At 37.4% G+C, this 144,179-nt stretch overlaps 2 protein-coding genes, 1 long non-coding RNA gene and 1 pseudogene across 3 annotated transcripts; 3 read left to right on the forward strand and 1 right to left on the reverse strand.

Annotated features, from left to right (window-relative positions):
* Positions 1-15,440: 15,440 nt before the first annotated feature.
* Positions 15,441-26,692, reverse strand: LOC132502510 (large ribosomal subunit protein uL22-like; annotated as a pseudogene).
* Positions 26,693-41,732: 15,040 nt separating this feature from the next.
* LOC132502511 (uncharacterized) lies at positions 41,733-75,848 on the forward strand. The gene is made up of 7 exons (XM_060118372.1): positions 41,733-41,813; positions 55,461-55,625; positions 58,396-58,849; positions 59,389-59,556; positions 60,850-60,917; positions 72,158-72,295; positions 75,690-75,848. The coding sequence occupies exons 1-7, from the start codon at positions 41,733-41,735 to the stop codon at positions 75,846-75,848; spliced, it is 1,233 nt and encodes a 410-aa protein (XP_059974355.1).
* Positions 75,849-99,058: 23,210 nt separating this feature from the next.
* Positions 99,059-108,249, forward strand: LOC132502512 (dynactin-associated protein-like). Its single transcript, XM_060118373.1, has 3 exons — positions 99,059-99,078; positions 99,850-99,982; positions 107,959-108,249. Exons 1-3 carry the CDS (start codon positions 99,059-99,061, stop codon positions 108,247-108,249), a joined length of 444 nt encoding a protein of 147 aa, XP_059974356.1.
* A 2,658-nt stretch (positions 108,250-110,907) lies between these two features.
* Positions 110,908-115,325, forward strand: LOC132503034 (uncharacterized). The gene is made up of 3 exons (XR_009534547.1): positions 110,908-111,261; positions 113,314-113,394; positions 114,222-115,325. It is a non-coding gene; the product is annotated as an uncharacterized LOC132503034 (long non-coding RNA).
* The last annotated feature ends 28,854 nt before the right edge of the window (positions 115,326-144,179 follow it).

Genomic DNA, 144,179 nt, shown 5'->3' on the forward strand with positions numbered 1-144,179 from the left:
AACAAACAGATGGTTATTAACATGTGCACCATGCATGTATCACATGGGAGTACCAGAGATGGATAACTCAAAGGTTTTGTTAGCATTTTAGCAGAGGAACAAAACATTTTTAGAGATATGACAAGACAAAGGAAAAGGACCTTGAGTCTCTAGGGATAGCAAATAGTGGAAAGGCAAATATATGAGAAACTAATGGAAGACAAGGACTAGCTAGTAAAATTTGTTATATAGATTCCTCTGGTGCCATCTCTAGGCTGATGAGGATCTAAAGATGTCTCGTGATTAACTTTTGTCCTTCCTGGTAGAGAGAGGGAGGAGGGACACCTTTGTACATTTATGCTCTGTTTTAGGCAACCAGGAGGGCAGAAAGCTTTTCTTGTATCTGCTTTTTCTCAATTGCCTTCCGCTCAAAAATAATCCTTATGCCAAAGTGACACACAGTTTGCCTATCCATGGGTTCCAGATCCAGGGTTTCAACTAACCCCGGAACCTGTAGATATGGAGGGCAGAGTGCACAATGCTGTTTTACATAAAGGACTTGAGCATCTGTGGATTTTGAGGGGCATCCTGGAACTAATTCCCTCCCAGTACTGAGGGATGACTGTGTTTTGGGATGATATGTTTTGCTACCCTACAATGCCATTGGCCTTTTCTTATGCTGCTTGTGTGTGTGTGTGTGTGTGTGTGTGTGTGTGTGTTGCTTTCTTTTTAAGCTATAAGATGAAACTGATAGAATTAAGGACATATATGATAGTAATCTCTTAATAGCATTCATTGGCATATTCAGGGTTCAAATTAGATACATTTACTTTGTAGAGATCAATTACATGATATAATGTGACAAACTCTAAGTGACTTTTTAAAATAGAAAAGGATACCAAGATCACCTTTTTTACTCACTGTATCAATTCATTCTCATAGTTTAGGACTAAATTTAACAATACTGTTAGGCAAATAAAATTTTTAGATTAAAAATTAGGGAACATTGCACTCTCCCAAGTCCAAAATTTTATAAACTACATGGAAGGACACATTACAACATGTTTGCCCAGTGTTTTACAACAGAATTTATTCTCTCATTCAGGAACATTTACTGAGAACCTCCTATTTCCCAGGTGCTAGTGCTGTGCTGCCAGTTTTACGACATAGGAAGCAAACAAGACATGGTTCCAGCCCCAGGGGAGCTTACCAAGAGCCAGACAAATAGATGGGTCATTTTTACATGGTGTGATGAGTGCTTTGATAAAGACAAGTCCAGTGTTGCCCTTCCATTCCCCTTAGAGGTAGGTTCTTTGTCAAAGTGATAACTAATGAGGCTGCTGAGTTCATCAGTGATCTTTGAGGTTAATCATGGAGTGGGCCAAGTGGAATCATGAAGGCGTGTAAGGAGGTAGGTTGGGAGACCACAGCCTTCTTAATGTGAGATCGTTTGAAAGGACACTTCTCTGACTTCTAGGAAATACTTACAGCTATTATAGAGATGAATTATCACGGTAGACTTTCTAAAAAAATCAAAAACAGATTTCTGGATCTCTTTCAGGGTCTGCTAGTGCTCCTTCCACACTCTGACTCACTTACACAGGACGTTTTCCTGCACACAGAAAGTCAGTTGTATTTTACCACTTAACAAGATTTATATAAAAACAAAATAATGACTACTGCTTGCATTATTAGTTGCAACTGGTTGCAACCCCAAATATGTTGTTAAGTCTTCCTGCAGTGGAGCCCATCTTCCCTTCATTGTTAATCAGTCTTTTTAAGCAGGTGGTTGGCTTTATCACACTGGAGTTTCTGATTAACTCAGAAGTCTGTAGAGTCCTGTTGTCAAATATGTCCTGTTTGATTCAAAAAAATTCAAACTTGTCAAATTTGGGTCATTTGATGAAATCAGGTGATTTTTCCTACTGTATAAAATCCCCTTATCAATGTTTTAGTAATGTCTCCAGATATGTATATTTAAACTAATTTAGGGAGAGAGAGAAAAATACTAGAAAATTGTATTGACAATGAAACTTGAAAGATTGAAATCTGAAGAAGAAAATAACTTCCTTTGCAACAAGCTATAGACACTGTATGGACACTCTATGAAGAAGAATGATTTCTTATTCTCTATCTTCTCCATGAGAAGAAGTATATTAGTTCTGTAGGAGGTGAAATGTAAGTAAAAATTCCTGGAGAATAACATCCTCTAGAATGTTTAAATACAGTGGAACTGGTCAATATGGAAATTTCCATAATGTCCTTTTTGACTTTTCAGAGAAGGCTATTCTAGGCACTGTGGAATACAGTGGTGAGTGAGGCAGTCAAGTCACTCTGGGTTCTTGTTTTTGGCAGGGGTACCTTTCTCTGGGGCCAGTGCAAGTGGCAGCAGATGCCCCCTCTGCACAGAAACAATGCCCTCCATTCCTTTATGTTCATAAAATAATATAAAGGTCTGCCTGGGAGGTTTCTGTGCTATATATACCCTTTTACTCCTCCCCTATCAAATGTTTGGGTGGTATTTTATGCAGACTCATGTTTAAACATTTTTTTTTCCTGACTTCAAGTTTTTAAGTTCGAATGTTTACAATCTCTTATCAAGGGAAACCAGGCTGCTTACTCTTGTCAGTGTCACACAGGGATGTGGGCAGCCTTTTGGGTACGAGTCATCCACAATAGCCAGAAAGATGGAGGCAAAAGACACAACCATATCTGAAGAAGACATCCAGGTTTGAAACTAGATTTGCCAAATTGGCTGTCAGTGAGGAGTGGGATGGTGGAGGGGGCAAATGTGGGGAATTTTCTAGAGTTGTGTAGCTAGAAGAAAAAGCATAAAGCAGAAATGAGATGACAGAGGTCAAGACATTAGTCATAAGTAGGGATGGGTGCTGACTGCATGATGTATGTGTGTGTCATTTGGGTCAGAAGGCACAGGGTTTAGTTTGGAATTAACATATACACACTACTGTATATAAAATAGGTAAACAAGGACCTACTGTAGAGCACAGGGAACTATATTCAATATATCATAATAACCTATAATGGAAAAGAATCTGAAAGAGAATATATATATATATATCTGAATCACTTTGCTGTACACCTGAAACTAACACAACATTGTAAATTAATTATACTTGAATAAAAAAAAGATTGAAAAATAATAAAATAAAAGAAGGCACAGGGTTTAAGGGCCTGAATTAAGGAATTTAAAGCATGTGTTAAATTTTATACTCACTGAGTAATTAAAGTTATTCATCCTTACCTAGAGATGAAGTCAGTGCCTTCTCTGTTTCTTATTTTTAAAAATTTGCCAGGCAGGATATGACTTCTCCTTTTTGAAAAGAAGGAATCCTCTCTTAAATATTCATTGCCACTTATCATAATAGAAGGAACAGACTGGAAATGAGAAAGAGAACAAGAAGAAAAGGGGGGATATAGTTTTTTTTATAGATATAGTTTTTTTTTTTTAAGTTCTTCACAAGTTTGGACTTCCGAAAAGAATTACAGCCTATCAGACTGTATGAAAAACCAACTAGCTAAGACAATTTTTGGAGTCACAGAATAATAAAAACTCATCACCCTCCCCCTGCCCCCCACTTTTTTTTCTCTATGATTGCTTATGCTTTCTTCCTCCATTCATATGTCCTTCTAGACATTATCACATGTCCAAATCCAACTCAGAATTTAAGGTCCAGATCAAGTACACTCTAGTCCAGAAAGCTTTTCTAAATTCTTGGCTAGAGTCTTCACTCCCTTCTTATAACACCCAAAACACTTAATCTGTACCTCTCATGTCTTACTCAAATTTGAGTAAGCCAGCTGAATATGACTTACACAATGGCAGAGCCTTGAGGATGGGCTTGGAGAACAGCTTTGTCATAACACAGCCCAGCCAAGGACTGCTGGGAAACAACTGCAGACGGACCCACCCCACCGGAACAGTCACAGCTAGGCCCCTCAGCACTCTAGTTGGGTAGGCTGCACCAGAGCTGTGAAAGGGTCTTTTGTTCTGAGGATTACTGGCCTCCCATTAGCCCTTTCAGCCAGTCACGCACAGTGAGCAGTCCTGTCAGCAGCCTCATTTCTTTAGAGGAAAGGAAGTGGTAAATCAGTGTGTGGTGAGGATCGTGGAACGTCGGTTGTAAGAAGCTGTGTTTCTGGAAGCTTCTCTACTGGCAAGTAGACACTGCTCAGTGGCTGAACTGCTGCTGATTTGGACAGGAAGCTGAGTCAACTTGTGGGTCAGCCTCTGAGGAAGAGGTTGTGAGGGAGATTCATGCACTAGGGTCCAGGGAGAGATGGAAGAGACCAGAAAATGAGGCCACTGCATAAAGTAGACTCAACCACAGGGGAGGTGAGATCAGCTGAGGAAGGGAAGTTTTCAGGCCAAAGGTGTGGTTCTGTTGCCTATGGTGAGGACAACCAAACAGAGGTAACCGAATGTACGTACCAAAAAAGGTCCAAGGTGCACCATGTTTGGAACAGAATAGGCCTGTCCCCAGGCAGAAGCCCTGCCCTTGTCTTGGTTAATCTTAATATCTGAAAACACAGTAGTGACTGAGAATAAATATTTCTCTTTATAAGGGATATATGCAAGAGTGTTAGTCAGCATTTCTCAAACTGACCCAATCATAAAAATCACCTGGTGAGGTTTCTAAAAAGATACAAATTTCCAGGCTCCATCTCAGATAGACCTGCAGAATCAGAATCATCAGGGAGAAGGCTGGTCTGGAATTGAGAATTTTTTTCTAGGCTTCTCAGGGGATTCTTACAATCAGGCCAGTTTAGGCTGCCCTGTTGTGCCTGGAAGGGCTTACAAATGGGAATCAGAAAGTCTGAGTTTGAATCCAGGCTTTACCGCTCACTCATTGAGAGGTCTCGTGTGAACAGCATAACTTCTGTGAACCTGTTTCCTCAAATGAAAAAAGGGCATCCCTTTCCTCCCTACGTCACTGGCTTGTGAGGCTCAACTGCCTTCATGTGTATGACATGTACAGTACATAGTAAATTCAACCTGTTTGCCCCAAACTGTCTATAAAATAAATTACTCATGTATTACAGATGTTTTCCATTGATTTGCAGCGTATTTTGGAAGAAGTATACATTTAGGTAAAATCAATTACAGGATGACAGTGGAGGCTTTAGTCTCCTCTGTCTGGCTTGCTCATCCCCCCACTCAGCATGCATTGGGTGAGCAAGTTATATTTCTTTGGGGACTGCTTGGGTTATCATTGCTGCTTTCATTGCCTTCTCGGGGGTTTGTGAAACATGACAGGTCAACTCCAGACTCCAAGGAGAATAGTTGTGTTTGTCTTCCTCTGAAGGTGGGATGGGAGCAGACTATGGGATGCAGAATGGAGTGAGACCACATGGTGGTCAGCTATGTTTCTTCCAGAAGCAAGAAGGGAAGATAATGATCAGGAAATCTGAGCATATAGATATGTATGTGAATATACTACTCACACACACACACACACATACACACACATATATGTAAACATATACATACATATAAATATACACATAAATACATACAGGTATTAAAAATATAAAAAAGTGGGCTTCCCTGGTGGCGCAGTGGTTGAGAGTCCGCCTGCCGATGCGGGGGACATGAGTTCGTGCCCTGGTCTGGGAGGATCCCACATGCCGCGGAGCAGCTGGGCCCGTGAGCCATGGCCGCTGAGCCTGTGCGTCCGGAGTCTGTGCTCCGCAACGGGAGAGGCCACAACAGTGAGAGGCCCGCGTACCGAAAAACAAAAACAAACAAACAAACAAACAACACCTCATTTGTTTTTCAGTTAATACAGCCTTGATAGCTTTCCAACTTAATAAATACAGACTCATAGCATGAGTTTTAATGGTTGACTACTAACACTTAAATTAATTGATGTGTCATAACTTACTTAACCAGTCCCTACTAGTGAATACCTGAAATGTTTTCCAAATATTTGCTAGCATAAATGTTGCCTCCTACATATGTCTTTGCCTAATTGTCCAAATATTTCCTTAGGAAAAATACCTAGAAATTGAATTGCTGGGTCATGATTATGCACATTTAAAAAAGACTTTTGATCTATTAGTTCAAGTGATTTTCCAGAAAACTTGTATCAATTTATATTCACACCAGTACCTTCTATGTGCTAGTCCCTACCCTCGAGGAAACCACAGTCTAACTCTTTATACTTTAGGATATTAACCCTTTTTCTACCTTATATATTTGGAAATATTTTCTGGTGTTTTATGCCCTATTTTTCTCAGATTGGACTGGGTAAATCCTTGATGTTTGCTTAAATTTCATAGTGTACTTCATGGTTTGAAAAGAGATTAAAAACTGTCCTCACTTTGATCAAAGATAAGTAGGAGGCTAAGGTTATTGTTGCCACTTACAAGTATGTTTACGTAATGTCAGATACTCAGATTCAATCTGGGTTTGTTGGCTGGACCATCGATTCATTTATTCATTTCATCAAACATTTATTGAGTGTGTTAAAAATTTCCAGGACCCTTAAGTCAAACGTGAACTCTAACTCTGAGGAAGCTGATGATCTAGTAGAGAAGACAGACAACTAAATCCATACTGATAGTGTGATATGCAGTGTGATACGTGCTATGATATCAGAATACACAGACTGCTCTGAGAACACAGAGTAAGGAAATCTCTAATGAGATGGGTAGGCACTTGGGCCATTTTGAAATTTTAGTAGGTAGTTGGTGAATATAGGCATGGAAGGGCATTCTGTGCAAAAGGAACAGTATGATTGAAGGTACAGAGACATGATACACATTGAAACATTTAGGAAATATGCAGTGTTTTTGTTTTTCTGCATTAAAGAGGGTTGGAGAGTGGCAGGAGGGAAGTTAGAGATGAAGTTGGGACCAGGATAAAATGGGCCTCTGAAGGCTAAGATAAGAATGATGAATTTTACTTAGAAAATTTTGGGAGAAAAGAGGAAGAGGAGTGGGATTGCAGAGGGAAGAGTGGGGCTTTACTTGTAGTGTTTCTTCTTTTTTTCTTTCCTTGAGAGAGAATTTTAGATTTAGAGTTGCAAAAATGAGTTCCCACATGCCCTTTAACCAGCTTTTGCTTATGTTCACCTTACCTAACCATAAAACATTTATCTAAACTAAGAAATTAACCTTGGTTAATTAATAATACTATTGATTATAGAACAGAATTTTATACAATTTCACCAGTTTTTCTACTAATGTTCCTTGTCTGCTCCAGAATCCAATCTGGGATCCCACATTGTCTTCAGTTGTTATATTGCCTTGGTCTGTGATAGTTCCTCAGTTTTCCTTGTCTCTCATTGTTACTGAACTAAGTTTGAGTCCGCTGGCTCTCATGCAGTAAAGCCGATCTACTGACGCTGGGTTGTGGTGAAGCAAAGTGCAGCGTTTATTGCAGGGCACCAAGCAAGGAGTCCAGGACAGCTAGTGCTTAAAACACCTGAACTCCGCATGGGTTTCATTCAGCAAATCATTTTTAAAGGCAAGGTGAGGGAGGGGCATCCCAGGGTGTGTGATCAGCTCATGCACAATTCTCTGATTGGTTGATGGTGAGGTAATAGGGTGGTGTCACAAGGGTGAATATTATCAGTTCTTTAGGTGCCAGTAGCTATGGGGGCTACGTGCTCACGATCATCAAGTAGTTAATTTATTCCATTTGGTGGTGGTTTTAGCATCTGTAAAACAACTCAGGAAATGTGCATCCGATACTGTAATCTAGGTACGTCAGAGAGGAACTAAAGCAGAGGACATGGGGGAGGGGTCTGTCCTGGGAAGGCCCCATAGGGTCCTGTTAGGTTACATCATGACCTTGACGATTTGAAAGAATACTAGTGAATTGTTTTGTAGCATGTTCCTCAGTTTGAATTTGTCTGTTTTCTCATGATTAGACTGAGGTTATACATTTTTGGGGAAGGATAACTCAGAAACGATGTGCCCTTCTCAGTTTGTCATATCATGGTGAACACTGATTTTTTTTTTTTTTTTTTTTTTTTGCGGTACGCGGGCCTCTCACTGTTGTGGCCTCTCCCATTGCGGAGCACAGGCTCCGGACGCACAGGCTTAGCGGCCATGGTGCACGGGCCCAGCCGCTCCGCGGCGTGTGGGATCTTCCTGGACCGGGGCACGAACCTGTGTCCCCTGCATCGGCAGGTGGACTCTCAACCACTGCGCCACCAGGGAAGCCCTGAACACTGATTTTTTTTATTGCTATCTGATAATGTTAACCTTGATCACTTGGCTAAGGCAGTGCCTACCAGGATTCTCCACCATAAGCTTAATAGTTTTTCCTTTTTAATTACTTAATATCTTCAGAATGTCAACTAAAAATCTGGAAAAACATCTTCTTGGTGATTTGGAGACATCTAAGAAATAATATCACTATTATAATACTAATAAAAATTACACATTATTAGTATTTTTGAGAGACCTGCTTTCTGAGCTGGTAGTCTCTGTCTCATTAAAGCTCTAAGCATTCTTGACAAACAAATCAGCAATAGTTCAGACATTACTGCTCAGTAAAGACTAACTTAGCCTCATCTCATGACAGATATTGTGACATCCCCCACGTGTACTTATTCTACCAGCCAAGTTACCTAGATCCTTAAGCCCTACCCCCCTCTTCCTCTTTCTCAAATGTCTCATTCCCTTCAGCACACACATTTTCTCAAGTCTCTTCCACGTTAAAAAAATACATATATATACATAAAACCCCTCAATAGCTTCCTCTGACCCTGTGACTGTCTCCCTAACCACCACCCTTTCCACATACTTCCTTCACAGTAAGCTTCCGGAGTATGTCATTTACACTCTACGTCCGTGTTCTGTAATTAGCCCAGCCCATGGCATTTTTCTTTTGCTCCATCAAACAATTAACATTGCTCTTATTAAAGTCAACACAACCTTTCATTTGGCGTTTTTCAGTGATTTTTCACTTCCTGCGGCATTTGACGTTGCTCACCATGGACTTGTTCCTGAAATGCTTCCATCTTTCTTGGCTACATGGGTCTACTCTTTCTGGGTTTTCTTTCTGTCTCTCTGGTTGTTCCTCCTTTATTTTTCTCTATCATAGTTTAAACTCGCCTGTGTCTGAATGATGTAAGAGTCACACTTCCAAAGACTAGAGGGAAAAACAGTAAATTTACAGGGAAGAACTTGCCAAACACTACTTAAGCCTTGAGGTTAATATCCCTAGTGATGTCATGTGGTATCAGGTACCCCTGGCATGCTGTGATGAGAAGGGTACTTTCCCTCTGTGGTATTCTTTCAAAAAACCCACAAACCAAGTCAAGAGGAGTTGACCAAGGTGGTGATGTAGGAGGCTCCTGAGCTCCCCACCTCCCACGTACACACCAAACGCACAGTCATATATGGAGCATTTCCCTTTGAAAAGGATCCAGAAACTGGCTGAATGACTCCTACTCATCAGACGAATGAGAAAACATCCACATCAAAACAGGCAGGAAAGGTTGAGACACACTCTCACCATAAACCCCACCCCTGACACAGCACTATGCAAGGGGGTGGGAAGCCCCAACTCCTAGCTTTTCCTTAAAGAGAAAAGGGTTTGAGCCTCACGTCTACCACCCCAACATTTGAGACTCCCAGGGAGGGACAGGCTCCCAAAACATCTAGCTCTGAAAGCCAGTGGGACTTGTTTTCACAAGACTCACAAGACTATAGCAAAATAAGAAGCAATTCTTTTTTTTTTGTCTTGTATCTGACATTTTTTTAACATCTTTATTGGAGTATAATTGCTTTACAGTGGTGTGTTAGTTTCTGCTGTATAACAAAGTGAATCAGCTATACGTATACATATGTTCCCATATCCCCTCCCTTTTGCGTCTCCCTCCTACCCTCCCTATCCCACCCCTCTAGTTGGACACAAAGCACCGAGCTCATCTCCCTGTGCTATGCGGCTGAGAAGCAATTCTTAAAGGATGAGTGAACACTCACCAAGGCTATCACCCCAGCGTTCAGTGCAGAGGGAGAGGGCAAAATAGCCCTTCTGCCAGTCTTGCCCTCAAAGAGATTTATCTGCATACTTTAAAAGCTGCTGCTTGAGGGCCAGCCTTCTAATTGAGCAGGCACTAGAGGCTGGCTGTAATCCTCCCCAGAGCCCAGAGAAGCTGGAGGACACCTCTCCCACCTGCTCCTTCCTACCTGCGCCAAGTCACCAGTTTCTCCATGGAAGGAACTTGTATGCATGTCTGTGCCCCAGCTTTTATGGCTGCTGCAGAAAGGACTGACTGCATCACCTACCTCTGATAGCCGAAGGGGCTTCCATTCCCAGGTTGGAAGGGAATGAAAGGAGGTAGATATAATTGCTAGGAAAGTAACTTGGATGATGTCTATGGTAAGACTAACTGGTAGGTGACAATAAGCTGTATGAGTGTGTTGGACAGGCTTCACAGGTGAGAGGTAAATGATGGGTTTTAGTTTATAAAACGTATTTTGCGTGTATGGTCAGTTCTTTAGTTACTCCCTGCAGTGACTCTATGAGATATTATTATACAATATTTTCATTTTCCACATGAGCAAGCTGAGGTAAAACAGCTTATGTAGGCTCACACCAAGGGCCAGAGTCTGCTCAGAATGTTGCTATTTCCAGCTGTGCTGATCACTGAAAAAAAAAACTGGGGGGAGGTTTGTTAGTTCATTTTGCTAAAAATGAAACTTCTTTGAGTAGGTTTGGCTAAAGCAAGATGTGTGACAAAAAATGCTGCTTGTTCCAGGTCTTATTTTGTGCTTTGGTGATGCAGTGCTGAGTAGGCTTGATTGAGCTGCTCAAATTCCCTAGGCATTCTAAGAGAGCGGCAGGGAAACGCAGAGATGTGGGTGTTCCTTTTCATTGAGCTTCATGCTGTTTGATGGTGTATTTATTTTACTCATCTTCCTTAGGATATTCTGATTTTTTTTGTTTTTTGGGGTTAAATCTCTCACAGCAACAACTCCTATTTAAGAAGAGCTCAACGCATTTAAGAGGCAAATATGACAAGATCTTGGACTTTTTGTAATGCCTCTTGAAAATTTCAAATAGTCCAAATGACCAAGTTTCTTTATATGATTTAGATTAGAGCTATCAGCTTGTACAGGTAATACATTTTTTTCATAAACAAGGTACTGTTTAGAGGATCAGAGCTTTTGGGCTTATTAAATACATTACACATCTTTATGATAAAAATTTTTATTTTTTATAATTTAGTTAATTCATATAGTAGAATTTAATAGTCTAAATTCTACAGAGTAAACCCATGCAAAATTTTCCCCTTTCCTGGATTTAGGAAACATTCTTTTGGATGACTTTTTCCACTGCAAGTATGTTTGGTCTCTTGTGTATAACAGCTAAATGTACAGTAAATATCCCTGTTCCCAGGCCAATATGAGAGGCAAAACACATAGAAAAAAAGCATACAAAACAGTATAGGGTACATGTCTGATGATAGGCACTGACAGCAAGAACTACTGAAATTTAGAGAAGAGAGAGCTTAGGATGCACTAAGAGCAGTTAGGAGAAATGTTGCAGGAAAAAAAAAAAGAGAGACTTAAAGATTGAAGGGTCTTGGAAACAGCCTAACTGAAGGTTATGTAAGTGAGTTGGAGGAAAGAATAACTAAACTCCATACTGAATGGAAAGTGTGAGTATCTCATGAATTTATGATCCAAATCCCAGGAAGAGGCATTCTTGAAAAAATTATTCTTGTGAGGGCTTCCCTGGCGGTGCAGTGGTTGGGAGTCCGCCTGCCAATGCAGGGGACACGGGTTCGTGCCCCAGTCCGGGAAGATCCCACATGCCGCGGAGCAGCTGGGCCCGTGAGCCATGTTCGCTGAGCCTGCGCGTCCGGAGCCTGTGCTCCGCAACGGGAGAGGCCACAACAGTGAGAGGCCCGCGTACCGCAAAAAAAAAAAAAAAAAAAAAAAAAATTATTCTTGTGAGAAGAGTGAGAGAAAAGGGAGCATAGATGGGGATGTGTATGCAGCCTGCCTATGGGCAGCCCTTTGAGATCTCTGTGGTTCCCTCCCTAGTCGTACAGTGGGTGAATGCTATACTTCGTGTGTGTCCTTTGTGGTCGCTTACCCACGATCTTCAGGAATTTGTTCCTCAGGCCCAGCTGAGGAAAGCCTTTGTAGATTGTGTGAGATCAAGACAGACAGCCAGACTACAGGAAAGATGTTCTTTTTATTCTGCAGAGAGGTCCTTGCACTTAAAACGATTTACACAGGGGTGGTATAAATTGTTCTCTGAACCAGTAAACTAAGAAAACATTGTAGCAGGATGAATTCCTTATTTGTTTTCTGTTCATTGTTGAAGGGGTTATATTACTTTAGAAAAATGGAGTGATTTTTCAGAGGACATAAAATTATCTAAACTCACAGGGACCAAGAGGTATCTAATTTGTGGCCAAGCTCTGAGTGAAAGTTTATCTTTTACATGGTACAATGTAAACGAAAACTGATTCTTTGGACAGTTATTGCTTGGAGTGTAACTTCTATTCCAATTATCCAGGGATTCTGACTCCCTTTTGAAAATAATAGCATCTTGATGTTTGATGTTATTTTATTTTGAAGAATTCAAAGGCTTTTATTTTTCACAGTTTTATTTTGATAAATATACATTATTAGAATATTCATATTTTATTTGATAATGCAATTAGAATTTTATAAAATATGCAGTTAAAATTTCTGAACAATTTAAGTAATGGTTTTGAGAGGTAAACCTGACTTTGTATCATTAAGTGAGGTCAGCAGATATGCTATTATACATTCACTTCAAATTAGTTGAGTCAGCCTGGATTTTATGATGTTAGACCAGTAAGATATCAGAAGTCCAAGGATATAAGCAACAAAATGACATATATATCATTAATAATTGAGAAATTTTTTGAAGTTATTTCTCAGGTAAACTGCTTAAACTGTCATGAAGGTAAATTAAGTTGGGTGCATCTAGTTCTAGGCTCCAGATCTCAGAATACTTCATACATTATTTTACCAAATATTCCACTTAATTAACTATTTTCTTAGCCAAAGAAAATCCATATAAATTGAAATACATTAATGAAAGAATGATTTAAAAACACACAGCATTCAAATAAGTGTAAAATTAAAATTGATTTTAATTTTACACTTATTTAAGTTGATGTAGTTTTCCAAGATTTAAAAATGATTTTAGTGAAATTTTAATAGGTATCCAAGTGGAGAGAAGAAAACACTTCTGGATTCTGGGTTTTGAACTATCTGAAATTCAGCTGTAATGAAAATTATTTCAGGTTTAATTCAATCAAAACTTGGCAAGGTTTTTGCCTGGATAAAATAGTTATTAATAAACATTAAATTGGAGAACAATTATTTAAACTACCCTTGCATGAGCTATAGCTATTTTATTTAATAGAAAACCTTTTGTCACCTTTCTTTATCTCTTGCTGAAAGAGTGCCAAAAACCTTTTGGGAGTGTTCACTTGAAGTAAAATGAGAAATAAGCAAAAAGGGATAAGGAAACAGGGCAATAAGGAAAAATGTCTGATCTTCAGTGTGCAAATCTATTGGGAAAACAGTATTTTTCCTTTTGCCAAGCATTTATTGAAGTTTAAATAGCAGAATAAAAGTCTTTTCTTGGGAAGAAATGGCACTCATATCTTACAAAAATTGAAATGTTGAGGTATCATAATATACTTTCCTTTGTAGTGCATTTTTAAATTAAATTTTTAAAATTTATTTTTAAAAATAAAAATTGTACATATTTAAGGTATACAAAATAATGTTTTGATATACATGCATCGTGAAATGATTACTGCAGTCAAGCTAATCAATTCATCTCCTCACATGGTTATCTTTTTTTTGTGTGGTGAAAGCACCTGAGTTCTTTCTATGCTCTTAGTGAGTTTCCAAGTAAACTACAGTATTATTATTAACTATAGTCACCAAGCTGTACATTAGATTTCTAGAATTTACTCATCCTACATAACTAATTTTGTACCCTTTGACAAACATCTCTCCATTTCTCCCACCTCCCTGCTCTGACTTTTTTAGATTCTGCATGTAAGTGAGATCATGCAGTATTTTTCTTTCTGTGTCTTGCTTACTTCACTTAGCAGGATATACTCAAGGTTCACCCATGTTTTTACAAATGGCAGGACTTCCATCTTTACTGTAGCTGAACAATATTCCATTGTATATATATACCACATTTTCTTTATCCGTTCATCCACTGATGGACACCTAGTTTGTTTCTATATCTTGACTATTGTGCATAACACTGCAGTGAACATGGGAGTGCATATATTTCCTGGAGTAACTGATTTCCTTTGTAGTGTTTATTACAAATGTTATTAAACATTTATTTGTGTGTGTTTTTTGCTAAGCTCTAGGCTCCCTGAGAGAAAAGACTGAATCTCTGGTCCTTTACTTACTTTCAAAGACTCAGCATAGTGGCCGACACCTACTAAGACACAGGAAATAGTCATTGCATGAATGAATGTTACAAATAAAATGAAAAACTGAACCCACAAGGAAAGTTAAAAGAGGAAGTTTGATTATTTTCGTCATTAAGAAAAGACTAATCAAAGATTTTGTGGAGATAAACGAAGACCACCCGTGTGAGAATAAACAGAGGCTCTTCATTCAGAACTCACTATATAGCAAGGGTGTCAGCCACCATCACTTGTGTTTGGTAGAGACTCAGAGGATGTAGGGGAGTGGGAAAGCTTTATAGTGGGAAAAAAAGGAAGGCTTCAGGTGAACCTGAAGGCTGTTGGCATGGGGAAGCTAGAGGTAGGAAAACTAGAATCAGGTCACCTTATATGGTTGGTTTGGGGAGCATATTTGGCCTTCTCTGAATGATCCTGAGTTGGGAGAGGGGCAAAAATTAGGAAAGCTGTCAGTCATTGGCCAAGTCCTGACCATTCTAGGCTGATTGTGGTTTGCCTTTCCTGACTAGTTGCTGCTGGAAGTTGTGGGTCAGAGTTCTACTGAGATGTAAAGTTTGATGTGTTCCATTTGTACATTCAATCTCTCAATTTAGTGTTTCTCAAATATGTGACAGGTTGAGAGCCTCATTTGATATTTTCCTTCTCTCTGGTAAAAGATGATGGGTGCTTAGTAAATATTTGTGGGATGGTGAGAAATGGGAAGAGAAGAAGGCTGATGTTCTTTCTCTGCTGCATCCCAAGACTGTACTATGCAGTGCAATAGACACACATAGCTGGTGAGCACCTGAAATGTAGCTAGTTTGAATTGAGATGTGTTTTAAGTGTTAAATATACAACAGGTGTCCAAATCTTCATATGAATGAAAGAATGCAAACTATCTCATTAACAATTTTTTTCCTGCTTTTATTTTTACTTGCTTTTTTTTTTTTTTTTTGGCGGCATTTGTTCCCGGGCCATAAGTTTTTGTTTCTTTAGTTTCTTCTGGGGTATCTTTTTCTTCTGTGCAACCTCCTTTTCTGATTTAAGATCAGTCTATTCTTTTTCAGTAAGGATCATCTCAGTGTGGCAGGGAGAGCTCATGAATGGGTTGATCCGACCATGAGCTCTGTTAAGTCCTGTGCCGCACCTCGGGGGCTTTGTTCACCTGGATGTGCTCAATATCCAGAGAATCTACATCTAAACCCTTAAGTTCAGCATTACTCTCTGCATTTCCGAGCATGTGCAATAAAAATTCAGCAGCCTTTTTGGGCCATCGACTCTTGAGGCCAGCCCCACTGTCTGGCCTGGGCACACCTACCAACTCCACCACTGTAACGACTGAATAGCACACATTGCTTCTGTAAAGTGACATCCTTCAGATACTTGGTGGCTTTTAGGATATGCATACCGTTAATGGCCTGGGAAGTTTCACGAGTGTTCTTAAAGTGAACACGAAGGTTTGAACCTCTTGATTTGCATATTTGTGAGGTTTTCTGGGTCAAGTGAATGGTGAACCATTTTTAGAGGTCACCTCAGGCCGCTTACTGGAAAAAGCTCATTAACAATTTAAAAAATATTTATGAAATATTCAAATGATAATATTTGGATATATTAGGTCAAATAAATATGTTATTTAAATTAATTTCACTGTTTCTAAAAAATGTTTTAAAAAACGTGGTTACTAAAAAATCTAAGATTATGTATGTGGCTTGGATTATATCTCTACTGAACAATGCTGACCCAGAGTAACACTTTTTGTGCATAAATTTTCTCTTCAATAAAATAAGGGAAATAATTTCTATGGCATGTCCCTTTTACATTGCCTCAATATAAAGGTATTTGAAAAGGCTGGAAACAAATTTGCATTCATTTATTCATTCATCAAAATATGTGATGTATTTACTATGTCCCAGACATAAAACTAGACATTCCTGAATAACTCCCAGTCCTTGCCTTTGCCAACTTGTGGAGAGAGAGAGACTTAAAGGGTGATTTGTTTGGTAGGCATACAAAACTACTTAAACCCGAGAAAACTTCATGGGAAATGCTCTTGCAGCCTAATTCTCACAATGATGTATCAATAATGTAATAATTTACGTCTCTAAAAAAAGTAAAACCAGGGCTTCCATAGTGGCGCAGTGGTTGAGAGTCCGCCTGCCGATGCAGAGGACATGGGTTCGTGCCCCGGTCCGGGAAGATCCCACATGCCGTGGAGCGGCTGGGCCCGTGAGCCATGGCCACTGAGCCTGCGCGTCTGGAGCCTGTGCGCCGCAACGGGAGAGGCCACAGCGGTGAGAGGCCCGCGTACTGCAAAAAAAACAAACCAAAAGAAAAAAAACCAGCACCAAAAATATCTGAAAATTCACCTTAGGAAGATCTTTGTTTAACATTGTTTTCATGAACCAAGACGCGTTTCAGTTCTGATTTTTTTTCCCCACTTACAAGCTGTGTGACATTGATAAGCCCCTGAACCCTATGGGAATCATAATCTCCTCCCCCATAAACTGGATTTACCTCATGAGATTGCTCTGAGGATCAAACAAGATAATATGTATGAAAACTAATATAAATATGAAGGATAATTATAGTTATTATTAGAAACAATTATGACCATTAGGTTAAAATGAAGGTACTGAGAAAAGAGCAGTTTGGGGACCCACAAAATAAATTTTGGCTTATATAGATTCTTTTTTTTTGGCTGCATTGGGTCTTTGTTGCTGAGTGGACTTTCTCTCGTTACGGAGCACAGGCTCTAGGCACACGGGCTTCAGTAGTTGCAGCACGTGGGCTCAGTACTTGCGACACATGAGCTCTAGGGCGTGGGGGCTTCAGTAGTTGTGGCACACAAGCTTAGTTGGTCCGCAGCATGTGGGATCTTCCCGGACCAGGGATCGAACCCATGTCCCCTGCATTGGCTGGTGGATTCTTAACCACTGCGCCACCAGGGAAGTCCATATAGAGACTACAAGAAGACAAATGAAAAAGCATAAAGATGCGAAGCATAATACATGATGTTAAGATCTAACCCTTCATATGCTTCTAAATCATTAGAAAAAAATTGCCTTCAAGAATGAAATGAATTCCTTTGCTGTGCAGAAGCTTTTAAGTTTCATTAGGTCCCATTTGTTTATTTTTATTTTTATTTCCATTCCTCTAGGAGGTGGGTCAAAAGGGATCTTGCTGTGATTTTTTTTTAATGTTATTTATTTATTTATTTATTCATGGCTCTGCTGGGTCTTCGTTTCTGTGCGAGGGCTTTCTCTAGTTGTGGCAAGTGGGGACCACTCCTCATCGTGGTGCACAAGCCTCTCACTGTCGCGGCCTCTCTTGTTGCGGAGCACAGGCTCCAGACGCGCAGGCTCAGTAACTGTGGCTCATGGGGCCAGCTGCTCTGTGGCATGTGGGATCTTCCCAGACCAGGGCTCGAACCCGTGTGTCCTGCATTGGCAGGTGGACGCTCAACCACTGCGCCACCAGGGAAGCCCCATCTTGCTGTGATTTTTGTCATAGAGTGTTCTGCTTACGTTTTCCTCTAAGAGTTTTATAGTGTCTGGCCTTACATTTAGGTCTTTAATCCATTTTGAGTTTATTTTTGTGAATGGTGTTAGGGAGTGTTCTAATTTCCTTCTTTTACATGTAGCTGTCCAGTTTTCCCAGCACCACTTATTGAAGAGGCTGTCTTTTCTCCATTGTATATTCTTGCCTCCTTTATCAAAAATAAGGTGACCATATGTGCATGGGTTTATCTCTGGGCTTTCTATCCTGTTCCATTGATTTATATTTCTGTTTTTGTGCCAGTACCATACTGTCTTGATTACTGTAGCTTTGTACAAGATGAAAAGACAACCCTCAGAATGGGATAAAATATTTGCAAATGAAGCAACTGACAAAGGATTAATCTCCAAAATTTACAAGCAGCTCATGCAGCTCAATATCAAAAACAAACAACCCAATCCAAAAATGGGCAGAAGACCCAAATCGACATTTCTCCAAAGAAGATATACAGATTGCCAACAAACACATGAAAGGATGCTCAATATCACTAATCATTAGAGAAATGCAAATCAAAACTACAGTGAGGTATCACCTCACACCGGTCAGAATGGCCATCATCAAAAAATCTACAAATAGTACATGCTGGAGAGGGTGTGGAGAAAAGGGAACCCTCTTGCACTGTTGGTGGGAATGTAAATTGATACAGCCACTATGGAGAACAGTATGCAGGTTCCTTAAAAAACTAAAAATAGGACTACCTTATGACCCAGCAATACCACTACTGTTCATATACCCTGAGGAAACCATAATTCAAAAAGTGTCATGTACCACAATGTTCATTGCAGCACTATTTACAATAGCTAAGACATGGAAGCAACCTATGTGTCCATCGACAGATGAATGGATAAAGAAGATGTGGCACGTATATACAATGGAATATTATTCAACCATAAAAAGAAATGAAACTGAGTTATTTGTAATGAGGTAGATGGACCCAGAGTCTGTCATACAGAGTGAAGTAAGTCAGAAAGAGAAAAACAAATACCGTATGCTAACACATATATATGGAATCTAAAAAAAAAGGTTCTGAAGAACCTGTGTGCAGGTGAGGAATAAAGACGCAGATGTAGAGAATGGACTTGAGAATATGTGGACGGGGAAGGGGAAGCTGGGATGAAGTGAGAGAGTGGCATGGACATATATATACTACCAAATGTAAAATAGATAGCTAGTGAGGAGCAGGTGCATGGCACAGGAAGATCATCTTCATGCTTTGTGTCCACCTAGAGTGATGGGATAATGAGGGTGGGAGGGAGACGCAAGAGGGAGGAGAAATGGGGGTGTACGTATATGAAGAGCTGATTCACTTTGTTATACAGCAGAAACTAACACACCATTCTAAAGCAATTATACTCAGATAAAGATGTTAAAAAAAAAAAAGAACTACCATATGATCCAGCAATTCCAGTCCTGGGCATATATCTGGAAAAAACTGTAATCCAAAAGGATACATGCACCCCAGTATTCATTGCAGCACTATTTACAATAGCCAAAACATGGAAGCAACCTAAATGTCCATCAACAGAGGAATGGATAAAGAAGATGTGGTACATATATACAATGGAATATTACTCAGCCATAACAAGGAATGAAATTGGGTCATTTGTTGAGACGTGGATGGATGTAGAGACTGTCATACAGAGTGAAGTAAGTCAGAAAGAGAAAAACACATATTGTATATTAATGCATATATTTGGAATGTAGAAAAATAGTACAGATGAACTGGTTTGCAGGGCAGAAATAGAGCCATAGATGTAGAGAACAAATGTATTGACACCAAGCGGGGAAAGCGGTGGGGTGGTGGTGGTGGTGTTGGGATGAATTGAGCGATTGGGATTGACATGTATACACCTATGTGTATAAAATTGATGACTAATAGGAACGTGCTGTATAAAAAATATATATATATATATTATTTTTTTTTAAATTTCCCATAAAAAGTTTTTATTCTTTTTAGTAAGAAGCAGTCCAGAGCTGCATCAGGAAAAAAAGTTGTTAGTAATACAGAAAACAAAGAAGAAAATGTGCTGATGGAACAGAAACTGCATTTCAGATATTTTTAGGAGGATATCAGAGGAATGGTGCTGACCGTTGGAACTTTGGGTGTCTTTTGGGTCAGCTGGTGTCCTATGGAGCAGAGTGGCTGAGGATATGTTCTCACAGTCTTCCAGGCTTCCTGAGCACATCAGCCTTTGCAAGCAGATCACAGCTGAAGGCCTGTCCTGAATCTATCATCCAGCAAATTGTTAAAAGAGGTAATGACAACAAAAAAATTTCATTCAAGTTGTTTATTGGAATAAAGAGAAGTTAGGAGACAGAGAGGAAGGCAAAACATTGGGGCAGAAGATAGTGCATGTTAGTGAATCCAGATGCAAAGGTCGCACTGAAATTCAGCTCTGCTTTCAGGACCCACTGGCCCATCGTGACACAGCCCATTCATTCATTCTAAATTATAGTCTCCCGTTATGCGTGCTGTGTTCAAATATCACTATGTTCTGGAAATGACTTTGGATGAAGTAGTCTTTTGTATAAATTGCATTTAGAACATGCTGGTAATAAATTACAGTCTATCAGACAACCAAATTACTTATTAAGAATGTCCTATAGATTTTAAGATTTTAAAAAGTCAATCAGCATTAATTTTTCCTTGTGAATATGGAAGCTCTATAATTTTAACTTTGCCCTAAACAGAATAAGAATATAGTTATTAATTGGAATTTTTTGATATAAAACTTAGAAAATCTAATTCAGAAAATAAAATATTCTTAAAAGTCTGGATAAGTTTTATCTTCTTTCATTTTGATTAACTTTGTTTAGCAAATGGAAATGATAGAGGAGAAATATTGGGTTGGGCAAAAAGTTCCTTTGGTTTTTAAGTAAAAATAAAAGACACATTTTTCATTTGCACCAAGAACTGGACAATGTATTCTCCCTTTTGTTCCACTACCTTCTGCCATTTTTCAGGCAACTTCATAATTCCATCTTCCCAAAACTTTTTATCTTTTTGAACAAAGAACTGTTCCAGGTGCCTTATATGGTCTTCCAGGGAATGGAAATTTTTTCCATTAAGAGAATTTTATGAAGACTGAAATAAGTGGAAATCCGAAGGTGCAATGTCTGATGAATAAAGCGGATGAATCAGAACTTCCCAGCCAAGCTGTAACAGTTTTTGCCTGGTTATCAAAGAAACACATGGTCTTGCATTATCCTGATGGAAGATTATGCGTTTTCTGTTGACTAATTCTGGACACTTTTCGTCAAGTGCCACTTTCAGTTGGTCTAATTGGGAACAGTACTTGTTGGAATTAATTGTTTGGTTTTCCGGAAGGAGCTCATAATAGAGGACTCCCTTCCAATCCCACCATATACACAACATCACCTTCTTTGGATGAAGACCAGTCTTTGGTGTGGTTATTGGTGGTTCATTTCACTTGCCCCATGATTTCTTCCATTCCACATTTGTACAGTATCCACTTTTCATTGCCCGTCACAATTTGTTTTAAAAACAGAACATTTTCATTACGTTTAAGTAGAGAATCGCATGTGGAAATATGGTCAAGAAGGTTTTTTTCACTTAACTTATGTGGAACCCAAACATCAAAGCAATGAACATAACCAAGCTGGTGCAAATGATTTTCAATGCTTGATTTGGATATTTTGAGTATGTCGGCTATCTCCCATGTGGTATAATGTTGATTGTTCTCAATTAATGTCTCGAAATGATCACTATCAACTTCAACTGGTCTACCTGACTGTGGAGCATCGTCCAGTGAGAAATCTCCAGCACGAAACTTCGCAAACTACTTTGGATACGTTTGATCAGTCACAGCACCTTCTTCATACACTGCACAAACCTTTTTTTTGAGTTTCAGTTGCGTTCTTACCTTTCTTGAAATTATAAACCATAATATGCCGAAAATGTTGCTTTTCTCCTTCCATCTTCAATATTAAAATGGCTACACAAAAATTCACCAATTTTGATAAGTTTTTTTTAAAATGCACACTGATATGACAGCTGTCAGGATACAGTCAACAAAGTTGTTTCGAATGAAGTTAAAGACAACTAAGCGCTACTAGAGCCATCTTATGAAAAAACCGAATGAACCTTTTGGCCAACCCAATACTTGCTACAGCTGAGTATCGAACACAGACTAACGTTCAAAACTGGGAAGAATCATTGGCAAATTCAGGACTAATTTTGATTGTACTGATTTTCCTTTCCCCAAAAAGAAATTGTTAAACAAGAGACTCACAATCTCATTATTAATTTGAGAAATGAAAATGTTACTGAACTTGGTTTTAGGGGTTTGAAATTTAAGATTCTGAAATTTGCTCATGATTTTAATGCAAAATAGGTGATGTTTAAATCAGTCATATATAGGACAAAACCATTTTTCTCAAACCAATATTTATCTTGATAAAGAAATATTGCAAACTATATAGCCATGATTCATGAGTTTGGTCGTTCTTCTCCTGTGGGTGATTTCTGACAGAAGCCTCAGTGGAAGAATGTTGATTACTCCTCCTCTTGGAATCTTCCATCCCACACCTCCTGTTCAAAAGACTCGAAGGTGATAAATTTCAACTTTTCTTCTGATTCTGAAGTTCAGATTGAAGACTGAGGCCACACTTTAGAGAAAAGCCTTATTTCTCAGTTCCCTGTGAATCTATGGAATTGTTGGCTTCAGGTCCATGCTTGTTGATATCTTGAAATGGTCTTGGAATTGCCATTGTGAATTTGGAATCATACATTTCCAACTGTGACATATCAGAAAAAAATTCCTGAATCAAAACATTGTCACCCTAATGCTTTCAGTATTGTTAGCAATTAAGAGTTTAGCAGTGTGTCTTTCAATAGATGATCCAGCAAAGTCTTTTAGAAAGACAACTCCCTGGTACAAACATAGCTTAACTGGGGTCCATTTGGCCTTTGTCTCCCACAAGAGCCTTCGTCTCATAGCTGGGTTCTGGTGAAGTTAAGAGCAAGCGAAGAGAGAACGATGAAGGCCTTCTTAAATTCAGCAGTTGTCGAACTTTCTGTTCATTGAAATCACCTGGGAGTTAAAAATATACTGATTCTCTGAGTACCACCTCCAGAGAGATGTATATGACTGGGGTGGGAGGGAGCCCCAGCAGTGGAAGTTTTGAAAGCTCTCCAGGTGATTCTGATATGCAGCCAAGGCTGAGACCCATGCTGGGTTACAGGACTGAAGTGATTAACATACATTCTACAATATCTCTTCAACTGACAAATTGAGTTCCAAAGACATAGAAAAGTGGGAGCTTAAGTGTCACTCTGATACCTTCTTAGGCTCACAGGTTTTCTAGGACCATTTTAAGACCTTTATATCCCAGAGGCATTCACGCTGTTGATGTTTCCAACCCATCTCGTATTACATTAAAATATAGCCACATCCCACATTCACTGTGATTGGTACAGAATTACATGAGGCAAGTTGTAGTTTGAATTGTTAGTTTAAAAGATGTTACGGTCATTTAGGGCCTTTGGGACCAGGTCTCAAACATTACTGTAGACTCTTACAGTTTCTTAGCTTTGAGGGATAACAGAGCCAGAGCCCTTAGCCAGTACACCACGCTAAGAGCACAGGTGGAGAACAAAGAAGTGAATCGTGCCTACCTGCACTGCTTCCATGCAGCACAGTGAGTTTGCATCCTGAGTCTGAACCTTTGAGCAGGTCTCCAGCCCAGTCTCAGGTGTTGCATACATTCAAAGCCCCAAGCTATCAGGCTTAGCTGCTGGCAATATGGATGAAGATGATAGCCTTGCATTTGCCAGCTCACTTGTAGACACCCAGAGTTCTTTGCTGCAAAGGTAGCCCAGCAGCTACTTACAGGACATGCCTGGGTGGGGCTAGTAACTGTCTCTCATCGACCTCCTGTCAGTGATGACAGTAGAGCTTCCACCATAACAGCTGTGAGGCACATCCCCCAGCTCCTGGCCCTGGTCAGTCAGCCAGGGCAGACCACTGGCTAAGAGAGCACCGTCTGAGGGTACAGCCTATATAGGCCTGTAGCTGATCATCATTTAAATGTACTTTTAAGCATGCCAATGTGCTGGAGAACAATTTACTAAAGAAGAAACCCCCAAAGTTAACAAGTATATGAAAAGACATTCAAAATCATGAGTAAACAGAGAAAAAGGCAAATTAAAACAATACGGTAATCCTTTATACCAGAGATTCCCAATACTGGCTGTGCTTTAGAATCACCTGGAAAGATTTTTAAAAAACGAAAACAAAAACCTGAACACCCAGGCCCTACCCTAAAAGATTCGGATCTAAATGTTCTGGGTAGGGCTTGGGCATTGGTTTTTTGTTCTGTTTTGTTTTGTTTTAATTTTATGTATTTTATTTTTGGCTGCATTGGGTCTTCGTTGCTGCACGTGGGCTTTTCTCTGGTTGTGGCGAGCGGGGGCTACTCTTTGTTGCGGTGCGCGGGCTTCTCATTGTGGTGGCTTCTCTTGTTGGGAGCACGGGCTCTAGGCGCACGGGCTTCAGTAGTTGTGGCTCGCGGGCTCTAGAGCGCAGGCTCAGTAGTTGTGGCACATGGGCTTAGTTGCTCCATGGCATGTGGGATCTTCCCAGACCAGGGCTCAAACCCATGTCTCCTGCATTGCCAGGCGGATTCTTAACCACTGTACCACTAGGGAAGCCCTTGGGCATTGGTTTTATTTCAGAGTTCCTGAGGTGTTTCTTCAGAATTAAAGGCCTAGTGCACTGGATAAGTACAAAGCTGGGGAAGTTCTGGCAGAGGTGGCAGAGATTCTACACAGAATCTGGTACTATGTGGTTTTTTTTTTTTTTTTTTTTTTGCGGTACGCGGGCCTCTCACTGTTGTGGCCTCTCCCGTTGCGGAGCACAGGCTCCGGATGCGCAGGCCCAGCGGCCATGGCTCACGGGCCCAGCCGCTCCGCGGCATATGGGATCCTCCCAGACCGGGGCACGAACCCGTATCCCCTGCATCGGCAGGCGGACTCTCAACCACTGCGCCACCAGGGAGGCCCTGGTACTATGTGTTTGAATTAAGGACATACAAATCTCTGCCTCAGCAATTCTGCTCCTAGGTACATATATACCAAAGAAACTTTTCTTCAGCTCCGTCAAGGGACTTGTACAAGGTATTTATTGTAACATCATTCGCAGTGACCGGAAGCTGGAGAGAACCTGAATATCCACCTGAGGGCGTAGATGGTTCAGTAGGGTGGCTGCACAAACAGCAGTTAAATTAATGCACCGAGTGCACTATCGATGGGTCTTAAAAGCATAACGAAAACAGGAAGAATCTAAAACAATCATACTCATTTTGCAAAACAACTTACTGTATAAGATGGAGGAGAATGGGATGGAGATGCAAAGATAAAGGTGAATAAAATGAGAGCCGTGCAAGGACCAATGATGATGTGCTATGAACTGATAAGTTTAACCCGACCCCCTGCACTTACGTTAGAAGAAAAGAAAGAAAATAAAATAAGTACGTGGGGACAGCAAGGAGGAGTAAGGAGAGCAAAGGGACAGAGAAGGGAGCACACAAGGAGATCTGACCTCTGGACAGTCCAGCTTGAGGCTCAATGCTGGATACATACTTGGAAGGAGACAAGAAGTGGAGTGAGCAGTTCAAGTCAGAGTTCATTTGTGCGTAATTGAAAACTCTGACCCCAGCTCAGAGGAGGAATCTGGCTGCAAGGAAACTCGAAGAAGCTGAGGCTTTCGGGGAAGTCCCCATGGGGTGGTCTCCGTGCCCTGAGGAGATGGGCTTGGCTTGGCTAAAAGGTGTGTGCAGGAGAGGAGGGTCATGAGAAATACAGTTGAACAGTTGAGAGATGGGACCACTGGGCTTTGAAAGCCAGACAGGAGGAGTCAGAACTCAGTTCATCAGGAAATGGAAAGCTGTTGCTGAAGGGAGGACCATGAAGAAGGTTAGGAAACGAGATACTAGCTGAGTGGGGGATAGAGAGGCTGTCAGCAGGGAGACTCTGCAGGAACCACTCTGGGTTTTTATAGGATCTAGAGAACTGGCTAGGTTTGAAAGACTGTTAACATTTTTGCCAGTGTTTCAGGAATTTGGGACATTGTTTTAATATGAAAATATTATGTTATTTTAAAATATGAGGCAGCATAGTGTGGTGATTAAAAGAAGGGACTCTGAAACCAGACTGCTTAGGTATATATGGTGGCTTCACTGCTTCCTAGCTGTGTGACCCCAACCAGCTGTTTAACCCCTCTGTGCCTCAAAAATGGTGCCTTGTCAGTAAAATCAGGAAAATATCTGCTAAGATTGTTCTGAGAATTAAATAAGCTAATGTTCATAAAGTGCTTAGAACATTTGCCGAGGACTCATTAAGTACTATTTAAGTGTTTGTTAAATAAATATAAATAAATGACTCTTTTCCTAGGTTTGGGAAACAGATGCCTTTTCTTCCTACTTAAGGAAGGGTGCTGGAGGCCCTCTTTGATGGAAAGATGACAGTCTCTAATCATGGGATAGGGATGGCTTTGTGGTCACCATTTTGGATCCTAGGCCTAGAAGCCAGTAACAGACTGAGTCTTACTCCAGGACCAAAAACCTGAACACCCAAACCTGTGGTAATTCTTATGGCCTGGATCTTCATCTCTCCACAGCTCCTCCCTTAATCCCTGGAGCAAGGTTTTTCTGTGTGCTGACCTGGATTTTACGGCAACTGCACTTACCTGGACAAAGTGTGAAGCTCCACCCACTGAGACACAAGGCATCTCTGGTCATTAGGGACTGGGAGGCCCCAGATGGCCTGGCCCTGTGGGTGGCATGGACTTTGGGTGGGGCTGCATCTGCACAGGGCCTGGACACCCAGAGAAGGGAAGGCATGACCTGGGGTCATTCAACACTGAGCCTGGTGAGGAACACTTTCTCTCTAATTTTAATTATATTAATTTTCACGTGTTACTTAAACCTAAATTGTTATTATCAAAAATGAGAGAGAAGAAAGAATCCTCCATTATACTTTCTGGCCTTGTGGATGTTAGGTGTTTATACTTTCTTTTCATCTTTGTTTAATTTTCTAGTTTTTTAGCTAAGAGCTAATGGTGAAAAAAAAGATTTCTCCATTGGGCTTTTCTCAAATCTTAGAAAGAAAGAGAGATGGGAAGACAGTTACAGATGCCTGATTTGAGAATCATTTAAAGGCAAGACGGAGGGGATGGAGTAAGCAGATGGCAGGGGAGGCTCTGCCTGAGGCCATGTGGAGAGGCTGCATCTAAGGGCTGGCAGTCAACTTGGGTTTTCAAAGAAGCATAGTTTTCAGAAAACTGAGGCTCAGTTACTCACTGGTTGTGTGACTTTGGGCAAGTTACTTACACTTCAGAAGCTCAGTTTTCTTCTGAGTGAAATGGGGCCACTAAGTGCTACCTGCTCATAAATGTAGTCATGAGGATTAAGTGGTAAAATGCTTATGAAGTGCTTAACACAGGCCTGGCACAGAATAAAGCTCAGGGAATACTAGCTGGATGCATGAATGAATGAATGGATCAGTGTTCATTGGTGCACAGTCCTGAAAGGTCATGGCAAAGCTGGCAATATAGCGTCACTGCCTAATTTTTGTCTACTTGATTGACTCTTACCCAGTACACTTAATTTAAAAATACAAATCATGATTTAATGATGTATGTAAGTCAAATCCTTATGCTGTACACCTTAAACTTATACAATGTTGTATGTCAATTATATCTTAATAAAACTGGAAGGAAAAAAAATGCAAATTTTATTATTTTTTTTTAGATTTTTTTTCTTTTTTGAAATTTTGTTTTATATTGGAGTATAGTTGATTTACAATGTGTTAGTTTCAGGTATACAGCAAAGTGATTAATTTATACATATATAGATATCTATTCTTTTTCAAATTCTTTTCCCATTTAGGTTATTACAGAATTTGAGTAGAGTTCCCTGTGCTATAGGTCCTTGTAGGACCTTGTTGATTATCTATTTCATATATAGTAGTGTGCATATGTTAATCCCAAACTCCTAATATATCCCTTCCCCCTACCTTTCCCCTTTGGTAACCATAAATTTGTTTTCTAAGTCTGTAAGTCTGTTTCTGTTTTGTAAATAAGTTCATTTGTATCATTTTTTTTAGATTCCACATATAAGCAGTATCATATTATATTTGTCTTTCTCTGTCTGACTTACTTCACTTAGTATGATCATCTCTAAGTCCATCCTTGTTGCTGAAATGGCATTATTTCATTCTTTTTTATGGCTGAGTAATATTCCATTGTATATATGTACCACATCTTCTTTATCGATTCCTCTGCTGATGGACATTTAGGTTGCTTCCACATCTTGGCTATTGTAAACAGTGCTGCAGTGAACATTGGGGTGCGTGTATCTTTTTTTTTTTATCTTCATTAGATTATAATTGCTTTACAATGTTGTGTTAGTTTCTGCTGTACAACAAAGTGAATCAACTATATGTATACCTGCATCCCCTCCCTCCCACCCTCCCCATCCCACCCCTCTAGGTCATCACAGAGCACCGAGCTGATCTCCCTGTGCTATACAGCAGCTTCTCACTAGCTATCTATTTTCCACATGGTAGTGTATATATGTCAATGCTACTCTCTCAGTTCATCCCACCCTCCCCTTCCCCCCATGTCTACAAGTCCATTCTCGTCTGCATCTCTATTCCTGCTTTGAATTATGGTTTTCTCTGGATATATGCCAGGAGTGGGATTGCAGAATCACATGGTAGCTCTACTTTTAGTTTTTTAAGGAACCTCCTTACTGTTCTCCATAGTGGTTGTACCAATTTACATTCTCACCAACAGTGTAGGAGGGTTCCCTTTTCTCTACACCCTCTCCAGCGTTTATTGTTCGTAGACTTTTTTTTTTTTTTTTTTGGTGGTATGCGAGTCTCTCACTGTTGTGGCCTCTCCCATTGTGGAGCACAGGCTCCAGACGCGCAGGCTCAGCGGCCATGGCTCACAGGCCCAGCCACTCTGCGGCATGTGGGACCCTCCCGGACCGGGGCACGAACCCGTGTCCCCTGCATCAGCAGGCGGACTCTCAACCACTGCGCCACCAGGGAAGCCCTGTTTGTAGACTTTTTGATAATGGCCATTCTGACTGGTGTGAGGTGATTTGATTTGCAAGGAAATGCAAATTAAATAAAAATGGACAAAGGACTTGAATAGACATTTCTCTGAAGAAGACATACAGATGGTCAACAAGTACATGAAAAGGTGCTCAGCATCACTGATTATCAAGGAAATACAAATGAAACACAATGAGATATCACCTCATACCTGTTAGAATGGCTATTGTCAGAAAGATAGGTGATAACAAAGTGCTGGGAAGGATGTGGAAAAAAGGGTAAATTGATAACAGCCATTATGCAAAACAGTATAGAGGTTCCTCAAAATAAAATTAAAAACAGAACTACCATATGATCCAGCAATTCCACTTCTAGGTATATGTCCAAAGGAAATGAAATCACTATCTTGAAGAGATATCTGCACTTCCATATGCATTGCATCCTTATTCACTATAGCCAAGACATTGAAACAACATAAGTGCCCACCAATAAAGAAAATGATATATGTATACAATGGAATATTATTCAGCCATAAAAAGGAGGTAAACCCTGCCATTTGTAACAACATGGGCAGACCATGAGGACATTATACTAAGTGAAATAAGTCAGACAGAGAAAGGCAAACACTGTCTGATTTCACTTATATGTAGAATCTAAAAATTTCAAACTCATAGAAGCAGAGAGTAGAATGGTGGTTGCCAGGGGCTGAGGGTGGGGAAATGGGGAGATGTTCAAAGGGTAAAAACTTTCAGTTATAAGGTGAATACATTTCTGGGATCTAATAACAGCATAGTGACTATAATTAACAATATTGTATTGTATGCTTGAAAAGTGCTATGAGAGTAGACCTTTAATGTTCTCACCATAACTGCAACAACAACAAAATGGTAATTATGTGAGGTGAAGAATGTGTTAACTAACTTTTTTGGGGTAAACATTTCACAATGTATATGTGTATCAAATCATCACATTGTACACCTTAAACTTATACAATATTATATGCCAGTTATATCTCAACAAAGCTGGGGGGAAAGGCACATACAAAAAAAATGAGATCTTTTTTCATTGAACATTTATTAAGTTCTTGTCCTGGGCACTGTGCCAAATGCTGGATTGAAAACTAAACTCACCCCCCATGAATTGTTCTGAAGACTAAAATGTGACATTTGTAAAAATAACAGTAAAATGCTGAAATATATATATTTATAAATCATCTGATATATAAAATATTTATAAATCATTTATAAATGATGAAGAATTCCTGTCCTTCATCCCTTCACGTAAAGGTGAAAATTAAAGAATGCTAAGATTCTTTATTGTCCTGCATTGTAATGTTCTTTTACTTTATGAGTAAACATTGGGATATTTTTTTGCCTTAACCACTTTTGGTGCAAATTTAGATGTTGTAGTCAGTGGGTCTCAGTGGGTCTCAGTGGGTCAGTGGGTCACTGGGGAGGCTAGTGATGAGGCTACTGCAGTCACCAGAGGAGGAGATTTATGAGAGCCTTTAATTCAGAGCCTGACAATCAGTAAGAAGTGTCACGTCTGTAGTTCTTGCCCACAATCAGGCTGTTCTCGGGCATCTTCCTGACAACACACATTATTTTTCCAAATTCTACTCCTCTCTCAAAGACTCTCTTCACTCATGATGCCCACTTTTACTTCTTTTTGCCAACCTCCAATATATTTTAAGATCTGGCTCAAGATTCATACCTCCGAGAAGCCTTCAGTGACTGGCTTTTTTCTGCATTTGTCACTGCTTTTGCTCTACGTGTATTTTGAACAACATCCCTCTCTGCATATTTACTGTACGTTTCACCACATTCCTCCTAATCGAGTCTACTCCAGCATCTCACAGCAGTTTCTGTCCTGCCCAAATTCCAGAGCCACCACGACTGAGACAGATCAGATAGGTAAAGCCCAATTTTGAACATTAGAGTGCTATGCCAGAGTCTTAGTTCATCTACTGTGCCCTGATATCTAATGTTTCAACCTTGAGATGAGGTATAACAACCCTTTGCTGACCACTTGGAGCCCTGTTTTAGTCAAGATAGCTTAGGTTTTGCTGCAGTAACAAGCAGCACAGGTATTGTAAAGGCTTATGACAACAAAGGTTTATTTCTCAGTCACACTACTTGCCCGTTACTGGTCACCAGAGCCCACTTATGGGCTCTGCGCCATTATCATTTTCTGAGGCTCAGGCTAATGGAATCTGGCCTCTTTGTGGAACATTGCCACTGACCATGGCTTATGACTTGTCTCGACATTATAATGCTCCAGTCTCAAAGTGATACACCTTCTACTGACAACTCTGGCCAGAGTAAACCTCACCTCAAGTAGGCTGAGAAGAAATAGAGGAAGATAGAAAGTGCAATTCTATCATGTATTGGAAGAATTTGAATGACTAGTACTACTTTCATTGTGGTCTGGGGATCAGTGCTCATCCCAATATTTAATGGTACCCTAGATCTGAGAACTAAATTATGATTATGGCATTTACAAGTCCAAATCCTTTCTCTGTGACTCATTCTGTAGGCCTGAGATCCTCCTGGATCTGAGGTTCTGTTCTAGCAATAAGCTTGTTTCCTAGGGTTCGCCAATAGGACTGGAAGCCTTGTCTCCATCCCTTAGGATTGGAGTCTCATCTATCCAGCTGCTAGAGCACTGATACCTGTGGGCAAATCATGGCGTAGATGGCAATGAATGCTCAAACTCCTGACCCATTCTCCAATTCAATGGTACCTGTTGAGAAGCCGTGATATTTTTCTTTGAATTCTCTCATGCTGATCATTTGCCTGAACCGCAGACAGAGATTCAGTCTGCAAAGCTTGTAAGTCTTGCCTTCTGCCCAGGAATTTCTAAGCCTATGATATAAGTTGGGTCTAAATTCCAGCATCTTCTCCCTAGTAGGCAAGTCTGCTCCAGGTATTAATGACACTCCTTTCCTGCTATTAGTAAACAACCCTGCTGCCTTGATATATTCTGAGGCATGTCACAAGAATCTCTAGTTGTGTTTTTTTTAATTTATTTCTATCCATAAGAGATTAAACTTCTAAATATTTTTCCCTCTCCTCCCTTTCCCAAATTTTCTCAGCATCTAAAGTGACACAGTGAATATAGAAAGTATTTGTTAACCACTTCTTGGGTGAATGAATGCAGAGCCACAGACTTATCTTAAAACTAACTATCGCTAAATGCTTTGGTATTTCATCAGGAAAATGGGATAATGATACTTAATTCAAGAAGGTATTAGGAGGATTAGACACAATCAGTGAGGTGTGTGCTAGAACAGGCACCCCTTCACAAGAAATGTCAGTAATATTAACAAGATGTGGCTGAGTCAGTAACTAGCCAGGTATAGAGCAGCACACATTTAGTGTGCTCTACTGACATTCTTCAACAAGAGATGAAACTTTAGTTTTCTTATCTCTCATCTATATCTGAACTGCCCTCCTGCAGCTTTCTCTTTATGTGAAAGGAAAAAAACCTCTTAATTTATTTAAGCTTTTGATTTTTTGTTGGGAAGGGCAAGAGAGGTAGATTCTCAAACAAATGTGAAGATAGTTTTAGTTTTTTCACTCTCTCACTTTGATCACTTTTTGCACATAGTCAGTGCATTGGTTTGATTTTGACTTAATACCTAAAAACTTCTTTTACAACTTCTATGCATTTTGAATGATTATCTTATCAAGTTTAATAGGAAATACAGCCTTTGAAATCTGCTGTCTGTTGGGTTATCATTTCAATCACAATACAACATAGTTTACTATGATAATGTCCTGGCCAAAAAAAATTGCTAAAGATGACAGAGCTGGATCTGTCATATTAGTTGTCATCACACTGAAAGGTCAAAGCACAAATACAAAGGTGTTTTGATTTTTATTTTTTTTCTTCTGATGCTGGCCTCTTTGTTTTTTGGGGTTTTTTTCCTTAATTTTTTTTTTATACAGCAAGTTCTTATTAGTCATCAATTTTATACACAGTGTATACATGTCAATCCCAATCTCCCAATTCATCACATCACGCCCCCCGCCCCCCCCCCCCACTTTCCCCCCTTGGTGTCCATACGTTTGTTTGCTATATCTGTGTCTCTATTTCTGCCCTGCAAACCAGTTCATCTGTACCTTTTTCTAGGTTCCACATACGTGCGTTAATATACCATATTTGTTTTTGCTTTCTGACTTATTTCACTTTGTCTGACAGTCTCTAGATCCATTCACATCTCAACAAATGACCCAATTTCGTTCCTTTTTATGGCTGAGTAATATTCCATTGTATATATGTACCACATCTTCTTTATCCATTTGTCTGTCGATGGGCATTTAGGTTGCTTCCATGACCTGGCTATTGTAAATAGTGCTGCAGTGAACATTGGGGTGCATGTGTCTTTTTGAATTATGGTTTTCTCTGGGTATATGCCCAGTAGTGGGATTGCTGGATCATATGGTAATTCTAGTTAGTTTTTTAAGAAACGTCCAAACTGTTCTCCATAGTGGCTGAATCAATTAAATTCCCACCAACAGTACAAGAGGGTTCCCTTTTCTCCACACCCTCTCCAGCATTTGTTGTGTGTAGATTTTCTGATGATGCCCATTCTAACCAGTGTGAGGTGATACCTCATTGTAGTTTTGATTTGCATTTATCTAATTATTAGTGATGTTGAGCAGCTTTTCATGTGCTTCTTGGCCCTCTGTATGTCTTCTTTGGAGAAATGTCTATTTAGGTCTTCTGCCCATTTTTAGATTGGGTTGTTTGTTTCTTTAATATTGACCTGCATGAGCTCTTTATATATATTGGAGATAAATCTTATGTCCGTTGATTTGTTTGCAAATATTTTCTCCCATTCTGAGTGTTGTCTTTTCGTGTTGTTTATGGTTTCCTTTGCACAAAAGCTTTTAAGTTTCATTAGGTCCCATTTGTTTATTTTTGTTTTTATTTCCATTACTCTAGGAGGTGGACCATAAAAGATCTTGCTGTGATTTATGTCAAAGAGTGTGCTTCCTATGTTTTCCTCTAAGAGTTTTATAGTTTCTAGTCTTACATTTAAGTCTCGAATCCATTTTGAGTCTATTTCTGTGTATGGTGTGAGGGAGTGTTCTAATTTCATTCTTTTACATGTAGCTGTCCAGTTTTCCCAGCACCACTTATTGAAGAGACTGTCTTTTCTCCATTATATATCCTTGCCACCTTTGTCATAGATTAGTTGACCATAGGTGCGTGGGTTTATCTCTGGGCTTTCTATCTTGTTCCATTGATCTATGTTTCTGTTTTTGTGCCAGTACTATATTGTCTTGACTACTGTAGCTTTGTAGTATAGTCTGAAGTCAGGGAGTCTGATTCCTCCAGCTCCTTTTTTTTCCCTCAAGACTGCTTTGGCTATTTGGGGCCTTTTGTGTCTCCATACAAATTTTAAGATTTTTTTGTTCTAGTTCCATAAAAAATGCCATTGGTAATTTGATACGGATTGCATTGAATCTGTAGATTGCTTTGGGTAGTAGAGCCATTTTCACAATGTTGATTCTTCCAATCCAAGAACATGGTATATCTCTCCATCTGTTGGTATCGTCTTTAATTTCTTTCATCAGTGTCTTATAGTTTTCTGCATACAGGTCTTTTGTCTCCCTAGATATTTTATTCTTTTTGTTGCAATGGTAAATGGGAGTTTTTCCTTAATTTCTCTTTCATATTTTTCATCATTAGTGTATAGGAATGCAAGAGATTTCTGTGCATTAATTTTGTATCCTGCAACTTTACCAAATTCATTGATTAACTCTAGTTTTCTTGTGGCATCTTTAGGATTCTCTATGTATAGTATCATGTCATCTGCAAACAGTGACAGTTTTACTTCTTCTTTTCCAATTTCTATTCCTTTTATTTCTTTTTCTTCTCTGATTGCCGTGGCTAGGACTTCCAAAGCTATGTTGAATAAGAGTGGTGAGAGTGGACATCCTTGTCTTGTTCCTGATCTTAGAGGAAATGCTTTCAGTTTTTCACCACTGAGAATGATGTTTGCTGTGGGTTTGTCATATATGGTCTTTACTGTGTTGAGGTAGGTTCCCTCTATGCCCACTTTCTGGAGAGTTTTTATCATAAATCGGTGTTGAATTTTGTCAAAAGCTTTTTCTGCATCTATTGAGATCATCATATGGTTATTTTTCTTCAATGTGTTAATATGGTGTTATCACATTGATTGATTTGTGTATATTGAAGAATCCTTGCATCCCTGGGATAAATCTCAGTTGATCATGGTGAATGATCCTTTTAATGTGTTGTTGGATTCTGTTTGCTAGTATTTTGTTGAGGATTTTTGCATCTATAATCATCAGTGATATTGGTCTGTAATTTTCTTTTTTTGTAGTATCTTTGTCTGGTTTTGGTATCAGGGTGATGGTGGCCTCATAGAATTAGTTTGGGAGTGTTCCTCCCTTTGCAATTTTTTGGAAGAGTTTGAGAAGGATGGGTGTTAGCTCTTCTCTAAATGTTTGATAGAATTCACCTGTGAAGCCATCTGGTCCTGGACTTTGGTTTGTTGGGAGATTTTTAATCACAGTTTCAATTTCATTACTTGTGATTGGTCTGTTCATATTTTCTATTTCTTCCTTTTTCAGTCCTGGAAGGTTATACCTTTCTAAGCGTTTGTCCATTTCTTCCACGTTGTCCATTTTATTGGCATAGAGTTGCTTGTAGTAGTCTCTTAGGATGCTTTGTATTTCTGCGGTGTCTGTTGTAACTTCTCCACTTTCATTTCTAATTTTATTTACTTGAGTCCTCTCCCTCTTTTTCTTGATGAGTCTGGCTAATGGTTCATCAATTTTGTTTATCTCATCAAAGAACCAGCTTTTAGTTTTATTGATCTTTGCTATTCTTTTCATTTTTTTCTGCTGTGATCTTTATAATTTCTTTCCTTCTGCTAACCTTGGGTTTTGTTTGTCCTTCTTTCTCTAGTTCTTTTAGGTGTAAGGTTAGATTGTTTATTTGAGATTTTTCTTGTTTCTTGAGGTACACTTGTGTAGCTATCAACTTCCCTCTTAGAACTGCTTTTGCTGTATCCCATAGGTTTTGGATCATCGTGCTTTCTTTGTCATTTGTCTCTAGGTATTTTTTTATTTCCTCTTTGATTTTTTCAGTGATCTCTTAGTTATTGAGTAACGTATTGTTTAGCCTCCATGTGTTTGTGTTTTTAATGTTTTTTTCCCCTGTAATTCATTTCTAATCTCTTAGTGTGTGGTCTGAAAGATGCTTGATATGATTTCAATTTTTTAAAATTTCCTGAGGCTTGATTTGTCACCCAAGATGTGATCTATCCTTGAGAATGTTCCATGCGCACTTGAGAGGAAAGTGTAATTTGCTGTTTTTGGATGGAATGTCCTATAAATATCAGTTAAGTCTATCTGGTCTATTGTGTCACTTAAACCTTGTGTTTCCTTATTTATTTTCATTTTGGATGATGTGTCCATTGGTGTAAGTGAGGTGTTAAATCACCCACTATTATTCTGTTACTGTTGATTTCCTCTTTTATGGCTGTTAGCAATTGCCTTATGTGTTGAGGTGCTCCTATGTTGGGTGCATATATATTTATAATTGTTATATCTTTTTCCTGGATTGATCCCTTGATCATTATGTAGTGTCTTTCTTTGTCTCTTGTAACATTCTTTATTTTAAAGTCTATTTTATCTGATATGAGTATTGCTACTCCAGGTTTCTTTTGATTTCCATTTGCATGGAATATCTTTTTTCAATCCCCTCACTTTCAGTCTATATGTGTCCCTAGGTCTGAATTGGGTCTCTTGTAGACAGCATATGGGTCTTGTTTTTGTATCCATTCAGCAAGCCTGTGTCTTTTGGTTGGAGCATGTAATCCATTCACGTTTAAGGTAATTATCGATATGTATGTTCCTATGACCATTTTCTTAATTCTTTTGGGTTTGTTTCTGTAGGTCCTCTTCTTCTCTTGTATTTCCCACTTAGAGAAGTTCCTTTCGCATTTGCTGTAGAGCTGGTTTGCTGGTGCTGAGTTGTCTTAGCTTTTGCTTGTCTGTAAAGCTTTTGATTTCTCCATCAAATCTGAATGAGATCTTTGCTTGGTAGAGTAATCTTGGTTTTAGGTTCTTCCCTTTCATCACTTGAAGTATATCATGCCACTCCCTTCTGACTTGTAGTGTTTTGCTGAGAAATCAGCTGTTAACCTTATCAGAGTTCCCTTGTATATTATTTGTCATTTTTCCCTTGCTGCTTTCAATAATTTTTGTTTGTCTTTAATTTTTGCCAATTTGATTACTGTGTCTCGGTGTGTTTCTCCTTGAATTTATGCTGTATGGGACTCTCTGCGCTTCCTGGATGTGGGTGGCCATTTCCTTTCCCATGTTAGGGAAGTTTTCGATTATAATCTCCTCAAATATTTTCTCTTGTCCTTCCTCTCCCTCTTCTCCTTCTGGGACCCCTATAATGCAAATGTTGTTGCACTTAATGTTATCCCAGAGGTCTCATAGGCTGTCTTCATTTCTTTTTTTTTTTTTTCTTTATTCTGTTCCGCAGTAGTGAATTCCACCATTCTGTCTTCCAGGTCATTTATCCGTTCTTCTGCCTCAGTTATTCTGCTATTGATTCCTTCTAGTGTAGTTTTCATTTCAGTTATTGTACTGTTCATCTTTGTTTGTTTGTTCTTTAATTCTTCTAGATCTTTGTTAAACATTTGTTGTATCTTTTCGATATTTGCCTCCATTATTTTTCCAAGGTCCTGGATCATCTTCACTATCATTATTCTGAATTCTTTTTCTGGAAGGTTGCCAATATCCACTCCATTTAGTTGTTTTTCTGGGGTTTTATCTTGTTCCTTCATTTTGTACATAGCCCTCTGCCTTTTCATCTTGTCTATCTTTCTGTGAATGTGGTTTTTGTTCCACAGGCTGCAGGATTGTAGTTCTTCTTGCTTCTGCTGTCTGCCCTCTGGTGGATGAGGCTATCTAAGTGGCTTGTGCAAGTTTCCTGATGGGAGGGACTGGTGGTGGGTAGAGCTGACTGTTGCTCTGGTGGGCAGAGCTCAGTAACACTTTAATCCACTTGACTGCTGATTGTTGGAGCTGGGTTCCCTCCCTGTTGGTTGTTTGGCCTGAATCAACCCAGCACTGGATACTACCTGGGCTCTTTGTTGGGGCTAGTGGTGGACTCTGGGAGGGCTCACGCCAAGGAGTGCTTCCCGGAACTGCTTCTGCCAGTGTCTGGGAAGACACAGCCATCTCCCGCCTCTGTAGGAGACCCTCCAACACTAGCATGTAGGTCTGGTTCAGTCTCCCCTGGGGTCACTGCTCCTTCCCCTGGGTCCCGATGTGCACGCTACTTTATGTGTGCCCTCCAAGAGTGGAGTCTCTGTTTCCCCCAGTCCTGTCGAAGTCCTGCAGTCAAATCCCCCTAGCCTTCAAAGTCTGATTCTCTAGGAATTCCTCTTCCTGTTGCCAGACCCCCAGGTTGGGAAGCCTGACGTGGGGCTCAGAGCCTTCACTGCAGTGGGTGGACTTCCGTGGTATGTGTCCTCCAGTCTGTGAGTCACCCACCCCGCAGTTATGGGATTTGATTCTACTGTGATTGTGCCCCTCCTACTATCTCATTGTGGCTTCTCCTTTGTCTTTTGCTTTTGGGTATCTTTTTCGGTGAGTTACAGTGTCTTCCTGTCGATGATTGTCCAGCAGCTAGTTGTGATTCTGGTGTTCTCGCAAGAGGGAGTGAGAGCATGTCCTTCTACTCCGCCATCTCGGTTCAGAGCCATCCAAAAAAATCGGTGTTTTGATTAATATCAGATCACGGTGAAATTTCAGTCATGGAAGTATTTGAAGTGGGTGACTTGATCAATAAATTAATTTTGTTGTAATCTTTAAGACTACAGTGTGGTTCATTTTATAACAGATGACAGTTTAACAGGCTCTGCATTCTTCGGCCAAAAAGAAACCTACCAGTTGTTAAAAGACCATCAACCACTCTCAATTAATATAGACTTCCACATTTTTTTGCCTTAAAATTATGCAGATATCAAAGAGCTTTTCTAGGAGATATTCAGCATACCAATGAGAGTTGCCTGCATTTCTTTGCCTGTTGTAGTAATCCAGGTGTGCCCCTCTCTAGCTGTTGGTTTGTGATGTGAAAAAAGCACAAAAAGTATTCTTTGGAAAAACAAAGTTCTAAATTTATGCTGAAGATTTAAGTGCATAGTGATTTACTTTGGCTCTTGAAACAGTTCATCAGCTAATGACAATGAGGGTGGGACTTTGATGTTATTTTGTCAGTGACTTCATGATATACACTCAGAATTTTACCTTCTCAGTGGTTCTGGAACTTCAGGGCAGAATATAAATATGCGTGTGTTAGTACACTGCCACACCATACTAGATTTTTTTAAAGCTCAAGTAAACTATGTATTCTAATTGAATATTTGTTCACTAGCGATATTGAATCAATTTTTAAATGCATTGACTTATCCAGTGGTCATGGTTAGTACTAGTGAATCTCCTAACTCACATGGGTTCTTGATTGCTAAGTGACCACATGTCCTGGTTTACATGGGATAGTGTTGTCTCTGCAAAATTAAATTATTAATACTGCTTCCTTTTGCTCTCAGAAGTATTTTGGTTTGGAGTGATAAACTACATGATCACTCTACTTATATTGTCACAGAAGCTATAGTTTCACTGCCTTAGTTTCATTATGGAGGGTTAAAGCGTTGTCTTTTACTCCTTCCTAGAATCAATCCCTTCCCTAGTTTTTTCACACCTTTTTTATTCTCTAGATCCAAAGGCCATTTTACGTTGCTTCCATGGATTCCCATGGAAACTTTTAGCTAAAGAATGCATCTATAAGAGAACTTTAGAAACGATCAAAAACTATTTTAGGATCAAAAACTATTTTAAGAGGTAATTCGTATACGTGTTACTCTGCTCCAAGAGAGCAGGAATCTTGACTCTTCTATTCACCATTGAGCACTCAGCCTCTTGCACAATGCTTGGGTATAACAGAGACTCAGTAGTGCTTATTGAAGGAATAAGCAATTAAAAACTTACCCATTTTTTCATTTGAGAAAATTTTAGTTTCTTTACACACACACAATTTTCTTCCCTAAAATATGAAGACACTCCATGTGCATGCTTGGGATCATTGGGTAGCAAACTATTTCTCAAACATGTTTGAATAAAGATTACTTGACATTTGACCAAAAAGTCAGGCTCCCAGACTTTGCCCCTGAAAGTTCAGTAAGTCTCAGATGGCTTCAGGCATCATATCTAGGATCTTTTCCAAATCCAAGTCTTTGATATCTTTGTTTCACTTTGTTTTCAAAAGACATTTGCTTGACTTCCTACTAGGCTGTCCATCTTTCTACAAAGTCACTATTAATAAGCTAATTATAGAGACGGTATTAGACTGAAAGGAAACTGGGTTCTACCACCCAGCTGATTTGATCACTTCCCCTCTTTGGACACAAAATTCCTCAATCTTAAAATGACAAGGCTGAACTCCAAGATCTTCCAGCCCTCTTGCAGCTCTATTATCAGGTAATTCTTATCTTTGAAACCTGGTAGATATCTGGCCAGTTAAAAAGTGCTACATGAGACATTTTCAACAAAAAAGTGTAAGTATTTTGTCTTTATTGCTTCATTTGTAAGAAATTACCTATGGACTAATTACAAATTGAAGAGATATTTTAAAACTTTTAGGTTATTTCAGCACCATTCTTCATAAATAATTTTCTATACCAGTTTTATTTGGGATTCCTTGGGTATGTGTGTTGGGAGCTGATTGATAACTTTTTATTTGAGGTTAAAAATGATTTCTTAACTCTTGTCATTGTCTTTTAGATCCCTCCAAAGATATATCTACAGATAAGAAAAAAGTCCTTTGCTTTTGAGTATAATTTTCAGAAGTTAGAAAAGCCCCACCTGTTCAAGTGTCTTGTTACTAAACTGTAAGCAAAATCAGAAGTAATCTTCTGGGTAACTATGCCAAATAGATCTCACAAAAAACAAAGAGAAGGGAATCTTGGTGAATATATTCACAGAGATTTGTTTATCAGATTAACTGTCTGTATCAGTCTGGGGCTTGGAGACATGTAAGCCAAGTTGTATTATTTTTTTCCAGAAGTATAAATCAAGTTAGATTAACATTTTCTAGAAGCAGAGAAAGAGAATAGATTGGAAAAGTTTTAAAGGTGGGGAGGAACCCAAGAAGGTCAAGACTTGATGAGCAGAGGGTCATGAGTGCCTAAAGGTTGTTGCCAGTAAGAGCGGAAAGATGTTCCTGTCTGTTTGGAAAAGAAGCAACAGCAACATTCATTTATTTCAGAATTCTATCTTGGGCTGTTCCTGAAGTCAGAAGGAAGAGTTCTGTGAAATGATGTGATAGGAGAGAGAAGGAAGAATTGTATAATTGCAGTTTAATTCTACCAGGAAGCTGCCTGGTAGAGGGTGTATAGTATTGCTGCATAGTATTGAGGGTGTCATCACAGAGGTGAGATTGGTTTTCTTGTATCCTCATGTAATTTCTTAACACCCACTTCTTCCTCTAAGGTGGATCCCACATAAAGAATAATTATTATTTATTCTAATCCACACTAGCAGAGATGTCTCATAGTGGATATTAACCAACTCAATTATCTCTCAAGGTTGCAGGTATAAAGAGCAGTGAACAGGCTGAAAAATTTCTGGAGTTAAGCTTGTGCTTCAAGAATGGACGGAAAATGTGGGAAATACGTAGTGAATATGGAACACTCTGGAAACCAGCCGATGAGTATTGGTGGCACCACCGTGGTATGTTCTGATAGTTCAGAGTCTTGTTTTCAATAATAATCCAACTCTGATTTTTTTTTATTACAACATGTTTCTTCACAAAAAGCAATTTTTAATCAGAATTCTACATAAAAGACAATTTTTAGCTATTCTATGACTACTTGTTAATTAGAAAACTTGTATTTTTTTCTGTATATCAATATATGCATTATTAAGAAATTTATTTTAATACTCAGTAATCTAAGATATTAGCAATTTGAGGGGTAACAATGTAATAAACCGTTCAAATAATTCACTACAGTTATCATAACTAGAGTATAAGATGACAAATCTGTGGTTGATTGCATTAACAATTTATGTTTTTAAAATGGGATATATAGATTTTTGTGTTAATTGCCTGGATTTTAGTGTAATGTGTAGATTTGTCAGAACTCAAAGATTTCATACATTTTTGCAAGTCAGAACATAATCTTGTAAGTGAATTCTAGGCCTAGGAAGCAAATTATCTAGCAAATCCTTTAGATTAGCCTCTACTTAACTACATACGAGTTTCTTTTTTAGTAGAGAATAGTATTCAAGGGAATATTAGATTTCAATTATATACAGTATTATTTGACTATTGCTTATGTTTTTAGAAGAAATAATTTAGTACTGTGTGTTTTGGGATTGCCTTTTATGTAACTTTGTCTCTGACTAGAGCCCTTGATACTGGAAACATGTGGAAATGTGTTGAATGAAATCAGTATAAGTTTGAATGGACAATTACATTCTGTGAGGAAAAATATTTTTGTCCCCCTGCACTAACAAGGAAGGTACAAGGCAGAGAAATTGTTCTCTTGATTCTAGATCAGCACTCCTTTCCCCTAAAGATGTTCTTTATGGTTCTTCTAGCCTTGCAACTATGTCATTAGGTCTTCACAGTGTCAAGATACTCAGATAAAAAGGTCCCTTTACTAAGGAATTATTCATCTTGAAGATTTCCCTAGATAATAATGAGGGTTTTCAAATAAAGGGCATGTATCTTCATCACTATCTCACTTTACATCTGGATATTTGGATATAATGGTAGAGAAATTTTTTTAAATTGATGGCCATTTTCACCAGTGGATTATAGTAGCAGTTAAAGTCTACGTAAAAAAGAGAAATTTAGGAGTTTGTTTTTCCCTCTTAGGAAACATGAAATGGTAATCTCTTAAGTTATGAGCATAGAATTTAAAATTTTCTTCTATGAACATAGCTAATGCATATTGGGTGTATGTAATGGAGATTATTGGCTTCTACCAAGAGCTAATTAACTATAATTCATAGCCCCCCAACTTCTCAAAATTTTAACTTTAGAGACTACTGTGCTCTCAGTGCAATCACTCACCATCTTTCTTCTCTTAAATATTTTTAATTCTGGTAAGTTGGTCTTGCCAGTGAATTTTTATTTAATTACAAAAGTTCAGAAAGATATTCAAGTTCATCAGCCATAAACAACCTGGATAGCTGAAGAATAACGATAGTAATAATACAAAGAAACACAAAGCTTTTATAAAATATAAATCTGTGTGATTTCCTCAAAGCTACCTATTTAAAAACAGATGGAAATTCTTAAAGTGCTTGTGTGTATTATATCTTCTTTTATTTGGTATCACTGCATAGCTATTCTCTTTACTTCTTTGGCATGATATTACACCTTTAGAAAAACAGAACTTGACTAATTTTTTTTTGCCTGAGTGTATTCCTTCTTGACTATTTTTAATCATAATTATACTCCCTTTTATTCTTAGTTATAGTTGCTCAATGGCCAACGTCTGCACACATATGTAGCTTGATTGTTTTAATAGAAATTCGAGATTGAGCCAGCAATGTCAATAGCATTTTTAATAACCATTTAGGATTGGTTATTTAATCAATGTAATTGAGAGAGTACATTTAAATAATGCTCTTGCTGTCCTATGAGTAAAAATTAGATAATTCTGTAATGTTTTTGAGCTATAACAAATTTATACATAACAATTTACACTCCCGTAAGAATATAACACAGATTGCTATCTTTTTCTTAAAACTGTATCTGGAGTTATTTCTCTCTCTCTCTCTTTTTTTTTTTTAGTTGAAGAAATAATCTTCTATTGTTAGAAAATAACATTTATTCAAATAAATAGAGCTAATATATTTTAACATAGTAAGTTTATAAAATGTTATAGATGGTGCTGTTGAGGAAATGTCTTAGACTGACTTCAAGAAAAACCTAACCACGAAAACCTTTCTTATTTGAACCCATCCTTTTAATTAATTTACTTTAAAAAATTCAACATGTGGGCCTCCCTGGTGGCGCAAGTGGTTGAGAGTCCGCCTGCCGATGCAGGGGATACGGGTTCGTGCCCCGGTCTGGGAGGATCCCATATGCCGCGGAGCGGCTGGGCCCGTGAGCCATGGCCGCTGAGCCTGCGCGTCCGGAGCCTGCGCGTCCGGAGCCTGCGCGTCCGGAGCCCGTGCTCCGCAACGGGGGAGGCCACAACAGTGAGAGGCCCGCATACCGCAAAAAAAAAAAAAAAAAAAAAATTCAACATGTATTTAAAAGACTTCAAGAATAATGTAATAGGCATGTATGTACCAAACACCAAGTTTAAGAAATAAACCATGACAGATATAGTTGAAGTCTTTGTTTTTTAGTTTTTTTATTGGCTATATTTGACACATAACATTGTAAATTTAAGGTGTACAATGTGCTGCTTTGATGTTATTATATATTGTAATATGATTATCTGTAGCAATATTTATCACATTATATAATTATAGTACAAGAATGTGTCTATATTCATTATTCTATGTATTAGATCACTACTTTTTGCAAGTTTGTGAAATCTTTTGTTTATATCTTCCCAACACCCTTCCCTTCCTCCTTTGTGCTACCCACCCCATAAAGACTATGGTGAATATGTTTGTAGCCAAACATTTCCAACTTCTAATCCTTATCATATTTATCTGCACATATTTTATCAAATTCAAACAAGCCTGTTGTGCTTCACTAATGGAGCATAAGATCTGTAAGAGTAGAAAAATCAAATAGAAACTAGAAAATGCGTGTTGAGAGATTACTAAATGACTTGTCTTCCATAGGTCTTTTCATGGACTGCCTAGTTCTGTTGAAAAATGAGGATGGCATTAATAATGTTAAGGCTACAAGACCTATTCTGATATGAGGAGTTTCAGTTAGTAGGTTGTGGACATATGGCTACTGGTCTTATTAGACTTAGAAATCCTGGGCACTAGAACCTGAAAAATGTAACTTTGTTATTGTTTTGAAGACCTTTATTTTTAAAAATAGTTGTAGTCTTATAGAAAACTGCAAACATAGTACAGAGAGTTCCCACATACATAGAACCTAATTTCCTCTATTTTTTCTTCCAGCTTTATTGAGATATAATTGACATATAGCACTGTATAAATTTAAGGTGTATGGCATAATGATTTTACTTACATACATTATTAAATGATTATCACAATAAGTTTAGTGAACATTCATAATCTCATATAGATACAAAATTAAATAGAATTTTTGTGATAAGATCTCTTAGGATTTACTTTCTTAACTTTCATATATAACATACAGCAATGTTAATTATATTTAACATGTTGTACATTACATCCCTAGTACTCCTTTATCTTATAACTGGAAGTTTCTTCCTTTTGACTGCCTTCATCCAATTACCCCTTGCCTCCATGGACCCCACCTCTGATAACCACAAATCTGATCTCTTTTTCTATGAGTTTGTTTGTTTGTTTTTGAAATTTAATTGACTTACAGCACTATATTATTTTCTGTTATACAACATAGTGATTTGATGTTGCTATACGTTTCAAAATGATCACCACAGTAACTGTAGTTATGATGTTACCATACAAAGATATTATATAGTTAATGACTATATTCCCCACTGCACATTTCATTCCTGTGACTCATTTATTTTGCAACTGGAATTTTATACCTTTTAATCTCCTTCACCTATTTACCTCAACAGTTTCCCATATTATTAACATCTTACATTAATGTGGTACATTTGTTACAATTAATGAACCAAGGTTGATATATTATTGTTTTAAAAAGTCCATACTTTATTCAGCCTTTTTAGTTTTTACTCTCTGCCCCTTTTCTGTTGCAGGATCCCATCACAGCTACCAAATTACGTTTAGCCATCGTGACTCCTTAGGCTTCTATTGGCTGTGACAGTTTCTCAGACTTTCCTTGATTTTGATGACCTTGATAGTTTTGACAAATACTAGTCAGATATTTGGTAGAATTTCCCTCAATAGGGATTTGTCTGATTTTTTTTTATCATTAGCCTGGTGCTATGTATTTTTGTTTTGTTTTGTTTGTTTGTTTTCCTTTTAGGGAAGACCATGGAAGCAAAGTGCCATTCTCATCACATCAGATCAGTAGTACCTATTATTAACATGATTTATTATTGTTGATGTTGACTTTGATCACCTGGATGAGGTAATATTTAACAAGGTTCTTAAAGTTGTTCTCCACTCACCCCTTTCCAAACTATATTCTTTGGAAGTTGCTGTGCTCAGCCCACTCAAAGAGTGGGGAGTTATGTTCCGTGAGGGTGTAGTATCGATGTCAATCATTTGGGATTCTTCTGCGTAGGAGATTTACCTCTTCTTCCTCATTCACTTATTTGTTCAATCATTTATATCAGTATGGACTCCCAGATGTTTATTTTATACTTTGGGTTATAATCCAATACTACTTTAAGTTTTTTGCTCCAATTGTTATAGCTTTGGCTATTGAGAGCTCTTTCAGTTGGTTCCTGTGTCACTTTGACATACTGACATACCTTTTTCATTGTTATTATTATTATTATTTTTTTTTTGGTGAAGCATGGAGGATTTCCTTAATCTCTGGTGCTACAAGATGCTCCAGGCTCATCTTGTATATTTCCACACCCAGCCCTATAATCAGCCATTTCTCCAAGGATCCTTGGTTCCTTTCGCTAGAGAATGGTATCAGAAACCAATATCTGGGTACTTGTTCCTGCTAGTGTGTTGTTGCTTCTAGGTCCTCTCAGCTGACAAAGCAAGGAAATATATGTGTGTATATTAACCAGTGTATACAAACATATCTATAAATATTTCTATATACAAGCAACTGCATTTATATTAAGCTAAACATGAATTCATACTGATAGCTCCAACTTTTAAAATTTTTTTATATTTATCTTGTACTCAATGATCTCATTAATTCACTTATTCTAACATTCTGTCTATAGATTGTTTCGGATTTTATTTTTTTGAATTTTTGAATATTATTTTATTTATTTTTCTATACAGCAGGTTCTTATTAGTTATCCACTTAATACATATTAGTGTATACATGTCAATTCCAACCTCCCAATTCATCACACTGCCCCCACCACGCCGCCACTTTCCCCCCTTGGTGTCCATACGTTTGTTCTCTACATCTGTCTCAATTTCTGCCCTGAAAACCAATTCATCTGTACCATTTTTCTAGGTTCCACATATATGATTTAATATACAGTATTTGTTTTTCTCTTTCTGACTTACTTCACTCTGTATGACAGTCTCTAGATCCATCCACGTCTCTACAAATGACCCAATTTCGTTCCTTTTAATGGCTGAGTAATATACCATTGTATATATGTACCACATCTTCTTTATCTATTTGTCTGTCGATGGGCATTTAGGTTGCTTCCATGACCTGGCTATTGTAAATAGTGCGGCAATGAACATTGGGATGCATGTGTCTTACTGAATTATGGTTTTCTCTGGGTATATGCCCAGTAATGGGATTGGTGGGTCATATGGTAATTCTATTTTTAGTTTTTTAAGGAACCTCCATACTGTTCTCCATAGTGGCTGTATCAATTTACCTTCCTACCAACAGTGCAAGAGGGTTCCCTTTTCTCCACACCCTCTCCAGCATTTGTTGTTTGTAGATTTTCTGATAATACCCATTCTAACTGGTGTGAGGTGATACCTCACTGTGGTTTTGATTTGCATTTCTCTAATTATTAGTGATGTTGAGCAGCTTTTCATGTGCTTCTTGGCCATCTGTATGTCTTCTTTGGAGAAGTGTCTATTTAGGTCTTCTGCCCATTATTGGATTGGGTTGTTTGTTTCTTTAATACTGACCTGCATGAGCTGTTTATATATTTTGGAGATTAATGCTTTCTCCATTGATTCGTTTGCAAATATTTTGTCCCATTTTGAGGGTTTTCTTTTTGTCTTGTTTATGGTTTCCTTTGATGTGCAAAAGCTTTTAAGTTTCATTAGGTCCCATTTGTTTATTTTTGTTTTTATTTCCATTACTCTAGGAAATGGGTCAAAAAAGATCTTGCTGTGATTTATGTCAAAGAGTGTTCTTCCTATGTTTTCCTCCAAGTGTTTTATAGTGTCCGGTCTTACAGTTAGGTCTCTAATCCATTTTGAGTTTATTTTTGTGAATGGTGTTAGGTAATGTTCTAATTTTTTTCTTTTACATGCAGCTGTCCAGTTTTCCCAACACCACTTATTGAAGAATAAATTTTTTTCCACTTTTCTCCATTATATGTCCTTGCCTCCTTTGTCATAGATTAATTGACCATAGGTGCATGCATTTATCTCTTGGCTTTCTATCTTCTTCCATTGATCTATGTTTCTGTTTTTGTGCCAGTACCATATTGTCTTGATTACTGTAGCTTTGTAGTATAGTCTGAAGTCAGGGAGTCTGATTCCTCCAGGTCCATTTTTTTCCCTCAAGACTGCTTTGGCTATTCGGGGTCTTTTATATCTCCATACAAATTTTAAGATTTTTTGTTCTAGTTCCGTATAAACTGCCATTGGTAATTTGATTGGGATTGCATTGAATTTGTAGATTGCTTTGGGTAGTATAGTCATTTTCACAATGTTGATTCTTCCAATCCAAGAACATGGTATATCTCTCCATCTGTTGGTATCATCTTTAATTTCTTTCAACAGTGTCCTATAGTTTTCTGCATACAGACCTTTTGTCTCCCTAGGTAGGTTTATTCCTAGGTATTTTATTCTTTTTGTTGCAGTGATTAATGGGAGTGTTTCCTTAATTTCTCTTTCAGATTTTTCATCATTAGTGTATAGGAATGCAAGAGATTGCTGTGCATTAATTTTGTATCCTGCAACTTTACCAGATTCGTTGATTAGCTCTAGTAGTTTTCTGGTGACATCTTTAGGATTCTCTACGTATAGTATCATATCATCTGCAAACAGTGACAGTTTTACTTCTTCTTTTCCAATTTGTATTCCTTTCATTTCTGTTTCTTCTCTGATTGCCATGGCTAGGACTTCCAAAACTATGTTGAATAAGAGTGGTGAGAGTGGACATCCTTGTCTTGTTCCTGATCTTAGAGGAAATGCTTTCAGTTTTTCACCACTGAGAATGATGTTTGCTGTGGGTTTGTCATATATGGCCTTTATTATGTTGAGGTAGGTTCCCTCTATGCCCACTTTCTGGGGACTTTTTATCATAAATGGGTGTTGAATTTTGTCAAAAGCTTTTTCTGCATCTATTGAGATCATCATATGGTTTTTCTTCTTCAATGTGTTAATATGGTGTTATCACATTGATTGATTTGTGTATATTGAAGAATCCTTGCATCTCTGGGTTAAATCTCACTTGATCATTGTGTATGATCCTTTTAATGTGTTGTTGGATGCTGTTTGCTAGTACTTTGTTGAGGACTTTTGCATCTATATTCATCAGTGATATTGGTCTGTAATTTTCTTTTTTTGTAGTATCTTTGTCTGGTTTTGGTATCAGGGTGATGGTGGTCTCATAGAATGAGTTTGAGAGTATTCCCCCCTCTGCAATTTTTTGGAAGAGTTTGAGAAGGATGGGTGTTAGCTCTTCTCTAAGTGTTTGATAGAATTCACCTGTGAAGCCATCTGTTCCTGGTCTTTTGTTTGTTGGAAAGTTTTAATCACAGTTTCAATTTCATTACTTGTGATTGGTCTGTTCATATTTTCTATTTCTTCCTGGTTCAGTCTTGGTAGGTTATACCTTTGTAAGAATTTTTCCATTTCTTCCAGGTTTTCCATTTTATTGGCATAGAGTTGCTTGTAGTAGTCTCTTAGGATGCTTTGTATTTCTGCGGTGTCTGTTGTAACTTCTCCTTTTTCATTTCTAATTTTATTGATTTGAGTCCTCTCCCTCTTTTTCTTGATGAGTCTGGCTAATGGTTTCTCAATTTTGTTTATGTTCTCAAAGAACCAGCTTTTAGTTTTATTGATCTTTGCTATTGTTTTCTTTGTTTCTATTTCATTTATTTCTGCTCTGATCTTTATGATTTCTTTCCTTCTGCTAACTTTGGGTTTTGCTTATTCTTCTTTTTCTTGTTCCTTCAGGTGTAAGGTTAGATTATTTATTTGAGATTTTTTTGTTTCTTGAGATAGGCTTGTATTGCTATAAACTTCCCTCTTAGAGCTGCTTTTCTGCATCCCATAGGTTTTGGATCGTTCTGTTTTCATTGTCATTTTTCTCTAGGTATTTTTTGATTTTCTCTTTGATTTCTTCAGTGATCTCTTGGTTTTTTAGTAATGTATTGTTTAGCCTCCATGTGTTCGTGTTTTTTATGTTTTTTTTTCCTGTAATTGATTTCTAATCTCATAGCGTTGTGGTCAGAAAAGATGCTGGGTATGATTTCAACTTTCTTAAGTTTCCTGAGGCTTGATTTGTGACACAAGATATGATCTATGCTGGAGTATATTCCATGTGCACTTGAGAAGAAAGTGCAATCTGCTGTTTTGGGATGGAATATCCTATGAATATCAATTAAATCTATCTGGTCTATTGTGTCATTTAAGACTTGTGTTTCCTTATTAATTTTCAGTTTGGATGCTCTGTCTATTGGTGTAAGTGAGGTGTTAAACTCCCCCACTATTATTGTGTTACTGTTGATTTCCTTTTTTATAGCTGTTAGCAGTTGCCTTATGTATTGAGGTGCTCCTATGTTGGATGCATATATATTTATAATTGTTATATCTTCTTCTTGGATTGATCCCTTGATCATTATGTAGTGTCCTTCCTTGTCTCTTGTCACATTCTTTATTTTAAAGTCTATTTTACCTGATATGAGTATTGCTACTCCAGCTTTCTTTTGATTTCCATTTGCAGGGAATATCTTTTTCCATCCCCTCACTTTTGGTCTGTATGTGTCCCTAGGTCTGAGTTGGGTCTCTTGTAGACAGCGTATATATGGGTCTTGTTATTGTATCCATTCAACAAGCCTGTGTCTTTCATTTGGAGCATTTAATCCATTCACGTTTAAGGTAATTATCGATATGTATGTTCCTATGACCATTTTCTTAATTGTTTTGGGTTTGTTTTTGTAAGTCCTTTTCTTCTCTTGTGTTTCCCACTTAGAGAAGTTCCTTTAGCATTTGTTGTAGAGCTGGTTTGGTGGTGCTGAATTCTCTTAGCTTTTGCTTATCTGCAAAGCTTTTGATTTGTCCACTGAATCTGAATGAGATCCTTGCTGGGTAGAGTAATCTTGGTTTTAGGTTCTTCCCTTTCATCATTTTAAGTACATCTTGCCACTCCCTTCTGGCTTGTAGAGTTTCTGCTGAGAAATCAGCTGTTAACCTTCTGGGAGTTCCCTTGTATGTTATTTGTCATTTTTCCCTTGCTGCTTTCAATAATTTTTGTTTGTCTTTAATTTTTGCCAATTTGATTAGTATGTGTCTTAGTATGTGTCTCGGTGTGTTTCTCCTTGGTTTTATCCTGTATGGGACTCTCTGCACTTCCTGGACTTGGGTGGCTGTTTCCTTTCCCATGTTAGGGAAGTTTTCGACTATAATCTCTTCAAATATTTTTTCAGGTCCTTTCTCTCTCTCTTCTCCTTCTCGGACCCCTATAATGCAAATGTTGTTGCATTTAATGTTGTCCCAGAGGTCTCTTAGGCTGTCTTCATTTCTTTTCATTCTTTTCTCTTTATTATGTTCCACAGCAGTGAATTCCACCATTCTGTCTTCCAGGTCACTTATCCGTTCTTCTGCCTCAGTTATTCTGCTATTGTCCTTCTAGTGTAGTTTTCATTTCAGTTATTGTACTGTTCAACTCTGTTTGTTTGTTGTTTAATTCTTCTAGATGTTTGTTAAACATTTCTTGTATCTTCTCGATCTTTGCCTCCATTCGTTTTTCGAGGTCCTGGATCATCTTCACTATCATTATTCTGAATTCTTTTTCTGGAAGATTGCCTATCTCCACATCATTTAGTTTTTTATCGGGGGCTTTATCTTGTTTCTTCATCTGGTACATAGCCCTCTGCCTTTTCATCTTGTCTATCTTTCTGTGAATGTGGTTTTTGTTTCACAGGCTGCCGGATTGTAGTTATTCTTGCTTCTGCTGTCTGCCTTCTGGGGGATGAGGTTATCTAAGAGGCTTGTGCAAGTTTCCTGATGGGAGGGACGGGTGGTGCATAGAGCTGACTGTTGCTCTGGTGGGCAGAGCTCAGTAAAACTTTAAACCACTTGACTGCTGATGGCTGGGGCTGGGTCCCCTCCCTGTTGGTGGTTTGGCCTGAGGCGGCCCAACATGGGAGCCTACCTGGGCTCTTTGGTGGAGCTAATGGCAGAGTCTGGGAGGGCTTATGGCAAGGAATACTTCCCAGAACTTCTGCTGCCAGTGTTCTTGTCCTCACGGTGAGACAGAGCCACCCACTGCCTCTGCAGGAGACCCTCCAACATTAACAAGTAGGTCTGGTTCAGTCTCCCCTGGGGTCACGGCTCCTTCCCCTGGGTCCGGATGCACACACTACTTTGTGTGTGCCCTCCAAGAGTGGAGTCTCTGTTTACCCTCGTCCTGTCGAAGTCCTGCAATGAAATCCCGCTAGCCTTCAATGTCTGATTCTCTAGGAATTCCTACTTCCGTTGCCGGACCCCCAGGTTTGGCAGCCTGACGTGGGGCTCAAAACCTTCAATCCAGTGGGTGGACTTCTGTGGTATAAGTGTTCCCCAGTTTGTGAGTCACCCACCCAGCAGTATGGGATTTGATTTTATTGTGATTGCACCCCTCCTACCATCTCACTGTTGCTTCTGCTTTGTCTTAGGATGTGGGGTATCTTTTTTGATGAGTTCCAGTGTCTTCCTGTCGATGATTATTCAGCAGTTAGTTGTGATTCTGGTGTTCTCGCAAGAGGGAGTGAGAGCCCGTCCTTCTTTTCCACCATCTTGGACCCTCTTTTGGATTTTCTATAAACCCAATCATGTCATTTTTTTTTTCATATTTTATAGCTTTATTTTTGTTTTCCTAACAATGCACTGGCTACGACCTCCAATGTAATGTTGAATGGAAGTGGTGAAAGTGAACATTTTGTGTTGTTCCCAAATTCAGGGGGGAAGCATGAAATATTTCACCATTAATTATGATGTTAGCTTAGGTTTTATGGAGCTATCCTTGATCAGATTATGGAAAGTCTCTTCTATTACTAGTTTTCTCAGCATTTTTATCACAGATGGTTGTTGAATTTTGCCAGAAGTCTTTCTGCAATTTTTGATATATTCACATGTATTTTTCTCCTTTATTTCTGCTAATGTGGTGATTATATTAGCTGTTTTGAATGTTAAACTAACTTTCATTCTAAGTTAGTTTAGGTAGTTGGGTAGACCTCACTTGGTTATGAGTTTTTACCACTTTGATATATTTTTGGATTTAATTTACTATTATTTTGTTTATAATGTTTGTATGTATATTCTTCAGGAATTGACCTTCAGAGATTTCAAGGTCACCTCTTTAACATCCTATGCCAGGCAGCCTCAAAGTATGGCAAATGTCCTTAGGGAGAAACCAGTCTTGTGTTTGTGTTAAGTCCCTTTCTGATAGCAGGATTTTATCTCCTAATCACTATGATACTGCTGAAGACTTTACTCTGCCTTTCCATCCTGACTGCCAGCCTCCTGAGCTATTCCAGAACATTACAAAGGCCTTGTGTTTGGGGATCCCCTATTTTCCAGTCTGTTATGCCAGACTCACATGAACAACAAAAGTTTTGCTGACTCTTTTGTTAGTCAGAACCTCAACTCATACTCAGAATCAACGAATGCCCCCAGAAAATAAAATGGCCTATGATTATTAGATCATTTTGGAAAAGCTCTTTCTTCTTTTAAATTTTAAGTAATCTAATTTTCACTTCTTTGAAAGCCCTTCAATTTTATTTATTTATTGATTGATTGATTGCAGTGGGAGAAGTGTCCTATTGCAATTTACTATACCTAGAATCTCACTTCACCTCTTTAGATTTGATTTTCTCATTATGAATAAGACCCCAAAGTGTTGTTCTTCATAAGCCTTGAAGTCTCTAGAATTTTCATTTGGGGACTTTTAAATTTTATTTTATTAAAAAAATTTTTTTTCTGGAAAGAAATTTATTATTCCATACTAGCTGAAGCACACAAATTTATGGCCATGTAGAATTACACAGAAGTATGTAATTTTTTTATTGAATAAAAGATTCTTTAAATTCTATAGTGCTTTACAATTTTCAGAAGTTTCATACACATGATTTTATATAGTCTCACAATAACCCTTTCCCCCCCATCCTCCTCCCCCTTTCCTCTCCCCACTGGTAACCAATAGTTTGTTCTCTGTATTTGTGAGGCTGCTTCTTTTCTGTTTTATTCACTAGTTTGTTGTATTTTTTATTTTACAGTATTTGTCTTTCACTGTCTGACTTATTTCACTTAGCATAATGCACTCCAACTCCATCCATGTTGCTGCATATGGCAAGAATTCATTCTTTTTTATGGCTGAGTAGGATTCCACTGTAGATATATATCATATCTTCTTTATCCATTCATCTGTTGATGAACACTTAGGTTGCTTCCATACTTTGGCAATTGTGAATAATGGTGTTATGAACATTGGGGTGCACGTATCTCTTTTTGAATTAGTGTTTTTTTTTTTTTTTCAGTTATATTCCCAGGAGTGGAATTGCTGGGTCATATGATAATTCTATTTTAGTTTTTTGAGAATCCTCCATACTATTTTCCACAGTGGCTGCACCAATTTACATTCCTACCAACAGAGTAGGAATGTTCCCTTTTCTCCACATCCTATTATGGGACTTTTAAAAATATCTCTCTATATCAGCTTGCCACATAATGATATTTAACAAATCCTTTAAATATGATGAAGGAAAAAGATAATGCCTGAATTTTTTTTTTTTTTTTTTTTTTTTTTTTTTTTTGCGGTATGCGGGCCTCTCACTGCTGTGGCCTCCCCCGCTGCGGAGCACAGGCTCCGGACGCGCAGGCTCCGGACGCGCAGGCTCAGCGGCCATGGCCCACGGGCCCAGCCGCCCCGCGGCATATGGGATCCTCCCAGACCGGGGCACGAACCCGTATCCCCTGCATCGGCAGGCGGACTCTCAACCACTTGCGCCACCAAGGAGGCCCCTAATGCCTGAATTTTAATGTGAATAATTATATAAAATAATTAAATGTAACTTATGATGACCTAATTAGATTTTCTTGTTTTGAGAAGAAATATAATAAATGTATTTATTTATTCCTCAGGTTTCAAATGATCTCATTTGATCAAATAAGCCATAATATGACACAATCTAATTTATATTTGTCTGAATTGTATTACTTTAGACACAAAATACAATAGCATCTTATTTTTCTCCCATTCTTTTCTGTACACAGCCATTCCCGAACCTTGGAAACGATGAAGCTCAGAGTTCAGCCTGTAAGTTTGCAACATCAGTTGATGTAACTGGTGATGCTGGTCCCAATTTAACTGACATCTGCACCAACAGAGGGACCCTTGGACTTTCAAAATTTCCAAACAGAGAATCCCAACATTGTCAGGTAATGTCTGGGCTGACACTGTTTCTCTGGGTTATGATGTAATCCACATGGAAGTGTTTTTGATCTAATATTAGAGAAAAAACATTCAATCAATTAACATTGTTCTTTTGAAAATCTACAGCATCCTTTGAACATGTCAAATCACTGAGAGGGAATGCAGAAGTAGATTTATGGGACTCTTAATTTAAGGAGCTAATGATCTTGATGGAAAGGAAAAACACCTATAAAGTTTAGAGAAAATATATAAGCATCAAAAAAAAAAGCAAAGTTTTGGGTTCCTTTTTTTGGAGGACCGAGTAGCTGATGACAGCAAATGCATTGACAGTGAATGACATTGTAACCCTTGCTCAGTGGAAGGTGAAGTCATGTGTTAAAGCCCTGTGGCCCTAGTCTGTGGGTGATCTGGCTCACTTTCCTTCCCTTCCTGCTTCTGAGCATAACTGTGGGCCTTCTGTTAGCCTACTGTTTCTGACCTCGTGTGTTTTCAACCTTGACTTAGAAAATATTTAGCCTTGCCTTGGTTTGGTGCCCAGAAGCAGATTTCTGGTGTTCTTTACCGTTTCTCATTATTCTGTTTTCTTCACCTTGAGATCTGATCTCTGAGTCTTTCCTCCATTCCACCCTCTACTCCAGGTGAAAACTTGATTTTGACTGATTGCTAATGATGCCTGGCAGTTTGGTTCAATTCTTCTGGCTCTGGACTACACCCCTCCTCTGATTAATCCTGCTATAGAGACAGTTTGGAAAGACTTTGATAAAAGAAGAGAGGATAAACTCTTAATGACAAGAAACATTGTGGAAGAAGGCTTTTGTTAGAATTATTTAGAGAATATATCTCTGATGACCTCAAACAAACCAGACCAATCAGAGAGCTGAAAGTTATTTTAGATGCCTTTACTTAGCCACAGATGGAAAACATCATGGTCTAGGAAGTTTAGATAGTTTGTAAGAATTCACACATCTAGATAGTAGCAGTAATAGCACTTGAGCACAGGTCTCAGGTTAGGTTAGGATGAGTTTTTATTAATCTTGCTCCTCTTTTGAAAAATTCAAACAAAAAATGAGGGTAATTTTCCTCTGAGGTGTGAGTATCATCCTTCCTCTCCTCCCCCTTTGATTTCCTTTCTAAGGCCTAGATGACATGGGGCAGGAGGTGCCATTAGTCATTGGGCTCTCTTAGTTGGTGCCACAAATTCCCTTAGCCTTGGTACCCAATGCCCTTGAACTGCTTCTGATTGCCTAGTGGGTGTCACTCTCAAAACCCAAATTGTGGTTTATTGTCTGAGACAGTGTCCACTATTTTGGAACACTGAAGAGTTTCCCTACATGCTCCAATGACATATGTGCTCTTTGTTTCCTTTAGTGATTGTTTTCAATCATAAGAAAATGGATAAGAATGAGCTAATTAGTGAAATCAAATGTTTTTTGAGTACTTAGAAAGTTCTAGGACAATGTTATTCATACTGTTTTCTTATTTACTGTTTAGCCTTATTAAATAGGTGATATTATCCATGCAAGGGAATTGAGACTTTGTAAGACACGGCAAATTTCCACATACCACCATCTATCTAGTAAAAGGTGGATTTAACATTTAAACCTAAATCTGTTAGATTCCAATGGCTATGCCCTTAATTACTATAAAGCCCTGCCTTCTGCAAAAATCTCATTTGAAGGATGTTTCTTATTCTAATTTTCTCAATAACATTTGGAGGTAGATATTATTATCCCCACTTTTGATACAAGGCAAGTTGAGAATTAAGCAAGTTAAGAAACTTGCTCAGAATATTAATGGTGTGGAATTCAAATTCAAGACTCTCTTGTCTCAAGGCTTACATGTTTTATACTATGCAATGTTTCCTCTACAATAACAGATTAGAGAGATATTACAAAGTACTATTGCTGACATTAATCCCTATTCTAATTTTATAGGTTTTTATGGATGAAAAAATAAGATCAAAGAGGTTAACATCTTACACAGTGAAAATAGCTGGTGGCAGCACAAGCTGGATTTCAACAAATGTATTCAACTCTGGTTTTCATGCTGCCATTACTAACCTGTATGAACACCTAGCTAGAATATTTGATAGGCCATTAATTAATGCATTTAAAATGGAAGGCTACAAGGCAGACACAAATCTGATAGTTGATAGGCCAACAAAGGGAGAAGATTTTATCAGGTGATATTTTGGGTCCCTCAGATCACTGTATGCAGCAGTCAGACACACATATGTAGATACTTCTTTTGATGGTGGGAGGAATAAACGGTTTCTAAGATGACATTTAATATTTCTTTTAGTTTTTTTTTTTTTTTTTTTTTTGTGGTATGCGGGCTTCTCACTGCCGTGGCCTCTCCCGTTGCGGAGCACAGGCTCCGGACGCGCAGGCTCAGCGGCCACGGCGCACGGACCCAGCCGCTCCGCGGCATGTGGGATCCTCCCAAACCGGGGCACGAACCCGCGTCCCCTGCATCGGCAGGCGGACTCCCAACCACTGCGCCACCAGGGAAGCCCATTTCTTTTAGTTTTAAATGCATATGAAAAGAAAGCAGACAGATCAGTGGATATTCCTTTATTCCTATTACAAAGACCAAGCCTTTCCCAAATGAAACATTAAACTTGAGCCAATATTTATTACTACAGGCTATTAAGGTATTTTTTATGTTTATACATTCTTCCACTGAAGTAATCTATATATAAAAAGATTATAAATGACATATTTTTCTTGCAACATTTGGTTTCAACTTCAGTAATTATATTTAAATTCTTTCCAGGTGACAGGAAATTTGTTTAGTGGCTGGTCTCTGTGGAAAATATTCCTGGCTTGTCTCTTAGCTTCTGTGATAACAACGGCAATTGGAGTACTCATAGTGTCTCTGGTGCATAATGGGAAAAATAATAATGCCTCCATTGTTATACAACTTACTCAAAACCAGGGGATAATCTCATTGCCTGAAACAAGCTCACCTGATTATTCCAAAACTACAGTTGCCACTAGCACAATAGATGGTAACACAACATCCACTTCCAGTACCATGACTACCATCACTGAGCACCCTTCAGCGGAACCTACAGGTACACCAACCACTGATTCCACAGAAACCACAATTGCAACAACCACCACTTCAACTGAAAAAACGACCCCAAATATAACTGACACTACCTCTGAGGGTACGAACAAAACAGCCACCACTGCTTCCACCACTTCTACTGAGACTATGACTACTGGCACTACCACTGAGTCTGAAAGCACAGCAGGCAACTGATTCTTCCACTTCTACTTAGACTACAACTACCACAGTGGCCACCACCACAACTCAACTAACTACCACAACAACAGCCGGCACTACCACTGAAGCTACAACCACAACAGACACAACTGATTCTCCCCCTTCTACTGAGACTATGACTACCACAGTGGCCGCCACCACACCTCAACCAACTACCACAACAACGGTCGGCACTACCACTGAGGCTGCAACCACAGCAGACAACTGATTCTCCCCCTTCTACTGAGACTACGACTACCACAGTGGCCACCACGACAACTCAACTAACTACCACAACAACAGCCGGCACTACCACTGAAGCTACAACCACAACAGACACAACTGATTCTCCCCCTTCTACTGAGACTACAACTACCACAGTGGCCACCACCACAACTCAACTAACTACCACAACAACGGCCAGCACTACCACTGAAGCTACAACCACAACAGACAAAACTGCTTCCACCACTTCTACTGAGACCACGACTACCCCAGTGGCCACCACCACACCTCAACCAACTACCACAACAACGGCCGGCACTACCACTGAGGGTACAACCACAACAGACACAACTGCTTCCACCACTTCTACTGAGAGTATGACTACCACCGTTGCCACCACTTCAGCTGAACCAGCTAGCACAACTACTATTAGTACCATAGGTGATTCCAATGTCAATAACTGCCAGCATAAAACTACAGTGACCAAAACAACCACTTCTAAAACAAGATTACTTAATGACCAATTCAGCTAACACTAAAATGATAATGAATTCATCCTCAAAACAACATTTAGATTCAACAATACCATATATTAGACCTGACCATTTAATGTGGGTAGTCTCTACTTTGTGAGGTTTTTGATAATACAATTTTCATACAAAGTAAATCCAATCCATTTATTTACGCTGGGAAGCTGTTATGATTAAATAGAAAGTTACCAAATGTGAATACAGTCTTTTATTATTATAAAGTTGTAGTCTCTAATACACTAATTCCATATGTAATAAGGAAAATACATTCTATATCGTAAGGGTGTTTTAAATAGATTTACATATTACCACATCTTCTTTTTAGATTGTGCCAACATTATTTTCATTTTCTCTTTAAATCATTTTGATATATAAGTAAAATTTTAAATGTGTTATCACTATTTTCAATTAATAATTTTGTTTTCTACTACTTTTTGCAGTAATCTTATAAAGGCATTCAATTAAATACTTTCAATAAATATTTACTTATGCCTGCTATCTGCTGAAATACCAGAGAAAATTCAGAAAAAGAAAGTAGCAATGCTGAGAGTAATAAACTTACAAATTTGGATTCTATTACTTAGAATTCTTGGTAGTTCACAGGTTTAAATCAATGTTGATGGTACACACACTCTACTGCAGTCCTACTGAATCAGAATCCTCAAGGGTGATCCAGAAATCTATATTTTTCAAAAAGTGTGCAAACAGGACTGATAAACGCTACTTGAAGCAGTGAATTCAGAAGGGCATTGTGACCTGTATCTTTGATGTTAGTGAGATTGATATAAATCAGTAAATATTCTTTAAAGCACTAACAAAAGTCAGTTCCATTTGTTGGTGTTAATTTTACCTATAAACAAAGGATGCTGAATAGTGTATAGACATGTGAGCACATGGTAGGGACTGGGTATGGAAATGCTTTCCTTACCCAAAAGGAAAAATGTGGTTTCCAGTAATTTAAAACAAATATTTTAGTGGCCACTATGCTAATTAGAAATAATTTTTAACTATCCTTTCAAATCAGTCTTACAGAGTTACTTTCCCCCTGTATTGCCAACCTACTTACTGTAACTATATGCAATTAATGTAATAAAACTTTATTAGAACACTTTAATTCTATTTCCTTCATTATTTTTTAAATTAGTGATACTATATATTATTTATTCAATGTATCACTGACTGAACTTTTCTTTTTTTGTTAAAGAAGACGTAACTTTTACCATTTTCCAGCTCTACATCGCTTCATTTCATCAGGATGAGACATGTTCTGCAGTAGGTCCATTGTGTAAATAAATACAAGTTTGCTCTGTAAAGGATGGAAGATTTTTCCCGGTTTAACACATTGTGGGTGCTCAGTGGATTTTTGTTTAATAAATGTTCATCACAGCAACAGTATATTAGGTAAGCTTCCTGAAGGCAGGAACCTGGCCCCTATGTTACCCAGTGTGTGTACCTGGCAACTAACAGGTAATAAATATTTTGCTCAATAAATTAAAATAGCAAAAATTACAAGAATTTATTATTAAATGAAGAAGATTTTAGAATTGGAATTATACTGTTAAATCATCTTTTTTTTTTGGCGGTATGCGGGCCTCTCACTGTTGTGGCCTCTCCCGTTGCAGAGCACAGGCTCCGGACCCGCAGGCTCAGCGGCCACGGCTCACGGGCCCAGCCGCTCCACGGCATGTCGGATCTTCCCAGACCGGGGCACGAACCTGTGTCCCCTGCATCGGCAGGCGGACTCTCAACCACTGCACCACCAGGGAAGCCCCTAAATCATCTTTTAATATACTTTTAATGTTAAGCTATTCTAATTAGTATCATTTTTCTAAAATGATTTTTAGTTGAAGTACACATATGTGCAGAAAATGCACATATCATAAGGTGCAGCTCAATGAGTTTTCACCGAGTGAACACACCCATACCCAAATCAAGAAACAGAACCTTACCAGCTCTTCAGAAGCTTGCCATGTGCCCACACCCAAACACCACCTCCTTTTTCCTTCCCCCAAAGTAAACACTGTTCTGATTTCTAACACCGAGGACCACTCTGATTGCGAACATAGCAGGAATGGAATTGGTATAGTATGTACTCTTTTGTGTCTGACTTCCTTGGCTCATCTTTTACTTGTGAGATTCATACATGTTTTATAATGATTTGTCTCTGAGGATGAGTGATAGAGTATATATGGGTGTTCCATGTAAAATTCTTTATATCTCTTTGTATATTTGAAATATTTCCTAATTTTCCAAAAGCAGTGTGGCTAGGACACAGCAAGTGTTGTCTGCATGAATGCACAATGAAGTCAGCTGGGGCTAACTTACTTTAGATCTTATACGTTTTGCTAAGTTTTAGCGATTTTCCTTTCCCCAGAGGAATGCCACTGAGGAGTTTTGAGCCGGAAAGTGACATATCTTATTTAATCTTAGGTGGAACAATGTAAGTACCTTGCAGAAAAGGGATTGGAGGACTGAAAAAGTAGAAATAGAAAAATTAGATTTTTGCAGTGAGTTCGGTAAAAGGAGATACAGAAATACACCCTTTCTGAACCTGTCTCTAGTCCTCACAGCTAAGTCCACCAAACCTTCCAACCTGTAGCTCCTGTTTTACCCGTTTCTGCCCAAGTTCCAGAACTGACCATATCAGAGAAAAAAATTATTTAAGTGCTGGGCAGGCATGCTTCATATGCTCATCTTCTGACACTTTCAACCCAGATTAGGTGAACAAGTATCAAATCTCTGGCTCTGAACACTGACAACAGTATCCTGCAGTAAACACTTGTTGCAGACCTGAGCAGGGGTTTGATGCTTGCTTATAAGCCCTTATCTGTGAGCTAGTTTGTAGCCTCTGATAAGTTGATGGTCCCTTTTGAGTTGCTGATTAGCATCTAGTTGATTCCCTTTTGTATCCCAGTAGTGCTTGCTGTTTTACAATGCCTAGTTCTTTTAAGGCCCCATTCCTGAAGACTGGGTCTTTCCCAGGAACTAGGGCCCTATTGACTCCTGGCAGATCTTGACAGACTGCAAAACTGTAGAGCTCTTAACAGATTTCTAATTTCTGTACTCGGGATACCTGTTGGAAAGTTAAGCTTCTCCAATGTGGACACCTAAGTGCTAATCATCTATCTGCCTAAATCCCAGTCAGGGACTGTAGAGTTTGTATGATTAGAAGGCTGGCAACCTTGACTGAATTTGCTAAGCCCTTTCTATTTTTTAGAAGTAGATTCTTGCATTTCCTATCCCCATGGATAGTCTATTTCCAGCCCTCAACACCATCCCTGTCTTGTTAACATCCAGGCCTCCCTGATGCATCTTGAGGTAAGTTACCAGCATGTTTATTATTCTTTTCAATAGTTTGCTTGATCTCTTTGACTGATTCACTTCTAAATATTTTTTACTCCACTCCCTCTACCTCCCTGCTATTAATCTTTTCTTCTAATAGCTTTATTGAGATATAATTCAGATTATAAGATTTACCCATTTAAATGTATAATTCCTCTCTCCCCATTATTCTTAACGAAAATGTACAATAATTATAGAATGACCTTAATTAAATGATTGTTGGATGAGTGTCTGGGGAAACCTCAGGTTCACACACTAAACTTAGCTTGGGACTCAATAAGTGTTTCTTTAAGATTTGATGGCTCAAGGACGTGGGGATAATAACACTTAATTCTTGAGAGGTTATGAAGATTAAGTTATGGTCGGAGGAGTGCACCCACTTATAAAGCCACATCTCTCCATAGTATATGTCAGTAACTGTCCTGGAAAGGACTTAACATCCGGGTGTTAAGGCCCGTGTAGGGGGCTGCAGTGACATTTTGCAACAACAGATGGTGCTGTGGTGCTATTTTCTTCCTCCCTCCCTCCCCCTCCTTCCCTCCTTCCCTCCCCCCTCCCTCCTTCCTTCCTTGCCTCCCCCCTCCTTCCTTCCTTCCTTCCTTTTCTTCTCTCTCTCTCTCTTCCTCCGTCCCTCCCTTGCTCCCGTCCCTCCTTCCCTCCCTCCCTTCCTTCCTTCCTTCCACCCTTTAAAAATACTAATAGAACTTAGGTAAAACTCAAGTGAGTCACTTTTGTCTTTTAAGGAGCAGATTTTTAAAAAAAATCTTGAATAATGAGGGACACAGTTGTAGTGCCAAAATAATTGACCTACTATTTAAGAGAAGAATTTTATTTATTTTGTATATCTTTCTAGAAAACAGAACCTGGGTAAACAGGTTGAAGTTGAATGATCTAGCAGGAGAGTCAACCCAGAAAGGAATACTGAACCCTAGAAAACAGACGAGCTCCTGGTCACGGCACGTAACACAGAGAGGCTGGCATAAGGGTTCACTTCATTCACTGGTGTTTGACCTGAATGTTTAGAATCCTTTTAACTCAAACATAATTACATCCATTTATAAAAGCAGAGCATTTCCCGCAATAAAACACAACTACTATTTAAACAAAGTTTAAAGTTTATAATCAAAGGTAAAATGTTACATGCATTGTGAACTGTAATAAGGCTGGAATATAAACTCCAACAGGAGAAGTGCTTGCCTATTTTATTTATTGCTGTATAAATCCCCATTGCCCAGAAAAATACCTGATATGTTATGTTTTCATCAATTCACTTGACGACTGAATAAAAAAGCCTCAATATTCTGTCAATGAAAACACATTTGACATTTTAAAGTAGACTTAGAATGAAATCTAGTGTAATGTGAAATTAGAAAAAAATCACTGATACGGATCAAACAGTTGCTTGCTCCCAATTTGAGTAGTACTAATTATTGTTGATCCAAGATGTTACCTAAATAATACTTCATTATTTTAAATTTGCTGAAATAACATTTTGTCATAGAATTCTGTCCTAGATTTTGGGAATTGAATTCATAAAAAAACACATTCTTTTATGATAATCACACAAGAAAATGTATGAAATTTTCCTTTTTTTAACTTCTATATTTACAGATTTTGTGCAAAGCACTAATTGAATACATACCAGTTCTGAAAGGGCTTTTGAAAATTTCTTTTCACATTTGTGTATGTTATAATGATTTTTTCATGCATTTAAATTAGTTGAATAATACTAATTAACACTAACCACTATATTTTTAAACCTCTTGTTTGGCTTGTTAGTTACTATGTCAAACAATAAAAATGATGAACTAAAATAATCGCTTTGGCTAAAAATTACTCCAAATCAGGGAACAGGAGCTGTCCTACTGGTCTCAGCCAATTAGTGGACCAAACTTGATTTAACTGTCATCAGACTATGGTGTAATTTAAACCCAGGAGTTTTTTTGTGTGTGGATAAAAATATAAAACAATTTGACAGAGCATTAATAGGTGAATTTGAAAGAGACCACCAAATTCTTTTGGCTAAAGAATGGCCAAATACAAAGCACCTTTACTATTTCACTAACTAACAAAGTTTTCCAATTCTTTTGGCTAAAAATTCACCAGAGATCGAAGAGTCCTTATAGGGAATCCTGACTTAACTATGAAATATACCCAGGTATAGAATGTCTGACTATGAAGATAGTTGGAAGCACTATAAGGGTCACCAATTTCATAACCTAGGATGCAAAAATCACCCCCAGGGTTGGGCAAAGTGGCAGTCCCGGATTTACCCATATCCATATTAATCCAGGTGTGTTCTACTCTGTCCTGTTGAGTAATGCAGTAATACCTGTATTAAACTGTTCTTTGACAAAGTAGAGATCATATGAATTTCACAGTAACATACTTTCTTCAGTACTTTGCAATTTGGTTTTACAACTCTTTAATTAATCAGGCATTTTGAAAGTGGAGCCTTCCAGTTACTGCACAAGTATCAAATTATTTATTCCTCTGTAGGCTACCAAAAAAAGGTATAGGTGCAAATGAATGCCTGTGAAATTTTATCTACTCTGTGGTTATGGTGCTCCAGGGTCAAATTAAGATAGTGTCTTCCTACCATCATAAGATAGTATATTACTAAAAATGCAATCCAGCTGTTATAGAATTTTAGGGGCTGCAGTAACTCTTCATTATTAAAAATTTAGAGGTTAGGCTTCTTCCAGTTGTCTGTTCCACTGTTCATAGGATATTGCTCTAATCTCTGTGTTACAGGATGGCTCACCCACTGATCTGCTTTTGAATGAAAAGGAAGGGAAAGGGGAAAGGAAGGGCATATTCCTTGCTCTTAAGGACACAACCAGAAGTTGCATGCATACCTTCTTTTCTCATGCCATGGGCCAGGATCTAGTCATATGGCCACGCTTTGCTACATGGGCAGTTGGGCAGGATAGCCTTTATTGTTGGCAGGCATATACCCAGCTAAATATTCTGGGGTTTGCTTACTATGAAAGTGAAAGGATAATTAGTAGGGAAAGCTAGCAGTGTATCAAACATGTAGCCAGCCTGGAAAAAAAGCCCAGTTTGTAGTCATTTCAAGTGCGATTGACGCTGATGTTATTATCAGTGTTCAATACTATTGAAACATTTCATTCACATGGATTCTTATAGCCTACAGGCCCAAGTCATTTCTTGGCGGGCATTGTGTTATACTGCTTTTCGAAACAAATGACTCTCTCACTCTCTCCCCTCTTCCATAAATTTTTCATTGCCTATTTATTTTAGAAGCCGAGGCAATGACATTCTGTTTTAGTTGATTACAATTAGAACTCTTAAGCTAACAATGGTGAATACATTTATAAGAAGACTTTTGAAAGGGTTAAACTGCACACACACAAAAAATATTTCTTCCTAAATATTTCAGGGAATTCCATCACTTTTCTTTACAACATTTTCTAAGTTAGTGCTTCTCAGACTTTGGTGTGCATTAGAGTCATCTAAGCAGAGTACAAAACCCCCTTTAGATTTAGTCAGTCTGGTGAGGCCCAGGAGTAAGGATTCCCAAGAAGTCTCCCCAATCCTTTCCAACTCTGGAACTTGAATATTTGCTTTTTTTTTTTTTTTTTTTAAAGGAAAGCTAATGGACTCTCTAATGGATTGTCTGCCTTTCTTCATCCTGAGCTGGGATATACGGGTGGCTACTAGTCTGAAAGACAGCAGGAGGTTCTGACCAGGATGATTAAACTGGTTTTGTCACTTCTCTTGGGGCCTCAATGTTTTCAATTGCAAATTGGCAGGGTTGGAATAGATGGTTTACATGTTATTGGTAGATTGAGATGTATTAAATTAGATGAATCTCTAGCTAGTCAATTAGTGCTAATGATATATTTATCATAAAAGAACATTATTTTTGAATTAGTTTTTGATTACTTACTGTATGAGTCATTTTTTTAAAAACTTACGTTATTCAAGTACCATTCTTCACCAAGAACTTTCTGTGCCACTTTTGTGAAGATCTCTCAGGATATATGTGTTGGATACTAATTGTTAACTTCTAAATTGATAGTTATTTCTAAACTCCAGCCTATTGCAATTTAGATTTTTCTGAGTCACAGTGACATTTCTACCTGTGTAAAGCAGAGGCTGCCTCAGCAGTTAAATATGAAGACGTTGGAAGAAACTTGTTGAATCAGTTCCCTTTAACTAAATTAACTAGTGCCCTTCTGAAAGATGGAAGACCTTGGTGAATACATTTTTATATCAGATTTACCAGCTCTCTGAGTTGGAGCTCTGAGGAAGTGAGCTCAGGATAGACACATTTTTCTGGAAGCTGAGGGAGGAGGACTGGAAAGTTTTAGAGCATGGGAGGAGAGCCTGAAAGTGTTAAAGCCTAGTGAGGAGAGAGCTATGCACCTAAAAGAGGAGGTGCCAACAAGGGGAGAGAAGATGGCCATGCTTAGTTGGAAAGAAAGCAATGGCAAATATCACCTGCTCCAGAATTTTATCATGGAGACGGCCCCAAAGTCGGAAGGGTAAACGAGAGAGACGTTGCGAAAAGTTAAGACAATGTAACATGACTTATAATTTGAGAATTTTTTTTTTTTCTCTTTGGAGAGCCAGGAGGGAATATCTCCCATAGGCAAGATTGGTTTTCTTGTTTGTTGTATTAATTACTACCTTACTTTTCCCTCTAAGGTGGATCCTATATTGGAGAATGATAGCTTATTACTTAATTTAGTTCATACCTGCACTGATGCATCATAGTTCATAACATGGTAGCATCAATCAACTCAATTATTCTCAAAATTCCAGGTATAAAGGCCACTGATCAAAATGAAAATTGTTCCTGGAGTTAAGCGTGTGATAGAAAATGGAGAAAAAGCATGGAAAATGTATTGTGAATGTTGAACCCCCTGGAAAACAGCGAGTGAGTATTTATTTTTCCATTTTGACAGCTTGCTTATGTGAGTCTTATACTCAGTCTTTACAGAAAATTCTAGTAGTTTTTGTAATCTTCAAGAAAAGGAATGAATACTTCTAGTTATTGAGGAAAAGTCAATTTATTAACTTTTCAACGACTCATTGTCAATCACAAATCTTATATTTTTATTAATACATTATGTCACTCCATGCATAGTTTAAAAACTATTTCAAATACTTATTAATCTCCAAAAGGTGCAATTTTCTGTCAATACGAATTAATCAAATTTTGAAATGTTCTACAGTCATAATTCAAAATAATTATGTAATTTTGGCTTTAACTTCTTCAATTTGTTTTGTTTTTAAGTTTGATGTCCAGATTTTATTATATAATGCATAGATTTTTCTTTTGGCACAAATTTTAGACCTGTCAGAACTCAAATATTTCCAAATCCTTGAAAATCAGGAGCTAATCCTGGATATGGTCCCTAGATCTAAGAGGGATCCTCTCTAAAAATTGTTTTATTTATGTGCAATTTGTTAAGATGATTGTTTATGTTTTAATACCAATGTTAACCATGTGCTAGATGATACTTACAATAGCTTTTTTTTTTTTTTTTGGTAAATAGGCAAATCTAATCAAATTGCCCTTGGCATTTAAAAAAATGTAAAACTGGATGGAATAATAAAAGTAGTTTGAAATAAACAGTCCAAAGGAAAAAAAGAAAGGCATGGAGTAACATATTTCTTCACTGAAGAGACAGGTCAAAGAAGATAGTCATGTTGCTCAATAAATATCTGCTGAATGAACGATTTTAAAAAATTTTTTTCATTGGAGTATAGTTGATTTACAATGTTGTGTTACTTTCTGCTGTACAGCAAAGTGAATCAGTTATACATACACATATATCCACTTTTTTTTAGATTCTTTTCCCATATAAGTCATTACAGAGTATTTAGTAGAGTTCCCTGTGCTATACAGTAGGTCCTTATTAGTTATCTGTTTTATATATAGTAGTGTGTATATGTCAATCCCTATCTCCCAATTTATCCCTCTCCTTTTTTCCCCCCTGGTAACCATAAGATTGTTTTCTACATCTGTGACTCTGTTTCTGTTTTGTGAATAAGTTCATTTGTCCCATTTTTTTAGATGCCACAAATAAGTGGTTTTGTTCGGTATTTGTCCTTCTCTTTCTGAATTACTTCACTCAGTGTAACAATCTCTGGTTCCATCCATGTTGCTGCAAATGGCATTATTTTGTTCATTTTATAGCTGAATAATATTCCATTTTATATATGTACTACATCTTTATCCATTCCTCTGTCAATGGACATTTAGGTTGCTTCCATGTCCTGGTTTTTGTAAATAGTGCTGCAATGAACATTGGGGTGCATGTATCTTTTTTGCTGAATGAGAGATTTTTAAGGAAGACAATTCTGCCTCAAAAGCAAGAGATTTTTTCTCTTGATCCAGGGTAATGAGACCCCTTACCGCACATGCACACAAATCATTTCCAGATTCGTTGTGATTTTTTTACTTCACTATGATGCCAAAACTCCAATTAAAATTAAAATTAAATTCTCTTTATGAAGCTAATCATTAGCTAATATTATGGTTTCTCCAAATAATGTCAAACTTACAAATGTTTTCAAAAGCTATTTAAAATAAGATTTAGAATATATATTTCTCTTTTCAACTAGATATTTGAACAGTTATGGAGAGAGAATTTTTCTATTGAGGGAGAGTTTGACAAATGGAATAAAATATCAACTGAAGATTATAGGCAAAAAAAAAGTATATATGTGTGTGTGTATATATATATATATATATATATATATATATATATATATATATATATAAAGACAGGTTCAGTGGTTTTATTTTTCCTCTCAGGGAATATATAATATGCTAATCTTTTTCAATGTATAAACAGAGAAGATAAAACTTTATTTAATAGACATAGCTAATGCATTTGAGTTTTATTTCGTGGCCATTATTGGTGAACACTGATGAGCTAGTTAATGTTCTATCCAATGCTGCAAGAGCTTAAATTAAAACATTCAGATCCAAAGCAACCTAACACACACAAATTACTTCTTGGGCTTCTGTGTTTGTGATCAAAGCCACAACCAATAGCTAGGTCTGACCCCACTGTCACAGATACTCTATCTTGGAGTGGAAACTATCCATCATTTTCTGGTGAGAGGACTGGGTTTCCAACAAGGCAAGAAGACTGGATAATTGGCCTGGTGGGTCAGTTTTATTTTGCTTATAAACTGTATTCAAATTGTCTAGTTAATCAGCCCTGGCAAATTGAGTAATAACTGAAGACTAAGCAATTAGGTCAACATAAGAGAAACCATATGAATCCTGATTTCGTCAATTTTCTAGTGAATAGAAATGGAATTTTGTAGAAAATGTTAGGATATATCAGGCCTTCCCTTATTCAGTGACAATGTATAACTGTTATCTTCATTTCTTTCAAGTAGTATTATACTATATGAACATTTGCATTGTCTAACTGTCCATAATTTTTATATCATGTTTTCTTTATTTAATTACAGTCATATTTGCTTTTAATCTTAGTGATGATCACCCAATGGGCCAGGGTTTACACATATAACTAGTTTTGATATAACTGATTGTTATCTGATCAGCAAAGCAGTAGATGTAAGGAAACTTTTTCTTTGAATTTCTAATGAACTTCCTGACTTTAACACTGGTTTCTCCTTTCTATTTCTTTGTTTGTTTTTTGGGTGTTTTTTGTTTGTTTTTGTTTGTTTTTTGTTTTTAACGTGTTTATTTCTTTAATGTTTTTTAAATTGTGGTAAAAGTCACATAATATAAAACAAACTATTTTAACCATATTTAGCTGTACAGTTCAGTGACACTAAGTACGTTCCCGTTGTTGTGCAATTCTCACCATCCTCCATCTTCCAAATTTTTCACCTTCCTAAACTGAAACTCTGTCCCCATTAAACACTAACTCCCCATTCCCCCTCTCCACCCCCAGACCACCCTGACCCCTGGCATCTACCAATGTACTTTCTGACTCTGTGAATTTGGCTATTCTAGGTACCTCGTATAAGTGGAGTCAAACAGTATTTGTCTGCATCTAATGTATATTGGAATGCATTTTTAAGGGTCACTTAATGTATGTCCTGCAAACATGCAAACAGGATCTTTAACCTGTTTTGAAGAAGCCTATCCCCCAAGACTTTCTTCATTGATCCCTCCCTTTTATTATTTTAACAAATATTTATGAAATAGTTCAGACATTCAAGTATAAAGAGTAAGAACATTATCATACCATGCATTAAACACCCAACTTAAGAAATAAAACATCATGAAAAATGTCATTTCCATCCTCTTCAGCACTTTCCTGTTCAAATTTTAGCCACTATCCTCAATTTGTCTAAACTCAGATTTCTTCTCCCTTACTCTCACTTCACTCATAACAATGCTTTATTATTTCTGTATTTACATAATCTTATTTATTGTATGCAGAGCTCCTTGAGGTGAGATAGAGACTGAGAAATGCATGTTGACCAAATACAAAATGCTTGGTCTTTCTTAGCTCTGCCTTGGACTCAGACTCATATTCTGTTCGATAGAGCACTGAGTTACTGTTAACACAGGGTATGTCTTTGTCTAAGGGGTTTTTAAAGTGGTGGTTTTAATTGCAGGGACCCCCAGGCTGAGAAGGAGAAAATTGGATTGTTAACACTTCTTAAATTGTGTTATTAAGGGCAAGTCTATTCACCACTATTATTCTCAGTATTCTTATTTCTAAAGTAACTGTTAGAGGGTGATTTTGGTAAGCAGTCAGTTCCCTTTTAGTTCTGATAATGTATAAACATTTATTTTTATATCTCATAAAAGCTCTGTGGTGGTGTATCTTCATAGGATGCACCTATATATATGCTTGAAACGTGGGGATATTTAATAAAGGAATAGCATATTATGATGATAATTGATGGTATATAATCTTGACCCCAAACATTAATAAAGTATTTACAATAATAAAAGATAATGACTCGACCACAGTTAATTGTTTTGAGAGAAAATATTATTTGAAAATTTTATTCATTAAATAAAATAAAACATTTGATGTATTCAGTAGTAAAGTCTTATTTTAAATACTCATCTCCTACTAACAATTTCATGACATGTCACAAGCTGGTTTAGAATTTTCAGAATAATTTCACTTCAAAATTCAACATGATGGCTTCCTTTTTTTAAAATTAGTCCTGTTGTTTTGTTCCTGTAGACATTCCAGAGTCTAGATGACCAGGAAGTTCAGAGTTCAGCATGTCAATTTCCACCGTCAGTGGATGTCAATGGTGAGGTTTGTACCAATGTCACTGCTGCCTGCATCAGTCCAGAGAGACAATTCCAATATGGAGAGGTAATGTTTGTGAAAACACTGCTTGGTTCTCCAGTGTTACCCCCACGGCAGTGCTCTTGGCTCAGTATGTACTGATATATATGTGTGTATATATACATATATATATATATATATATATAGAGAGAGAGAGAGAGAGAGAGAGAGAGAGAGAGAGAAAGGGAGAGAGAGATGGGGGTGGAATGAGATATATGTTTCATATATAATACACAGTTATATATAGTGAGATATATCTATATCTATATATCTCTCATAGATACACAGGGAATGGGCAAGTAAACTGCTCAAGTGGTACAGTGGAGGTGTGTGTTCAGCGCTCCAGGTCTCAAGGGCTCTGCTCTGTGGGGACGTGCCTCACGTCTGACCCTGATCCATCCTGAGTCTGAGTCTGCCTGGATGCCATTTCTTTAGCCCTCTGAGCTCTGACCTTCTTAGGGAAAATTTAAGCCAAAACAAAAATAGAAGAGTATAAAAATAACCAATATTTGAATCACCCAGCTTCAACACTTATCAACATTTTCCCAAACACATTTTGTCAACATGCATTGTCATTTTACCTGAAAATAGCTCATCATGCTTCTCTTTCAAATAAGGACATTTTTAGTAACATAGCTACCTTCCTGTTATCAAAACAAAATTAAAAGTAATTCCTTAGTATCATTTAATATCAAGTCCATGTTCAGATTGCCCCTACTATCTCAAAAATTGTAATTGGTTTTAATTAGGATCCAAGTAAAGTGTACAGGTTGCTTGGATTGTTATGTGTCTACATCTCTTTTAGCCCAAAACAGTTCCCCACACCCCCGTTCCTTTTTTTAGATGTCACTGATTTGTTGAAGAAACTAGGTCATTTGCTGTATAGAATGCCCCACATTCAGGATTGGATTGGTTGCTTCTTGATGATAGTTTTTGATTTGTTCCTTTATCCTCTGTATTTCCTGCAAACCAGAGGCAAGAACAATTTAGAGGTGATGCTGTGTGCATTTTACTGCATAAAATCATGTATCATATAAAGTCTGGTTTTCCTACTTTTTGTGATGCTGAGATTGCTTACAGATTCAGATCATATCAAGCTGATATCTCTATCATATTTCTCCTCAACTCTTCACCTCATGGCTTTAATATCTATTGATAATCTTTGCCTAATCCACTTTTCTTCATTATGGGTTGGTAAATGGTGATTTTTTATTTTTTTATTTCCCTCTACACTATAGCTGAAGCTCTTTGGCAAAGATAAGCCAATTGAATTGAATTGAATACAGATTGGATTGAATTGAATGAAATACAATTCTCAGAGAAATGACAGCATAAATATTTTATTTTTCACTTATTTATTAATTTTTAAAGAAATGAATTGGTTGGTGACCAATGAATATTTTTCCTGAATCAATTTTGATGCTTGAATTTTTCTTTTAGGCCAATTGGGAATGCTTTCAAGTTGGCTCTTGTGTCTTCTTGAGAAAGCCTGATTAGTCTCTGGCAGATTCATTGTATTTTGGCATAATAAGACGTCCTAGGAATATCATTTTGCTTTCCTGACCCAGACTTAGAATTAACTATTCCTCCAAGGATCCCTGGTTTCTTTCAGTCAAGAGTATTAGAGACCACAGTCTGTTTTTAGCTCTCCTGATTCTGATCTTAGTGTTTTGTTGTTGTTGTTGTTTTTGCGGTATGCGGGCCTCTCACTGCTGTGGCCTCTCCGGTTGCGGAGCACAGGCTCCGGACACGCAGGCTCAGCGGCCATGGCTCACGGGCCCAGCCACTCCGCGGCATGTGGGATCTTCCCGGACCGGGGCACGAACCCGTGTCCCCTGCATCGGCAGGAGGACTCTCAACCACTGCGTCACCAGGGAAGCCCTGATCTTAGTGTTTTTAACCTTTACTTAGAAACCTCTCTTGATGTCCCAGTGTTTTCCCCCTTAATTTGTTGCCCGGGCTCCAATCTTCCATATTTCTGAGCTCTTGTCATGCTTACTGTATTCACTTCCTCTCTTAGTATGATTTCTAAGCCCTCAACCCTGGCAGAAAGTTGACAGTGACACACTTAATATTTGGGCTGGGTTATTCTGGCTCTGAATCTGGCTCTGCTCTGTTTCTTGCTACTGTGGAGCATCTTGTGGAGGATCTGAGCCCTGGTCCTTGAAACAAAACTGTCAAGTGTCAACTCTGGCAGAGCTGAAGCCACGTATTAGTAGGGGTGATCTTAAAAGGGAAGAAGCAAGAGGATTGCAAAGGTAAAATAAAGCAGTTAAATTTCAGAGATGAGAGTGGTTTAAGATACCATTTAATCCCATCCAATCTCTTCACTTATTGACTGAAAAAAATTATTCAAGAAAGTTGAAACTTTTGCCAGAATTTATACAGCTATTAATTGACTGAGATGGGATGAGATCAGGCAAATGAAGAAACTTCTACTAGATCTCATAATTTTGAGACTTACACCCAAGAATGCTTGATACAAAAGCCTATTCTTTTCCCACTGTCATGTTGCCTGTCTACTAAATAATAACAAAACAGATTTGTTGCAGCATCATGATAATCATCAGTGTCAACATGATCACAAGCATTCTGTAGCATTTGCTAAGTGCCAGAAGTGATATAAGTACTTTACCCATGCTATCTCATTTAAGCTCCACAACAACCCCGTGAGACAAGTGCTATCATTATTCCTATTTTACAGATGAAGACGTTGAGGAACAGAGTTGAAGTAACTTCTCCAAAACCACACACTAAGTGGCAAAACCAGGTTGGAACCCAGGTTTTTTCTGGCTTCAGACTATGTGCCATCCAACCACCATGTATTCAGCCTCTCACTTGCATAGCACTTTATAATTTACAAAGCAGTTTAACCTCCATTAATCTTTATGCCAGTACTCTAAGTCATGTGCTCTTATTAGTAGCATTTTACAGATGAGAACCTGAGCTCAGAGAGGATAAGCAATTTTCCAAGTGAAAATAGCTGGTAGCTTGCAGAAGCTGGTCTGTCTGAAAAATATCATGCTGATAAATACTAACTGAGCTGAAGATTAGCAGAAGGGTATGAAATAATTAAAATGCACATCATGGGGGAATTGGGTATTAGGTTCAGAAAGGAGGAAGTCCTAACCAGGAGAATTTGAGGGGTCCTTACTTGTACTATACCTGTACAGCAACCTACCTGTATACTCATCTTTATCTGGGTATTTGGGGTAGGTATTGAGTTTTTAGCATTTTTTTTTACCTTTAAAAGATTCAGACATAAGAATGAAAAAGAGTGATAATTGTGTACATATTTCTTTCCTCAAATTACTATCCATATACCTCTGAATGATAGGGGAACCTATAATAATCGTCCCTGGAACAACCTCATTGCCTATTTTTCAACCTATAGTCACCAGTACAACTACTGTGATCACAGCAAAGGAACCTACAACCACCACAGCAGACAACTCCACCACTTATGGCAACTGAACCTGTTGCCATAAAGCCCACTACCACCACGTCCCTTGAACCTGCAACCAGCACAGTTTCAGCTGAACCTACAGACACCAACTGCCACAACCTCCACTTCAGCTGAAGCTGCTACCATAATGGAAACAACCACCAGCATTTCAACTGAACCACCTACTATGAGGGACACTACCACCCCTCTGACTGAACCTACCACTTTGATTGAGCATAATACCACAACAGCTATGACCACGTCAACAGAAGTCATACCCAGCGTTACTCCCAGAGACCTTACAACCATAACCACTCCAACAGAACATATATCTCCTGTACCTGCGACCATCACAACCTCTTCTGAACATGCCTCAGCAGCCATCCTGACTTCTAGTAAATCTATAAGTATCACCTCCTCAATCGATCCCAAAACCCATTCGACTACAGGTACTTCAACTGAACTTATGACCACAACAGAAATGATCACTTCCACTGAATCTGAAAATACAACAATTGCTACTGAACCTACTACTTTTACAAAAATAACAACCTCTTCATTTGAAATTACAACAAATGCAGTCGATACCATCTCATTCATTGAACCTGAAAGCACTACAATTTCTACTGAACCTACTACACTTAGAGATATAATAACCACTTCAGCTGAAACTACCAATATAGTAACTCAAACTTCCACTTCTACTAAACCCTCTGCCACAGCACCAACTATCCTTGAAATAAACCTAAAGCTCCTACCAATTCCATTGAACCTCCAGCCAAAAAAGTCACTCCCATTTAAATTTAATTTCCAAATACCACTAAATGTACAAAATGTACAGGTACAAAAGCAAGAACCAAAACTTCATTCATAAACACTCATGATTTTTTTCAGAAGCTACTATTAAAATAACAAAACACTTCAACAGAATTTATAACACTTCAAATGAGTCTATAACCCCACAGCTTTAACCACTTCAACCACAATGGGAACCAATACTTCAGCTGAATTTATAACCACCACTATCCTACTACTAGGACAGCCACCACCACTCCCACTTTATCTCAACTCTCTATAGCCTGTACTTGAAATAAACCTATAATTTGTACAACTTTGAATTTGCAGCCATATCAACCATTGCTACTTATTCAATGAAACTCATCTCTCTCACAATACAGCCACCTCAATATTATGCATTCACTCTGCCCCACATTTACCACCAATGCTAGTTAATTGAGATGACAACAACTAACATCCAGGTAACAAAGGCCACAACTACCAAAGCTACCATTGCTTCTAATGAACCAACAAGCACAGTAGGCCATCTTCACTATTTTAGCATAATCAAAAAGCACCATATGTTCTGTATAATTTTACTACCACAAAGACACTAATAATTTCAGTTGAAGCTATGACCACCATTACTTTCACTAAATTTATAACCATCAAGAAACCAGTACAACAATGGAAGTAACAGCTACCACAAGAAATGATGCTGTAGATTTGTCTGAAATTGTGGGACTAGTTTTGGTTGTGGGATCAAATGATGTGATATTTTTCAGTTGAGGCTGAAACCACCACAACTACAACCACCATGTTAGGTTAATTGACTACCATAACTGTTCCCAGCACTACTTAAAAAATAAAACAAAACAGAAAAACATTGCAACAACACAATGATTTCCCCATAGCAAAAGAATTCTTAGTTATTATCTCTAATTATCCCATCATCTATTTCCCCCTACCATCTCTCATGTTAAATTTATATCTCTAACTATTGTAGGTGATTCTCTAGCCAACAGCAATACTTCATTGGAAGTTTATCACCCTCTCAAGGACAAAAGACAACCATGTAGCCCATCACTAATCCATCACTGTATTACATAAAACCCACACTGTCTTCCACACTTACTAGATCACCATTTTACAAGAACTGAAATTTTAACTTAAAAAGTTTATCAGTTTTCCTAAAAGTTATAGATCATATAATTTGCATAAAAGTGAACCTAATTTGTTATTGAAAAAGCCTTATCTAAGAAGTGTATGATAAAATCTCATAGTAAAGTTACTATTAATATCTTTTGTTAACTACCAATGTGTTTAAAGGATGAACATTAAATATAGAAGTACGTTAAATAAACTTACATAGAACAATTTTAATTATTATATTTTGTTTCCTATGTATGCCGTACAAAAATCTGGTTATTTTTCTCCTCAAATTGTTTTGTCTTTAGCATATTGGCTGCCATTAACATTGCTATAAATTTGTTTTTGCTATTTCAAATGGAAGCACTAACTAAATACTGAAGAAGATTCCAAGGAAGAAAATAACTGTGCAAGATTATTAATAAATTTTTAATTTGGACTTTGTTTATAATTTCTGCTAATTGATGAAATTTAAATTGATGCTTACAATGACCAGGCTCCACTGGAAATTACTGAAGCAGAATCAGTGAGGGAGCCAAGTATATATATTTCACAAATCAGTAGACATTGAAAAATTATTTTAAAAAGTTAGTTCTTGAGACTGTCTTAGTCCAGTCAGGCTGCAATAACATAATACCACAGACTGAGTGGCTTATAAACAGTAGAAATTTATTTCTCGTAGTGGGAAGGCTGGGAAGTTCAAGAATAAGATGCTAGCAGATTTAGTATCTAGTGAGAGTTTCCTGGTTCATCAACAGCTGCCTTTCCTCTGTGGCTTCACATGCTGAAAGGGGAAAGCAGCTCTCTGGGGTCTTTTTATAAGGGCACTAACCCTGTGCATGAGAGCTTCACCTTTATAACCTAATTACCTTCCAAAGGCCCTGCCTCCACATTCCATCACATTGGGGGTAGGATTTAACATATAAATTTGGGGGACACAAATATTCAGTCTATTTCACACACTATAAAAAATGTTAGCTTCATTCAAACCTATAAAGAATGGACTGCTATTTATTATATGATTACATTCTGGCAAGGGTGAGGAGGGAATATTTTGCTTACCAAATGGGAAAAAAAGGATGTATGTTTAAGCAAAAAATTTTAAATAAACATTTCAATATGGACCATGCTAATTAGAAATAATTTTTAAATTACTGCAATAGTAATAGTATTTTTAGTATGTTAACCTATTTACCATAAATTCTACATACTTAAAAATGAAATAATTGTATTTGAATACTTTAATTTGGATTATACTTATACAAGTTGAAATTCCTTTCTCTTCAAGTCATTTGAAGTTAAACACACACACGCGCTTACTTTTTAAAATGATAGTTAAACACACACATTCAGTTAAACACACACACAACACACACACACACACATGCTTACTTTTTAAAATGATAGTAAGATTTTTTTTTCCAGCTCAAGGTATAGTAGGTGCTCAATAAATATCTGTTGCATAAATATATAAATAGATAAATGTTAATTGAGTTGCATGTTAGTTTCCTATTGCTGCCAAATTACCAAAAATTTATGGACTTAAAAATGCAATTTTACTATTTTTAAAATAAAATAGAGATAATAACAATTATTATCTCTGGGGGAGAGTCAGTTTTTTTGTCTTTCCTAGCTTCTAGAGGATGCCTGCATTCCTTGGCCCATGGCCCCTTCTTTACATCACTTCAACCTCTGCTTTTGTCATCACACCTCTCTCTCTCTTTTACTGATCCTCTTGCTTTTCTTGTATAACTAACCTTGTGGTTACATTTGGTTCATCTTGATAATTCAAGATGATTTCCCATCTTAAGGTTTTTAATTTAATGACATCTGCAAAGTCTCTTTTGCCATGTAAGATAAGATGGGGATTAAGATGTGTACATTTTGGGGGGCATTATTCAGGCTAACATTGTTCATTTGCTGGCCCCCCAAAGATTCTTATCCATCCAAATATAAAATACATTCACTCTATCTCAAACTCCTAGTCTCAGCCCATTACAGCATCAACTCAAGTCCAAAGTATCTAAGCTCCATGAACCTAAAAGTCCCCAATTTCATCATCTAAATCATCTTAAAATTAGGCATGAATGGAGTTCTGGATATAATCCATTCTGGGACAAAATAGCTTTTCATCTGTGGACCTGCGGAACTAGAAAACAAGTTATCTGCTTCCGAAGTATAATGGTGAGACAGGCGTAACATAACATTTATAGATAGTCCCATTCCAAAAAGGAGAAAGTGAAAGAAAGAATTAGCCACTGGTCCCAGGCAATTTAGAGATCCAGACAGAAAAACAACATTAGGTTTCAAGGCCTGGAAATAGCCCTCTAGCTTGAGGCTCCACCTTTTTGGGTCTTCTGTTTCATGCTTTTACTTGAAAAGCAGTCATTCTTCCTTTTCTTGAAAAGTAGCGTATGTTGCAGCTGAGTAGTGTTGTCAGCCTGTTTCCTGCCTGAAGAATTTTGAGAGTCCAAGTAACTTCTTTTATTTCATCCTGTCTCTCTCCCTTGCATTCCAAGCTGGCAGTGTTTCTGCTGGTATAAAATTCTCAAGGACCTTGTGGTCCCCTGTGTATGTCACTTCATTAAACAAGATATTCCTCCACAGATCTTTCCTGGAAAAATTCCATCTCTATTCCTGGCTTCTGCTGAGATGACTGAGGGAATCCATGAATCACAAGCTCTTCAAAGAGCTGTCTCTATTATTGAATACTCTGACTTTTTATCCTTCCAAGGCACTAGTAAAAGGTTGTCCAACCACACTCCTGGCTCTCTCCCTAGCATGCTTTCCTAACAGTGAATTTCCTATTTTTAGCATCTCCTGCAATCTGGATAGGCTGAGAATTTCCCAAATCATCAAGTCCTCATTTTTTTATGCTTAACAGTTCTTCCCTAAATTTATCTGTTTCCTCTTGCATTTTACTATAAATAACAAGAACAAACCAGTTCATACCTTCAACACTTTGCTTGGAAATCTCTTCAGCTAAATGTCCAAGTTCATTGCTTACAAGTCCACTTTCCACATAACTAAATCATGAAGGACACCATTCAGCTAAGTTTATGCCTTTATATAACAAGGATCCAATTTCCTCTACTTTCCAATAACATGTTTCTCATTTTCACCCGAGCCCTCACCAGCAGCACCTTTAACATCCATTTTTCTACCAACAGTCTGTTTATGATGATTTAGTTATTCTCTAAGACAATATAGGCCTCCTCTACCATGCTTCTCACTTTCTTCTGAAACTGCAATAGCAGAGTTATTAACATCCATATAGATGGATATTAACCATATATCATCTGAGATCTGTTGAAGGCAATCTTGGTTTTTTGTATCACGCACCTCAGAAATTTTCCAACCTCTTTTCATTGCCCAGTTCCAAAGCCACTTCCACTTATTTAGATATTGGTTATCACAGAACCTTCCAGGACCCAATATCTGTATTAGTTTCCTATTGCTGCACCACAAACTTTGTGGCTTAAAGCAACACAAATTTATTGACTTACAGCTTTAGAGGTTAGAATTCCTGAGTGGGTGAATCAATTTATAGTTTTCTCACTCTACAATAAGTGAATACGTATTTTTCTCAAGCTCACACAGAACATATGCAAAAATTGACCATATATATAAAATAATTCTCAATAAATTTCAGAATTGGTATTATTCCAATCGTTTTCTCTTATCATAAACAATTGAAATTAGAAGCAAAATTTAAAAGATAACTAGAAGAGCCCTAACACTGGAGAATATTTTAGAAACTTAAAAATAAATTATGAGTCAAAAAATGGAAATTAGAAAATTCTAAGAACTTTATAATGAAAATATTCTTTTCAGATGAATTTGGAAGAAAATTTATATTTTTGCTAAGTTTATATTGAAAAATGTAATGCTAAAAGTTAATGAGTTAAGCATTATCTTAAAATTGTAAAGAAAAACAGAATAAAGTCCAAGTGTAATTTTTTATTTTTATGTTTCTCTCCTTTTTATTAATTTTTCAATAAATTTTTATACATATATGTATATATCTAGATTAAGATATAAAACATGTCCATCACCCTAGAAATTCCTTATTCCTAATACCAGTGCCCCATTTCCCCAGAGGTAACCATCATTCTGAATTCTGTCACCATAGATTAATTTTGACTGTCCTTTATTCACATAAATGTAATTGCATAGTATATATGCTTTTGAACATGGCTTCTTTCAATCAACAAAATGTCTATGTCATGTATTGGGGGGTAAGCATATGTTTAGCTTTAGTTATCCAAATATAATTTTCACATTATTTTCCTGTTTAAAATGTTGCTGTTTGGCTTGCCATTTCTACATAAAATATCAAAAGTCTCATACAGTCATTTAATTCTATTTTCCTGTAATTATTTGGTATCATTTCTCTCTGCTGTTCACTCAGGCCTCTCTCTATCAATCTCTGTCCTTCCCTTTGATGCCTTCCCTTTCTACTTTCCTACAAAGCCCTCCTTTTTCTCCTCTACTAGCCTCGCTTATCATGATCTTTAAGAGCTGGACCAGAACTTGACTCCTACATGCAATGGCCAGATTCAAACTATTTCTTCGCTTTCTTTATATTTTTAATGACATCAGTTCAATCCCACTTATTGTCAGCCCCACCTCACTATCCTTGACTGAGCCAACCTCAGGTCTTCCCCACTCAATCCCATAAACCTCCCCCAACACAACGTGTAGCCTTAGTTCCTGCCTCAGTTCCAGACCTAACTACAATTGAGAAAGGAGTTATATTTATCATTCCACAGTGAAAAATCTGAAAATATATCGCCAGAGTCTTGTTTATATTCATTATTGTTGTTTGGCCTTTACAATAGATTTAATCTATTAAATGTCTTTCTCCCCATTCCCACCATAACTTTCCGTCTTAGCACTTAGTGATGTCTAGTTAATGGAGGTGGCATTCTAAATATACCTTGGAATGCAAAAAGTATTTCTTGAAACATTGATATCTCATAAGTAGAAGCAATAATACTTCATGCATGGAGGATTGTAATTAGAATAAGATTATGATCACATGGTATACTCATTGGTAAAGGCATACACACCTTTCCATACTAAATGTCACTAATATTAATGGCAAACTGCATCTGAGTCAAGCACTTAACCAGGGGTACTGTCCATTAAGTGTGATTCAGTGACATTTGATAATAGAGTGATTCTTTTCTCCACCATTTACATATTTTAAAAGAAGTTTGCATATCAGACTTAAGTAAAAGTCAAATGACCAATTATAGCCTTTAAGAAATAGTATTTTTATAGTGAAACTATAATATTTGTCCTTAAATGCTTAAAAGCTGTTATTTAGAGGAAAAGTTATTTTATTTCTAGAAAAAAGAAATAGGGAATATAAGTTAAAGTTACAAAGAAGAATATTTCAACATCGCATGAGAACATTTTTCTGACAATAAGTATCATTAGAAAATAAAATGCCAAAATTCTAGAAAATTCATGAACTCTAGTCACTGGCACTCATCGCAGGAGGTTGAATGATGCAGTTGGCCTTCAATGGAGGACTGAATTAGAAATCGAGGGTCTTAACAAATTTACACATATAAATATAAATTTACAGATAACAAAACAATGTTATCCTTGATATATCAAAATACTACAATTCAAAAAATCTTTGAAAGTTATAATCTAAATTCCAATATGTCATTTATTAATGAGATGAGCATACAGTCTCAGATGACATTGATTGTGCCAGAATAATACTAACAGTTCTTTCACTCTCAAAAGTGTCTTGGGTAAGATGGTAAAATATATGGTCACGCAATTTATAAACAAAGACTAGATTGTAAACTCTGTGATAGCAGGGATCTTATCTATGTTATTCACTGTGCCCAGAAGAGTGACTGGCACAACTTAGCTGCTCAATAAACCTTTGTTGAGTAAAATGAGTGTCTGTTGTGTAAATGGAAAGACACTATTCCCTCAATAAAAAACATCTATACACGTTTTAAGCCAACATGGATTAGGGCTCTTGAATAATTTGGAATTAGAAAAATCACTGAATTGCAACTGAACTAATATTAAAAAGTTGATTAAGCTTCTATTTTGATTTAGTGCCACTAATTATAGTACCACAGTGTTCCTTAAATAATTTTTAGCTGCTTTTACTTCAGTGAAAGAGCACTCTCCTCCAGACACTAGGACCAGAACTAGGAAAAATAAAATTAAAAAAAAATTTTAAGATAATCATATATATTAACATAACAGAGTTATATGATTTAAAAGAAATATATTTTATGGAATGAAATAAATGCACTAATAATAATTCTAATATTGTTCATAAAAGTTCCTTTTGTATCTTCTATGAGTTTTTCACAATAATATTCTTATGCATTAGAATTATTCAGATGATTTAGGAACTTCAAATAGCAATCGTAGTAAACTTTGAAATCTGATATCTGGCTGGTTAATTACTATATCAATTACATAAGAAAACACGATGAATATAATAATCTCTTTGCTTAACTGATTGCCAATGATCAGAGAGCTTGAGCTGTCTACTGGTTCTCAGCCGTCGGCAATAGAGAAAAGGAAGAATGCACAGATATTTTAATTATCAACATGATGCTAATGGTCAGATTTCATCCACAAAAGTATATGATATGGATAAAATTTTTAAAAAGTCAGTGTTGACCTAGAATTTAAGATAATAGTGGTGTTCACTTCCTGTTAATAGATGACATCATAATAGCCCACTGCTGACAAACTTGGCTAATAAAAACTCAAATATCAATGCTCTCAGTTACTCTGTTACACAAGAAAGTATTCAACTAATATTTTTGGCTAAATGGTCTGCTTAAGTTAAAGAGCTTTCATGGGAGAGTATGATAAATAATGAGATATATCCATATACTTTTTATACATCTTCTCATTCAATTAGTTTGATCTATGGAATAAGAAATGCACAAGATACGTGGGTTTAAAAAACCCCAAATACCTGCACATCACAATACATGGTTTTACATGATTTTTTTAAATGTTTAATTTTACATTTTCTTTGGAACTTAGTAATTGGGTCATGTAGGATTTGAGGGTGGGAATTAAAAGTTTCTGCAGAAGCGATAGAATGATGTAACACTTTCCAGGCTACTGGATGACACGGAGGTACAATCAAATGCTTATGGAATCTCATTTGCTCTATGGTTATGGTACCCTGGTGCCAAATTAAGATGTGTATCTCAGTATCATAGTCAGGCAGTATTTTAGGCTGCTCTTGAGTTTTGCTATATGGAGTTGGTCCAGGGTCTTCGCACCTTGTCTCCTGTTGCTCCACCATCCTTAGTGTGTTGTCCTTAAACACGGGATCTGAAATGATATACCTGCACGTCCACATTCCAGCTGTCCAGAAGTGAAAAAAAGAAAGGGGGCATATATGCCCCTCCCTTTTAAATGATTAACCTTGTTGCTGCTGACTTAACTTAGCTGATATCTCATTATACAGAACTTAGTCATATGGATGCACCTGGCATCAAAGGGGACCAGCAAAGGCAGGCTTTATTCTGGGTGTCCATGCGCCAACTCAAAATATGGAGGTTCTCTTACAATAAAAATGAAGGCAAGAATGATTATTTAGAATAATTTGTACTTCTGAGATGTGTACCCATATTTTAAAGACAATCCAGTTTAATTTCTATTCTACTTAAAGTCCATAAACTTGGTTTGCTAATGATAACCTACTGATTTTCAGTTGAATTAAATTCAATGTTCATGTTTATTATTATGGAAACTTTCACATCACTTGGGCCCCTTATAATTCCCTTGCCCAGAGGCCACACAGTGGCATCATGGGTTAGTTTTACTGCTGAGCAGACATCATGTTTTCATTGCTCTGTGGAACAAATCCTTTCCTTACCTTCTCCTTCTTTCCATGGATTTTTCATGCTCATTATGTTCTAGAGTAGTTTCTCAGCCTTGGCACTATTAATACTTTGGGTACAGCAATTCTTTGTTATCAGGGGATGTTTAGCAGCATTCCTGGCCTCTACCCAGTAGATGCCAGTAGCAACACCTCCTTATAGTTGTAACAATTAAAAGTGTCTCTCAACATTGCCAAATGACCCCTGGGGAACCCTCTTTTTGAGAAGAATTCACTCTTTTAGAGGTTTTAAGCTATGTTATTTTGCTTCCATTTGTTACAGTAGAATGAATATACTTGATAAGGGAAAGGCAATTTATTAAATTTTCAACGATTACCTGTAAATCAGAAATCTGATTTTTTTTGTTATCTGTAAGTATAGTTAAAATTTTTATTCTATGTATTATTAATCTAAAATATTAGTATTTTCCTAGGAATATATAACTATAATCATAATATTATAATATGCAGTTATAATCATGCATACAGTAAATATGGGGGCGGGAGAGAGGTCCAAAAGGGAGGGGATATATGTATACATGTAGCTGATTCACTTCATTGTACAGCAGAAATTAACACAACATTGTAAAGCAATTATACTCCAATAAAAAAATAAAAAACAAAACAAAAACCTATTGATTGTAGTTCATATGACTGTGAAAAACGGTCTCCAGATGTATCTGAATCCTCTGAACTGGATCTTCATTATGTTAAAACAAAAAGTAGTTACATTTACTAAAGCATTAGCTAATCAAGGTGATGGTTTTTCTAGAAAATAACAAAATTAGAAATGTTTCAAATCCTATAAAAAACAAGGTGTAAGATATATATATATATATGACTGGAAATATACTTTCATGTGGATATTCTGTCATAGTAATAGGGAAACCTTTTCCATGTAAGGACAATTTATTTTATTTTTTTATTTTTTGTAAGGACAATTTAGAACAATGGATAAAATGTTACTTGAAGGTTATACATTTTTTTTCTCGGCAAAATATTACATCTTAAATTATAATACCATACATTTTCAATAAATGTGCCAAATACATTTCAGTTGCAATGACTAGCATTGTTGAGAAATTCTGATTAGCTGATTAAAATTATCCTCAGCTCTCCATCTATTCGAAATTGAAAATTGAGAGTCAATGTAGAGCCAGAGCAAAACAACAATGAAAATTACTATTTGAATTGCAGTGTTGGTGACAAAATCCAAAATTCGCCTCTAGTGCAGTCTGACTCCAGGATTACTGGTTTCTCATCACTGATAAAGACATCACCTGCCATCTTCCTTCCTAGAAAGAGCTGGGTGTCTAACAGGAGAAGGAGTTTCAGGAAGCTGACCTGATGACTCAGTTTTGATTTGGTTTGATTGCGTTAATTGTTCAGGTTTATCAGCCTCAGGCTAATTCAACAATGACTGAAGACTAAATGATGGTATCAGCACATTTGAAAAAAGCACAGCTGTTTATAGAAGTGAACAGAGATTTCCTCAGTGCTTCTCAGTTATTAGCAGAATTTTGCTGAAAGTTTACATATTCTATTGCAATTGTTATCTTTGAAAGTGCACTTGCAATATTTTACCTAAGAAGTATACTTGTCTATATTTAATTACAATAATATCTTTATTTTTAGTGATGGTGTCACAATGGACCAGTCTCCTACCCACAAAAACAATTTAGCTATTTAACATTGTTGATCAGCAAATTTAATAACCATGTAGGAATTTCAAGATCTAGAGAGAGAGCATATAAATAGCACATTTACTATCCCCTTATGAGGAAAGTCCTAGATTATTCTACTGTGTTTCTAGAGGTAACAAGATGTCCCCCAGATTCTGATATAAATGATTCTACCCCTCTTTAAAACAATATATTGAATTTGTCTCTTCTTCTAAGCCTATTTTAAAAAAATCACTTTTTTCTAAAGAACTTTCTATTTTTTTCTTTACAAATTAAGTATAAAATGTTTCAGATATTTAAAAAGCTATAAAGAGGAATATAACATCCTGCATCCACCACTCAGCTTAAGAAAGAAAAAAACATTACAGAACTCTTAAAGTTGATGACGATTGGGGTGTGCGTGATAGGTGTCTTGAACCAGATTTCTTAGGAACGAATTTCAAAGGAGAGGCCTGCGGCACCTGAGGTACCAAAGAATTTGCCAAGATCCAGCAAGATCAGCCTTCCTCTGGGAAGAGACATGGGGGCAGCAGTGTGTGGGGCCTGATTCTGCCCGTCTCTGACGCTCCCCTGATGGGTGCACCCTCCATCAGGACCTGCACCCCCTGCCCCCAACACCCCAGTGCCATAAAGGGCACCTGGGGAGCTCCACCTGCATCCTTTTTGCCTTCCTGAGAATCCCTATACTCCACCCACCTGCACCAGGCCCCTGACCAGGCTCCGAACCAGACCCACTGGCTTCCCCCATGATGTTCAAAGAGAACATTTCCTGTTGGAGGGGTTTGGTGAAGGGGCCAGAAAAAAAAAATAGAATTAAAAAACAGGTGAAGAGACTTCCCTGGTGGTGCAGTGGTTAAGAATCCGCCTGCCAAACGTAGGCTAGATAGACAGTGGGAAGCAGCCGCAGAGCACAGGGAGATCAGCTCGGTGCTTTGTGACTGCCTGGAGGGGAGGGATAGGGAGGGTGGGAGGGAGGGAGATGCATGAGGGAGGGGATGTGGGAACAGATGTATATGTATGACTGATTCACTTTGTTATAAAGCAGAAACTAATAAAAAAAAATTAAAAAAAAAAAACAGCAAAAAAAAAAAAAGAATCCGCCTGCCAATGCAGGGGACACGGGTTCAATCCCTGGTCCTGGAAGATGCCACATGCCACAGAGCAACTAAACCTGTGCGCCACCACTACTGAGCCTGCGCTCTAGAGCCCACGAGCCACAACTACTGAAGCCCATGCGCCCTAGAGCCTGCGCACTGCAACTACTGAGCCCACGTGCTGCAACTACTGAGCCCGTGTGCTTCTACTACCAAAGCCCGCATGCCTAGAACCTGTGCTCCACAACAAGAGAAGCTACTGCAATGAGAAGCCCGTGCACCGAGCGAAGCGTAGCCCCCGTTCGCTGCAACTAGTGAAAGCCTGCACGCAGCAACAAAGACCCGACGCAGCCAAAAAAAAAAAAAAAAACAAAAAACAGGTGGGGACAATGACCTGACAGACTCTGATGATGGGTGGCACTTCACATGATGAGTTGGAAGATTTTTTGACTTGGGTCTATAGTAGCTTTGCATGGCATGTAAACTGGTTTGCTGAGGCTCAGATAGTAGGTCTCCCCTAATCAATCATATATTGTACAGTATAGTTCTCTCAATTGCAATTGCTGTTATCAATCTGGTTGACACCAAACCTTTTCTAGTCCTTAATTCCTCCTTCCCACTAAATATCTTGGTAATACTGCATATATATACGTTATATATATTGCATATATATACTTCTGCACATATATTTCTGCATATATATAATACTTCTGTCTATATTTTATTAATTTGAAATGAAAAAATCATTGACTTTTTATTTTTACAAAATCGCTGTCCTCCCCTCCTGCCTCTGAGACTGACTGAGGCCCTTCTTTTAAGCCCTCTTGTCTGAATTCCCCTTACCCCCTGGTTTTTCCTCTTTACCTAGTGACTTGATTCAGATCTGTGTTCCTGATGGCATATTCACCTCACCTTGCGGCCTTATCTCTGAGTCCTCACCTCCAGGGAGAACTCTGATTTTGACTGATAATTGATTATTTGGCTGTTTAGTTGGGTGTTCTGGGTTCCAGCATTCACCCCACACTGTACCCCACCCCTGCTTAGAGGCTCATTAAGGAGGGTCTGAACTTAACTCGATGCAAAAAAAGAGAGTCTTACTTTTAGGTCTGAGAGCAAAGACCTGGATCTGGTGGAGTTACTTAAAGTAACTTTTCTTGCTTGCAAATTTATCTACCATTGAACAGAAGGAGATTGTAGGTACCATCTGGTCTTAGCACATTATTTAACAGATGGGGAAAATATTGTTCTGGGAGGGCCACATTTTTGCACGAATTCACATGGCTAAGTTAGTGGTAGACTCAGCCTGTGTGCTCAGTTCTGTTGCAACATTCCAATCTGCCTGCACTTCATCCTTCTGGTTTTGATTCAAACCCAAGTGAAAATATGTCTATTCTGAATTGTGAGGGCAGCCATTTATTTTGCTCCTTCTTCAAGCTTCCTTTAGCCAAAGCCTAGACTACACTGTGGTACAAGGTGACATTGGGTGACCATTGGTGCCCTTTGTTTCCCTGGTTTTGTTGCTCAACGTCTTGTTCTTCTTGGTTTTCTGGGAGCTGCCATCTGAGACTCACAAACTGGGGTGTCCCTCCAAAGACTGGGGATCATATTTTCTACAGTGAGACGTACTCCATTCCTTTCAAAGATATAAGATGTGTGCTCACCCCTACTTTTCCCCTGACCTCAGCCATGAAAGCCTGAGTGACAATGAGCTTATCAGTAATCACAGATTTTAAAACTGAGCAAGTGTCAGGAATTGCACCAAATACCTTAAATACATTATTATTTTATTTAATCCTTACAATTATCCTTTGATATAGGTATACTCTTATGAAGAAATAGAGGCTAGGACAAAAATTGCCAGATATTAGCCTGTTTATAAGAGTCAGAGATCAAATTCAACCCTGAATCTTTAGACTCCAAAGCTCTTAATCACTATGCTACATTGCTTCTGATAAAGACTAATGTGAAAAATAAAATTGCATCCTCTTTTTAATTCTTTCCCTAAAGACTACTTTATTATTACTATATTATTCACCACTTTAGGGATTAAAAAAAACCTAAAGACTGAGAGGAGTTAAGAAACTTGCTTTAGATCTCAGACGTTTTGGATTTAAACTCAAATTTGACTCCAGGGATTGCATTCTTTATCTGTCCTGTTGCCTATTCAATGATACCAATCTACAATATTTGCTGCGTCAACACCACCATCATCATCCTTATTATCATCATCATTATTGATTATCTCCCGGACTCTTACATAACATTTACTATATGACAAGCTGTGCTCTAACTACTTTGTACATATTATGTTTGCTTCATAAAAATCCTGTTCTCCCATCATCCTGATTATACAGCTGGGGACTCACAGGGTCAGGGACTTTAATTAAGTTGCCCAAGCTCACACAGCAGTGTAGCTCCGGCATCTGGCATCTCACTTCAGTCCTGCATTTGCACAGTGCTTCATAAATTGCAAAGCTATTTTTTTGCACTAATCCTTATATTAGTTCTATACGTCAAGTGTCTTTATCTCCAGCATCTTACAGATAAGAAAATAGATACTCAGAAAGGATAAGCAATTCTCCAAGTGAAAATAGCCAACAGGAATAGAACTCCAACAAGGGCAGTCTCAGCCAGAATTTCATGCTGACAAATAGTAATCTAAATTGAATCATTAGCCAGAGAACGTGTGAGGATCAATACTTAGCCCCATTACAACACACACTGCTGGAAGGCTCTGAAGGAACATATTAATGGGACTTTCAGGTATAGTCAGAATCCAGATTTAAATCAGTCTTTCAGTGTTTATCAGATATAAACAGCCCCCTGCATGTGTCTTGATTTCACTTGGGTAGAGGTAAGTGTTTAACAAATTTCCATTAACTCCCTAAAAAAAAAAAATTTTTTTTTTAACTTGAGAGGTCCAGATGTAAGAGTATCTGAGAAGTTGGTGGACATTTTTTCTTCTACTGTTAGGTGAAGTTTAAGAGCAATCCTTTCCTGGAATGGAGACCTAGAAAATAAACCCAAATTTATTATTAAAAGACTCTCTTCTAGGGCTCTCCTGGTGGCACAGGGGCTAAGAATCCTCCTGTAAAGCAGGGGACACGGGTTCGATCCCTGGTCCGGGAAGATCCCACATGCCACGGAGCAACAAAGCCCGTGCACTACAACTACTGAGGCTGCACTCTAGAGCCTGCGAGCCACAACTAATGAGCCTGCATGCCACAACTACTGAAGCCTGCATGCCACAACTACTGAAGTCCGTGCACCTAGAACCCGTGCTCTGCAACAAGAGAAGCCACCGCAATGAGAAGCATGTGCACTACAATGAAGCATAGCCCCTGCTCACCTCAACTAGAGAAAAGCCCACATGTAGCAATGAAGACCCAAAGCAGCCAAAAGAATAAATAAATAAATAAATAAATAAAATTTATTTAAAAAGACTCTCTTCTAATATTGATATGATATTGATGATTATATATTTCTCTGATAAATTATACTTCCAATAAAATAAAACAAAGGATTAATGATCTTTGTTTTCTTTGAAATGTTTGGTTTCATCTTGGTATTTTCATTTATATTCCTGACAGATGAAACACAGTTTGTTTGTTTTTTTTAATTGAAACATGGTTGATTTACAATGTTGTGTTAGTTTCAGGTATACAGAAAAGTGATTCCATTATAGATACATATATATGTGTGTATATATATATATATATATATATATATATATATATATATATTCAGATTCTTTTCCATTATAAATTATTGCAAGATATTGAATATAGTTCCCTGTGGGATACAATAGGTCTTTATTGTTATATATGGTAGTGTGTATATGTTAATCCCTAACTCCTAATTTATCCCTTACCTCCCCCTTTCCCTTTTGGTAACCATAAATTTATTTTCCATGTCTATGAGTCTATTTCTGTTTTGTAAGATTCCACATATAAGTGATATCCTATGATATTTGTCTTTGTCTGACTTGTTTCACTTAGTATAATAATCTCTAGGTCCATCCATGTTGCTGCAAATGGCATTATTTCATTCTTTTTTATGGCTGAGTAGTATTCCATTGTGTGTGTGTATGTATGTGTGTGTGTGTGTATGCCACATCTTCTTTATCCATTCATCTATTGATAGATATTAAGGTTGCTTCCATGTTTTGGCTATTGTGAACAGTGCTGCTATGAACATTGGTGTGCATGTCTCTTTTCGAATTACAGTTTTCGTCTTTTCCAGATATAAGCCGAGGAGTGGGATTGCTGGATCATATGGTAACTCTATTTTTGTTTTTTTTAAGGAACCTCCGTACAGTTTTCCATAGTGGCTGTACCAATTTACATTCCCACCAACATTGTAGGAGGGTTCCCTTGTCTCTACACCATTCCCAGCATTTATTATTTGTAGACTTTTTGATGATGGCCATTCTGACTGGTGTGAGGTGATACCTCATGGTAGTTTTGATATGCATTTCTCTAATAATTAGTGATGTGAAGCATATTTTCATGTGCCTATTTGCCATTTCTATGTCTTCTTTGGAGAAATGTCTATTTAGGTCTTGTGAGCATTTTTTTTTTTTTTTTTTTTTCTTTTTGCGGTATGTGGGCCTCTCACTGTTGTGGCCTCTCCCGTTGCGGAGCACACGCTCCGGATGCGCAGGCCCAGCGGCCATGGCTCACGGGCCCAGCCGCTCCGCGGCATATGGGATCCTCCCAGACCGGGGCACGAACCCGTATCCCCTGCATCGGCAGGCGGACTCTTAACCACTGCGCCACCAGGGAGGCCCTTGTGACCATTTTTGATTGGTTCATTTGTTTGTTTGTTTTTGATATTGAGCTGTACAAGCTATTTGTATATTTTGGAAATTAGGTTCTTGTCAGCCACATCGTTATGTAAAAACATGTAAAAATAGTACGTTGCCACCAAAATTCAGAAAAGTTCAATCAAGCAATATGCTACTGATTTGGTGAGCGTGGGGGCGAGGGGTAAACGATAAAGCAACTAGCTTTTCACTTTAAAGTGTTATCCTATGTTCATTTCCCCAACATCCAGAAGACAGTGTCCAAAGAGCTTTCCATGGATGGTGCTCTTTCCCTCATGCACTGTGTGATGTAGGGCTTTTCCTCTGGGTCCTCCCAAGGGAAGCAGTCATGGGATGCGTGAGAAATTCACATATGAGAAATCCAATGCAACATATTTTTTTAATATATAGATTTATTTATTTATTTATGGCTGTGTTGGACCTTCGTTACTGTGCGCGGGCTTTCTCTGGTTGCAGCGAGCGGGGGCTGCTCTTCATTGCGGTGTGCGGGCTTTTCACTGCAGTGGCTTCTCTTGTTTCAGGGCACTGGCTCTAGGCACGTGGGCTTCAGTAGTTGTGGCTCGTGGGCTCTAGAGCGCAGGCCCAATAGTTGTGCCTCACAGGCTTAGTTGCTCTGCGACATGTGGGATCTTCCTGGACCAGGGCTCGAACCTGCCTCCCCTTCATTGGCAGGCAGATTCTTAATCACTGCACTACCAGGGAAGCCCCAGTGCAACATATTTATTCCTAACCTTGGAATTTTATTTTTTAAAATATTATATCAAAGAAGTTGTGTCATTATAGCTCCACTAAACATAATCCACCACCGTCCAGGTTTTATGCAATCAAAAGAGTAAATTTTGAGAGCTACTCCAAGCCCCTCAAGCTAGCATGTTGAATCCAGAATTTTGAGCAGGTGTCCCTGTACCATTAAATTTGGTCCAATCCAATGTTAAAATCCTTTCTCTCTAGACCAGCACCCTCAGATTATATTCTCACATGTATTTCTTATCCTTCTTTCAATATTATCTGGCTGTTTATCTGGCCCTTTTTGAGAATCAGTCATTGGAAAATAGCTTGAAATATCGATAATAACACCTTCTGGTATTACTCATAATTGAAGACACACAAAAACTTAACAGGTCAGCTCAACTAATTCACACCTGACATAATGTCACACCTGACCCTGACACTAAATGTGTTGCTGTTTTTGAAAAGATTTTAAATTATTGGGACAAATCCATATGCTAAAATGATCAATGAAAAAGAAGATACTATATGTGTATATGTGTATAATGTGGTTGTAATTCAACAAATGTATGACAAAAAGACAGAAGCTTTCTAATTCCTGTAGCATGAAAACAGACTTCGTTCTGAACTTTTACACATTTATTTCTTAAAGTTCATACAGAGCAAAACAGAGTAAACTAAAAAAAATTCCCACAGCAAACATCTGTTGTGTAATGCAGAAATGAAGATGCCTATTAACTCCAACTTACATGTAAGCAAGGATGAAGAAAAAAGGTGAAATCAGTAGAGTATGTTTAATACCATATATGCTAGAAAAATTTTAAATTTGACTACACTAACTGTTAGTACTTATGAAAAAGTGGGAATACTACTATGAGAGTGAATATTCATATGACCTTGGATACAATTTTGGGAATATATGGTATAATGAAAAAAACATACACTTGATGATCCAGGAATTTCACTCTTAATTTTACATCTAGAGACATTTTAATGAATGTTCACAAAAAGGCATATACTAGAATATTCATAGCATCATTGTTTATGATAGTAAAAAAATGGGACCAAACTCAATTTCTATAAATTATTAATAGATTAAAAATTGTGATGTATTCAATCAATGAAATGCTATAATATATTAAAAACAAATAAAATGGAGTTACAGTGTAGATGAAGCTTACAAATGTAATCTGGCCAATAAAAGTACCCCATATTGTGAAAACATAAAGTATAATAGGTTTCATATAAAATTTAAAGCAAGCAGGGCTTCCCTGGTGGTGCAGTGGTTGAGAGTCCACCTGCCGATGCAGGGGACACGGTTCGTGCCCCGGTCTGGGAAGATCCCACATGCAGCGGAGCGGCTAGGCCCGTGAGCCATGGCCGCTGGGCCTGCGCATCCGGAGCCTGTGCTCCGCAACGGGAGAGGCCACAACAGTGAGAGGCCTGCATACCGAAAAAAAAAAAAAAAAAGCCAGTTATATATACATTGCTATATTTAAAATAGATAATCAATAAGGACCTACTATATAGCACAAAGAACTCCGCTCAATATTCTATAACAACCTAAATGGGAAAAGAATTTGAAAAAGATTAGATACCTGTATATGTATAACTGAATCACTTTGCTGTACACCTGAAACTAACACAACATTGTTAATCAACTATACTTCAGTATAAAATAAAAAATTTTTTAAATAAAATTAAAATGCCAGTTATGAGTCAGCCTACTAACTGAAGTCTTTATGAAGTAGTTTCTCAGATCAGTAAGAATAAGGAAATACACATTAGTTGTCTTTAAAAAATTGAAAATTTCTACAGGCCTGTAGTCCCTCATATGAAGTGCTTGGGTGAGGTGTGCTTTATAAATGAGATTTTCTTTTAACTCTATAAAAGTAATATGATACATATGCTGTGTATGACACAAGACATGCAGCAGGATTGTGGTGGTAATCTGCAATAGACTTTCATATTTTTATAACTAAACATATAAATAATCATGTTAAATTTATTAAAGGCTAAAAGTAGCTTTATTAATTTGAATTAATTTTTGCCACCAAGTAAATTTGTGCTAAAAGTACAAATAATTTTTGGTCTTCTAAGCCTTTTGGATTTTGGAATTATACATCAGGGATCACAGACCCATATTCTGAAGAAAAACATGGTTTCATTTTGGGTGTCTCCAGATACAGCAGGACCAGAATGTAAATCAGCTGAAGGAACGAGAAAATTTGGGGGTTAATAGAAAAAAGAATTTTCAAACAGTTAAGGTCCCCCTAAAATGAACTACTAGTCCCTAGAAAAGTCATGAATTCCCACTCACTGTGATCAAACAGAGATGAATTATGTAATTGCCCTTTATTCTGTAGAACCTGATAGACTTACCATTACGGAACCAATTTCCCGACATACAAAAAACAGATATCTTTAAATAAATAAAAAAAGAACCTTCTCTTTGCTTAAACAAAATATTACATTTTAAACACATTTGAAAGTTAATATCAAAGCCAAACATTCAATAAACAAAGAATAGAGTGTAAGCAGGGGTCTTGTCTGACTCAGCCAATGCTGTGCGGCTATCATGGTTTGATACATGCCAGGGGAATTTAGGTGCTCAATAAACAGTGGGGAATAAATTAATGAAAGATCATGTTCTGTCAGTATAAACATATTTAAAATTTGTAACTACACTTTAAATTTGTAATTAGGAAATTCAATAATATGCATCAAAACATGTTTTTCCTCCTGAAGTTTCTATTTTAAGTATGGCTATTTATTGTAATCCCATTGTGTTACTGAAATACTTTTTAATTACTTTTTATTTAGTGAAGGAACATCTGCTGTTGAAATTGGTTCAGCTTTGTAAAAAATATAATAAAGAACACTCTGATAGTGTTATGATAACCATATATAACATACATTTACAGAATGCTGCAGTATTTATTTTTTTATTTTTATTTTTTAAAATTTTACTTTTAATAATTACTTTTAATAATTCATTGAATCTCTTTATTGGATGAATGAAAAATTATTTTCCCCCAAGACTGGCCAGCTACCAAAGAATTCTCTCAACTACCTGTTAGCCAACAAAATCTTCAGATTTCTTTTTGACTATAAATCCTGCTCAAGACAAAGATCTTATTTATTTATTTATAATTATTTTTAACATCTTTATTGGAGTATAATTGCTTTACAATGTTGTGTTAGTTTCTGCTGTACAGCAAAGTGAATTGGCTATACATATACATATATCCCCATATCTCTTCCCTCTTGTGTCTCCCTCCACCCTCCCATCCCACCCCTCTAGGTTGTCACAAAGCACTGAGCTGATCTCCATGTGCTATGCGGCTGCTTCCCACTAGCTAACTAGTTTACCTTTGGTAGTGTATACATGTCACTGCCACTCTCTCACTTCGTCCCAGCTTACCCTTTCCCTTATCCGTGTCCTCAAGTCCATTCTCTATGTCTGCGTCTTTATTCCTGTCCTGCCCCTAGGTTCTTCAGAACCTTTTTTTTTTTTAGATTCCATATATATGTGTTAGCATATGGTATTTGTTTTTCTCTTTCTGACTTACTTCATTCGTATGACAGACTCTAGGTCCATCCACCTCACTACAAATAGTTCAATTTCATTTCTTTTTATGGCTGAGTAATATTCCATTGTATACATGTGCCACATCTTCTTTATCCATTCATCTGTTGATGGACACTTAGGTTGCTTCCTTGTCCTGGCTATTGTAAATAGTGCTGCAATGAACATTGTGGTACATGACTCTTTTTGACTTATGGTTTTCTCAGGGTATATGCCCACTAGTGGAATTGCTGAGTCATATGGTAGTTCTATTTGTAGTTTTTTAAGGAACCTGCATACTGTTCTCCATAGTGGCTGTACCAATTCACATTCCCACCAACAGTGCAAGAGTGTTCCCTTTCTCCACACCCTCTCCAGCATTTATTGTTTGTAGATTTTTTGATGATGGCCATTCTGACCAGTGTGAGATGATATCACGTTGTAGTTTTGATTTGCATTTCTCTAATGATTAGTGATGTTGAGCACTCTTTCATGTGTTTCTTGGCCATCTGTATATCTTGTTTGGAGAAATGTCTATTTAGGTCTTCTGCCCATTTCTGGATTGGGTTGCTTGTTTTTCTGATATTGAGCTGCATGAGCTGCTTGTATATTTTGGAGATTAATCTTTAATAAAAAGATCTTTCATAAGAGATTGTGACAAGACAGTGAAAGATACCCATGCCCTCTGTTCATTAGAACAATCCAGGTATGTTCTGTTTTTTATTTTTTCTGTTGACCTTCAGATTGAAGGTCACAAGAATTGTCAATAATACATGCTGAAGTATTGTTCTTTGCCAAATAAAGAAAATTCTGATTTTCACATGGTAAATTTAGCCACAGAGAAATGTGATGTTTAATTTTGTTGCTATTTTTAAAAATTTAATATTTTCTTCCAAAATATAGAAGACTTATGACTGAGTCTTTTTTTTTTTTTTTTGCGGTACGCAGGCCTCTCACTGTTGTGGCCTCTCCCGTTGCGGAGCACAGGCTCCAGACGCGCAGGCTCCAGACACGCAGGCTCAGCGGCCATGGCTCACGGGCCTAGCTGCTCCGTGGCATGTGGGATCTTCCCAGACTGGGGCACGAACCCGTGTCCCCTGCATTGGCAGGCGGACTTGCAACCACTGCACCACCAGGGAAGCCCTGTGACTGAGTCTTTTGATTGCTAGATCAATTTGAGGTTGTGAGCAGGAGACTCAAGTGCTGGAATAAAGTTTCCCTCTTTGTACTATTGATAAAATGGGTGGGTGCTGTCAAAAATGATGAAGTTTTACTTATACCATGACTATGTTGCTCCAGTACCAAATTGAAATAAATGTCTCTGCAGGATAAAAATATAGTAATATTTTAAAGCAAATTAAGTCAAATTTATACCACATGTTTGATAATTATATCATTCTGATCTTCAAATAAATCACTTTATTAGAAGGGCATGCTTAATATTATTGATACCTTCAACCTATGCCTGTCCCTTGAAGCACATGGCCATAACAATGACATCACTGGTTTTGTTTCAACAGGAGTAAAAGTAAGTCATCATGTTTTTACTCCTTTTGAGGACAAATCCCTTCCCAGCTTTTCAGTTATTTGGCAGTTTTTCTATGTTATTTATGTTCTAAGGCTTGAGGCTATGCCATTTCAGTTGATCCAGTAAGACTCATTAAACTGATGGTGTTAAATACATTTAGAAGAGAAATTTCAGAGGATCAAACTTTTGGAAAAAAAAATTCAGTATCTAAAAGTGTCAGATACAAAGAGGTCTGTTTTATTTGCTACTGGACTTTTTGCACTAGAAAATACCTGGCACTTTTTAGAAACACAGTATTCTCAATTGTTGAGTTAATAAATCTATAAAAGAGTTAATCCTTTTTCAATCTGAGACAAACTAGATTTCTTGACCAAAAAATGTTTTCCTCAAGATTTTCAACATTTCATCACTCCTTTAGCATTATTGCCCAGAAAATTGATTCTAATGGTTTTTATATGCATGTGAATTACTGATGAACTGACTAAGTAGACTTCCAGACACCAACCTTGAGACTGAAAAGATGAAGCCACTCTAAGGCCATGGATGCTCACAGGGTTGAGAAGGCATTCAATGGTTAGAGAGAAAACAATGACAAACTTCTACCTCACTTTTTTCTTAGGTTGGTCCTAAAATAGAAGGCAGGTATCTGAAAGATGGTGCCAAAAGGAGGAAGAGGAAGAACTGTGTAAGATTTTCAGAATTCCATTGTGTCAGGGAGATTGTTGAGGGGGTAGTCATAGTAGCTTTCAGAAGCAGTATTTCTTGTGTCTTTCTCTCATTAATACCTCATTTCCTTCTCTAAGGTGAATCCTGTTTTAGTGGATAATTATTTATTATTCACACCGGCACTGATGTATCAGAGCTGATTTTCCACCATTTTAATTATTTCTCAGGGCTGCAGATATAAAGGGCAATGCACGAATTGAAAAATATTTTTGGAGTTCAGCTTGTAGCACTGAAAGCTCAAGAATGGACAGAAAGCATGGAAAATATGTGGTGAATATTGAACACTCTGAAAACCCAGCAGTGAGTATTGTTGCTCTAGTTTAATATTTGCCTATATCGCAGTCTGACTATCAGCATTTAACAGCAATCTAATCTTTTTACTGCAATATAGTTAATGTCATAATTTTGCATTCTTCTCCAAAAGGAAGAGTAGCCAGGTATTAATTTTTTCCTTCAGCATTTCATGATATATTCTGCTCTATTATACTTTAGAAGTTATTTACTTATATACAGCATGACCACGTGATATAAAATAAATTAACTTTCAATATTCACCATCATGTAAACATAAAGCTCCAAAGATGACTTTGGTTTAGTTTTGAAATTATATTTTTACAATTTCATTCTTAGATTTTATATATAATTTCTAAACCTGTCAAACCTCACATTTCTAAATATGTTGGAAATCCAGAAAATCCCTGAAAGATATCCTCTGAAAATCCCTACCTTGAATGAAAATATGATCATTCTGTCTATTTTAAAATCTTTTACACCAAGAATCAAGTCTTCATTATATAGTTATAAGAGGTCTCTTTAATACCAGAACAAAGGATAGAAACGTGCTAAAAATTGAAATGGTAAGTTAAAATTCATGCCAGAAGAATAAAGGCAATATTTTGCCTTTCCAGTTTGGAGCTGTGACAATCGGCCTGTATTAATCACCTACAAAATAAGCCAAAGAAGATCAACTCCTGTTGTTCAGTAAGTGTTAGTTGAATAAGAGAATCCCACAGAGGATTCCTGGTTTACTGAAAGAAAAGGGGTCTGTCCTTCTAAGTCATCATACAAAGGACCCTCCTGAGGCTGTTCTCTTTGTCATTTGTCTCTGAATTTGACACTCTATAATTGGATCTTCAGGATGATGGAATATTCAGATGGAAAAAAAAAATCCCTTTAGCCAAGTATTCATCATCTTGATAGTTTCTCTAGATAGCAACAAACTTGAAGATGTTTACAAATATTATCTTAAGCACATTTTACAGCATATGTCTGCATAGCTGACAATATTTCAATTACCATGGATATTAAGGCATAGTAATAAAAATATTTTTCTCTTAAGACCAAATTCAATAATAGAATTAAAAAATGAATTGAAAATCACAAAAAAGAAATAAATTTTGGTGTATTCTTTTTCTGTTGGGATATATGAGAACTTAAGTTAATCCTTATAAAGTTAGGGGAAAAGCTTATAGACCTTTCCTTGGTAACTATTGTTGCTGTACTTCAGTTGCCTATGGCCATTATTAGCTAAGGCTGACTCTCTGATTAAACATTATTCACAGCTCTCCAACTATTCCAGTTTTGTATAGAGACTTTCCTGTACTAAGAGTCAGAGGAACCCTGACCCAGCAAAGATTATTACTTGGGTTACAATATTACCCTGAAGCTGAGCCTAGTTCACAGGTTCTCCGCCCTTGGTGTAAATGCCACCCGTCATCTTCCTTCTTTGAAAGGGTTAGGATTCCACCAATGCCAGAAAATTCTGGAAAACTGGTCTGGTGAGTGAGTTTTGCTTTGTTTACCAAGCACATTAAAATATCCAAGTTCTTCAAAATATCCAGGTTCTTCAGCCACAGGCAAACTGAATAATAACTAAAGCAACAAAATCAGTACTTAGGAAAATAAGCAAGGTTGTTATTAAAGGTAAGTCCAACTTTGCTCAGGTTTACCTAGTGAATAACATGGACTTTGTTTAATCTTATTCAATAAAAGTAGAGATATTTTCTTTATTTCTTTGATATAACACTTATAGAAAAATCTAACTTAGTGAACTCTTTACTGCCAAGAGTATTCCATGTTGTCTATATTTAATAACAATCATTTATTTTTGATATTGTTAATGATAGTTCCCAGTAGACCAGTGACTTTATACAATTCTAGTCTGACAGTTTTATGGAACTCATTGGTTGATGGGTCAGCAATTTTTATAGCTATTTAGTAATGGGTTTTAAATCAACATGGTAGGAGACAACTAGTAGTTGTAGCAGTAGGAATAAAAACATTAATACTATATTAATGATAATGATAGCTAATACTTATTGAATGCATACTATATGCCAGACATCACTCTAACCCTTTTCCTTAATCATTAATCCTCACAGCAAATCTATAAGTGTGGGTAGTCCTGGTAACCCTTTTTTTGAGAATAAGAAGTGGCAGTGATGCCCTTGGCTCACAGAAAATTTATATTATTATCCTATGAGATGAAGACCCCCAGATAATCCTATATTATTTTTGAGATGTGACAAAACATTTTGCCCAGATGCATAAATTCCTGAACTTCCTGCTCTCCCATTTTCATTCTATCTTGTTCTTTCTCCTCTTTTAATGCACCCCTCCCCCCAGATCTTTCCCACTGAACTCACCCATTTTCAATCTTTATTACCCCCTTTTCTCAACAATGTTTAGCAATTACTGTATTTATTTAAATAATTATACACAAATATCTGTTTTCCTCTCTGTTACATTAACATACAAACTCCCTAAGTGTAGAGACTTTTGTTGTTGTTGGAAACTGTTTTTATACTGCTCTGTGTCCAAGAGGAACCCAGCAAAGACATATCACAAACTGGACAAAAGACTCATCTTCTGTGTTCTTGTGACAGGCTTGCAAGTTCCATTGAGTAGAGCATGATGTGAATTATACAAAGGAATCTCTTTGTGTGAGAATTTTTCACTAGTATAGTGTAGTATAGTATACACTATATTAATATATTATTGTAGTTTAACATAATAATATGCCATATATAGTTTAGTAGAGTGGAAATTACACTGGCCTTACTGCTGGAATGTCTGGGCACCAGTGCTTGCTATTGGGTCATCATGGGATAATAATAGTACTACTACCAATAGTAATAATAACTTCAACTCTTTTTGCTTCGATATTCACATTTCCAAAATGACCTGAACAGGTTGTACCTGATAAGCTGCAAGAACTTTTTCAGCTCTAACATTCTATTCCTTATACGAATTGATGTTTCCTAGTATATGCTCCACCGACAGCATCTTGCCACATAAGGGTATTTAATACATGCTTGTAATATGATAGAGAAGATGGATTATATACATTCCTGATCTGGAACATTGATAACTTACAAAAATTAGTTAAAAGGTACCATAGCATAACCTGTCTAGATTTTTTTGTCTTCAGAGGATAAGAAAACATTAATTTCTTTTAAAAGTTTTATTGTTATTTCTTTTAAAAGTCACAACCTTGCTTATTTTTGACTGAAGTGTTTAATTTTAGAAGTTCAACACCACTGCTTCCTATTCACTTAACGCTTCATCTTTATAGCCAGTCATGTGTTCAAATGACCAAGAGGCTCAGAGCTCTGCATTTTGGTGTCCACCTTCAAGTGACATAACTGGTGATGTCCCTTCCAACTTAACTGGGGTCTGCATGAACCCAAGAGTCCTTGCACACTCAGGATGACAACACACAGACTTATACCACGCACAGGTAATGTTTGGTATAGCAGGTTTTACCCAGGTTGGGATGTGCTCTATATGGGGATGTATTTGGTCTAGTCTTTCCCAGGAAGTGCATTTAATTGTTTAATTCACCTACATTCACGTTAAGCATTTGCTGTGTTCTCAGTATAATTATAAGTCACTATGAGGTAATCTACTAGAAGGAGAGTATTCGATCGTCTCTGTTTTCAAGAGCTAATGTTCTTTGAGCACTGGGGACTCAAATATTCTCATAGAGAGAGAACATGTATGAAAATAAAAGGAATAAATGTAAAGTACAAATGCAAGTTTGGGGAGGGGCAGGGGAGCAAATCTGTCAACAATGTAGAGATTAATTCACTAATTAGACTCTGATGAGACACTGGGTCATACTTGAAACTTCAACGGTCCTACTCTATTGTGATCACCTTATTTTCTTATACTGTTCCAGCCTCTGAATCTGTATGTGACACTTTCTACAGCTCTCTTGGTTCTGACCTCTGGTACATATAACCTTGACATAGAACCCTGCCTCCAGTCTCTGGATTTTCTCCCCTAGCTTTGAAGACTAGATTTAGCTCTCCTTGGCTCTTGATCTTGTCTGTGGGCTGAATGAACTTTACCTTGGGACTGTATCCCTATATCTTCAGCCCTAGTGTAGAAACTTGACATTGACTATAAATTACTTACTCTGCTTGGCAGTTTGGTTGGGTTACCCTGACTCTGGAATCCCTATCCTCTGTTGCTTAATCTTGCTGTGGAGGTTCAGTAGAAAGAGACTGAGCTTTGTTACTTGATTCTGGATAAAATATATAAACTACTGATACGGTTGCTAGGTCAATGTGAAAGAATAAGTGAGTTAAAATGGGTGGAGATAGAAAATGTTTCTACTTGTTTGCAGAGGTAAAAAGCAGAACTGAAAGAGGTCTTAGATAACATATAATCTGGTAGTTCTTAACCCTAGCTGCATATTATAGTCATCCAGGGATTGTTTAAGAAATACTGATGGCTTAGCCCCACCCTAGATCAGTTAAATTAGAAACTCTGGGGGTGAGGCCCATGTAGCAATATTTTTTAAAAGCTTCAGGTCAACTTAGTGTGCAACTAATGATCAGACTATCTGATCTAGTCCCATTCCATCATTTAACAATCAAGGAAAATGTGGCCCAGGAAATTTAAGAGATTTTGCAGAACCCACATAGCTTTTGCCAGAAGTGGCTGAAATAGGAGAAGAATTTAGGTGTCCTATTGTCTGGCTATGTGCACTTTATTTCACTAAGCTGCTCTTTTATACTATTTTCTTAAGGCAGTATTATAGCTCCTCCCAGATGTGCATAAGTCTTTTCCTTTCTTGAGACTCCTTTGTATTACCTTCAATATAGGTAAAGGAGATGATATTTTTTCCTAGGTCTAACTTGGTCTTAGTGACCCTTATTTCCCTGGCCTTGTGGACCCCGTCCTCATTCTGCTTCTGCTGCCTTGGAACTGCCACCATTTGCACAAAATCCTGACCTTTCAACAAATACCACAGCCCATATTTTGCAACATTTAAGACCTGCTTTAGTCTGTCTGGAAGGCACGAGTGTTGTAGTTGTATTCCATTCTTCGAGGGTCTTGCTGTCATCAAAATGATAATGAAATAATCATAATGGACGATTGAAAATGTATGTAGGTTTCACAGTGCCAGGAACTCTGCAAACATTGTCTTATTTTCCCTCTCATCATTGAGAAGCTTCTGGGAGTTCTTTTCATTGTGCACTTTCAGGTATTTTAAGCCTGGGAAGGATATAATGCACTCAGGTAAATTCTCTGTGTCCCCCTAGTCATCCTAGGTCCCAGGCAGCTACTTACATGCTGGATGAGAGGGAGTTAAAAGGATTGTTACCAGGAGTTGATTCATCACCTGGTGTCAGTATTTCTTAAAGGTTTAGGAATACACAAACCTCACACTGTATCATTCCTCTCCTGATAACACAGTCACTGACTGATACTCAGGTATGTATTGGGGCAAAAATAGGTGCATGAGGAGAACTTGCTGTGTTGAAGGTGAACCATGCAGCCTTCTGCCTGGTGAATGGAGGTTGGGAAAGGCATTCCCAATCAGCAGAACTGTTTGTGCCAAAGTCTTACCTAAGAAGTAAGCATGGTGCATTGAAGAAACTGAGTGGAGGCCAGTGTGGCCCCGAGCTATTGCACTAGTCCAGGGCAGAGATAAAGGAAGCTTGGACTAAAGTGGTATCAACAGAGATAAAGTCACTAACATTGGGAGATGTTTAGCAGATAAAGTTAAAAGACCTTTGTAAGAGATTGGGAGATTTCAAGGATGATCCCTTTGCTCCACTTTATGAAATTGAATCAAATGGATGGTAGTGCCATTTAGTGAGATGTGGAACCTGGCCAAGTTTCCCTAGCAAGATCATGACTTTGGGTTTGGACACAGTGAGACAACTTTGAGGCATCTGAGATGTGCTGTTGTGTAAGCATTTGAGGGCTAGGAGGGAGGGCTGGATTGGAGATAAACTTGAGAGTCATTTGGATGCAGATGGTGGTTAAATCTGGCCCACTGCTTATTTCTGTAAATAAAACTTTATTGGAACACAGCCATGCTCATTTGTTTACTCACTGTCTATCACTGCTTTAACACTATAATGGCAGATTGGTATAGTTATGACAGAATCTGTATGGCTCACAAAGCTGAAAATATTTACTGTCTGGCCCTTTACAGAAAAAAATTTGCTAACCCTAGACCTAGTGTGAAAAAAGACAAGGGCCAAAGAATGTCAAGCAAAGGGAACAGATGGTTCAAGAGAGAAGAGGAATGATCTTCAGTGGCAAATGCTACTGAGGGCTTAAGTAAGATGAGGGCTAAAATACATCAATTAGATTTTAGTGAATGCATGTCATTGGTGACTCTGTTAAGAGGTGTTTCAGAGGCATGGCAGAAGCGATGCCAGACTGGATTAGGTTGAGGAGTGTGCAAACAGAGACGTTGCATTTAGACAACTCAAGCAATTTCATTTTCCAAATATAAAGAGAAGTAGCTAGATGGGTATTTGTAACCCGTGGGAGATTTTCTTGTTTAAGATGGGAGAGATTTGAGTGTGTTTAAATGTTAAAAGGAAGAAGTCATTTAAGGGGAAAATGGTGAAGTATTCAGTCCTGGAGGAAGGATAAACAAAAAAGTTGCTGAGGAGGTCAGAGGGGATGGGATCCAAAGACAGATTGGCAGGTCAGCTTCAGGCAGAAGGAGGGATAGAATCTTTTGTGTCAATCAGGGAAAGAAGAGAGTGGACTTGCAGGTTTGGTACCAAGTGGGGGTTTGAAAGGGTTTCTGTTTGATGGTTTCAAGTTTCTGGATGAAGTAGAAAGGAAGTAGAGTCATTTGATAGGAATGAGGAGGGACAATTTGTGTGTGAGAGTTGGTGGATGGAGCTTACAGGTTTAAAGAGAGGGAAGGGCTTCCCTGGTGGCGCAGTGGTTGAGAGTCCGCCTGCCGATGCAGGGGACACGGGTTCGTGCCCCGGTCCGGGAAGATCCCACATGCCGCAAAGCAGCTGGCCCTGTGAGTCATGGCCGCTGAGCCTGCGCGTCCGGAGCCTGTGCTCAGTCCTCAACGGGAGAGGCCACAACAGTGAGAGGCCTGAGTACCGGAAAAAAAAAAAAAAAAAAAAAAAAAGAGAGATCCCACATGCAGCAACTAAGACCCAGTGCAGCCAAATAAATAAATATATATATTTTTTAAAAAAAGAGAAGGAAGAAGATTAAGGAAGTATTTTGAAAATGAGAGCATATCTTAATCAGAGAACTATAATAGGATGGTAGAGCAGTACAGAAAATCCATCTGAGGATGGTGTTCATACCTTTATATTGAGTCTGATCTGCCCAGGTGCATGAATTTCCCCAACAGTGCGACTGTTCAAGGGAGGCTTCAGGGTAAGAAGATAGTCACTTGTTTGCCAACTGGAAAAATGGAGAAGAGGGAAGTGCAAGAGATTTTAGGGAGTTAGTAAGTATATTGAAATAATGGGCCTTGGAACAAATGGTAGATATGGAGAGATGTGAGTGAAGCCAGGGCTGCTGGGCTGGATGTTTTAATAAAACTAAAGAAAGGCTGTTACAGGAATAATTGAACAAACAAGCTGGAAGGAGAGGACATGGTGGCTAGAGCACAGGATTCTTGAAGAAGTGATTCTGGAAGTGGAGCAGGTTGGGGTAATGACAATATCCAGGGGAAGTTTGGGTGTATGGCAGAGAATTTACTATTAAAGTTTTGTTCTGCTTATGTGAAAAGACAAAAGGCCCCATATTCACCATTGGAAAATAGAATAAAAGAAGATGAGATAGAGGCAGATTTTTATTTCTTCTAATGTTAGAGAAAGCATGCAGTTACTTCCATCTGGATAAAAATGTGGACTTTAAATTTCTTGAGAGATATATAGGGATTCAATGATGTTAATGCACCTGGTTATAAATAACACAAAAGAGATGATAAATGACAAGCATTTTTATCTTTCACTACTGATATTTTTTATTTACACTCTTCTTAGATGAAAGAAAATTGCTGCAATAACTGGTCTCTGTGGAAAGTCTTTTTGGCTTGTCTCTTAGCCTATGTGATAACGACAGCAATTGGCATACTTGTAATAAGCCTGATGAATAATAGGGGAAATTACAAATCCTCCATTGTTTTCCAGCTACCCCCTCAAAGTCAGGGAGCCTATGGTTATTATTCCTTGGTCCACTTCTACTACTTCTCAACCTACAGTGACCACCAGGTCATCAGAACTGACAGCTACAACCACTTAAACAGAATCTACTACCTCTGCCTTGTCCACTGAACCTACAACCACAACAACCACAACCATTGCTTCACCTGAACCTGCAACCTCAGCGGCCATGACCATTGCTTCACCTGAACCTGCAACTGCAGCGGCTACAACCATTGCTTCAACTGAACCTGCAACTGCAGCGGCCATGACCATCGCTTCAACTGAACCTGCAACCGCAGGGCCACAACCATCGCTTCAACTGAACCTGCAACCACAGCGGCCATGACTACAACTTCAAGTGAAACCACAGCTGCCTCTGCTACACCAGAACCTTAAACTACAACTACTGTAACTTCCACTTAGCTTACAAAACCTATGGTCATCACTCTCCTTCAACAATCTGTAATCTCCACATATTTCTCTGAACCTGCAACTGCAATGCCACCATTATCACTTTAATCTACTAGAACTACCACCAATCATCAAAATGTTCTCTTCTATGGCAAGTTAACGTTTAGTTATTTTCACTACAAATTAACCTACAACTATCTTCCCTCACTGGCTCTTTCCTCAAATTGTAGCTACCTCTTCAAGGGCTGAGTCTATATCCACTGCCATTGCTACATTATACCTATAGCAGCTACCATGATGCCATTTGAAGAAAAGTAATTTAGACAGTGAATAATGGAAAAAATTACCTTAATTTTCACCACGTCAACACTTAGGTCTTCCAAAACTATTTAAATGTTTGAGGGCTTCCCTGGTGGCGCAGTGGTTGAGAGTCCGCCTGCCGATGCAGGGGACACGGGTTCGTGCCCCAGTCCGCGAAGATCCCACATGCCGCGGAGCAGCTGGGCCTGTGAGCCATGGCCGCTGAGTCTGTGTGTCCGGAGCCTGTGCTCTGCAACGGGAGAGGCCACAACAGTGAGAGGCCCACGTACTGCAAAAAAAAAAAAAAAAATTGCACCTCTATTAGTAGATTTATTTCTAGTTGCTTGAAAATTTCTTTTCAATATCTCTTTAAGTTTTTAGTTTTCTGAATATTTGTTGATGATACACAAAAATTTGAAATAATCACTTATACAAATACAAAATACTTTCTTAAATTATTTTTGTATACTGATTTGTATCCACTAATCTTGCTAAACTCTTACTTATTCTAATAGGTTGCTTGTGGATTCTTTGGATTTCTATGTTTACAATCCTGCTATATGCGAATAAGAGCATCTTTCATCCTTATATAATGGACTTCTTATTTTATTGCCCTGGTTGGGACCTTCAGTACACTACTGAGGGGCAGGAATCATAGTGGACTCTTGTCTTGTCACCTTTTCTTCTCTCCGTTTTACATCTCAACCCTTTTGACTGAGATTCCTCTCCTTCTGCATTTCTACCCTTTGCATTTCTTTCAGTGAATGCCTGCTGGTGAAAAACTTAGTCAAATTGTGTTTAACTAAAAAATGATCTTATTTTTGCTCTTTACTTGATAGATATTCTTGCTGAGCATAGAATCCTAGCTTGCCAGTGATTGTTTTTCAGTATATTGAAGACCAATTTAATTGTCTTTTGACTTTCACTTTTGCTTTAAAGAGGTCATTATAATAAAATGTAATAGCCTACATTTTTTTAAAAAGGTAGGAAGCCAGGTTCCTGATGCTAACTTTTCCAGGTACTTTGTCTTATTCTTTGCTGCTCTAAGATTTATACTACCACTGAGAAGTTTGAATTATAAGTTGAAGATCCCAAGTTCTCCAACCATTACATAATAGTGGACTCAGAAAGAATCAGAGCAACATTGGTTTAATGAAACAGGATTTGTGTTGGCCATAAGGCAAAAAAAAAAAGAAGAAGAAGAAGAAGAAAGCAACTAACAGTGATTTAAAGCATAAGTCATCTATTGTTTTCTTAATGAGAAGTTCAGAGATTTGGAATTCAGTTACATAACATTTTTTTGTGAATACAATATTACACACAGGAAGACATGTCTGCTCTTGAACTAGGATGTATGTAAGTCTATTAATGGTTTGGAAAATTCATGTCACTAACTACTGCCTCCCTACCCAAAGTTGGCCTATACGAAATGCATGACTAAAAAATATCTTAAAGTCATTTTTTCTCTATTCTATACTGCTTGCCACTTTGCTAAAGGGTCAGACTGCATCAGCTCTCAGGTTGTTGTAAAACACCACCTCACTTTTGCAGGCTTATCCAGTACACTTTTCCTAGTGCAAAGTGGAAAAGTGCCAAAGATGGTCTTTCTTTTCTAGTTCCTGCACATCTAAAAGATCAGTATTCATCAGAAACAGTGACAAAATAATTCATAGTCTAAAGCAAGATACAATGTGCTAAGAAGAAGACAAGATTTACTGTGGATAATCCTTGATTTGTGTACTTAAGAGCTACTGAAGTGTACTTATTTCCTATTTTTATCTTTAATTCTAGCTAAAGCTATTTTAATGTTTTCTTTCCCGAGCCACTGACTTCCATACAGAAGACTTTCCTCACCATTTACGCACATTTATCATGATCCAGTAATCTTAATATTGTCTTATTTTTGGACAGTTTTGAAATTAGTCATCACCATAATCCCTGTTTAGCCACAGAATTTTACAATATCCATAATCAAGGAGTGGCTTTGTAGGCTTTTTTAGAAGCAAAAACTAAATTCCTAACCTGTGAGAAATCAAGTTTCAGTGACTTTAAGTCAGTTTTGTGAAATAAGGAAGGCAAGAGTTTACATCTGCTCAGAATCCTAGAGTCTTAAAGTTGAGATAATTTTCTGCAGGTCATTTTGGGAAGGGAGCAAATTTTTCTATTTACATTTTCCCAACTAACATAAATTGTGTACTTTGGGATATAATTTGGAAGTTTTCCCAGGAAACAGATGACTACTACTTTGCATAATCCAGGTTGAGTAAATACACAATTATTAATTTAGCATAAATTCAGTATTTCCTAACTTCTAATCCACAAAGTGAATACAGATATCCCTGGAGCTCCATTGGAGATACCAACCCCTTCAGAATGGACGACCAACAATGGCAGCATGCTGTGGATATTGAACAAAATGCAGCTGAGTTGGTGAGTTGTTTTTGTTTTTTGTTTTTTTTTTGGCGGTACGCGGGCCTCTCACTGTTGTGGCCTCTCCCGTTGCGGAGCACAGGCTCTGGACGCACAGGCTCAGCGGCCATGGCTCACGGGCCTAGCCGCTCTGTGGCATGTGGGATCTTCCCAGACCGGGGCACGAACCCGTGTCCCCTGCATCGGCAGGCGGATTCTCAACCACTGTGCCACCAGGGAAGCCCGAGTTGGTGAGTTTTGTACATACCTTTTAACTGCTTTCATGTCTAATGTTCTTGCTTTCTACATTCGACTTTTAACCTTTCCAAAAAATGAGGTTGCCTCATATTTCACGGAAGATGCAAAATGCCATTGCTTTAATATCATATATACTTCATTTTATTTCCTTCTCCTTTTCATAATATATTAAATATGAGTTATGGTGTTTCCCTACATGTCAAAAACATTTATACAATTTATTCCATTAAGTCAAATAATTAGTTAATGATGAGCAAAAACCCCCCAGCAAAACCAACTTTTGAGGCTGTGAAAAGGAATGGTTTGAATTTCCCATTTTTTAGTAATCTGACAGGCAACCTATAACCTCTTAGGTCCCCCAAAACAAAGGGTAGAAGGTTTTTTTTTTAATAATTCTTTTTTTTTTTTAAGATTTGGTTTTCACAAATTTGTGTTTTGTTTTTTTTGCTTTGTTTGTTTTGTTTTTAATTTCTTTTTGGCTGCATTGTGTCTTCGTTGTGGTGCGCAGGTTTCTCTTGTTGCAGAGCACCGGCTCTAGGTGTGCAGGCTTCAGTAGTTGTGGCTTGCAGTCTCTAGAGCACAGGCTCAGTAGTTGTGGCGCATGGGCTTAGTTGCTCCACAGCATGCACGACCTTCCTGGACAAGGGCTCGAATCCATGTCCCCTGCATTGGCAGGAGGATTCTTAACTACTGCGCCATCAGGGAATTCCCTTTTATAATTCTTTATGAGTTTATTTGCTTATTTTAAAACATGTGGAAAAAACAGAAAATTACAGATAAAAAATTTTTTAAATCACCCATGATCCCTCCCAGAGAAAATCACTGCTAATATTTTGCTTCTTGTCCCCCATCCAATTTAAGTTTATTCTTTTGATTGCTTTATTTTGTCACATGAAATTTTTGTCAATTTACCTAAATTTTTCCTCCAAAAATTCCATAAAGATCTTAATTAAAATTCAGAGAATTGAGAGCTTATACTACAGAAACCTTTTATAAGAGGACATTTGTTCACGTTGTCTTTTTGTTTCTCAGTAAAGTTTTATGGTTTTCTTTACATAAGTCCTATGGCATTTTACAGGCTTAGCTATTTTAAATGCTTCATTACTACTGTGAATAGCAGTTGCTACACACACACATACTCACACATAAAACAAGTGCTGTTACACATATGTTTTATACTTTTATAATCAGCCAATTTGATGAGATCTTATTACTTTCGATAGGTTATTCGGCTAAGTGTTTGGGATTCTGTTTGTAAGCAATCATATCATCTGCAAATAATGTTAATTTTATCTTCACATTTCCATTATTTTTACACACTGATGAGAACTTCTAGAAAAACATTACCGGATATTGGTGGTAGGAACCTTTCTTCACTTCTCCTGCCTTTAAAGGAATGTTGTCCCTGATGTTTCACTGCTAAATATGATGGTCATTGCTTTGAGGTAGACATCCCTTGTCACATTTGGGAGTTATTCTTTCCCTTTAGTTCTTTGAGATTGGTATTATTTGTCTGGTTTTATCAGTTTTGAATGATGAAATTTGTTAAATGAGCCTTGAGCATTGAGATGATTATCTTATTTTCCTTCTTTGATCATTTAATATGAAAAATGTATTCATATAATTCATATCACTAAACCATTATTAGAGTTTCAGATTTTCCTAGAACTTGGTTAGTTCTTCATTTAATACAAGTTGGACTCTCATAATTTTTTTACATGTTTTATGTATTTATTTTACTGGATAAAATAAAGTTTCTTCACCCTTAAAAATCAGGGTTGATTGATTGCTTATTTTAACATTCTTTCTCTGTAGTTACCCAGAAATCCATACTGTTCAAACGAAGGAATGCACTGTGGTTGTAGATTGCCCATCGTGACCTTACAGCCGCAGTGGGTGAGATTTGGGGCCCGTGGTGTGGTGGGGAGTCTTCAGTAGTTCTCTGGCGTAATGGTGAGCCGGGACGGCAGGCTCTGCTCTGTCAGCCCCGCTGCAGGGTTCTCCTCCCCTTCAATCCCTCCCCCGCCGCACCCCTCTTTGGCGGCTCTGTGCTTCTCCTGTGGCATCGCACCCCACAATCTCCTGCTAACACCGGGGAACCGCAGGCCCCAGCAAGTTATCAGTGCTGTAGTCTATTTCTGTAAGATCCTACTCCATGCCGGAGCTGACATCTTTTTAAGTTCAGTGAACTTCCTTTTATTTATGTTCAAAAGATAAAACTGTATTTAATGAATCATTTTCTAGTGATAAAATCTCAATATGTCCTGTGAACATGGGAGATGACAGTGAGCCAAAGAAATACCTGCAAATTTCCATCACTCAAAGATAACTAATCTACATGTTCTGATATGCCTTTTCTTTATTTTTTCTCCTCTTGAGGGCTAATTAGATCATTAATTTATACTGCAATTTTAGTAGCTGTTATATAAACTTAATGTGATATATTCCTGAGGCAACCTATTTGCATTTGAGATGATGCCTTCTTGCTTTAGTACAAAGGATTAACTAAGAGGGGATATTTTGTCCTTATGGACTTGTGGACAAGGGGTGTGTGTGTGTGTGTGTGCGTGAGAGAGAGAGAGAGAGAGAGCGCTGATAAATTTGTTTGTTTAAATTGCGGCATTTGGAGTAATGAAAAAATTAGACATATTCTAATTAAAACCATTTACGTAAGTTACCACGGTCTTATTGCTGAAATATTCACTTTTCATAATCTTTTGCAGGTGACAGCAAAACTGTAGTCACTCTGGAAAACATTACTGGTGTGTCTGTTGGCCTCTTTGCTAGGACCCTTGTCGTTCTGCTCTGATATCTTGTCCACTTCAGCAAGCCCACCAACAGTACCACCGTCCTCACTCACATAGACAGCAAGTCCAATCATGTCACCTGCATCGCTGGTTCTGCCCCATCTCCTGCCTCATCATCCCTGCCTGGACCTCAGGGCACTCTGCCTCCTACCCCTGTGCCCAACCAAAGGGCCTCTACCAAGGTGCCTCCACCTCCTATGAAGATGACTAAAACCACAATGCGGGGCCATGAAGTTGTCACTGAAGATGGAGAATAATGTTTTGGGGGCCTTTAGCCCTCCTCAAGCCAGATCAACATCCTTACCCTGAAGGAAGCACGTCCAAGGTATTCTTTCCTCCTGCCAAGAGGTTCCACAGCATTTAGCTTTATGAGACCTGCCCCTCTTGCTCAATCATTTGCTGTATTCCGTATGAGAATGACTCCAGTGTTCTCAGTTTTGGGCCCTCCAATGGTCAAATGATTGGAAAAGAAGAATTTCAATTGAACTAGGTAGATTCATCCAGGCTGGGGCCCAGTGTTTCCTTTTCATCCTGTACAACCAATCTCAACTTCACTAATGAGGATTTTGACAGCTGAGGAAGTTGCCTGCTTCCTGTATGCTGGTTCTCAAGCTGGTATTTTTCATCCAGTCGTTGATTATTTCCCAATCTCGTATACTTGGCTATTTTCAGCATTTCTATTCCAGTAGGGGAAGAAGGAAATGTTTAATTAATGTGGGTAATGAACATAAATGATTATATAACTATTGATCATTACAGAAGCTTTCCTACTATTGGGGAGTTCAGAAAAGAGGGCAGATAAGTGAGATTAGAAATAATCAAGGAAGGTTTTAGAGAAAGGCTGAAAGTTGAACAAGGGTGAAAGTTTAAATTTAAGGAGAGATAATTAAAACAGAAAATGAGAGGGCTAAGGGAGTTTAATAGATTTAAAATCCAAACCACATTTATGGATAAGCACACTTACCCAAAATTCTTCAAATGTAACAAATGATGTATTTTATATATCTGCGCTTTTTTACTAATAGTGTCCATATTATTTTCTATACTTGATATTTTGCTTAATCTCTAAACTATTATAAACTACTACTTATAAAATTTGAACTTTTGAATTGTTTTGTACTTCATGCTATAACTTTGAGTGCACATTGCTTATAATTTTCTATGAAACACAAGAGTCTTGTTCAATGTTCCTTTTAATACTCACTAGAAGCATCCACATTTTATTCTGGAAAAGACTTCAGGGTTAAAATCAACTTGCCCATTCCATCCTCAACTTCCAAACTCTACAAAAGAGGAAGACTGTTCCAAGGAAGGGTGCTCTTGTTCAAAGACTCAGACCCTATGAGTGGACACGGGAGCCTGGATCTCTTTTGCATACCATCAGAGGTTCTAAATAGGTTCCAAAAGTGGGTTTTTTTTAAAAGATTTCCTAAAGCAAAAGATTTTGTGTATATGCCATTCTAGGTTGATTTGCTGTAGTCAATAATAGGCTATGTAAATTAGTACAGACCTTGAGGCCTTGCTGAGTAATTAGGCTCTGAAAAAGAAAGATTAGAAATGTGATCATTGCTAGGTAATTATTATTTATGAGCAACTAGTATTATTTCCTAGACACTGGGAAATGTAAACATTTGAGACTTTGAAAAATAATTTTTCAAACAATTTACCAACATTATTTGATAATAGAATTTAAGAATGATGAAAGGCATTATATAAATTTTAGAAAAGATATTTCATAAAGCTCTAGGTAAGATGAATGGGCAAAATGGAGAAGGTGTGCATGCATTTCTCCCTGGTAGAGTTTTAAATCAATTCATTTCTATTGTGCTTTTGATTTAAATGCTTGTGAAGAAGAAAGATTAGATTCACTAAGTTCAAATGTGCTTCCTTATATGATTTAAACTTTGCTTTGTGATATAAAATTTAAAAAAGGTTTTAATACAAAGACCTAAAATAAAGGCACTGTTAATAAAGAATTTAAAAGAAAGTTTTGTATCCTAGAAGCCATTTTAAATAACTAGATGTTGTGATAAAAGCTGTTCTTTTTTTCCTTTGCTCTTTGAGATAATACAGAATGCACTATGGTAATATGGGGAGAATAACTTCATTGTGTTTAAGGCTCTTAGCAATGAATTTCCTATGTTAAATATTGGAGGATATTGTAATTAGGGTTATCTGAGTTCATCAGGTTTCTGTGCTTTATAAAATGGGGTTGTGAATGAGCTCCTGGATTCATTTTTTGCTTTAGGCTTTTATGCTTTAATAAAATCTTAAAGTATTAAGCAGCGTTGTGGAAAAAGTCTTCACCAGTTAAAATACATAATTTGGACAAAAATTTTACAAAGTACTATGAAAATAGTGAAGTGTGCATATTCAATAAATAAGTAATCACCCAGTGGTAATGATTTATTCACCAAATATTAAAACCATATATATGTTCTAATATTTATTATTTCAAAAATTTATTCACTATATTGAATGAGAGTAATATATTTTAAAACAGTCAGGAAATTATTTAAAATATCTTCTACAGGACTTCCCTGATGGTACAGTTGTTAAGACTCTGTGCTTCCACTGCAGGGGGCATGGGTTCAGTCCCTGGTTGTGGAAGATCCCTCACAGCACAGCCAAAACAAAAACAAAACAACAACAATAAAACAATATTAAAAAACTAAGGATTATCTTAAGAAACCCAAATTTAAAAATTAAATTAAAAAACTATATCTTCTACAAGCAATTTTTGAGTCCATTATTTATTCTTAAATGCAAAGTAATTCTTGTGGGATTAAAACGTTAAGTTTTCAAATACACTTCACCAAATAAGAGTGAAACTAACTTCTTTGGATGAATTACTAAAAAATGTTCTATTGGGCATTTTGTTTCCCAAATAGGTCCATTTACTTACACTGAAAATCCACTGTAATAGGTAAAATCTGTACTCCATGATATGTCCACAATTATTTTAGGGGAACCTTTCAGAAGTTATACTGTGTGAGCCATTTGCTTTGATATTGTGCAGTTTCAAAAGCTTTTGAACCTTGGAACCACCTCTACTTTGAAACAAATTATTATTTGTGAACTTTCACTTGCTTAGTCTTTAAATTCTTTAATAATCTAAGTTTCTCATTAATTGCCATTATAGTGATAGGCAGCTAATATCAGTGTTATGATCAAGTCAAACAAGTTTCTGGTTTGTCACATCTCTTGCTAACTTTGGCCATGGCATCCTGAGAGCCTTTTCCAGTCGTGTAGGAGTCTCTCTTTGTCATTCACAGTGGTCATTACCATCAAACAATTTCAAGCAGGCGTTGTTCAGGGCTAAGAGGGAACTCCTCAGCTAGAAAGAGTCACAAGAGGGAAGAGATATGGGAACATATGTATATGTATAACTGATTCACTTTGTTATAAAGCAGAAACTAACACACCATTGTAAAGCAATTATACTCCAATAAAGATGTAAAAAAAAAAAAAAAAGAAAGAAAGAAAAGAAAGAGTTCCCTTTGCCAGGAAACGAAGAGCAGGGTGAGCAACCAGGTGCTTACCAGGAGCTGGGAGTAGGAGGGAGTGGGGAAAATGGAGAGAGGTTGGTCAAAGGGTATAAACTTCTAGCTATAAGATCAACAAGGTCTGGACATCTAATGTACAGAATAGTGATTATAGTTAATAATACTGTGTTATGTACTTGAAAGTAGCTAAGAGAGTAGATCTTAAATGGTAATTATGTGACATGAGAGATGTTTAGGTAAACTATGGTGGTAATCATTTTGTAATATATAAGTGTAACAAATCAACATGTACATCTTAAACTTATACAGTGTTATATGTCAGTTATATCTCAATAAAGCTGGATAAAATAAGTAAAAAATAAAATAATTGCTCACAACAACTAATGTCATCTTTTCCAGCATCAGAGTGGATGTGTTTGCTCTGAAATGTAGTTTGATTTTAAAAAATACTGCAAGTGCAGATACTTCTGCATCAGTTGTATTTGTTTCTACATTTGCAACTGTCCTAAATGGAAGACATGGACTTATCTTACAAATGGAACAAGAAGTCGCAAATTATTATTTCCTGCTTACTACACCAGGGACCTCTGTATAAGTTATGATAAAATTCAGCTATAAGTTGAATAGATGTTCCTAAACAATAATAAAGTTATGGAAGTTATAGAAAAATAATGTATAGAAGCTTCTCTCTCATATACATTAAAAGACTAAAAGTAGCTTTTGAAAAAGTAATTTTTTGGTCATAAGAGACCTAGACTCCTTTATCTCATTGTTCTACATCCTCAGTATCTGGCTTCTATTTCCTGTTTCAAAATGGCTGCTTAAGCTCCAGTCATTACATCTATATTCCAGTCAACAGAAAGGAAGAGGGATTAAGGGCTTGATCATTCTTCTAAGAATATTTCTCAGAAGTTGCATATAATAAATTTATTATAGCCCATTGCCAGAAATTAGTCATAGAGCCACATGTAGCTGTAAGGAAGACTGGAGAATATAATGATTATTCTGGGTGTTTGTGTGACTAGCTAAAACTGAGGTTTCTATTTATAAGGAAAACAAACAGAATAGATATTGGGGCACAATCCAGAGTCTCTGCCCAACAATTAAAGCCAAACATTTTTAGATGAAGAAGTAAACATTTCGCTCCAAATTCCTAATCCCTTTATGAGCCTCAACTATTCTTTAAACTCTTTTATAAACAGTCTGGCAACCGCAAAATTTTAACAGTGTCTAATAATTGTGAATCAGATGCGGTCATTTACAGCGTCACTGAGTTGGCCTCAGATGCCAAGCACGACGGCTGAGGATTCAAGTCTCCAGGAGTTTCACCGGCACAGGAGAGCACCAAGAGCCCCTCGCAAAAGGAGGGAGATCATGCCTGATGGTTCTGTGTATCTGCACGGAACCTAGCTGTGTGTCTGACATAGAGAAACTACAAAGCAAGCATTTGATGAATAAATCACTGATTACATCCCAGAAACATCAAGTAGAAAGGGACCGCGGAGATCATCCAATCCAAACTCTTCACTTTTGAGATGAAGGACCTGAAGCTTGAATAAAGCTTGGCAAGTGCTGGGTGTATGCAGGTATCGTGTAAAGGACTTTGTGTTATCTTGTCCAGCAGTGCATTAGTGTTAAAGCTGAGACTGCATGAACTCAGATCTGGGACTCTGCACTAACATGAAACCTTTTCACTTTACATTTTCTGACTTCCATTTTGACTTGCGTCCTGCATGTATTAATGTGTTTTAACTCGCATTTTATTAATAGCTACGTCACTTTTATGTATTTTTATTTCCAGTTGGAAGACAGAAAATCATGGTCTCTGATGCCATTTTACTCTTTATATTTTCTCCATCGTATCTTCAATTTTACTTTTCATTTTTCCCAAGAACCAGGTTTTCTTCTTTCCAGGTTGCAAAGGGTTTTATGTTTCTGCCTTAACACAGTATTTGAATAGTTAAAATGTACAAGATCTAAAACTAGGCAACCAGGACTTGAAACCTTGCTCTCTCACTTACTGTGTGACCTTTGGCAAATTATCTACCTCTCTGTGCCACAGTTATCTCATCTAAAATGTGGAGATAAAAAAAGACCACATACTGCATAGGTCTATTTTAAAGAGTTAATAGATTAGTAAAACAGCCTGGAAAATGTTCAATGAATGTTATCTGAGAATGATGGTGACTTCTTAAGTAAAGGGTGGTATTCTCTTGCCACCTAGCATGTTTTTGGCCATCTCTCCTTTTTTAATAAATAATTTATTCAAAAAATTACAATTATTATTGTCATTTAAGAAAAATGACACAATATAGTTGAAGCTTCTGAGTAAGTGTTATGATATGGTTACCTCAAAGCTGAATAGAGATTAGAGTTGGGTGGAATAAAAGTTAAAGTGTGTGGAGAAAAACCCTGCAATGATTGGAGGTGAAGGTCGAGTGGGAGATAAAAGGATTCACCTTCCCTCCTGCAAGAGCAGCAGAGTGAATGTGCTATCGGCTGGCTAAGAGAATTACACTTCACACATCTCCTCAAAGTGAACAATAGCTTTAAAAACAAATTTAGCTATTTTTTTATTATTAATGGGAACCAGTGAGGACCACCTTAGTACAGAAAATTTAGATTTAAAATGCAAAAACTATTTTAGTGAATGCAATACATGTTTATATATTTTAGTTTATATAGTACTTTAACTTCTCATAGACCGTTTCCCCCAAGGACATCTTAGTAACATACACCCATTTAAACCTATTGTTCCTGACAAATAGGCTAGATTATGCTGGTCCCTGGGGGTGATTCAGGGCAAGTGGGTAAATTCAGGTACTTCTGCAGGTCTCTCTTTCGTCTCTTGGGCAAAGAGTTTTTATCATGCCAGAACTTCTCATGAGAAGCTGATTTCCAATAAGTTGGAAAGATTCTCCCAAGAGTCGACAGTTGGTAAGTGGCAGAAGCAAGCCCTCCATCCTGTCTTCGTGGGTCCAAGTGCAGTGTGTGAGAGGTAAAACTTGGACTGGAGAATGTCATTTTCTACGTTCTGGTTGGCAAAGCCTCACCAACAGCCAGTAGATACTGGAACATAACTATAGCCTGTTTTGTAGCCATATTAATTTGCCCTAGGAAATTCTGATAAGTGTCTCTGGTTAGGAATCATTACTTCAAGCCTAGATATGTATGAGAATAGCTCTGGTGAAGCTCAGTCTTAAAGGGATCTGTACTTTACATTATTACTCCTCATCATTTTCAAGAAAGCTTGTTCTACTGCTCAGTGGAATATGAAGTGCCAGTCTATTCCAGCAGAACTTTATTTATCTGGGATGGCAGGTACTAGATTTTTTTCTAAGAACTAGATTTTACACCACTGATGACAATTTTCATTTGGTTGCCCATATAGTTATCATGTTAAGGACACTCAGGGCATACAAAGAACATTTAAAAATAATCTCCATTCCCAAGGAATTTTAGTCTGGGGTGAAAAATGGAGGTACCCAGTATCTGAATGATCAAAGTGGTAAAGCTAAGGTCTTTGTGGGTTTGTATTGATAGATAATCTCTTCTGGGGAAATCAATGAAGACTTCATGGAAAAGGTGGCATTTAGGCTGAGGTTTGAAGAATGTTTAGGATTTGGGGGTTTTGAAAAAATTTTTTGTTTGTTTTCTAATCTAAATGAAATACATCTTGGTTGTGAAAAACCAAATTTGAGAGTTTAAAGAAGTATGTGGGAAAAGAAGGAAAAAAATCACCAATTTTTTTAGCACCAGAAGCAAGTACTTTCCCTTATTCTTTTCTGCATTTTAAAATACTTGAGACCATATAAAACCATATGGCACTTTGGTCATATTAACCAAGATTTATCCAGCATTTAAAAAAATGCTCATAGCCTTTAGCTCAGTAGTTTTGCCTATAGATCAATAAAGGTTATAATTAGGAATGCAGATAAAGACTCATGAGCAAAGATATTCTTCATAGCATTTTTATAAATAACAAAAAGTATGGAACAATCTAAGAACTCCCAAAAGGAAGTGATTAAGAATGACCAGCAGGACATTTTTTGAGGAGATGGAATCCTCCTTGGATAAGAGATGTTGACAAGATGCCCCCCTGAAACTGGAAGGTAAAGGAGGTAAGGATGGGGGTATAGAGAAGTGTAATATACAGCAAGTTATGGGGGCATATAAAGGACAATGATGCCTCTACTGCTTCCCAGACACACAGATTGACAACATCATTTGGGTTTTAAAATGCACGAGTTTAAGCCATTTTGCTCTTTCTTGCCATTTATGGGACCATCCTCCAGTGAAAATTTGTCTGTCACCAGGACAGGAAAGAAAACAAAGGAGGTGTGGGCTGAGTGATCCAAGTGTTGAGTGAAGTGCCTGCAGGTCAGAATGCACTGCGGAACACAAGGAATGCCACACCCTTCCCATGGCTTCTAATTCCCTCCAACACCTCAGTTCCTCTCCAGCTTGGCCTCGCACCCTCTCTTCTTACTCACTAACAACACAGATAATCAAATCACAGAATTGTAAATAGAACTGAGCTTTCTAAACAAAGCTAATAGCCAATGGGACCAGTATAAATTTCAAGTTCGATAATGGAGTCTGCTTGCTAAACATTCATAATATATCTCCCCAAAAAGATCTAGTCAAATTGGAATAAATTTGACCAGATTTTCTGAGAAAAACATTTCGAACACTGAATCTTAAACTACAAAACAAAGAGAGAATTTGAAGTACTTACTGGCTTTTCCTGGACATATCTTCCAACCTGTTGTTAATGAACGCTAGTTAGGTAGAAGTCACTAGTTCATTTTTCCCTTTCTCCCTTTTTCTTCCAACTATATATTATCCATGACCATTGGTTTCTTTTTAAAGCATAATTTATTTCTCAAAAACAGTTACCGTTAAAAAAAAAACTTTACACAGCATGTTGGCAAATAACACACTTATCTGCCTCAGAGTATATAGTCAGCCCTCTGTAAACGCGGGTTCTGCATCTGTGGGTTCAACCAACCAGGGATTGAAAATTAATTTCTTGTTTGGCCAAGCTGCACAGATTATGGGATCTTAATTCCCTGATCAGGGATTGAACCAGGGCCTTGGCAATTAGAGTGCCAAGTCCTAACCACTGGACTGCCAGGGAATTCCGAAAATATTTGTAAAAAAGAAAAATTACAGAAATTTCCAGAAAGGAAAACTTGAACTTGCCACATAGTGGCAAATATTTACATAGCATTTACATTGTATTTGTAACTATTTAATAGTATTTACATTGTATTAGATATTATAAATAATCTAGAGATGATTTAAAGTGTATGGGAGAGCGTGTGTAGGTTATATACAAGTACAGTGCCATTTTGTATAAGGAACTTGAGCATCTCTGGATTTTGGTGTCCATGGGGCTCCTGGAACCAATCACCTCCAACGCCCAGAATACCAAGGGATGACGTAATCTTAATTTGTACGATGTGAAGTCATGTTAATCCCTTTTTTCCGCCCTGAATAGAGTTGACACAGAGAGTTAATCAGCTGCTTCATTATGCCTCTTAATACTGAGTATTTTTCTAAAATTAAGAGGTTGGCACCAGAAAACACTAAAACTTGAGACAGCCAGCAATCAACCAGTGAAGGCAAAGCCATGACTGGCAGGGAAGCTGAGGAAGGCAGGAGGCATCCGTTCTGGCTGTGAGATGGAGCTTGGAAGACAGTGGATCACAAGCTGGGTTCTGCCCAGCGATGCTTCCCATTAAGGTTTCTCAGCAGTTCCCAGGAGACAGGAGTTCCCCTTTGGGACTTGCCTCTCCCACTCCTGAGGGCCCCAGCTGTCCTCCACACCTGAGCTGCCAGAGGTCATCAGGGCTTCTGGGAAAGCAAAGGGGGCTCTTGCTAAATTCTTTAGTACTTTGATGTCTTAGTTGCTTTCTTTACTGACCCTGAATTACCACAGAGATGATTAGAGGAAAACCTACCCATTGAGCAATATCTCCCTCCTTGGATAGGCTGGCTCAGCAGGAATCCTACCTCAGAGTTGCAGGGAGACATTTATATTTGAAGATCAAAGGAACTGCTCTCTCAGCACCTACTGACAAGTTGGAATCACTGGAGATCCCAACCCAACCCTCTGTTTTGTGGAAATACCAATAATATGTATTACTCTGTAAAAGACGCAAAGGAACTAATGAGAGAAAAGAGTTCTTCCCTTGGAGATATTATTCTGCCATGCTGAGGATTTCTCAAGTTCAGGGAAACCTGAACTTGTCTGAATACTTCTGTCAGCTCCAAGGAAGTCCTGATTGGTCTCAGGCTGAAGTTAGTTGGGCTTAATGTAAATAAATTCAAATGTCTGTTATGTTTAGTGCTTCTAGATTTTAACAGTATTTTTGTAACTTGAAAAATAAAATTTTTTCAAAGCAAAAGACTATTTGACAAAGAGGGAAAAAAATAAACATTTATTCACATTATCACCATACATACATACAGTGGCAAGCACTATACACATTTTGGTGTATGGTTCTTTAGACTTTTTTTGGTACATAGGTATCATGTTTTCCTCCCAAAATACAGAATAAAGTACCTACCTTATAGGGATCTTTTTTTTTTTTTTTTACCTACTTAGCAATGTCTCATAAACTCTATCTATGTCAAAAACAGTATTATCCGACCACATGATATTTTTAAATAGTTTTAAAATATTCTATTGTAGATTTATTGTAGTTTAACCAACACCCTACAGTTGGACATTTAGGTTGACTTCAATTTTTATAATATTTTAAAATATATACCACAATAAACATCTTTGAACACATGAATAACTTTTAACATAAGATAAATCCCTGTATCTAAGATTTCTGGGTTAAAGTGTATATGCATTTTTAAGAATTTTAAAACATTTCATCCAATTATTCTTTAGAAAGTTAACACAATCTTTCTTCCCCACCAAAAAAATATGTGTTTAGTTTCTTCACACCCTTGTCAAAATTAAAAGGTATTATTTTTAAATCTTGCCCGAATTGATAGAAGATAAGTTAAACATCAATTGTCTAAGAGTTTTTGTTTATTTACTAGTGAGGTTGTATATGCTTTCATGCTTGTTTGTGCTATTTCATGTTTATTTATCACAGCGCTGTTCATTTCTTTTGCCCATTTAAATGGTGGATCTTTTCTTATGGATTTGTAAGCAATTCTTTTTTTTTTTTTTTTTTTTTTTTTTTTGCGGTATGCGGGCCTCTCACTGTTGTGGCCTCTCCCATTGCGGAGCACAGGCTCCAGACGCGCAGGCTCAGCGGCCATGACTCACGGGCCCAGCCGCTCTGCGGCATGTGGGATCTTCCCGGACCAGGGCACGAACCCGTGTCCCCTGCATCAGCAGGCGGACTCTCAACGACTGCGCCACCAGGGAAGCCATGTAAGCAATTCTTAAACACTGAAAAGATAAATCTCTTTTGCCTGTTATACATGTTGCAAATATTTCCTCACATTGTAGTTGATATTTTGGTTTAGATAGGGTGTTTTAAATTTAGAAGTATGAAATTGTTGTTTTTTCAGATCTTACCTTTATTTTTCTGCTGTTAGCACTGTGCCTCTAAAGTTTCTTTCTCTAACACTAAAGATTATATAAATATTCAAATACAGTTTTTTCTCCTTTAATGTACTTTTTTTTTACTGCCACATTTGATGCATTAGAATTATTTTGATGGATTTTTGTAGGATAATGTTCAATTATCTTTATTTTTGAAGAGCTGGAAGTTTAGGAATTTGGAGACATTAAAAGACAAAGGTGTCACATATAGAAAAGATGGCCTAATGGTGCCAATATCTGTGAGTTCTGTGTCAGGTCTCATGTCAAGTGTGATGGAATGTATGTCGTAGGTAAGTCCCTTAAACTGTCTCTCTAAGTTTCAGTGATGCCTGCAGAGTTGCCATGAGAATGAAAGGTAATAATATCCGAAAATTAGGGGTCCCAATATTGTCTTATAATAGAGGATTTGGGGGTGGTTGAGAGTGTGGGAGGAGGGAACACTTCTTCTTTTGTAGGCTTGATTTTAAGGAAAACACTTGCAGGGAAATAAGAAAGGTAGAAGGAAATGAAAGATTTGAGGTTAAAAACAACAACATATGATTCTTCTCTTCTACTTCCCTGTTTTAAGTGAGAAAATGATTTGACTGCATCTTAAAAGATCTTTGGCCTGTGCAGTTCTTTAGAGATGTCCTTCTCCCATGGCTATGTAGGTGTTCGGTAACTACTATGCTATACAGAATAACTGAGTTCTTTCCTGTGTTACGTGAGAATCTCCTCTTTCTTTCCCTACTCTTCCTGCTTGCACAGCCACTTCATATATGTAGGGGTTTTGTTCTGTTTTTATAAAACACCTGCCTGTACCAGGTGATATAGGAGGCTTTAAAAATGTGTATGGAATGCTTAATATTTGTATAATTTGGCTGTACTGGAAAGGCTCACTCTTGAAGAACTTTGAAAGTTTTAAACTGGGCTCTGGTAAAAATGTAAATTGGTTAAACCTATTTCAGTTATAAGGGTGTGTACCCTTATTACACCAGAACAAATTGGTTCAGTTGGTAGATTCTCTTACACAAATCAATTTTATGTTATTAAAATACATACCACCCCCATATATAATGATGTTTTCCTGAGAAGAAAAAAATATTTTTCTGTTATGGGTACCGTCTTCTATTTTCCAAAATGGTGGAAATGTTATTAGTATCAAGCCATTTTCACTCAGGTACTAGTTCTAAAAGAAGCATTTTCGTGTTTATTTAAAAAAAAGATGACCAGTACCCTGAAAAAAGTCTCTGTGAAGGAATAGTTTGACTCACCAATAGATGCTTCCGAAAGCAACAGGCAGGGCTGACAAGCACACCTTAGTGGAGGAGGGGAGACATCTGGTGGATGCCAGATGGAAAGAAAGCAAGATACCAGGTCCACAGAGGGTGTTTTTTGTTTGTTCGTTTTTGTTTAGTGCATCTTCATAAGGCAATAATGAATAAATAAAAATGACAGAGGGAAAATATGTTAAATATCTTAATGCTTATTGCTTTGCCTTTGTTAGCAACAGTTAAAATTATTTTAAATGAGATTGAATTAAAAAATTATATATATACATACATGTATATTTTATATATATATATATATATATATATATATACATATATATATATATATATATATATATATATATATATATGGCCAGCTAGGTCCTCAAGGTTTTTGAATATCGTGTTTAGCTCTGATGCAAGAATTAATACTTTTGGGGGAAATAAAAACAATTACAAGTCATCCAAAGATATGAGGGAAAAGCTTTCTCATAATTTGTTCTTTGCATTGTTAGTGGCAATTTTTATCAAAGTTCAAAATGCAGGCAGAGAAAAAGCAACTCTACTTCTAGGAAAATATGCCACTCATATACTGGAAAAAGTACACAAAGATATCTGTTAATCCATGTTCATTAAGCATTGTTTGCATAAAACAAAATCCTAGAAAGAACTTGGACTTCCATTCTAGGGGAGTGATTAATAAACCAGCAAATGGCAATATAATGAAATATAACTGTAACAAAGAGTGAGATAGACCTATAATATCATTATTTGCTGAATGTGTTATAGTATTAAATCATTTATGTAAAAAGGATGTGTATGCATGTGACTGTTTAGAAGTTCACAGAATACACATTTTGACTGAATGCCAAATAATCAAAGTTAAGTCCACATTTGGCTAATGCTGAGGCCAAAGCCAAAGTCACCATTAAGAGAATGAAGTTTTGGTATATGTGGAACCTAGAAAAATGGTGCAGATGAACCAGTCTGAAGGGCAGAAATTGAGACACAGATGCAGAGAATAAACGTATGGACACCAAGGGGGGAAAGTGGCGGGTGTGTGTGTGTGTGTGTGTGTGTGTGTGTGTGATGAATTGGGAGATTGAGACTGACATATATACACTAATATGTATGAAATGGATAAATAAACAGAAAAAAAGAGAATGAAATTTTGGGATAAAAGAAAAAATCTGACATTTTATTAAATATAATAATAATGAAATTTTTATTATTCAAATTTTAGTAGGAAAATAGTGGAAGTTTACTACTACAGTGGAGGTAAATTAAGTTCTCAGCATTGACACAACTGCGTTGTACTTAGGGTCCCTTTACAGCATATTAGTGATCCTAAGAAGATGTTCATTTTCAAATTGCACATTGTATAATGTTATTTAACTTTTGGACAACAGAGTATAATTCAGGATAAAAAAATGTTAATCTGTTCTCTAGATGGAATGTTGTATCTGGATTTTGTAACTAAAAGTGGATAACAATCTTTTTGATAAGATTTTTGCATAAATTTTAGGTGCCAAAGACTTAAAACTATAAGGAATTGTCTTAAAACATTTTTCATGGAGTCTGTTTGTTTGAAATTTGAAGAATAAGGACAAAAATAAGATTTTGGATTTCTCATTTTTCTCTACAATTTTTTGGATTATTTTTCTTTAAACTTTTTGATATCTTTCATGTTTTGACTGAAGATGATTCATTATGTTTGATGTTCATGATTTTTGAAAAAGAAATTTTGAAGCAGCAGAATTATATGTTTCTTTTAATTAATTCCCCAAAGGATGTGAAGAATTCTCACATAGAAATTTTTCTTGAAATACTTATAGTCTAATTGGAATTAAATAGCTAACTTATAGTCTAATTGGAATTAAATAGCTAAAAATGAAAATGTATCCATAAAGAGTATACACTATGATAGCCAAAGAATGCATATACTGTAGTATAAATAATAATATGAATTATTATAGTGCATATGTATTAGATAGTCAATAAATATTGAATGGTTAAAGAACTTAATTTATATGTACAATAAATTAATAGAATAAACAGATTATAGATGTTCAAAACTGGAAAGACCTTAAAAATTATTCAGATATATTTATTTGTTAATTTCTTTTTTGTTTTAATTTCCTAAACCTTTTCACAAAAAATACATTTCTTAAAAGTCCTCTTAGGATTTTTTCAAAAATAATTTTATAGTTTTGAATGATGTATAATAAAGAAGTTATTTTGAGTAAAAACATTTTACATTAGAACAGTGTATTGCTAAAGATTGCATTATGAAGTTTATTTTAATAAAATATTTAATAATATTACAAAATTATTTTCCACTTAGATGTTCAACCACATTTAATTAACTTTAATTATATTGGAAAACACATAATTTGTCAACAAATAATTTTTAAAGTCATATTACATTGTATTTGATTTAGAAACTAACTATATAAAATGTAGAGTTAAATTGAACTATATCATGATGTAAAAACTAAAACAGAACCTGCTTGTTGTTCTGGGGTGCAGAGAAGAAGTCATTCAGTCATTTGCAAAGTATTTATAGATTTTACTACGTGACAGAGATTCTGGGTGCAGAAAACACAACACCTAGGACAACAATAGCCCTGAAGCTTTAATAGAAGCAGTAGATTATTGAGCTGGTCCACCCACAGTCGCTTCCAAGAACTGTTCTGCTCAGGGCGCTGGCCATAGCCACACACCGAGGGCTCCTATTTGAGCTATAGCATCATGTTCCTACAACGGTGATTCCCTCTTCCAACCGCTTCCCACAGGGCTTTACTCCTCAGCTGGTACTTAGACTGCTGCCCTGCAACCCAGACACAGTTTGCTAAGAAAAGAAGAGCTGGATTAATCAGATTGCCCACCAGAAATAGAGACACAGATGTAGAGACGAAACGTATGGACACCAAGGGAGGAAAGTGGCGGGAGGGGGTGGGTCGTGGTGGGATGAATTAGGAGATTAGGATTGACATGTATACATTAATATGTATAAAAAGATAACTAATAAGAACCTGCTGTATATAAAATATAAATAAAATTCAAAACAAAAATCGGATTGCCTACATTGGAAACTTGAATAAAATCATGTCGAGAAGAAGGCAAAGGTTATCAGCAAGAAAGGTTGTGGTGTAGAGAGGACTTGGAGAGGTCACATGAAGTCAGCCAAATCTCTGAGCTGAAGGGCTGTGTATGTCTGCACGTGTCAGATACAGCCCTACTGGGGAGCAATGAAGAAGACGATCGATAGTAAGAAAAGAGGAGAGCACACCTGCTGAGAAGCAGCAGAAACACCTTAAAGCATGCTGTGGAGGCATTATCCCTGGAAAGATATAATATCTTAAATGGAATGTTCTGGGGAAAATATTTACATCTCCACTCTGTAGACGCTTGCGTGTTTTGGATAGCTAGCTTGGACCTTAAAGAATGGCAGCTTCTTTTTCTCTGATAGGGGAAGCCAGACCTCTCCTGGGAAAACTATCTTGAATAGAAGAGCAAAGAGCAAAGAGCTCCTAACAATCACTCATGGAGGAAGGGTGGCTGGGTTCTAAGGCAGCCAGGGTCTGGGTCAAGAGCAGAAACTCAGCCCTTCCAGGATTAGAAAAAAGTGTAGTTAATCATATGGAAGGGGGCTGATGAAGCAGTCACCATGTGGCAGAAAACAAAACTCCCTTAGTTAAATAAGACCTTTTCCTAGTTTACTCAAGAAAAGCAATAGTTTATTAAGAGGGGGAAAATATACTGCACTTGTATGACACACACCAAAGAGAAACTTTAGGAACTCCCTTTTCACATCTGCAAAACATTGTATTTTCAGGACTTTCTTTATTTCCATTCACATTTTACAGACATATTCACAAAATATAATTCAAAAAGTATCCATTTTCATTGGAAGGTATTTACACTTCAGCATGGAGTGGTTGCATATTTTTGATATATTCTCCAACATTTGTTTACATTGATATGAGAAAAGAGGGATTCTTATAATATTTTTAATTTGAATTTATCTTAATGGAAGTTATTACTGATTATCTCAAATGTAGAAAACATACAATGAGAATATTTTACCAAAGATGGAAGCATGTGAGTCTATGTTCCAAATTCTCTGTTCTCTTTAGAGAGTGACCACTTTCCAGAAGTTAGCCTGATTCCTTGGAAAAATAAGTTCATGTTAATATCATAGAAGACTCTGAATTAATTCATTCTGCTTGAGCTTTGTAGGAGGTGTTTAAGCCAAAGCCTACGCTTCTGTCTCCCTGTATGGAGTCTAGTCTGTTTCTGAAGCACCTCCGTAAAGGAGACAGGATTCTGACCCCTTTGCCAACACCATACAGCAGGATAGAGCAGAGAAATGCAGGACATCAGACCTCATGGACAGGGCCTGCAATTGGAGGACTGTAAAGTAAACAGAATATGACCTTTTAGTATTCCATAAGATGAAACAGGAAGACACATAAAGCACTTGAGATAAAGTTGTGAACCAAACCAGAATTTAACAACCTGTATTTTTCACAGAACTAACCACGATTATCCATATTTGGATGATTGGCAGATACTTTCTTAAAAATAAAGTGATGTGGAAAGCAACTGAAAGTATTTGTGACCGAAGATTTTTTTTAAGGAACTTTAAACTGAAAATTTAAATTTTGAAAAACTCATATTGACCACTGTAAGAGTAACAGCAGCTCAAAATGTAAAGAGTTTTCTGATGAGATTGGTGGTGATATTAACCCATGTGCTTTAAAAAATAGTTTATAATGAAATGTTGCAACATTGAAAAGATCTGCATGACTCAGTAAGTCAGTATTCTTAAAATGACCAATGTATCACGTTACAAAATAATGCGTGGGTAAGGGGATTAAGAAGTACAAACTTCCAGTTATAAAATAAGTGACAGAGATGTAATGTACAGCATAGGGAATATAGTCAATAACGTTGCAATAACTTTGTATGGTGACAGATGGTAACTAGACTTACCATGGTGATCATTTCATAATGTATAAAAATATCAAATCACTATGTTGTACACCTGAAACTAATATAATATTGTATGTGAATTATAATTCAATAAAAAATGCAAGATAGAGTAATGGGTTTTAATGCAACAGCACAATAAATTCATTGATGAGATTTCAGATTTCACTTTGTGACTAACCTTTATGAAATAATCACTTGGGGAATTTTGGTGTATCTAGAAATATGGAAGAATAACTGCAATTATTTGAAATGGCTATTAAAATACTTTTCCCTTTATCAACTACATATCTCTATGAGCCAGATTTTCCTCATTATACATTATCCAAAGCAACATGAAAAGTAGATAAAACATAGAGGTGTAAATGAAAATCTAGTTGTTTTCCACTGCTCTGGACATTAAAGAGATTTATAAAAATAATGTCACTCTTCTCACTGTGTGTGTGTGTGTGTGTGTGTGTTAGGAAATACAATTCATCAAAAATTATGTTATAGATGTTAATGTGGAATGAGTTTATTATTATTTTCTGAGTTAATATTTTCAAAAATTTTCAGATTTAATTTTCAATATGGTGAATTTGATAGATATAACCCACACAGATAAGAACTCTTGGGAATCCTCAGTAAATTTAACGGTGGAAAGGGGGGTTGAGACCAAAAGTATGAGAACTTCTGTGCTCGGCTCAGTCCTCTCTCCTCCTAGCACTCAGGCCCTGAGCGCTTGCCCGTGTCTCCAGTTCTCCTTGCATCCATCCCACCTACGATGAACATCGGGTTCTTTGATATAACGGGGAGGGTAAGTCTTCATCCATTAAGTCTAAAGAAGGTCTTGTTATGGGCTGAATTGTGTCCCTAAAAAATTCGTATGCTGAAGTCCTACCCCCAGGACCTCAGAATGTGGCTGTATTACGAAACGGGTCGTTAAAGGGGTGATTAAGTTAAAGTGAGGGCGTCAGAGTAGACCCAGATCCGATATGACTGATGTTCATATACGAAGCGAGATTAGGACACACAGGGGCGCACGTGCACAGAGGGGTGACCATGTGAAGAGGCAGCAAAAGGGCATCTATCTGCAAGCCAAGGAGAGAGACCTCAGAGGAAACCAACCCTACCAACACCTTGATCTTGTACTTTCAGCCTCAAAACTGTGAGAAAATAAATTTCTGTGGTTTCAGCTACCCATTCTGCTGTAATTTTTGGCGGGCCTCTCACTGTTGTGGCCTCTCCCGTTGCGGAGCACAGGCTCCGGACGCGCAGGCTCAGCGGCCATGGCTCACGGGCCCAGCCACTCCGCGGCATGTGGGATCCTCCCGGACCAGGGCACGAACCCGTGTCCCCTGCATCGGCAGGTGGACTCAAACACTGCGCCACCAGGGAAGCCCACCCTTCTCTTAAATGTGCCAATGACTTTCCATTTTACAGCATCCATTTCAATGCTTTTCTTAACAACTGTGTCCAACCATATTGAGAGCAGAATATGACATTGCTAATTCTGTGAATAGACAGTGTTAAAATAACTCAGAGAGGGACAGTTCACAATGGAGTAAATAATAAGATTTCACACACACACACACTCACACACACTCACACACACAACACACACGCACACTTATACACACACTCACACACACATGCACTCACACACACAAAAACATACTCACACTCACACACCGGGGTAACATTTAAGCCAGGATTTAAAGGATATTTCGATTTTCCATAGGCAGCAAGTGTATCTCCTTCTCGTCCCTTCCCCAAATTGTATTTTATTTTGAAAAACTAAAAGCCTGCAAAAATAATTGGAAAGAAGAAACACCTATTTATTCTTGACCTAGATTCCCCCATGATCATTATTTTATCACGTTTGCTTTATCTTCCGACTTTGGCTGAACCATTTGAAAATAAGTTGTAGATATCCTGCCACTTCACCCTCATATTTCAGCATGTATCTCCAAAGAGATAGTCACAATATCATTATTTTATCCCAGAATATTAAAAAATACTGCCATAATATCATCTAGTATGCAATACATCTTCAGATTTTCCCAACTGTCCTGAAACTTTTTTTTCTAATGGCTTTTATTGTTGATCCAGGAAATGGTCAATAAACAAGCATTTGGTTGCTATCAGGATTGTATCTCTAGTTCCAGGTGATTTCCACAAAGGGAGAGACTCTTGATATCATTTTCTACACATGGAAGGATGGGCATTTCATCAACCCTGAAATCAACCATTTTGGGTGGTAAAGAAATCCTCACAACTGAATTCTCATTTGATAAGACTTCCTAGAAATATCAAGCAGAATATTAAAACAATTATTCATGTCGTTCACTTTAAAAAGATATTTCATGTTATTTTCTGATAATTGGAGTGATAAAGTGGAAAGGGGGGGCAAATGATTGCTTTCCCTTTAATTATCTGCCTAATTGCTTTCATTCTCCAAGATGCTTTGTCACTGATGGTGTGGATTTAGCATTACACTGGGGATACAGGTGGCCCATAGGTAAATATTGTTTTTCTACATTCTGTGGTTAATTTGGGATAGTTAGAAATGTAGAGACCTATTTCTTCTCTCTAAGTGCACTTTTGCCTGCAGCAGATAGATCTCATCTCCTTGGAAATAATTAGATGAAGTTATAATGCTCCGCAGCTGCTGAGTTATTAGCCAAATGCTTACCAAATGGGATCATTCATTAGGACTCGTGAACAGGTAATCTTTTTTGATAGATGAACTTATAATTTTCATACCTATTTATACAATACACAGATATCTTCTTTTATATTGATTTCTAATGTCTTGGCACATAGGATGCTATATTTGATTTCCCATTTTAAAGGATGTAAAATCATTACTGACACTTGATTAAGCTCATTTTCAAAGTGGCACAGGATCCGCTAGGAATTAGAACCTATGGATAGTGATACTTTATGCATTAAGACACAATTTTTTCCAGTTTTAACTTCGAAGGAAAGTCATGTCTTCTGATGAATAGCTTAATATCTTCACCATTATGCAAACTCAAATGATAACTATTATTCACATAGAACTAGTCTGCACTTCCTTATTTTTTTTATTTTTATTTTTATTTGTGGTATGCGGGCCTCTCACTGTTGCGGCCTCTCCCGTTGTGGGCGCAGACTCAGCGGCCATGACTCACGGGCCCAGCTGCTCCACGGCATGTGGGATCTTCCCGGACCGGGGCACGAACCCATGTCCCCTGCATCGGCAGACGGACTCTCAACCACTGCACCACCAGGGAAGCCCTGCACGTCCTTATTTAACCAAAGCTGCTGAATAGAAGTTAACACTAAGTTACAAATGAAAGCAGGTGAAAATGTTCATTTTTTTTCCTGCCACTGAGCCAGATTGTTTCAGGACCTAAACTGCTCCCTGACAGCAATTTTCTAACTTTAGGGTGGTGCAATCTTTTCCCTAATGAACTGAGAAAATTCTAATATCTTCCCTCATTGCAAGTAGAAAAAGCTTGCCTCCTTTACAGAAGTTAATAAATACACCTGCAACATTTTCTTTCTTTTCTTTTCTTTTTTATTAATTAATTAATTTATTTTTTTGCTGTGTTGGGTCTTCGTTTCTGTGTGAGGGCTTTCTCTAGTTGTGGCAAGTGGGGGCCACTCTTCATCACGGTGCGCGGGCCTCTCACTATCGCGGCCTTTCTTGTTGCGGAGCACAGGCTCCAGACACGCAGGCTCAGTAGTTGTGGCTCACGGGCCCAGCCGCTCTGTGGCATGTGGAATCCTCCCAGACCAGGGCTCGAACCCATGTCCCCTGCATCAGTAGGCAGGTTCTCAACCACTGCGCCACCAAGGAAGCCCAACATTTTCATTTTTTTGATTATTAAAACACAGTGTTGAAATTGGGATTCTCTTACACTGTCTTACTGGGAATATAAGATGATGCAGATGCTTTGAAAAACAGTCTGGAAGTTCCTACAAAGGTTAAACAAAGAGTTACTATTTGACCTGAAATTCCACGCCTAGGTATTTAACCAAGAGAGATGAAACTATATGGCCATACATTCAGCAATATTCATAATCACCAAAAATGGAAACAATTCAAATGTCCATCAACTGATGAATGGAAAAATCAAATTTGAAATAGCCATATGATGGAATGTTATTTGGCAACAAAAAGAAAGCATATACTTATTTATGCTCCATCATAGATGAACCTTGAAAACATTGTGCTAAGTGAAAGAAGCCACTTATGAGAAAAATCATATTTTATGCTTCCATTTATATTAAATAGCCAGAATAGGCAATTCTGTAAAGACAGAAAGTTGATTAATTGTTCCTTAGTGCTGGGAGGGTTGGGGGAGAAATGGGTAGTGACTGCTAATGAGCACAGGCCTTTTATTAGGGTGATGAAAATGTTCTAGAATAGATTGTGGTGATGGTCACGCAATTCTGTGAATATACTAAAAACCATTGAAGTGGACATTTTAAATGGATTACCTGAATGGTGTGTAAATTATATCAAAATGTTTTATATAGAATTAACATACATACAATATATTTATGTAATATATAATAATATATTAAATTATATCAATATATAGCGTAATATAATGTTTATATATAATTATATATCTAGTGGTAGTTCTTTCTGGGGAAAGAGAAGGCGGTGGTTTTGTTATCATGCAGCCACAAGGACAATGCAAAAATTATTCAACGATTATTACTACTTTTGGAAAAGTATTTTAGAAAGATTTCTGTTCTCCATATTTAATCAATCTCTATTTGAAGACAAAGCACAAATACCATGGTTCTATATCTGTGTCTATCATAATATGAACGAGACAGACAAGTTATAGTATATAAGGCTTGAGAAACACTTCCTCTTCAACAAGAATGAATATAGTTGAAATCCTGCCTCTCATACTCTCTGAGTTCCAGAATATTCTTGGATGATGCTAGCTTTTGCTAATGGGACTCATTTATTGAACATGTATATTAGGAGGATTATAAATTACTCCCTATTGCAACCTCTCTTTCCTATTGCTTAAAGACACTTCAGCTCAATAGTTTTTTCTACTTTCTAAAATAGAATAATTCAGTTAAAAACCCTGATTTTTTCTTCTTTGAGCTCAGATGGATCCATAGCTCCAGGAACCTGAAAGAGAGTGGAAACTGAAGTCTGTTCTTTTATGTTAATGCTCTCTCTTTCATCTTGTCCTATATTTTCCAGGCCCTAGAGGGGAAATGGGGAACAGGTGGTGGTGACGACAAATATTTATTTAACTGGGTTTGAAATGACAATGACTAGATAGCATGACTTAATATCTGCTCTTTGGCAAGTGTCCAAATGTTAGCTCTGTCATGGGACACAGGTATGATTTTCACAATGTTCCATGTCATAGCATTTGGGACAGGCTAGTTTTTCTGCAGTACAAACAACCCTGTAAAATTAGTGGCTTAATATGAAAAACGTTTTTTTCTTTTTTTGCTCATGCTATGTTTCCTTCACACATATCATGCACAGAAGCTAGGGCAGATCCCCTCACGATAGGCAATGGCGGATACCTTACTGATGGTATCTCAAACATGATCTCCATTGCAGAGAATTCTGGTGGGCCTGGGGCCTGAGCCCAGGAAGTAATGTTCTGAAACAGAAGTAAAGTATGTAACTTCTGTTCGCAACTCATGGGTCTGAACAAGACTTTTACCCTCACCCAGCCATAAAGGGGACAAGAAGTATAATCTTGCCATGTGCTTGGAAATATTTGCCAAACAGTTGGCATGGGAGTTCTGATTCCAGCTCAATCTCCTTCACCATCGATAGGCATTTTACCACTGACAGCCTCTTGCTGCTGGAGTCCCCATACCCTGAAGCAGGACTTCGTGGGTGGTGCACACATGAGAGGATCATGCTTGGCTCTCTCCTGTGGTTCCATTGAGACGCTCATGCATCCTGGTCACATAAGATGTATAGCCTGTCTGGAAATATGAAATTCCATGTGTCTGAGCAATCAGATAGGCCATTACCGGGGCAAGCCGTGGCAAACTTGGTGAGGCCCCCCCCTTGCATTGACTCGCCCTCCTTCCATCCTTCAGCTCCATTTTCTCTCACACACTGCCTTGCAATTGAACCTCCAAATAAGACATAAAACCTCTTTGACTCATTCTATTTCCTAGGGAACCGAGCTAAGACAGTAGTTATCTTAGGAGAAGAGAGAACACAGTGATTTGGAAAAGACACAAGATGGGACTTCAGGAAGACAAGTAATAGTCTACTTCTTGGTCTAGGAAGTTACAGAGTGTACATTTTGTGATAATTCATTGAACTGTACATTTATATTTTGTGCACTCTTCTGAATGTTTATTGTTTTTAAAACTTATAACCTCATGGGAAGACTCTGTTATTGGATGGTAGGTTCTTGTCTCATCACGGAAAGAATTCAGAGATGAGACAGGGGTGTCAAGAAAGCAAAGCAAGGATTTATTTAGGCGATAGAACGCTCTTGAGGCGAGAGTGGGCAGTCTCAAGTAGGTAGCTGTGCTGAGTTTCTTTGGCAAGCAGGTTATGTGGGGTGTAGAAAGGAAGGGGTGGAATATTCATTGGGGAGGGAGGGGTTTGGGGGGCGTATTCCCTGGTTTTCATCCCAGCCCCACATTCCCGAGGGGAGGAGGGATTTTTCTCCTTATTTAGCCTTGATGGGAAGTGTCATGGCGTTGGTGCATGATGGTGACTTTTCATCTGCAAGGCTAATTTTATTCTAATGAGAGCATAATGAGCAAAAGGTTATATTTGAGCACCAGAGATTCCTGCCTTTTCCCACCTTTCTTTGTCTGCCTCCAGGACACCTTATCACCCCCAAATGCATCGTTTCCTGTCAGCCTGGAGGTTCCTGCTTTTCTTTGCCCAAGGGCCCCCGCTGTTTACAAGATGTGTGGTTTCCTGCCATTTGGCCGGTGCCCCCCGCCCTTTCTCTGCTCATATCTAGCTACCTGACTGCTTTAACAAATCCATGGCATTACATGTTTTCTAAACCTGTCATAGAGTCAAATCTTAAATTGGAAGGGAGAAGCAATGGGAAGGGAATTGAAAAGAATAGTCTAAGCACTGCCTTGTTTAGAAGCTGAACTCTTTTTTTTCTTTTATTTTATATTGGACTATAGTTGATTTACAATGTTGTGTGAGTTTCAGGTGTACAGCAAACTGATTCAGTTACACATATATATATATATATATGTTCTTTTTCAAATTCTTTTCCCATTTAGGTTATTACAGAATATCAAGCAGAGTTCCCTGTGCTATACAATAGGTCCTTGCTGGTTATCTATTTTAAATATAGTAGTGTGTATATGTCAATCCCCAAATCCCAAATTATCCCCCCCCACTTTGGTAACCATAAATTTGTTTTCTATGTCTGTGAGTTTGTTTCTGTTTTGTCAATAAGTTCATTTGTAAGTCAGACAGAGAAAGACAAATATCATATGATATTGCTTATATGTGGAATCTAAAAAAAATGATATAAATGAACTTATTTACAAAGCTGAGCTCTTAAAAGCTTACCTGTTCCTCCCTCCCTGTAGTGAGAATATCTCTTTTATTTCACAGATGAGGCACAGGAAGCCCAGAGAGGGAGCATCAAATGCCATATCCAACAGGTTTTCAAGGCAAAAGGTGAGAACAAGCCTTGTTGCGACCAAATGATCCGATTTTATTATTCCATAATTAGCATCCTTTACAAGCCTAAGACACTCGGAATCCCAGTCAAAATTCAGCTACAGATTTCTTGGTAGCATTTTGTGTTTTATGTCTGAGTCTGTTCAACAAAATATTATATCTTCAGGAAGGGTTATAAGTATTAAGTGTATTAGAGGGTGAAAGATACAAAATCTAAAGTTGTTGATACTATAAAAATACAAACTACCTAGTGATGTGTAAAAGCAGATTCAACAAAATGGAGAGAAGGCTGTAAAATGCACGGCCTTCAAAGCCATCTAGTGTTTGACTATGCATTTTATGGCTTAATGTATATCAGCCTCCAAAAGAGAGTGGAATATTTCGATAAGATGATACATAGCTCCAAATTTACAAGTATCCTGGCCATTTTCTGAAACTTTGAGCTTTCATCTGAAGTTTTGGCTTTATGTAAATAAGTTATAATATTTCTAATTTTATGAACTGAGTTATAAGCTCAGTTCTTGGACAAAGATTGGTCTAAATGACAGGATATCCTAAAGAAGTGAAAATGATTCTATATTCACCTTAACCCACCAATCCTGGATCAGGAGTAATTATGATTATCAGCTTAAATTATTCCCCCGAAATTCCTTTTCATTATTGTTTTGTTATTATTATTTTGTGAACACTACTTCCTCACACTGAGAAAATCCAGGTCTTGGTTAGATATTTTGTAGAATTCAGATTAGTAAGAATTAATTGTAAGAATCATTTACATTTTACCAATTTGTGTTGAATTATTAATATCGAGCTACTCGCCCAGCTACTCGCCCTGTAAATGTAAAATGACTGTCATAAGTGACATTTCTTGAGTAAATAGCTCCCAATTACACTTCAATATCACCTTATATACAATTTAGGTACTTTGAGATTAGGTCTGTATGTCTGACACAACTGTTCCATCAATCATTAGGATTCTTGGTTTATTTTCTTGACCTGGTATAATGTCATCGTTAGAAAAAATGTGGCAGTTGTTTAGTGCCATCTAGTGGGTAATTTGTTGTGAAGAAAAACTAAAAATCTTGTTTAACAAAAAGGCTTGCTGCATTTTATTATTTTTTAAATAATACCAGTGAACGTATATAATTTTAATTTCAAGTTTTATAAAATAGCAATAATACAGCCACCAAATTTTAAAATTGTTTATTATTGCATTTAATAACTCGTTTTCTTGTTAACAAAGAAACACACTTCAGATTGCCCAAATAGCTTACAATCACTCTCTCTTATTAAAAAAAAAGTTTTCAAACCTAATTTAAAACTCCACGACACATATTTCATGAATCCAAAAATTTAAATTATGCTATTCAGAAGAAGTGAGTTGATAGTGCTATTAAATATACAAGTGTTAATAACAAGAATGTAATTTCTTACAAAATTACTTAGTTTGGAGAGCCTATGATTTACTGCAAAATAAATATTTTAGGGAAATAACTTAGAATACTTTAGCATAATATTCATGATGTTAATTCTATAAAATTTTTCTCTTCATTAGTTTCATAGACAAAATGCCAGTGTATATTCTGCCATTATTAAATAAAATATCTTTTAAAATAATCACTTTTTGTAGCTCAGCATAGGATATACGTGTATACCTGTTGGTCAACATCATTTTTTTTTTTTTTTTCTTGCTATACGCGGGCCTCTCACTGTTGTGGCCCCTCCCGTTGCAGAGCACAGGCTCCGTATGCGCAGGCTCAGCCGCCATGGCTCACGGGCCCAGCCGCTCCGCGGCATGTGGGATCTTCCCGGACCGGGGCACGAACCCGTGTCCCCTGCATCGGCAGGCGGACTCTTAACCACTGCGCCACCAGGGAAGCCCAACATCATTTATTGAATAGATGATGCTGTGAAATGTTAAGTGGGTAGAAAACACACGTTTGTTGAGGACATTGGTGCATGAGCACAGTTGAAAATATGGAGTCAGACAACTAGAGTTCACGTGTATTGCAAATCTGAAGTTTTCTGCTTTCTCAACTGATCAGAGCTTGGTAATAAATAGAGCTAGGTGGCAATGAAATGAAATGTAATGCATTGCCTTGTGAGATATGGATCTTCACCAAATGTACTCAAACAGTAGTTGGATGTTGATGGTGATAATAATGATGATGATCACAATGAGAACGTTGATATCATAACCTCTAAGGAAACTACCATTGGATGCTTATTGATGTTCATGAATTGCATTAATTGAGCCTCTCCATACACATGTCAGTTGATAGTATGAGTTTTTCCATTTTACAGAATAGAGGAAAAGGTACAGTGTGGTTAAGTAACTTGTTGGAGGTCATACAGCTAGGATTGTGTTGGAAGGATTTGAACCCAAGTCTGTTGATATCCAGAACCCACACTCTTAATTATGCTTTGTTACTAGTTGCAACAATTATAAATCAGTTTCAAATTCATTCACTCATTTCATTTCATTCAATTATAAGTGAGTTTCTGGTGTGATATGTGTGATTGAATTAGAAGATTCCAGAATGCTCTTAACATTCTAAAATTCTCTGTTTCCATGAAAGAATTTTTTCATATAAGACATAAGAAATATTACAACCTTGAATTCTTTTAATCTCTAAGATATCAATGTAAAATTCCACTTGTGAATTACAATTGGCATAAAACTTGAGTGTAATTCGTATAGTTGACATTGCCATCATTGGGTTTCCAGGAAACAAAACTCCTTTCTTAATCCTGGAGACCCCCTTTATGTAAGTCTATGCTTCATCACACAAACAGGCACTGGCAAATGACCAATTCTTGGTCAATTTTCTACTCTCACCCGGGACTCTGAATCATGGAAAGTGATGAAAGGAAGCAGAGATGAGTACCATTCACAGTGGTGGTGATGTCTGGAGATGGTTGCCAGAGAAGGCAACTGTGCAGACCAGTCCTACTAAAAGTTGATGTCCTTTCTGCTCCTTGAGGCTCTTTTATTTTACCAGCCTGGTTGAGCAGCCTCTCATGAATTCTGCGAACCCCTAATATGCTTCCAATAAGACCTATTTCTGCTTAAGTCATCAGTCAGTTTCATTGCCTGCAGCTGAGAACCTTGACTGACACCCCATTTCTAACATTAACACAGTGACCCCTATAGCTACTGATATCTGCCAATATCAAAGAGCTTATTTGGGGGCTATTGCCAATAAACTATATTTTAAAATATAAGTGTAATTGATTATGACCTTCTAGTGTAATAGGAAGAACTTTCATGAGAAATTTGCTGACCTGACATTACAATCATTTTTCTATACATCTCAGATAAATATTATAATGTTCCTTCACTTACAGAATGATTATTACTGTTTTCAATCTATTGATGAGTGTGAGAATAAGCTTATGCAAGTTGAAGACCAAGATATCCTTTTTCCTCCCTGTGACACTAGATTGTGGATTTCAGAGAACGCAACAATTTCCATTATTGCATTCTATGGATTTTATAGATGTGAGAGGTAGTATAACATGATGCTATTATAGTATAGATTGTGAGCTCTGGAGCCACAATCAAGCCTTGGTTTGAATGAATCTCTGCTCTAGTTACAGCATGTAATCTTAGGCAGGTTACTTAACTTCTTTGTGCTCCATTTCCCCAATTTAAAAATGGCAATAATCAGAGATTATTTTAATAATCTTACATCTAAGTAACTTAAGGAGTCAAAAAATTCTCATAATTTTTCATCAACACCTGGGATAAAGAAAAAAATGAATACATAGACTTAATGTATAAAACTAATGCATAGAAATAATTATCTATTTCTGTTAAGGAAGAAGCAAGCTTCAAAAGTTATCTCTATAGCCTCTCCATAGCCTCTGTTTACATTAATTAGTATACTAAAAGTGTACCAGTGTCAAACGGGGATTTAACGTTAGTTCGGTGTTCTTAACTAAAGACCTTATTTGAACTTCACCAGTTTGTCTGCTGATGTCCTTCTTCTGTTTCAAGCTGAAAAGGGGATATTTGGAAAACCCCTGTACTATTTTTGCAACTTTCCTCTAAGTCTAAAATTAGTTCAGAATAAAGTTACTTTTAAGTACAGAAAATAAACAAAAGACCAAAAGTTTAGAAGAGTAAAAATCATGTTTTGTTTTTCCCTCTAAAGAAATATGCTGAATAAAAGTGACGACTTGGAACAAAATTAGGTAAAAGGATATTTTTACACCTAAAATTTTAAGAGAGAAACTTTGAAGCTAGTCTACCCGTAAACACTGAAGGACTTAGCATGTATTTGGCAATATAGCAGCAGCAGAATAGTGACAGGTAGAAAGATCGAGATAATGTGAGTCTAAAACAAAATTTTAAGACAAACTTCAGCCTGCCTTATCCAGCCCCCCATTACTTTTAATTTAAATTCTTTTTATTGTATTTAATTGGCCTCTTCTATCTCTAACTCTTATCATTTTTACAGTACACTTTTTGATTGATCTTCTTGGAGAGAGCTTTCTTATGTCACACCCTACTCTAAAATTGTCATTGTCCCAGCATTTTTTACTTTTTTGCCCATGGATGAATCACCTGGAATGTGTATTAATAGTGATGATTTTTGGATGGAACCTCAGACTTACAGAATCAGAATCTTTGGACATTGGTCTCAGGAATCTGCTTTCCAGAAATCATCCTAGGTCTAACTTGCAAAACATCCAGGATGCAATCTGAATAAACAAGCTTGACATCTAAGATCCTCTTACCCTTTGTTTTGTGTTCTTCCTCCCGATGGGCCTATCTTAGTGTCCATTTTCCTCAATCTAGCTAAGAAGCTGGTCTTGTAAATGTTTTTTACATATTATTGAGCAACGCCTATGCTCAGTTAAATTTTTTAATTTAAGTCACAAATAATAGCTTTCTCA

This window comes from Mesoplodon densirostris, chromosome 15, assembly GCF_025265405.1.
Source record: "Mesoplodon densirostris isolate mMesDen1 chromosome 15, mMesDen1 primary haplotype, whole genome shotgun sequence".
NCBI lineage: Eukaryota > Metazoa > Chordata > Mammalia > Artiodactyla > Ziphiidae > Mesoplodon > Mesoplodon densirostris.

Excerpts from the sequence above, each read along its gene's own strand:
- LOC132502511 (XM_060118372.1), top strand. The coding sequence starts at position 41,733 with ATGGACGGAAAATGTGGGAAATACGTAGTGAATATGGAACACTCTGGA. Across the intron at positions 41,814-55,460 it reads GTATTGGTGGCACCACCGTG|CCATTCCCGAACCTTGGAAA; the intron begins GTATGTTCTGAT and ends TTCTGTACACAG. Across the intron at positions 72,296-75,689 it reads GACAATTCCAATATGGAGAG|CAAAGGAACCTACAACCACC; the intron begins GTAATGTTTGTG and ends CTGTGATCACAG.
- LOC132502512 (XM_060118373.1), top strand. The coding sequence starts at position 99,059 with ATGCCATTTCAGTTGATCCA. Across the intron at positions 99,079-99,849 it reads ATGCCATTTCAGTTGATCCA|GGCTGCAGATATAAAGGGCA; the intron begins GTAAGACTCATT and ends ATTATTTCTCAG. Across the intron at positions 99,983-107,958 it reads AACACTCTGAAAACCCAGCA|ATGAAAGAAAATTGCTGCAA; the intron begins GTGAGTATTGTT and ends CACTCTTCTTAG.